The 142,011-nt window shown below is 47.1% G+C and overlaps 3 protein-coding genes across 3 annotated transcripts; all 3 read right to left on the reverse strand.

The window, feature by feature from the left end:
• Window positions 1–702: 702 nt before the first annotated feature.
• LOC116448299 (vitamin D3 hydroxylase-associated protein) lies at window positions 703–12,420 on the reverse strand. Its single transcript, XM_032118533.1, has 15 exons — window positions 11,924–12,420; window positions 10,839–10,952; window positions 10,356–10,499; window positions 9,863–9,996; window positions 9,381–9,587; window positions 8,820–8,860; window positions 8,101–8,225; window positions 7,607–7,732; window positions 6,799–6,896; window positions 6,219–6,318; window positions 5,620–5,663; window positions 4,430–4,469; window positions 2,216–2,324; window positions 1,248–1,393; window positions 703–976 (listed from the first exon to the last, which is right to left on the reverse strand). Exons 1-15 carry the CDS (start codon window positions 12,131–12,133, stop codon window positions 848–850), a joined length of 1,767 nt encoding a protein of 588 aa, XP_031974424.1. The 5' UTR covers window positions 12,134–12,420; the 3' UTR covers window positions 703–847.
• A 2,497-nt stretch (window positions 12,421–14,917) lies between these two features.
• Window positions 14,918–23,423, reverse strand: LOC116448239 (fatty-acid amide hydrolase 1-like). The gene is made up of 15 exons (XM_032118379.1): window positions 23,089–23,423; window positions 21,934–22,047; window positions 21,073–21,216; window positions 20,637–20,770; window positions 19,418–19,624; window positions 18,976–19,016; window positions 18,307–18,431; window positions 18,015–18,140; window positions 17,695–17,792; window positions 17,224–17,323; window positions 16,879–16,919; window positions 16,456–16,495; window positions 15,802–15,910; window positions 15,346–15,491; window positions 14,918–15,256 (listed from the first exon to the last, which is right to left on the reverse strand). Exons 1-15 carry the CDS (start codon window positions 23,251–23,253, stop codon window positions 15,128–15,130), a joined length of 1,719 nt encoding a protein of 572 aa, XP_031974270.1. The 5' UTR covers window positions 23,254–23,423; the 3' UTR covers window positions 14,918–15,127.
• A 24,231-nt stretch (window positions 23,424–47,654) lies between these two features.
• On the reverse strand, window positions 47,655–74,180 carry DMBX1 (diencephalon/mesencephalon homeobox 1). Its single transcript, XM_032118591.1, has 5 exons — window positions 74,069–74,180; window positions 59,753–59,918; window positions 56,303–56,481; window positions 54,757–55,111; window positions 47,655–54,306 (listed from the first exon to the last, which is right to left on the reverse strand). Exons 2-5 carry the CDS (start codon window positions 59,904–59,906, stop codon window positions 53,906–53,908), a joined length of 1,089 nt encoding a protein of 362 aa, XP_031974482.1. The 5' UTR covers window positions 59,907–59,918; window positions 74,069–74,180; the 3' UTR covers window positions 47,655–53,905.
• Between the last annotated feature and the right edge of the window lie 67,831 nt (window positions 74,181–142,011).

Consider the following 142,011-nt stretch of genomic DNA (forward strand, 5'->3'; position numbering starts at 1 on the left):
TTGCTTATTCAAAGCATCTCCTTCACCACTCCCACTTTCTCCTCCAGCCTCTTCCTCCACCTTGAGAGTGAAGGATGGGCCAAGAAACAGCACACAATCGTCACAGTGTTGTTGGAAACACCCAAGAGTGGAATGGTCTAAGCATAGCCACAGAAATTCTTTCTCGTTTTCCCTAAGCGTTTGTCGGCAATAAACCCCCATCTCTTCCCATTGCTTAACTGGAAGAAATAATGAGGAACAGCAGTGGTGATAGACCAGTCAACATTTCTCACAGCTTATGGTTAAACAGAGAATATTAAGCTTTGCACTACTCCCTGCACAGCTAAACTTCTGGGTGGTGTGGAGATCTAGACAGAAAATGAGTTCAGGAAGCGGACAAGTTTGTGGAGGAGAGCTCTCTTGGCAGCTATTTAAACCCATGGGCTGACTGCAAGTCTTTGCCAAAAAGTCCCTTGGCCAAACAATGGCACAGCCAGGGTGGGAATCCTGCACTTACCAGGTTATACTCTCCCACAAATATCTGCTCCTGCCCACAGTTGGAAGTAAAATAACGCAATAAACAGCTCTTTGGTCTCACAGCATATAACAGATGTCATGAAACTGTTGTTATTGTATCCCTTTGATCCAGCATTAACTCTCAGTCCTTTCTTTTGTTTTTTTGACTCAGTTTAACAATGAAGGACAATTTAGACAGAGACGGGATTTTTGCTGACTATTTTAAAAGCAAATTTAGTGCCACTTTATTGAAACATTAGTTCAGAGTCTTCAGCTTACTATCTACTTTGCTTCATATGGAGCGAAGGGCAGGGAATGAAAAGCCATCACATTGGAGGCTGGCTCCCAGAAATCACACATTTCTCTTCGTGCCGTGGGCAAGAGTCTCGACCTCCTTCATGAAGCGCAGGCACAGCTCCTCCTGCCAGGGCAGAGCCACGCACTGCACGGCCACGGGCAGCCCCACGGCTCCTTCCACAGCCTGCAAAAGTTAAGGACAGTGCTGAGTCAGGGCAGGCACGGGACATGGCAGGAAGGGAGGGCAGAGGAAGACAAGTGAGGGCACAGCTCCCAGGCTGACAAACACCAGCCCTGCTGCACCACAGGGTACTGAAACAGTGGATGCGAACTGGGCTGCTAAACAAGCTCCCACTCTCATTAGGGGATGTAGACACGCCTTGGGACAATGTCCCAGAGGTGTCACTCTGCCAGTCATAATCTTCTGCTGAGGCTTAAGGTCTTTTCCTGCTGACCTCTTTCAGCCTCTTGTCCCAAGGGTCTCCGTAGTGCCCTCGGTAATGCTTCAGTTCTTCTTCGTCGGCTCTCGTGACAGTGCTGACCGGCACCACCCCAGCAGGGAAGTTTAACACGTTGTACAAATTGGTGTAGGAGGTCGCAGCTGGAATACAGAGCATGCAAAATGGCAAAATTTAATGTGCTGGGCCAGCAAAGACCTTCAGATGATAACTTGAGTTGCAGGAATTACAGGCTGAAGTTGCTGGTGCCAAGGAGGCCCTGAAAATGTGCTGCCTCAAAGGGACTTTTGATGGAGATGTTTGGATACCAGGGATCAGAGAGTGACCTGTGCTTTCACCTGTCACTCGTGTGGAGATTAGATGTGCTCTGGGAGGGACCAATTCAGAGTCTGCATCTATCCCTGGGGAAAAATCCCAGCTATCTCTCCAAGATATTCCTGATGTCCAGGTATGAAACACCATCGTGGGGATTTTGGATCCCAAAAGGTCATTGCTAGAGGGATGGAGGACCCTGACTGTGTGCTGGAAGCTATAAAAAACCACCTTTTTCTGCAAGTCACACGCAATGAGCCTTCCTGCTGTTTGCAGGGTCTTGGGAAGTGTGAGAGAGCTGCATCCACAAGAGCCTGTAGCAAAGCTTACCACAGCTGTCCTCACTGCCACTCTCTGCTGCAGGAGTAGCTCTGCGGCTTTCTGCAGCAGAAAAACAGAGAAAACTCACCACTGAACAACGGGGACAGAGTGACCACTAATTGCTGCCCATAATAATCCAAACATCTGCAGCTCAGACGAGGGGTGGGTGTGGGAAGACCCACCCAGAGGCCTCTCCTTTGCTTTCTTCCACAGAGGGGAGAGCGAGCACCGTGCGTGGTTTGGGGAATGCCCAAGGGACCCAAGCATCCTGCTGCAGCTCTGCCCACAGATACCACCGTGGGTGTGTGCAGGGATTCCTCAGGGGATGTTACCAAAGAGCTTCCCAGCGTAGCCATGGTTGAAGGCTGGTCCCAGCACGGGACAAAGGATCACATCCAGCCTTAGCTCCCTCCATTTGGCAATGAATTCGGTGCGGTAAGCCTGGAAGGAAAGGCAGAGGAGGTGACAGAGGTGTCTGCTGGACAGCAGTGGTGGATCAATGTTGACAGAGAGGAAAAGGAAGAAGAAAGCCTTCCTGGATACAACAAAAAAATATTAAGGATAAAATCTGAGCTGTGCTTTGAAAAGGTCAAGGGATTTTATTCTTCTACTTTTAGGTTTCCTGTCAGAATACCATGTGCTGCCCAGACCTAGACATTAATGCTAGGTGTGTGTTTCAGAACTGATTTCTTTGAGTATTAACCCAGTCCTTTCTATGAACAGCTTTGTTTTAGAATTATATTGAGTGGAGATCAACAGCAGTTTGTTTAGATGACTAAAAAGTCACATTTCCTAAAAGCTTTGGTTATTCTGGTAGAAATATTAGAAGATATGAATCCAAAATACTTCCACAAAACCTTCTTTCACTCTGCATGAGGATACAGGTAAGGAAAGGAAGCAGCAAGAGACATTTGGGCAGGACATCCCCCACAATGCAGGAGGCACAGCTTCAGGATTGTACTGCAGCTCCAAGAGAGACCCAGACCTGTAGTCTGGTTTGGCACAGCTGTGCTGAACATCAGGCAACGAATGAATCCACGCTCAAAGAGATGTTCCACTTTGTCTCAGCAAACAGACATGGGTGGAACCACAGTATGGTTGTTTTTGCAGCCGTTTTCTGGCTACAGGGACACATCTGTCCCATCATGGCCCAGCCCCTGTCCTGCACAACCTTTTCACAGCAAGTTTTCTGTACAAGAATCTTCCAGCACTCTCACAAAAGATCTGGCCTTGGAGCTATTTTTTAGTCTGACCTCAATTTCCACCTGCACTCTGAGATCCTTCCTGCTGAAAGTTCAACAAATGAGATGTGTTTCCAGGAAACACAGTCACTGCAGCTAACCTGATTTTTTTTTTAAATTTTTTTTTCTGAGAGAAAAGCTGGTCACTAGCCAAAAGTTTTGAATCAGCTCTTGTTTGCAGTAGATGAAAACATGTGAATATGGTTTCATGGAGCTACAACAATTCAAAATATCTTTGAAGCCTTCAAACCTTCTAAAGTGTTTTCTTTTTGGCTTCCTTTGGGAGGGTTTTTTTTTTTTTTTGGATGGTGGCTCTTTTTTGTGTGGTTTTTGTTGATTTGTCTGTCTTGGGTTTTTTATGTTTACTTGTTAGGTTTGGTTTTCTGTGGGGGTTTTTTTGGGAGTGGAAGAGGAATCTGTTTTCACCTTAAGAAAAACCCCATGCCCATTTTATTTCAAACACTCCCACCAGTGACCAGGCAGCTTTTTAGGAGTTTTTTCTCTACCCTATAATTTGTCAGACCAGAGTGCACATCCATGGAGTGATTGGCACTGATAAAGGCTGGTGGTGCAGGCTGGGGGGATGTTTCTCCTCATGGAGGGTTGTGAGGGTGTCCCAGGGAACACAGATCCTGCCTTGTGGGAGGACACCAAAACAGCCTCTTCAGCATTGCAAAACACCAGCTGAAAGAGGATACTCTCTATAAATAGACGGAGGCAGTGGAAAATACCAGAGAGGAGAGGTGCTATTTAAACTGAAGGACAAAAATAAAATGAGGATAAACTGGAAGGGAATAAAGAGCACAGGAAACATGAAGGTTTCCAACCATCAGAGCAGGGAGGAGAGGAGCCAGTCAATAAAAACAAATGCAAGCATAAAACTAAATTGGTTTAAAAGAGGAACTTGGTCAGTTTGCGGCAGCACTGGATGCAGTTGTCCAGGAAAAAACTTCCTGTCTGAGGTTCCTGATCTCAAAAGAGTTCATAAGAAAACCACCTAAGTCACAGAGTTCAAGAACACAATTTTGGACTCCTAATATCTCTGCTTGATAGTTCAAGCATGACCTTAGCTCACGACAATAACACCTAATACCTGAAATGAAGAATTCACACCAAGAGGCAGAAAAGACAAAATGAAGCCTCATCTTTAGTGGCTGTTCCTATTCTGTTTTTGTTTAGACAATGCAGGGCAAAGGAAGATGAATAATTTTCAACCCCAAGTCCATCACAGAGTGCAAAACAATTGCTTAGAAGCTTTGTAAACCTCTCACTATAGTAAGGAAAATAAGATAAAAGTCACATTACCCCCACTGCTCCATGCTGATCCCAGAGGTTTTTGGCAGATCTGGAAAGGTGGCAGAATTAATGAGCTTTGTGACTGTGGCAACAGAAAACTATTAAGAAAATGCCCAGACAGTCCATTTTTATGGTAACTGCATGACCCTTCTAGGAACAAGCAATGGTACCACCCAGCTGATTCCCCTGGTGCACACGTGCTTACGGGTACATCAAAAGAGCTTTTGTTAAAGCATGCCAGAAGACCTGGATAAAAATCAGTCTTCTAAATTCATTTGCTGTTGATGCCTTTTCCTGGTCTTAAAATCAAGAGGCATACACGGTTAGAAGGGGAAAAGGGATTTTACCTTGGTATTTATTCTTAAGGATCCTTAGGTGTACACATCCAGGTCATATGCATCAAGATGTACCCCACCGAGTCTTTCCCTGTGTCTCTGTCTCTCTTCTTCCGTGTGTCGTGTGTGTGTGTGTGTGTGTGTGCCCAACATTGGGTATAACATTATAGGCTTTTCTAATTAGCATATCTATCAAAGATTCCCCAATGAGAGGTTCAAGTGAGCCCCCCCTCCCCAAGGAACCTTCCCCTGGATGGTTCTATCTTGGTTTACAGAATATGTTCTGGAGAGGACCTTGGGGTCTGGGGCACACTGATCCCTAGCTACGAAGCTTCTAAAATGTTTAGTCTCTTAGCTTAACAAACAAGTCCAAGAATGTAGGCAAAAAGCACTAGGAATACAGAAGCTGTAAAAAGGTATAACGGGTATAAAAGAAAAGGCAAAAATCTTCATGGCATCACTGTCAGTTTGGTGTGCCTGTGCCTCTTCTGGAGGTGCAGGTAACTCACACCACACCGTACATGCAAGCAGAGACCTCTGCATTAACTTGGCATTTGGTGCTGTGGGTACCACCTGATGGGGAAAACAACCCACATCTCCCTGTGCTGACCTCCATGGAGTCATCCCAGCTCTGTCACTCTGAAGATGCCTAAGCTCTTCAAACAACTCTGGCTGAACAGCCCTGGGTAAGCCGGTGCTGAGCCCAGCTGGTGCAGAGGCAGCACACACTCACCTGGCTCAGCCCGTGCCACGCAGCCCCGTGGCAGGGCTTTGCACACACAGCCAGCTGGCATCTACCTGCATGCATGGGTGGGCACAGCCAAGCACATCCCCTTTCTCCAGAGCTACCTCAGAGTGTCTTACCCCACTCCACAGAGAGCGCTGAGGTCCCGGGCAATTCGTGGGTACTTTAGGAGGGAAGAGAAAAACTTCGGTTTAGTCAACAACAATGCAGCTGGAATAGCTGGCTACCCTGCGACTGCATTTTGGGCATCTGTCTTGTCCTAGCAGAAGTGGCTCTGAAGAACAGGCCAGTTCCAGTGAAGTGGGTTTACTCCCACATTAATTTACATGTTTAATGACAACAACCCATACAAATAAGGCTCTAGACCACATTACTAGTCCTGGAGAGCATCTTCCGGATGTGGGAAAGCTGTTTAGATCCTTGCTAGTGATATCCATTCTCCTGGAGCTCATTGCTGGATGAGCTGTATGCTCACAGGTTTCCTGAGAAAGGATCATATTTCAACCTCCCCAAGCAAAAATGCCACAAAGGCTGTCAGACTCAATTGATAAATTCAGCCTGGGTTTAGGGATTAAATATACTTCCCTAGGAAGCCCATCAGGCACTTAGCATGAAGCAGCCAAGCATTCCTGGGTGGTACAATTTTCCTTCCCGCACAAAGAACCTCCCCACCTTGCAGATTTCATGCCACACAGGTGAGACATGCCCACACACTTACTATGGGCTTCAAAATAATAGCCAAGGTCCTTTTCACCAGAGCAGGAAGCCTGTAGGTGTTGAACTGGGATTTCAGGCTGGGATCCACGATGTCTCCTTTGCTGGAAGGGCGGAGAGTGAAAAAGTCAGGACAAGTCACCTGTACCAGAGTGATAGCAACAGCAGTGCTGCTCCCAAGGCAGGGTTTGTCTTGGGGGGGTGGTGCTAGAAGACAAAATCTGCCTGTTTCAATGGAAAACACTGAACAAGAGATGCTGAGGTGGAAATGCTCATTGCAGAAGTTACAAGTAAATCAATATTTTACTGCCTGTGTCATCAGGGCCATAAAAGCTCTGGAGATCTTTACAGTGGTGCAAAGCACAGCCCTGGGCATGCCGAGGTGAGAGAGTGGCTGGGTGGGCACCCATCATGTTACCTGTGCACGAGGACTGGTTGCTGCTCATGCTAAAGTCATCCTGCCAGAAACTGCTCCTCTGCTGCTCATGACTCGGTTTGCACCCACGATACAAACGCTCTGGGTGCAGCCACTGGCCTCACAGTTCCAGGTTTCACAGCCCACACCCCAATGGGGGTTTACTCACAAGCAGTCCACCAGGTGGGCGGCCCCATCCGAGAAAATCCCTCTGGTGAACAGCTCATCCACCACGTAGTCGATCTTGGGCGGGGCAAAGGGAATGAGCTGCAAGAGAACCATCCCTGTCCAACAGGCAGCAAAGGTGAATGACTCAGAGCCTTCTGTGAGCCTCCCTGCCTCACCAGTGGTCACCAGAGGTCAGTGAGAAGTGGTGAGAAATGTACACCTTCCTTTGCTGCTCCAGGACAGCAAGACCTCATTTTCATCTGCCTGCTGTCCTTTCCCATTTTCCTATCCAAGGCATTAACACATACTGGGAGCTGGCACAGGCTCCACTCCTCCACACATTAGAGAAGAATTCTTAGAAACTTCAAACCACCAATTTTTAAAATTAATTTGCATCGCTGGAACAACTCCCATATAGAAATCTCCACTGGTGGAACCACAGAAAAATGTAGGCTAAAAGAAGTCCCTGGAGGGTCAACTGCTCCAGCCTCCTTCCCACCTACCCACTAAGAAATCTGTAAGCTGTGTAAACAGCTGAGGGGTCATGGAAACTGTTGTGAGTTTGATATTTGCAGGAACACCAAGCATTATGGAAAAAACAGTGCTTGGGGTAACTTGGAGATATCTGAACATAATTATCACATCTGCTAGGCCAGAAATATAAGTAAGGTCACTCCAGTTTGGAAAACAAGCTGTTGCATTTGCCTTTCTCTTTTACAGGGAGCAGAAGCGGAGATGGAAAGTGATTTGTCCAGACTTTGTGAGGACCAGGGTAACAGCTCCAGGCAAGCACAGGCATGGAAACCCACCGTGTGCCCTGCATCCTGGAGGAGCTTCCTTGTGTGCTGGACAGCCCGTTTCATGCTGGGCGAGGGCTGGAAGTAACCATCTTCTTCGTAGTACCCGATGTGAAGAGGCTTTGAGCTGGTGTAAACCTGCGAGGAGAGGAGTCATGACTTGCAGCCAGGAGAAGCACAAGGCTGGACTGTTCCCAGGGCTCAGGGAGGCACCAGCTGAGCTCTCCTGGGTTGGGGGAATGGTGGGAGCTAGAGGGCTGGTGAAAAGCAGTGCTGTCCAGAACACACTGATCCTTGGTACAGTCTTTCCGACACCACCTCCTGCCTGCCAGCCCTGCTGTGTGGCTGCTCCTTGGGGGTCACTCATGCTGGGTGTCCCCTGTCCACAAGGATGTGTGTTTCCCTGGATCCTTTGCTATCTCAGGACATGAAACCAGATGGGAATCTCCAGAGATCGTTCTTTGTTGCTGGGCAGATGGAGACATGGGAGCGCCTCTGAGCCTTACCTCCTCATCAAAGGGGATGGGGGGCACGGTGGGGTCCAGCTGGAACATCTGCTGGCAGAGCAGCGCCTTCATGCACAGGGCCAGGCTGTCCACGTCCCTCGCCATGGGCCCCAGCATCGCCGTCACTGTGAGCACAAAGGGGCTGTCACTGCAGCCAGATGGGCTGCTGCTGTCTCATAGTTACTGGTAGGGCTCCAGCATGGGGGAGTTTCAGGTCAGGGAAGAGGAGTGAGGAATGAGGGGAATGAGTGTAACGAGCAAGGAGGTCCAGCAGGGAGGATCTGTCAGAGCAGAGGCAGCCTAATGAGCCTAATGACCTCCTGGGCCAGGGTTCTGCAGGCACGAGGAGGGATGGCTGCAGCCTTCTTGCCAATGCTGCCTGAGGGCAGCTGCGGCTGCCAGAGTCTCCTGGCAGCATCTCCAGTGAGACATCCCAGGTCTTTGGGATGCACATCTCACACCTCTCCTGATAGGCATTGCACTGCCTGGTTCCATTCCATCACTGCATTGATTTCATCCTGCTGAGGTTCAGCCAACACTGGCCACAACCCAGAACACAGCAAATGGTGCAAAATGTCGTAACAGGAGGGTGCTTTAGTAGGTCACTGCTTCGGCTGGCCATGAGGCACAGGGCACAGCAAGCACCCTTGCTGGCATCTCAATAGTAGGAGATGTAAGAGGCAGAGGTTTGACATAGTAACGTGTCATCATGGACTTACCTGACTGCATTCCTATGAGAGGAGAAACAGCTCCCTGTTTGCTGGGAACATAATGGGAGAAGCAGATTAGCAGCAGCTCTGTAAGGCAGGTCACCACGCTGAGCTGCAAACTTCCCATTTGCCCTCAGTCAAATCTAGACGGGCAAAAGTTCCCGCAAAGACTTGACACTTCCTAGGCTAGGAGGAAGATTTACATGGTCTGGAAGCTGCTAGGGACAGTATTTATCATCTCTTTCCCCTGCTGCAACTAATTCCTTATCTATGGGCAATCCGCCTCTGATAAACAGAAAACTCTTACAAGCAAAGCAAGGGCTGGGAAACATCTGAAAAAGAGATCATCCTGTAGTATTTGCTTTCAGCTTCTTGGCCAGGGCTATTAAAAACTTAGTAAGTCTTTGGTGTCATACAGATTGAAGTCATCTTGTGTCATTAATAGAGCAAGTTCAATGCTAACTTAACCCTGGGGGAAACCATGGGCACTACTACAAGTTTGATGCCCTGTGGGGGACACCTTGCAGCCTCTGCAGTGGGTGGAAGAAGAGGACAGAAGTGGGCACGTACCTGATCCTGTTGCCTGTGGGTTTGAGGCCACAGAGCCCACAGAAGCTGGAGGGCAGGCGGATGCTGCCGGCCACATCCGAGCCGATGCCCAGGATGGAGCCTCCCCCTGCAATCAGAGCTCCCTCCCCACCCGAGGAGCCCCCGGGGCTCTTCTGGTGGTTGAGGGGGTTCAAGGTCTGGCCAAAGATGAGGTTGCTGCAGTCATAGCTGGGGAGAGGAAGATCAGCAGGTGAGTGAGGTACTTGTGCCTTTGCAAACCATAAACACAGGGCATAGAGCACCCGTGCAGGGATGGGTGTGGAATTAAGGTAGAATCAGCATGAAGTAGATTTGTTGAGACAGCTGAATCAGAGAAGAAAGAGGCATCAAATACAAGAGAAATCCTTTTAGATCCAAGTAAGGAGGCAATTAACGTGTGTGATTAGCTTGGATGGTGAGAGGCACGTGTCACAGTGTTCCCATGAAGGCAAACATGCCATTACTTTATCATGGTCTGCGGGATGTTGGTTTTCACAAAGGGGATTGCCCCCTGGTGCTTTAGAACCTGGACAATGACGCTGTCTTCTTCCTTCACTTGGCCCAGAAATTTGACCATCCCTCCGGAGGAGATGTGGCCCTTGGGGATGGGAAACAAAGCTCTTTAGGTGCAGGAGAAATGCTGTTTGGAGCTGTGACAAAACCAGACGTAAGTCGTGATGCCTCTTGTGACACAGTTCCCACCTAACTTTTCTCAGAGGCAGAACAGGACCTGACTATCCCAGGGAAAACCAGATCAGAATGGGCTAGAAACTTCTGCAGAAAACAAAATTTTCATCAAAATTTTCATCAAAATTTTCAAAGGTAGGTTTGCTGGTCCCACAATATTGGATCCAGAACATCCTTGTCTGAGGGAATTCTTAGCCAGTCCTGATGAGGATGGGAAATCCTGGCCTGCTCCCAGACCCAAGGCAAAAGGCAGAGGAATTGGGGCTGTACCTTGCAGTTAATGTGGTCCTTGATGCTGATGGGAATGCCATAAAGCAGCCCCTTCTCCTTTTGCTTCTTCAGTTCCTGGAGCTGACCCTCACATCCATGAATGAAGTCTGTCACGCAGTTCACCTCCCGATTCACCTCCAAAGCCTCTCCAGAACAGAGAAGAGCAGCAAGACAGATGAATGGATGGAAGGAGACATTACATATTGAGTTTTCAAGCTAAATTTTCAAGCTCCTCAAAACTTCAGCATTTATTATTCAGATCTTACCTATAAACTTTGGATGTTTATTTCTGAGATATTTTTCTGCCCTGGATCTCTGTCCTATGCATATTTGCCTGTAAGCCACCCTTCAGACATCACAGTACTAACAAATTGTAATCCCCAGTGTTGCTGGTTCTCTCAGCAAACGAGCTGATTTTTAATTTGAAAGTCCCACTGCAGGAGAGTCCTGCAGCATCTCTGCCATGCTGGAGGTATCACTCACTTTGTCCATGTAGGAGTAGAGGACACTTTCTGGGGACAGGGACCCCGCCTTCAGCTTCTCTACCAGCTCCACCATTGTCAGTGAGAGGATGTGTGAGGTCTGGGTGTCTGAGTTCTGCAATGGGTGGAAAATTGGGTACAGAGGGAGGAAAAAGACAGAAGAGGTTGGTTAAGGCTGCAGATACTCAATTCTAATATCTGCCCAGCCATCACCTTGAGTGGAAAATTTTAGGAGATATGCCCTGTAGACATGCAGACCTCCCACAGAGCACTGTGTGTGCTGGAGTGGGGAATTTGCTGACTGGGAATTTTCTGAGTCTTAGTTCATAAAACCAAAACAGGCAGAAAACTGTACCTTGATTGGAGAGTTGCATGAACCTGTAAGAGTGGTTTGACCTGTCTCTATTTACTCTTCTACAGGCCTTCACTCCCCTTCTAACTCCAACTCACTGAATAGCAGTTTAACCAGCTAAAGTTTTACGAAATTTATCATTAACATGGAAAAAAAAGTGTGGGCTGTTTGCAAGCTGTCTTCCAAGAAAAGAATAGCAGGAGGTATTTCTTAGGGGTTTAAGACAATTCCAAGGGACTGACCTCCTCAAATCCAGGTGCTTCTTTACCTGGGCATGGGCAGGAGGAAATGGCTTTTGGTCACTTATGTGCAGATGTTGGAGGGATGTGAAGCCCTCTTGTACTTTGAGGATGATGGGGCAGACAGATCCCTATGGAGAGGCAGAGGTAAGGGGACGGGAGAGGAAAGGCTTGGCAGTAGGGATGGATGAGGAGAAAGGACACAGGGAGGTTTGAGGTGGTGATCTGATTGAGAAGGTCCCAAGCTCCAATCTTTCTTTCATCCTCAGGATTTCCTCAATGTGTCTGTATTGAGGAATACTTAATTTACACTGTCTTTTATGGGAGGGCCTTTTGAGACAATGGAGAGTGACGACCCTCAAAAAACATTGGGTTGGAGATGCTCCAAAACGTGCCTGTGCCCCAGCCACCATTCACAGAGGGACTGATCAGAGCTCCCCCATTTCTCTGGTTATCCAAAATATAATCCCTTCCTCGCATATACCCCAAACCTACCTCTTGCTTAAGCCTGCGAGCTGCCTTCTCCATCCTCTCCAGGGCCAGATCCCGAGACCTCCTTGCCTCATCCATCTTCTGCTGGACCTGCCTCCATCCCAGCCGTTTCAGAAGCACCACAGCTGCAGCTGAGCTGCAGAGCAGAGCCAAGAGGGTGCGAGGGTCTGCCCAGGATGGATCCAGGACCTGCCACAGTCGCTCTTGGGTCATGACTTGTCTCTCAGGTCCAGCTGCAGACACCTGGCTTTCACCTTCTCGTCGGAGGGCTGACGAATGCAGCCTCTGCGCTCGCCTGCTGCGCAGGATCAGCTCTGAAGCAGAGTTGCTTTAACAAAGCCCAGGAATGGACTTTCCAGACTGTGGACTTTGAAAGGGTCTGGCTGCTGGAGCAGCGTTGTGGGTCAGGCTGCAGAGCAGTGTGCTCAGCTTACTCAGTCTGGGGGGCATCCCCAAGGCTGGGGTGTCCCCAAGGCTGTGTCTCCCCCAGCCAGAGGCTGTGGCTGTACCTGAGTGCCAGCAAAGCCCAGCTCTGTGCTAGCCCTGCTATACCCACATGTAATAGTTAATGAACACTTAAGCCCATTAACTAGAGGTGCTCAGCTGTCATCCCTGTTGCTCAGGCAGCCTCACCTGCAGCCCTGTGAGCCTGGGAAATATCGTTCTGCTTGTCCTGGGGAACCTCATGCAGGGAGAGAAACGGCCCCTGTGGAGAGGTGGGAGCACAGGAGAACCAAGAGAATGAAGGTGCAACAGTGACTCTGGAAGCGCAGTGTGGAAGGAACTATCTGAAGATGCCTTCAAGGAGTATGACTGCTCTGTATCATTTTCAAGCCCAGCCCCTTTGAAAAGTCATTTTCCAACCTGAATCAGAGATTGAGCACTTTTGGGAAATCCCCTCTGATGGATCCAGAGTCTGCTCTGCTGTTTTTAACCCATCCTCCAGCCAGCAGAATGCAAAGGAGCTGGACCATGTAGTCTTAGCAGCTGCCCCTTGCCACGGGTGCTCCCCCTGCCCAGGACTGTCCTGTGGCTCAATGCAAAAAGGAGAGGCTGAAAAAATTAAGCTTCTCTCAGTTCTCAATCATCTGCAAGCCCACAGGGAAGGGACAGGGGATGCCTCTGAGAGCTCATCGCCAAGAGGCAAGGCCACCCCCCTATATCTGGAGAGACACTGGCTCTGCTCCAGGCAGCGGGGTAGCACAGCTTGTAAGGGGAGAGCATCCAGGGTAACCATTGCTCTCTGGTGGAGAGGTCGTGCTCAGGGACAGAAGCCAGCAGTCGTGCTGCTGTATCATTTTACCTTCTTGCCTGTTACAGACATGTCCCATGGGCTATTCCTGTGGCAGCAGGGAGGAAGCTTGGGGAAGACGTGAGACCTTGCAGAGAACCTGCTGACTGGAAAACTGAGGACAATCCTCCCTATTTGGACAGGGCGGGCAGCAAAATGAACCAAACAACTCAGTGTGGATGTCACCAACATCTCCCCACTGACTGGTCTTCACTGCCCCATCCCAGCCTTGAGTGCTTCAGTGCTGCCATTCACACCAACCTCTTGCTGCCCAGGCTGGGCTGGGAGCAGCCTGCAGCTGGCCCTTGTGGCAGCTTCAAGTCCCCAGAGCCACCCAGCAGCTCCGGCCCTGCCTGGTGCACTGTCCCAAGGTTGTGAGTTTGCTGGAGAGCTTTGCTCAGGGCTTCCAGTGAGGAATAATTACAGGTTCAGGTTCACTGGTTGCTGCATGGTTTGGAGTCCTGCACCCTGCCCACCTCTGTGCCAGGGAGAGAGTGATTAAGCTAACAGTGAAGTGGTGCTTGGCTCTGGGAGCAGAGGTGCAGGTGGCACTGCCTTTCCTGGGAAAAGTCCTCCGGGCTTGAATTTTAAAGTAAACATATAACTCCATCCAGCATTTTCTGTGTGGGCAGAAAGCACCTGTAACCCCACTGAGGCTCTTCTGGGCTTGGCTTTACACAGCATTCAGTCATGGGATGCCTGGAGCTCCCTCCCTCCTGTTCTCAAAGCCTGCTGATAAAGAATGGGGGTCCTTGGGAGCTGATTTCTCCGTGGCTGTGATAAACTATCCCAGCCCTTGAAAACACTCCATGGTTTTCATGGCTCTGGTTTAAACTACAATAATACATTAAAAACCCAAACATTAATCCTGCCAGAGCTTTGTTACCATCTGCTTTTGACATCCCTGCATTGGGAAAACACTTTAGCATTGTGAAATTCCTTTCTGGAACACCCTTGGAAACCTGCCGGGGGCAGCCACCGCTGCCAATCCCAGCGCCAGTGGCCATCAGTGGCTGGAAAATCCTGCTGGAAAACCTGGCATGGGCTAAATGGGAGGAGAAGGTGTGCAGGGCAGGCTGTCTGCTGTCCATCTGACCCTGGCATGCTGCTCAATGCAGGCTTCAAACTGAAAGGGAGTGGATTTAGGTAAGATATAAGAAATTCTTTCCTTGGAGGTGGTGAGGTCCTGGCACAGGTTGCCCAGAGAAGCTGTGGATGCCTCATTCCTGGCAGTGTTCAAGACCTGGCTGGGTGGGGCTCTGAGCAATGTGGTCTAGTGGAAGGTGTCCTTGCCCATGGAAGGGGATTAGAATGAGATGATCTCTAAGGCCCTTTGCAACCCAAACTCTTCTGTGATTCCATAATCTCTCCTTCAGGCTGTGCAGGGTGCCAGCAGCCCTATGCTGTGGGAAGTGGGCCACAGCTCCCTCCATGCTTGCCAGAGTCTGCACGCAGGCTCAGCTTTCCCTTCTCACTGCTGGTCTGTGCTAGGGAAAATGCCAGATTTCATCCTCAGGGAGCTGAGAGCAGAGGGGAAAATCCCTGTTTCTACAGCACTCCAAGTAGTAGTCTCAGCATCTTGGACAGAAGACACCCCACACCCCAGTTTCCCCATCTGTAAGAGAAAGATCATGTTCTTGTATTTCCCTGGGGTGGTTAAAATCCACCCCAACCCCACACGCAAACACAGACTTGAAATAACTGACTCAGATAATAAGAAGTACTGTATTAGGACAATGATTGGAAGAGCTCCACCACATCAGAGCTCGCTTTGCTTTCCCCTCGCCCCCAAAGCCAGCAGCCAGCCCAGCCATCACTGCATCCTCACTGAGGGGAACAAGAGTCCTGTGGGCCACACCAAAGGATGGCCCACGCTGGTGTTAGCTGGAATCCTGCTCCGGCTGAGCGCCCGGGGCTCAGAAGAAACTGTTCTTCTTCAGGCTGAGGGTCTCCACCTCCTTCATGAAGCGCAGGCACAGCTCCTCCTGCCACGGCAAGGCCACGCACTGCACGGCCACGGGCATCCCCACACTGCCCCGGAAAGCCTGTGGCACAGAGAGAGGGAGAGGGCTTGGGGACGTCCAGGGGAAGGGATGGGAGAGCTCGTGCTCCTGGAGAGCCTGGCACCACTCACCTTCACCAGGGTCCGGTCCCACCAGTCCTGATAGTATCCCTTGTAGCCCTTCAGCTCCTCCTCGTCCTCATCCGTCACCAGCGTGACAGGGACAACACCAGCAGGGAAGTCCAGGGCGTTGTAGAGCATGGTGTAGCTGACTGCCACTGGGAGAGAGGGGGAGCTTGCAGTGCCAGCCTGCGCAGGGAAAGCCTTCACCCCCCTCTGTGTACGCAGGATTCCAGCTACCGGGGCACTTGTACTGGGAACTCAGGGGCTGAGGGATGGAAGTCGCCCTTTGGCTCCCATTACACCAGGGGCGTGTTCCGGGTGCTCCCCGTGGGCTGGGCCGCAGCTGTCCTGAGAGCTGAGCTCTTCCTACTGCTGGCCAGCACCCTGGGGATGCAAGGGGAGGAGGAAGGCTGCTCATGGATACTGGCACAGTGCCACGGCAAAGGTCCCCTGTCAGTGTCCTACCTGAGAGTTTTGCAGGGTAGCCGATGCCGAAAGCCGGGCCCAGCATGGGACACAGCATGACATCCAGATTCAGCTTTTTCCACTGGGCAATGAACTGGTGGCAAAAGTCCTGAGGAGGAAATGTGCTGGTGGTCAGTGGGGTGGATGTACCGTCCCAGGGTGCCAGGGTGTCCAGCTGGGCTCTTGGTCCCTCCCTGGGAGCAGCCAACAGGCTACATCAGGCCTGATCCTGCTAAAACCCAGCAGTGCTTTGCTGCCTGGACAATATTCCTCCCAGCTTACAAAGCACCTTCTCCCTGGTAAACTGGAGGTGGGCAAAGACTGAGTGCACGGGCACATGGTGACTTGGGACATGGGCATGGGTCTTTGGAAAACCAGAAGGGAAATAAAAGCAAGTCTGATGATCTACATTTTTATATGCAGGTGTCAAAAATTCCAGTCTGATTTAGCATCATGAACTTGCCTACGTGTTGTCCTAACCTTTAAATGTGCTGAGAACTTGCACACCCAAGTGAGATCTGTTGAGGAGTGACGTGTTCCCACCTTACATCACCAGGGACCCAATAATCTCCTGACCTTGGTGAGTGCTGAATCTGCCCCTTCCCAAAGAGAAATCAAACAAAAACTATTTAACCCCAAACTGCAATACTTTACCTCGATTTCATGATGAAGACTCCAGACTTCATCCACTGTGCTGTAAAAGGACACAAACGCAATGAAAGGCATCCTTCCCTGTGTATACACCTTCTTTCTGCCTTATGGGGTCCCTACCTCTTGGCATGATGGATGCATTAACCAGTGCTGAAGCAAACACCGTATTTCATTCCTACAGGCTTCATCCTCTTCCTGAGCAAAAGGCTGTGACCCCTGCTCTCATTCTCACCCTCAATTTAGAAACAGTTTTCCAAACCCAGCAGGGTTATGGTGTTGACACAAACTGCTCTCAGTTTGCTCCCACCCTTGCATTTCCTGCTTTGCATTCTCTCAGACACGTGCAGCTGCAGCAGTACCAATAATGTAGCAAACACTGCTGCAAAACAAATCTTCACACATTTGCTCAACCTCAGATTTACTCACTTTTCTTTCATGCTTCTTACGATACTTGAAAATCGAGGCACCTGAGCAGGAGAAAGTAAAAAAAAAAGGAAAATAATTTCTATGAATCCCAGCTCCGTCCTCTGAGACAGCTCAGTGACAAATACAAGCTGTTTGTTTACTCAGTGTGCAGGGAGGACTTGTGGATTTTCCCCAAAGAGGGGAGAGAAGGAAGAGAAATAGCATCACTCCAGTTTGGAGATGTGTCTCAGCACAGCCAGGAAGCAATGCCCAGAGACTTCTTTATGAGAAAGCCTTACTGCAATGGGAGACAAGTTATCCACATATAGCTTAACTCTGTCTACACTAGAAAGAAATGGACCTTACGAAAGGTTTGGCAATCCAGGAGAGGAGAGTTTTCAGCCAGTGTGGTGCCTTTGCCAGCCAGAACAGCAGCCCCGTGCCGCCTTTCTCCATCTCCCCTTCGCTGAAAGGGAGAGGGGGGTTTAGCTGAGCAGTGGTAGGGAGCAATCACAGCAGATCAGCTTTTCCCAGGCCAACCCCTCTGAACAGCATATCTAGGTGACAAAAAGAGGTTTGCTCCATTCTGGTGGGCAACACTTGATTCTCACAGCATTTATAGGATATCAGCTCCCAGCCTCCTTCCAAAGCTGGAAACAATCCCAAAGAGAACCAAGGTGCAGCTGAATCACTTAATGTTAAACCCCTGCCCAGTGCCTACCAGCCACTACCTACATCCACTAGGTCTGCTACCTGTATCCAGATTCCAGCCAGACCCTAGGGAGGATTTTTATAGACAGGCACCAATCCCACCAAACCGTTCCAGGCCATACTTACAATTTCTTGACAAAGGATCTGCCTCCATCTGCAAACATTCCCCTGACACAGTAGCTAAAGACCACGCAGTCCACATTTGTGAGTTCAAAGGGCACCAGCTGGAAGGACAACAGAGGAAGGTATCAGTGGCACAGGCACTGTGTGGGACAAGCCATTGAGGGCTTGAAACAGGCTGAGCTGGGCTGAGGATTTCCTGACAAGCCCACAGGAAAACCTCCATCCTTCCCTGAAAACAATGTTTTTCCTTTTAGCAACAACTGCTGAGTCAGAAGACACAGGATGGGCTTGCCCCCCTGTCGAAGCAGCCCCAAGGCCCCTACCGTGTGGCCGGCCTCCTCCAAGAGCTGCTTGGTCTCGCGGACAGCGCGTCTCATGGCCGGGCTGGGCATGGTGAAGAAATCGGTTTCATAGTAGCCAACGCGGAGGGGTTTTGTGCTGGAATACACCTGCAGGGAGAGGGAGAAGCTGGCTGGAAGGGTGCCAGCGGAGCCAGCAGCACACCCACACCACGGGGCGAGTCTGGAGAGCAGCATTTGCCTCGCCCACCCACGGGTCAGGTGTTCTCAGCCTGCAGCTCTCCCCAGAGACCTCTGGCCCCTTGGAGGTCCCCACCTCTTCATTGAAGGGGAGGGGCGGCACTGTGCTGTCCAGGCTGAACATGTCCTCGCTCAGGAGCGCCCGCAGGCACAGCGCCAGGCTCTCCACATCTTTTGCCAGTGGTCCCACTGCTGCAGCCACTGGAAGAGACCACAAGAGAGCATTCAAGGGTACGTCCTGCAAAACCAGGACCTCTTGGCATTGTTTTATCTTAATTTAGTATTGGCAACAGTTCCTCTTTAAGAATTGGGCAGGGGATACCCACAAGTGTCTTCCCACCCACAGGTCCATCGTTATGACCCAGAGCTGTTATCCATTAACATGCGCCCTGGCATCTCCATTTCATGATTTAAAAAAAAAATAAACAAAAAGCTTTGTCAATCATGACATGAGGACAACATCAGACACTCCCTTTGACTGCTAATCCCACCCCCACAAAGCAGTGACAGACAAGGCCACACCTTGTGGGTAACAGGTTGTGTTGTGGTTTATGCTACACAAACTGCTCCTCTCAGCTCACGCGCATTTCAGTTTCTCAGAATTCACAGTATGGGGGCAGCTCTCTGAAAAAATCCCTGAAAGGGAACCTGCTTCTCTCTAAAGGTTATGGAGAAAGTCCTCCATACCCAGCTGAGGATCCTTCTCACCACTGCCCTGCTGCTGCGGGACAGACATAACTCCTACCTGCCTTCTGCCCAACGACTCCAGCCATTACTCCTCTTTTGCTGTAAAGAAAAGAGACACAAAATACGGCAGCTGAGTAGTTTTCATTGAAGGAAAAGGCTTTAAGCAGTAGCAAGTATCAATTAAAACTGCAGAAGTGAAGGTTGGCAGAAGGAAGAGCCGAGGGGAAGCCCAACAGACACTCAGCCTAGGCCTGACAGATTTAGGCCCTGTCAGTCAGGAACAACCATCCCCTTAGCATGCAATTGGAGAGGCCTCCCCATCTCTGTTCTGGGAACCAGTGCTTCCCTTCATAGATGCCCCAGAAAATGCCCAGGCAGGGATAAACCAGCCCTTCCCAGTTCCTCCCGAGCTTCCCTGGCCCACAGGAGTAGGAGCATCCCAGCACAGTGGCTGGTGGAGTGGGTGTCACCCAGAGACATCGCTGCATTTCTCATAGTACCTGAGTCTGTTCCCAGTGGGTTTGATTGCACAGATCCCACAGAAGGCAGCAGGAAAACGTAGGCTCCCTCCTACATCTGTCCCAATGCCCAAGATGGACCCACCACCTCCTACAAGTGCTCCTTCTCCACCAGAGGAGCCTCCAGGGGTTCTGGTGTAGAGCAGAGGGTTGCACGTCTGACCAAAGATTAAGTTCTTGCAGTCATAGCTGAAGAGAGAGAGAGAGAGATTGCAATGAGGAATGCAGGTATCTGCTGCTGTGGAGCCTAGTCACTACTAGAAGACCTTGAGAAGGTAATCAGGTAGTTCACTAGTTGTTACACTGACATCATTTACTGTGGTGGTGAAGACCATGAGCCTTTTCCTGGTGGTCCCATGCTCTGGACTCAATAACAGCTAATTTCAGTGTCATTAAACCTATCCCAGAGAGAACCTCTGGCAGCACAATCCTCCTGGAAAGCCTCCCTGTTGAGGCAGTCTTGCGTGTCACAGGACACCCAAAGCTCAGCCCTTGCTTGAGACCAGGCCAAATGCCAACTGCAGAGATATTTACACTGGACTTCCTCAGAAGCTGGGGCAAAATCTCATAATCCCCGGGGCAACCTCTTTGTGTGGCTTTTTTGAACTATGGTCGGTCATTGCCACATCACCTTAAGGAAGGCATTTCATAGGGTTTGGGCAATGGTCACCCACAGAGGAGCGCTGCCAGAGCTCACTTGGCAGGACGCAGGGACACTCCGGCTGTCCAGCAGAGCACACGTGAGCTCACCACATATCAGTGACACCAAGAGTGGTCTTGCCAGATAGAGCAGGAGGTTTGGGGGCAGAATAATTTGAGGCTGTTAGTTTAACTAGCTTCTCCTTCCATGAATATGTGTGTGCACTCTAGAGTTAATAGGATCATCTCTGAGACGTTAATTTAAAAAAAGATAAAAAGAAAAGTGATTTAAAACCACCCAGCATAGGACAGAAGGGCAACAGTTTCTCTCCTCTCCTCCTCCTCTTCTGCTTCTTTATTTCATGTGGAACTAGAGTTAATTTTCATCCTCAGTGTAAATGTGTTTACTTTTCAATGTGAAACTTATAGACACAAAGAATGGGGACCAGGTGTTGTTATATAAAAAGAAGTGGGAAATGAGAATGAGACCAGATAGAAACCCTCCCTCGAGAAGGGGAAGGGAGCACTGCTGCTATGCTGAGGGAACAGAGCACCCACCTACCTGATGAGGGACTGGGGAACATTGGTTTTGACAAATGGAATTGCCCCCTGTCTCTTGAGCACCTGCACCACCACGCTGTCCTCTGCTGCGGGTTTGTTGAGGTTTTTTATGAACCCCAACGTGGAATCATGACCCTGGGAAAAGAGGACAATGAGGTTTTCAGATGGAGGACTGCAGTTCTCCCTACCTCTGTACTTTTATCTATATATTTAAGCACATACATGCACCTCAAACAACCCACCCATCACACACATGTTGATGGCAAATCTGAACACCCTTTGTTGGCTCACATGGGAGACAGGCTCCCCTGCCCAGGCAGCCCATCCCACATCAGCTAAGACAAAGTCAAGCCATGTGCTGAGGTCAAACCTCCCCCCACCACCAAACTTCAACCCACAGGGATTTCGGAATACAGGCGGAATCGTGCTGGCAGTACCTGGCAGTCGATGGAGTCTTTGATGCTGACTGGCACCCCATAGAGCAGACCTTGCTTCTCCATCAGCTTGGCTTTCCGGAGCTGGGTCTCGCTTTCCTGCAGGAACTCCGTGATGCAGTTGGTTTCTGTGGCGATTTGGAGGGCCTTGGGGAAAGCAGGCAAAGCCCACAGGTGAGTCACAGCCCATGGTGCTGCACAATGACCTCTGTTCTGCCAAGGACACCTGCCTCTTCCCCCTTTTCCACCTCCCCGTCTAAGCAGTCGGTATCAGGGCAGCCCTTACTGATACTTTTCAAGCCATTTTCATGCCAAACTCCAAGATTATTTCTGGACACAGGGGGGCCATAGCACCAGCTTGTGCTTGATGAAGGGAGGTACTCAGCTCAGATGAATACCACGCACTATTCTCTTGTTTGAGCTTCTGGGGTGGCACAAATGATAATCCCAAAGAGGGAACCCAGGAAGTGATCAGAACTTTATGGCAAAAGTAGAGAATGAACATGAACACTGACTTTTTGAGGTTTAACAATCCATTTGGAGATGGAGGGGTGACAACAGCATTCTGCATCTTCCCTACAGGCATATCTGCCCTAGGGAAGGGGTGGGCTCTCCCAGAAAGGTATGGGCTCTGCAGATGCTGCTTGCTGGTCCTTCTTCCTCCAAACCAAGCTGAAAGCTATGGCAGCCAGGTGCCCAGCTCTCTAACCATTCACAGAAAACCACACAAGGGGCCATCACGTACCAGTGAGCAGCGACAGCTCAGCAGCATTTGAGCCCGGTTTGAACCTTGTGCTAGGCTCCTCCCAAAAAAAGCCAGCCCCACCGTGGGTGAGATGCTGCCCCGCCACCCTTGCTCCTCACCTTGCCCACATAGGCATAGAAGACGTGGTCCGGAGGGAGGGAGCCATCTCGGAGTTTCTTGGAGAGCTCCGGCAACGGCAGAGAGAGGATGGAGACCATGTTCACAGAAGGATGCTATGGGAAAGGTTGAACAGGCAATGTCACACCTCTAGTTCAGCTGATGGCTTCCTCCTTTCTCCTTGGTGCCCTCTGTAACTCACCCAAAAAATATCTGCCATTTAGTCGCTGAAGGACCACATCCTGCTCTACCTGACACCACTGAGCACAGTGTGAAACCCTCAGGGCCAGTACTGGCCTGGGCTTTCTCAGCCTTTCTTCCTGTTCAGACCAGTCACACCAAGCACCTGCTGAATAAATTAAAGCCTTTCATGCAGCCTTGTTCAGATAGGTCATGGCTAGGCCTGGGGGAACAGCTTAGTGCAATGCTCTTGCTGAATTACAGTGGGAGTTGGTGTCATGGTTATAAACATTGTTCCATCAAGGAATGAAACCAGAACCGGAGCCAGCTCTTCTCGCACCACCATGATATTTGCTCAGGGAAGTGCAATAACCAGGGAGCCCCTTGGCTAGTCATTTTTGGGTCAGCAGAGCTTTCCTCACCACCTACTAAACACCATGCAAAACACATCAAACCCCACGCCTCGAGCTGGACTCTGAACCTGAGCGAGCCGGCCGGGCTGCCTGCCGGGATCTCGGGGCACCACCGCATCCCTGCCTGCAGCCGCGGCTGCACTTTGGCCTCTGCTGATAACACATCGCCTGTCGCCTCTTCCTGCTGCCTCCTCAACCAGCCTGAGCCTTCCTCCCCGGCGACGGGGCCGGGAAGCTTTCAGACAGGGATTTTCCCCTCCTCGCTGCCTGGGACTGTTACCGAGATAACGGGTCGTCTCCCGCTGCCCCAGACAGCGTTTCCTCCCCATCCCTGCGATCGCCGCGATGCTCAGGTGTACGCGCACACACTGACGTAGGGAAAATAAATAATGACACTAAATCCCCGCGGGTCCATATAAGGAGCCGGGAGAGCACCTGACAGCCGGGCGAGCAGCTGCTCCTCGCAGGGAGGGCAGCACAGGGTACGCGACGGGGAGGGGGCCCAGGGGAGGAGCTGCCGCCGCGGGGATGGAGCAGGGGCCGCGGCTGCCGGCACTCACTCACCTGCTCCCGAAAACGCCGCGCCGCCGCCTCCATCCGCACCAGGCTGCGCTCCTGCCGCTCCTGCGCCTCCGCCACCTTCCTCCAGAGCGCCCGGCGCCGCCGCCATCGCAGCAGCAGCAGCAGCAGGGCCGAGCCGCCGAGCAGGGCGGGCAGCGGCACCCGCATGGCCGGGCTGCGGCAGCGGCACCCCGAGCCCCCGCACCCCGCTCGGCCCCGCCCGGCTCGGCACGGGCACCCGCCCGCCGCCCGCGGGGAGAGCGAGGCAAAACCTGGGCGGGATTCCGAGCCGGACAGGGATTTAACCGGTTTGCTGCCGTGCGAGCGCCGCGCGGGCAGGGAGAGGGAGGTCCGGGAGCAGGAAAAGCTGCTGGATGACAGCTCGCCCCTCCCTGTGCTGGGTGGTCTCTATCTGATAAGGTTTATTTGGTTTTGCCGTTCGCCGAGGGAGGGTTCGATCTCCCCGTAATTTTTCAGCCCCTCTGGGAACAGTCTTGGCTTGGAGGATCGAGGCAGCACGGGAGGGGAGTCCCAAAGGTACCCGACTCTGGTGCATTTCCTGGAGCCAAGCGGCTGTGTGGGAAAAAGAAACAATGAATGTCGCAGGCTGTGCCCAGCGGAGTTCACTTGTCACTGGCAGAGCATGGGTGTGCCTGTGCTTTGCAGAGTGCCGCGGCTCCTAACAGCGATGTCTGGCATCCCTGCTCTGCGGCCTTGCACTCCGTTTTGAGGGAAACGCCAAAATAATTTCTTCATCACCAGCCCCACAAGGGGTCTGTCCTTAAAAAAAACCCCTCCACGACTTCCAAAAGTTTGTCAGAAAATATTTCAAGCTATCCATTTTAGATACTGCCCATAGGATTGTGAAAAACCTGTTGGGAAGGATCTGGGATGTTTTCTCACTTCCCAGCAGGATGTGCTGTTCCTAAGCCACCCCAGGGCAGATGCTGAGCTAGAAAATGTGGTGGAGCTAGATGCACCCAGACTCGATTTTCCTGGCGTTACTTCTCAGGCCACTGGCTTTATTTATTTCAGTCTTCACCATCTGAGGGCTACTCTGGCAGCACCCTCGGAGGGAGCTGCTGTGCTGTGCATCCACAATGTCCTGGGGTGTGCTGGATGCACTCCATGTCCTGGGGCTCTTCGCTGAAGGGTGTTGAAGCCTCAAAAATACTCAGCCCTGCATGAACTCGATGGCCTTCTTGCTCTGAGGATATGCAGCTGCCTGTTGTCTGCGTCAAGGAAATCACATGCAAGAACAGCAGTTTTCCCAGCAGTTTTTTTTCGTTTACTTCTTTTTTCCCTTCCCTCTCCCTGCCCTTTTTCAGGCTGTAGGGCTCACAGAGTTATACAAGGTTGCAAACTCCCAAGGGCACTGCTGTCTATTCAAAAGAGAGGAGTGAGTTGGCAGGAGTGCCCTTCCCATGAGTCAGGAGGATGTAATAAGCTCCAGGCTGGCAAGAGCATACACTGTGATCCCTATCTCCCCTTTCCTCCTTTCTCACCCTGTAGGCTCCAGGCTCCTGCACTCATCTCACCCCATAGCAGCACAATGCCAAGATGGGGCTGTTCCCTTGCAGGCTGTAAAACCTTGTGCACTGAGGTCTTTCAACACGAGAACAAGAAAGGTGGTGAACTTTGGAGAGACAGAAGTAAAATTAGTTCTTGTGGAAGACAAAATTACTTCTCCAGCCTTCTTCCCCCTAATTTAAATCCTGCTCAAAATCTCTCATGCAGGAACATTTTTTTCAACTTCTGCAGTTCAGTTTGTGAAAGGGAAGAAAACATAGTAGAAGAATTATGCCTGGAGCACCTGTGCCTCCAGGAGCTGCTGCCGGAGACTCTCCTTCTCCCCTTTCCCGGGGAAGTGTGTGGGGGTGAATAGGTGGGGTTGAAACATCAAGCAGGACAGTGGTAAGGCTTGGGTCTCTGCTGGGGCCAGCCAGCTCCAGAAGGTTAACTCAGGGTGTGGGAAATCCCAAAACGCAGCAGGTCTGTGCTGTGGCCCAGCTGCCAGCAGAGATGGGCCAGCAGATGGCACTGGACGTGGAGCGCCAGCGTACGCAGGAGGTGGCTGGGGACGCCCTGTCCGGGTGGATGTGCCTTGGCCTGGCTAACAGAGGTAAAATGGGTTTGGTCTTGTTCCCCATGGGCTGGGGTGGCGGCCAGCTGCTGGCTTGTGGGGCAAGTGATGCCCTGATGTCCTTTTGGGACACTGGTGTGTTCTTGTCAGATGAGCAAGTGCATTTTTCTGCTATTACATCCATAGGGCCGCCCATATGCTACTGCAAATGGGGCTTGAATCTTGGAGTGCTGGAATTGAGGATTGATCCTACCCCTGCTCCTCCTCCACTGCCTGGCAGGGCTGGAGCCTGTGGCTAAGGGAGGATGAAAGGATCTCCTGGATCTCTGATGGCTTCTTTCCCCATTGCTCATACCCATCCCTGTGTCCACAGAGCTGTGACTGGGTGGGTGCCACCACATCCCAGAGATGCTGCAACCCTGCAGTTACCGAAGGAGGGGCACAGAGTTGTCATGTTCTTCTATCTGTGACAGATCACTCACGGTCAGCCAGACTGGCTGGGGCTGAAGGGCCAGCTAGTTCCTGTTCACCTGACACCAGAGCAGTGCCAAGAGCACGGCAAATATGCAGCGGTATTTTCCTTGGTGTTGTTTCCTGGCATCCGGAATGCTGTGACTCCTCAAGCCAGAGGTTAGGTTGGAGTGACTAATAGCTGTGTGCTCACACAGATATTTCTTGTGTGAAGCAATCCGATTCTGGCACTCCCAGCATCCATGCCTTATCCGTGTGCTGTAGGGAAGCAGCATCTCCTGTTGGTCTCCTACAGCTGATTTCATTTACTCTTCCAAGGAGGAAAAGAGACTGTTCACTATTCACCGAGGAATTTTACACTTCTGTTCTTCCATTTCACCTCACTGCTTTTAGACTGTTTCCCAGAGATTAAACACCTGCTCCTGCCACCAACTGCCAGTCACCTGCTTCCTGGGATCTGGCTCTCTTGAAGAAGGTTCAAGCTACATTTACAACTGCCAGCAGGCCTTCTTGCTTTGTTTCTCCTCTCCTTGTAGGTTCTTGACTCTCAAGGGGAGTTAGTCAATGGTCTGCAAGAAGGTGAAGCAACTCCTCTCAGAGCTGCAGTTAAACCCCTTCAAGAAGGTTCAGCAGCTTGGGCAAGAGGCAGTGCCACGTGGGAGTGATTTCTTTTGTCCCTGCAAGAAAACTGCATGTTTCAACCAAGTTGCTCACTCAGTGATGCTTTTGTTGTTCACTTTGTAGCCACTTCTGCCTTGGAAAGGTGCTTGTGCTCCTCACTGCCTGTGCCCCAGAGCTCTGTCAGTGCGAGGGCTGGTTGATCCCAAATGTGCTTCAAGCCGGAGTATGTGAGTTCCCATAATCAGTTTGAACACATGGTTTGTGCCAGCTTTGTGGACTCTGTTCTGAAGCAGATTAAGAAGTGCTCACGTGTTTTCTTCACAAGCAGAGTGGAGGAGGAGCTGCCCTGGGAGAGGACCATGACTTGCACATGTGGCTTGCACTTGCACCAAGTCTCTTGCTCTTTGTGTATGTAGCAGCTGTGGCATGGTGAAGGAAAAGCTGAAGACATCATAGCAGAGGGGTCCCTAAGATGGAAGGGACCCTTTGGGAGATCCCTGAGATTGCTGAAGACACCTTAAGCAACAGCCTCTGAAAAGCTCCTTTGTATATAAATGAGGGAGTGGGGACTTATTTCTAGCAGTGTTTGTGTTAAAGCGGTCTGAGTCCAAACAGCTTTGCATTAAAAAATAAATAAGGAAAAAAAAAAAAAGAAAGAATTTTTAAGTGAGTAAAATTACTCCTGTAGTTGTTTTACACAGCTCAATGAAGATAATTTTATTGGCAATTGTGAGTGATTACAGTATTATCTGCCATCAAAAAAGTTTTTTTTTTTTTGAATGCTAAGGGAATTAATGATACATAAAACTGTGCTTAGATTGAGTGCGTTCATCAGCAGAAATGCCTCGTGCTGGCACTGCTGCACTGTAATTACTCTGTCTGCTCAGAGGAGGAGAGCAGGAGATGGGGGTGCTGTGTGTACTGCCACAGATTTACATACACTTACACACTGAGCAGCTCGGCTGGGGTGGGGAGCAGAGCCAGGTCAGCAAAGCTGGTGAGCAGGGGGACAAGTTTCACCCGTACTTTTTCTTTATTGTGCATTACAGAGTGAAGAATGGGGGTAATCTCTGCTTAAAACTTTATAGGGTGAAGCCAGTATGGAGAAGATGGCTAAATGCTCCTCAGAATATCAAAGGATGAGTCCAGTCTTTGTAGGATGCTTCCTTATGGTGTGATGAATTGATAAAACCAATCCTGGCATGACAGGCGCTCATTGCCCAGCCCTGGGAGACTGATGGTCACGGTGGGAATGGCAGAGGTGTTGTCCCCAGGGGACATCTGCTCATGCCATGTGCTTTGGGAGAGCCCATTGTACTGCCGTTCCGTGGGGCTGGGAGCATGGGCACCTCTCAGCACGGATGGGGTGAGGAAATGCAGAAGAAATGCTCCCCAGCTTGCTTCACACCCTGTGGCCCTTCAAGGGAGACACAATACTGGGGGAAGGTTTACAGGCTGGGGCATTGCAGGAGGGGCTGTTGCAGGGATTGTGGGCAGTGTGTGCAGAGCAGCAGGATGCTTTCCATGATACAAAGACTTTGGAAGGGCTTTTAAGAGAAGTGTGATGGGTTGCAGCCCCTTTATGGAGCCCATGGGCTCCCTGCAGTGATGGACCCACGCTCTGCTCAAGTGGGGAACGTAAAACCTTCCATGATCTCCATCTCCTTGTGCACAGCTGCCTTCTGAGCTGAACCTTGAGCTAAGTGAATAAAGAGCAAAGAGCGTTTCCAGTGCAGGGGGAACACCAGGGATCATTCCTTGCTGCACCGAGGGCACATCGCTGCTGGATGTGTTTGGCCTTTCGGATGTAGCCACCAGAGAGCAGGATTGAGCTGCTGGCCTGGCAGGAATCTCCGGCTCGGCGACTTCAGCGTCCTAAACCCTGTGTTATACGCTCTGAACTTGTAGTATTGTACGAAGCAAAAAGCCCTTTTTGGGCTCTTTGGGTGGTGAGACACCCGGAGCTTTTGTGGGGAGCAGCGCTTTGATGTCAGGTGGTTTTAAGTGCTCTTATAAAGTGCTGGGAGTTCTGCTGTTGATCCATCGGGGCCAGGTTGTTTTTGCTAAGGAGAACTTCCCTGCAGAACTTGATCCTGCAAATTGTTGGCTCTGCTGCTGCCACGATTTGTTGTGGCCAGGACCGTGCCTCAAGTCTGGCAGGCTGCCTGCCCTTTCGAGGACAACCACGGAAGTGTTTGGGTTGGAAAGCACCTCTGGTGTCCCTGACTCCAAGCCTTAACCCAGCCCTGCCAAGTACACCACTAAACCACGTCCCTAAGTGCCACATCTACACATTTCCTAAGTATCTCCAGGTTTTGTGACACAGCCACTTCCCTGGGCAGCTTGTTCCAGCGCTTGACATTGGAATGAATTGAATGAGTAAGGGCATCTCCACCCTCCCTGAGTGCACATTGCAGAGAAGGGGAAACACTTGGTATTCTTTGTGTTTGAAGCCCCATGGCCCAAGTTTTGAGGCTAACAAGGGCTGCCCCAAGTTTAAACCTGACAGAGTTCCCCAAAAGCGATGTCAATCCACAGTGTGGAGTCAGGATTCAAGTGGGGTCCTGAGTCATAGCGGGGTCCTGAGTCATAGCAGGGTCCTGAGCCCTTGTGCGACTCTGAATGTGACTGGGCTGAATCCAAACCTCCTTGGCCACTGGCATTTTGGGTTTCCCTTGCCTGGCAGTAAAAGTATACACACATTGAGGTTTCCTTCTTTCCCCTTCCTTTTCCTCTTCCTTTATCCTCTTCTTCTTCCTTTTTATCTTCCTCTTCCTTTTCCCTTTTCCCTTTCCTTTTCTCTTTCCTTTTGCCTCTTCCTCTCCCTCTCCCTTTCGCTCTCTTTCGTTTTCGAGATCCCTACTCTCTGAACAGGCCAGGAGAGGGAGACAGCCAGCCAGTTACAGCACAGCTCAGATTTCCAGCTCTCTGTCCTGGGATGGAAGCTAACACACTTTAAATATACACACTGATTTTCCCAGGGGGAAGGTTTGATCTGTGCAGGACCCCCCCAGCTGGCCTGCAATTTACATTTACACAAGCAAGGTGGGCATTGGGCAGGAGGGGAAACTGAGGCACAGGGCAGGACCGTGTCTGGAGGGATATGATTAGTGGCTTCCTTGGTGATGACCTCCTGGGCCCTTCTGCAGGTTGGGATTGCTCTGTGTTGATCAGTGCAAACATCCCTGTGCTCTAGGTGGGTCCTCAGGCGGTCTGTGGAGGTCCATTTGAGCATCACCACAGGTGTCACCTCCACAGGGGCACACAGTGCACAACGGGGGTGCACCCCCAGCCCTGTCCATGCCGAGTGTTTCTGCAGGGTCTGTACAGCCCTGGTTCAGACCCCCTGATGGAGCAGTGGTGGGGACCCCTGCCCATGCCAAGCTGGTTTTGGTGAGTTCACCCCATCACCGTGGAGGCTCGAGGGGCAGAGATGTGCATGTGCCGTGGGGAGGCCCTTGGTGACTCCTGCCATGCCATCTTCCTGGAGCCATTGGAAAGCCACAAAGCAGCATGGCCCGTGCTCTCAGCAAGCACCTCAACGGACTGATCAGCCCCTCCCATTGCCTGTATCTTCCCTTTCCCTCTCATCCCTCCTGAGCCGGCACCACCAAAGGACTGGTGAGATCACCCCGTGCTGAAAATAAATAAATAAATAAATAACCAAATAAAAATGCTGACGTGGAGAAGTCAATCAGCTTTGTGTGGCCTTGTAATATCTCATTTTATCCGTGCCACGCTTTATTAAATTCTCATAAACCTGTCAATGAGGACAGATACCATTTCAGTTTACCCCATTAGTTCTACACAATGACATCGGGGGAGAGAAAGACGGGGAGGTGGCGGGGAGGCACTCGGCGTGGAGAAAAGAGGAATGAATTTAAAAAGAAAAAAAAGAGAAACCCAGAGCCAAAACTTGGCTTCGTGACAATAATGTAATAACATCGGTGCTCAGGGAAAGTAATTGAATTAAGTGGCTTTTGTTAATGGTTTTAAGATTTAGAAATGTAAATAATAGGTAGGACTCTTTAGTGGGACTCTAGGTAACTGCATCCCTGAGAATAAGAAATGCTTTGCTGTTAAATGTGATGTCAGATAGTTTTGTTACTCCTCCGGTTTCATGCCTGCAAAGCATATTTTGCAGTTTTAAAGCCGGGTGTGTTTATCATCTTTCCTTTCTAACTTCAGACGGAGCTTAATTCAGGAGTATTTGCATGAACCCTTCTTAGCCAGTCCCTATCAGTTATTTGCACCACCAGGAATAAAGTATTATTTCTCCCGAGCTGCTTTGGAGAACTTCCTGACTGCAGGGTTACTGTGCTCTGAAGCCTCCTGTCTATTTACATGTTCATTAAAGGCAGCAGCAGCACTGCTCTCTGCGGCAGGGCCGGACTCAGCTCCTGGAGTAAGAGCTGGCAGCAGTGATGTTACACCGGGCTTAGGCCAGTGGGGATGGAGAATCCAGCCGACAGGTAGGATGAGCCGGCTGATTTAGAAATGACTTTCATGGGAACTCGTTCTGCTTAAAATATTATTGGATTTTCATTTAGGAACCTATCAAAGTGCAGAATAAAGTCTGAGCTGCCTAACCCATATAGGTCTAAACAAACAAGCCTCCCTTCTGCTCTGGGATCTGTCGGCTTGTGGATTGGGAAAGGTCCTTCAGTAAGGCATGGGCTGAGTCTCAGGGAAACCCACTGTGCCAGGCAGAATAGGGGGCTTTGCATTTATTTAGGCTGAAAATCTTCCCCTTTGCAGGATGAAGGCTCTCCCTGGTCTGTGCCACAGGGATGCTCCATCCCCGCTTGTCCCCTTAGCTCTGGCTGCAGCTCTGTGGGCAGTAGCAGCACAGGGTGGCGAAAGTTCTCCCATGGCTTTTGCTCCAGTCCCACAGCAAGTGGGCAGCTCAGCATGCACCAGATCACTCTGTCACATCCTTTGGGAACTTCCCTTCTGGCTTCACTTGTGACCCACAGTGATCTCTGCTGGCCTCAGCTCTGCTTGTGTGGCTGCAGAGCCTTCCTCGTAGCTGCCAGCTGCTTCCCATCCAGTGGGGTCTCAGGACTCACACAGCCTCAAACACCTTCCTCCATCATCCTCATAAGCCTTTTCCCATCACCTTCCCAAGCCTTTCCCTGTCACCTTCATAAGCCTTTCCCCATCACCTTTATAGGCTTATTTGGAAAGAGCATAAAAGTCCCAAGCCCAAGCCAAACCTGACCCAGCTCATGAGGGCAAAGGAGAGAGTTGCCAGATTGTTAAAATAGAAATATAGAAATAGAGGGTTCCAGCAAGCCAGCAAGTAACACATTTTCCTCAGGGTGTTTCTTGAGTAGGTTGTTTGCAAAAAAAAAAAAGGGAAAAGATAAAAGAAAAGAAAGAATAGTTCAGTCTTGCTGGAGAATTTGATGATATTTCTTACTGCTGTCCGTTTGCCATATTGCTGTGAAGGGAAGCTGGGGTGGAACAGAAGGGTTTGTTTCTTCCCTTATGGGAAAATAAAATAAGAACAAGAAGAATATAGCAATTAAAACAACAAATCCTTCACTACTCTCTCTGCATTAGAAAAAAAAATCCAACCACCCTATGATCAAATTCTTAAAACCATCCCCTGACTTAGCAACATCCCCCTGACAGATCCCTTTTTTCTGACCAGACTGCTGTGGCAGAGGCAGCTGCAGGCTGGGCTGCTGCTCTGGGCTCTCCTGAGGATGCTTTGGCTGTGTGCAAGGTGCTGGGGTGACAACAGTGGCTTTCCCTTCTCTACAAAAAAGTGGAACTCTGCCTCCCTGCATAGAAGATGGGACAATTTGTGGCTCTGCTTTGCAAGTTGAGGTGCTCAGCAGTGCAGCAAGATAACAGCTGGAAGGGAATGTACACAGCCCAATAGACAGGGAAGGACTTTTTTGCTTGGAGGGCCATTAAATAATTTGCCATGGCAAGACCCAGGCAATGCTGTTTTCTGCAGTTAAGATGCAGGTTATTTTTCATTAGCTGCAAAAGGCTGTTGGTGGTGCCAAAGCTTGCCACCAGGTCTGCAGCTTGACACAACATGAGCAGCTAGGAACAATATCATAAAAATAACTGAAATCCACTGAAGGCTCTGTTGAACTGCTTTTTTAAAGTGCATCAGGTGAAGCAAAAAGGAGTGGGATAACCCTGATCCAAGAAATGGTGCCAATGGATTGGGAAGTGCACACACATTGAACAGGAGATATGAGCATGCCAGAGCACCCCCAATCTGCTGGAACTGCATGTGGATGGGAGCCTGGCCCTGGCTGCAGCATTTTGTCCAAGCAAGACTGAATTGAAGTTTTTCTTGTGGGGCTGTCCTGGTACTGTCTTCACTGACAAGGTCCCTGCTGAGCCAGGAGCCTGTTAGAAGCAGACAAGGAAAGAACAGTCCTGCAAGCCAAAGAAATCAGAGTCCAGATGATTTACATGGAGCATGAGGGGCACCAGAAGGGCAGCCAGCCCAGAAAATGAGATTATAAACTATCATCCCCTGTTACACGCTGGGACGTGGCTACGGGGTGGCCCTCTGGCATCATTTGGGGAGGCAGCCGTGGTCTGGTGTTGAAAGCAGAAGGCTTTTGTCTCGTCACATTGGAAAAGCCCACATCCTGAGGAGTGTCTGAGAATGTGTGCAGTTCTGCCTTCCCTCCTGCAGCCTTTTCCTGACCTATGTGCAGAGCCTGACACCTTCGGAGGCCACAAGGACATCTTAACTGGTGGAAGAGAAGAAACCCTTCCTCCAGGTGGTCAGGTCCTACAGAGGGCAGCACTTGAGGTGAACCCACTCCTGCATTCAAACTTGCTGCTCTGGGCCAGCAATCACCCTGAAGTAGTTTAAACATTGACTTTTTTGGGGAAAGGAGAGGTGTAAAGAACCTGCAAGTGGGGATACAGGAGCCCTAATGTGGATGCACCAAGCTCCTTAAACTGATTTAGGGTTCAAGCCAGGTCAGTGTTGTACCTGAGCCAAGAAAATGCAAAATATTCCATTTGCTCATGCAAGTGTGAAACCTGCTGGTGTAGAGGTTTGGGTTTAATGTTCTTCACCTCTGCGAAGTGAACCCACAGGAGGGGAAAGGCAGCATGAAAAGGAGTCCTCAGAAGAGGCAGAGCCCAGTGTTTTATAAGAGCTGGCATGGATGTGGTTAATAAGATAATCTCAGGACCCTCCAATACAAAGAGAAAGTGAGTTTTCTGATCCATAAAGGATCAGTCTGCAGGAAGCCCCATCAGACTCCTCAGCGTGAAATTACACCACAGCAGGGGTGTACAGTCCTGCTACTGTACAACATTAGAGAGATGAATTAGGACTTGACATTCATGTGCTTAATATGCCTATTCCTGGCATTATCCCACAAGGACCAGCCACCGCCAAGGACTTACGGTCAGCGGGTCTAGGAAGGTATTTAGGGTTGCTCATTTGCTCCCTTCCAGAGCCAGGCTATCAGGCTTCCCCATCTAATCTCTCCTCATCAGGAGCAGGGGGGGGGAGCACAGCCCAGCTCTCCTATCTCACAGCAATCTGGTCTGGGGAGTAACCACCAGGTGCACCCTTGTTGCTCAGATAAATCACAGCGATCCTCTGGACTGTTGAGTGTGGAACGAGGGAAAAAACCACATAAAATCACAACCTGGCCCTCAAGAAGCTGAGAAAAGTGGAAAGAGCCAACCCCAAAAGTATGGCTCTCGCATAGTTGCTGCTAACAAAAATAAATATTTACTGGAAAGGGCTGTATTAGGAATTATTCAAACTGGGTTTGCCTCTCCAGTGTTAAACTGGTTGGAGGTGTGCCTTGGACAAACGTGGGCACTCTCAGCTACTTTACCAAATGGGCTTTGTCAAGGAGCCAGTGTATTTCCGAGCCCCAGGTCTGGGCTGTGTGAAAATTCCTGCCTGTTTGAACTCCAAGCCAGGACAGAGTGCTTTTGGTTTGTTTTTTATCCATGAAATATTTTGTTGAGAACAAAATTTTAGGGGGAGGGGGAGAATCTGCTCCAAATTCTGGAAGAAATAAAAAGAAAAATGTTGGCTACAAGGCCGAATAGTTTTTGAACTGATCATTTTCCAAGAAAAAATCCAAATTTTTTTTCAGAGAGTAGCTGTCCTGCAGGAAATTCCTGATTTCATGGACATGCCGCACTTCTGGCAAGTGCACTTGTGATCAAACTGATTGAAAAGCCATTTAATTGGAACTGTTTTCAGAATGCAGAATGAGCTAAAACTTGGCAAAGCTGATGGGGGGGATGCATGGACAGACCCAGGAGAAATAAATGAGAAGCAGAATCCTCCCATAAGCTGATTTTGCAATGGTCTGGCATGGAGAAAGGGCAAGAGCCTCCCCAGCATGAGCACATCCTTGTGGCTGTGATCACATTGTGTGGCATGTGGGCACTTTGCAGCTCACAAATCCTGCTCCTCCAACTCTCCTCTTCAGCTGTGTTCCCTGGGAAAGGGGAGCAGGGATATGGTGTGATCCTGGGACTCAGCTGGCCACGGACGTGGTGCTCAGCCTGAAAGTGCAGGATCAGTCCTGAGCCTGGCCATACAGAAACATCTCTTGTTCTGGACACAGGGAATGCCCAAATTTGTAACCCATTTCTATGGCACTTTGAATGTGGACACATTCCTGCTTGCCCCACTTGAGGAGGGATAAAGCAGAGAGGTCACGAGACAAATTCAAGGAAATTAAGTGAATTGGGACTCTAAAACACAAAGCTGCTGTACCAATATGGGGACAGCACCACTGTGTCCCTTGACTGGTTTCTTCTTCTCTCTGTAAAAACCGTAGTAACCCTTGTGGGTGGACATGAGGATTTCTATGGGCTCTTTTTTCCTTAAGCACGGATTTTGTGGGAATATTAACTCTAAATCAATCTAATGTTGCCATGGGTGAAAACAAATAGCAATGTATATACCCAGATATCTTTACTCTTTTCCATGTGATGGAAGTTCTGGATCTGGGCTCCTACACTCGGACACCAAGCCAGGCATGGACATGATTCTTGGACGTGTAGAGCAGACTGGTGAATGCAGTTGCCACTGGACAAACAGCACATGGAGTTCAAGGCCCAGGTGGATGGATACCCCATCCCTATGGACAGGATGAGCTTCCCCCCATCGTTTCCTCTGCCCAGTGGCACCATCTCGGTGAGTGACGTGTCATCACCACTCCATCTCCCAAATATTCAGCAAACTAGTCCTCAAGTCCAAATAAACACTGCTGGGATGATACAAGAAAGGAGCCTTGGATGCTGAATACTGCTCAGTGTTTTGGTTGCTCTGTTGTCCACACAAGGCAAACACAAAGTATTCCCAAACCCATTCTGTTGATTTAAGATAAATCCCAAGAAAAACAGCCCTAAGTAAGCCAGTGCATGGAGGCTAATGGAGCACTTCCCACCTGAATGATGAATTCCCATTCTCCAAGAGAGTGATAATTTTTTTAGCATGCTTGGCTTTTGTCTCCTGTGAAATCAGAAGTCTCCCACTGAGGGTTGGGTTTCATGTCTGGGTCACAGTTTCTACAGAAAGGAATTTTCATTATGGTCTTGGCAACACTTAAGCCTCCCTGTGCAACTGATCTATCTGAGCTTTTCATATCCACCAGGACCATGGATGCCATCAGCAATCAAGGGTGAAATCCCAAGCAACCCGAGAAGGAGGTATGAGCCTTAGGATGAGACAGGACCTCATAGTGAGATTAACATGGGCTGAGAGGGTAATTAAGCACAGTAATTATTTGCTGAAGGTGAGGTGGGGGGTACCTCCTAGTTGGCAGACTTTAGACTGGAGGATGGATTCCCTGTTTCAAGGGGGAGTCAATTCACTGAAGTCCTTTGGCTTGTGATGTGCAGGGTGACAGATTAGATTGTGAAGCTGAAAAAGAGGTTTGGGGACCAGCCTAGCAATAGTGGAGTCCTCAGGCCACACCAAGTGTGAGGAGTAAATAGCAATTCCCAACATATCAAATGACGTGGGAGAGAGAGCATCCCAGAGAGACAGGACACCTAGGAAATGCTAGCAGAGCAGAAAGCCCTAGATGTATTCTGATCAGCAAAATTCAAAGATTGTATTTCTAAGCCTGGGTCTTGCACTGTTCTTTGAGAACACAGTAAAGGGACTGGGTCCTGCCCTCACAGACCTTTATGTACTTACAGCACCCATGTATCTGAAACTCACTTTGCTGTCTCTTTCCAACTTACATAAAACATCAATAATCTTAATTTTTCTTTATGGATGCTGTTTTCCAGTTATTCTCATTATTTTTCTCTGGACTCTCTCCAGTTAATACGTATCTTTCTTGAACTGGTTCTCAACACCAGACATGTTTTTCCATCTCAGGTTTAACCAAAGATGAGCAGAAAGAAGATGCATTCCCATATCCTATGGCCTCTCTCAGGGTTGTCTGTGGTTGTAAGAGTACCTCATGGGTGTTGTATGGCTTTAATCAAGCAGTTACACCAAAAATCTGTGACAGGGGTTGTGTAGGCTGGAAAGGGAACTCTCTTTTGTGACTTCTTTCTTGTTGAATGTGATGGAAATGAGGAATGTGTGTTCTCCCACCTACCCCCGCCCTCAACTTTCTCTGCAAAGGTGAGATGCCAAAACCACAAAATGAGTTAAAAGAAAGCAAAATAAGTATTGGAAGGTGGATATCTTCATCGCTGTTCTATATTTAAATGTTTTCCTGCATCAAATAAAACAGGTTTTGACATAGAATTGCAAGAGAAAAGAGCTGGAAGGAGCCCACCATAGCTCCTACCCTGTTAACTGATGATGATTCATCGCAGTCCAGGTAGGCCCTTGACATTTGGGATAAATCTGACAAGATGTGAATCTACAGCATCAATAAACATACAAGAGTATTCAGCCTCCTTTGACAAACAGGAAAACCAGAACCAAGAATGTGAAGCTTTTTCTCCAAACCACATGTAATGGGGCAGCAGAGACAACAGTAGCAAGCCAGGCATCTCTGCCTTGCTCAAGGTCAAGGCTGTCCTGTTTCCTAACAGAAAGTTAATCCTTTAGCGTGGGTGATGGGAGCTCTATTTTTAGGTCTCTCTATTCTTTTATAGCTCATCAGATTTTTACCTCCTGGAAGCTGCTACACGGTCTCAGAGTGCTCTTATTGCAACAGCCTATTTTTTTTTTTTTTTCCCCCCAGAGTAAAACCTCTTTTTAAGCATTTGGGAACTGAGGAGCAGGCTTGGGTGGGGTTAGGGCACCTCTGAGCAATTCAAACCCATCTCCGGCCTGGAGCCAGGCTGTTGCCAGCACCAGGTCAAGACTGTGTTTGCACAAGTTTCACAGCTGCTGGAAAGGGCTGAGAAGAAAGTGCTGATGGAGTTTGTGTGAACATATCTGTGAACTAGGGCCAGCAGGAAGGAATGATCCCAGGAGAGTTAGTAAGGGGCACTTTTGCAGTGTTGAGGATAACTTAGCTGTCTCAATTTTCTTCGCTATCTTTAAAGAACAGATTTTTTTGTGCCTTGTTGTAAGTCAGTTCCTCTTGAATCACAGTATTTACAGCAGTAATTTGGGTTAGAAGGGGTCTTTGGAGGATGTCTGGTCCAGGTGTCACCTTGGTCATGTGAAGGTGGAGATGGTAGGAGCTTATTCTTCTTCACCAGCTGCACAGAAAGCAGAGAGCAGGGCCCTGATTTCTGGAGGACTGAAGCGAGACAGGATGGAAAGACTGGCACTGTCCTCAGAACCCCACCTTTTCCTTAGTCCTGGAAGTTACACACCAGAGGAGACCCACAGTTTTGTGACAAATATGAATGGCTTCCCATGGGCTCACATGGAAGCTCCTTCCAAGCTGGCATTGGCAACCTGCTGGAAGCTCTTTAGGGAGCACCATGGGACTGTGTCTCTGAGTGCTGAAGGCTCCTGCACCTGACGGGAATTACTGGGAGCTCCCAAACAATGTTCACTCGTTTCATTTCTACAGCAGACTTCTCATGTGCTGCTGGGCAAATCCATTGGTTCTCCCCATTTCTGCTTCCTACCAGGAAAACATCCACGACTTTTCCCACCTCCGTCTTCTCCGTTTAGGTGATGCACCTCTCTGGGGAAGGGGTGCATTTTTACGCACGGTGACTGTGTTCAGAGCTTTGCATGACCAGAATCTCTTACTCCCAAGGGAAAAAAAGCCTCAAACAGGATAAAAAAACCCCAAAATCCTAAAAATGGCACTCTGCAGAGCAGGTTTGTGGGGACTACTCTGCAGAGAGCCAGCCCTGAGAAATGCAACCAGGGCGAGGGGAGAGACAGCCCTCTCCACCAGCCCCCACCTGCCCCTCTTTCCCCCACTGTGTGAACCTACTGTAGATTTCTTGAATTTCCCTTTGATGTTTATCTCCCCCCAGTAATTCTCTTTGGGGGATTTGCTGGAGCGACGGTTAGAAGAATACAGCCTGGAATAGGGCGGCCGAAGGGCGAGAGAATGTTAGAAACAGGATTAAGATCATATTCTACGAGCGGTTGTCAGTCGCTGAATAGGGCTAAAGTTTCTTATCGGGCCAGGGTGCCAGAATGCCTTTGGATTCTTCTCCCCTCTTTCCCTCCCCTCTGCACAGGGCTTTCAGTGTGGTGAGGAAAGCATAATCATGGCCCTGAATGGGGAGGTGGGCTCTGGGGAGCATCGCCCCACGGCGCAGGAACCGGGAGAGGGGGTCAGGGCATTGCTGCGGGGCTCGTGGGCAGCCAGCACCGTAGCCTGGGAAAAATCAGGAAAAAAAAAAAGCAGCGGTGGTTAATGCTGAAATAGCTGCTGGAGGATTTTTAGGTGCAAATCTTCATATTACAGGGAGAATATTCCCTTTTGAAAGTCTCAGTTTCTTGATTTTTTTTTTCCCTGCCGTGGGATTTCATGGCTTTCACTGGGCATTTTAGTTGTTGGGGTTTTTTTTGCCTTTTCTCCTTCTTTTTTAAGGTGGAATTGGAGTCCTGGTGGAAACTTAATTGGAAATATTTGGGGCTTGCTTCTGAACATTCCAGGTGATAGGAAAGAGAAGTTCCAGAAAAGCAGAAGAATTTTGAAATAAGGAGGGGGGGGGAAAAACCAGAAAGTGTATTTTGAAAACTCAAAGCGTGTTTTGAAAACCAAGAGGCAAAAATAGTTGCGAAAGAGAAAAAAATTTGGAAAGTTTTGAAGCTACTTTCATATAAAACAAAAACACAAACACAGCGAGCTTTCCTGGGGAATGGAATCAAATAGTATTAAATTCCCCTGTGTGCTCATTTCAGAAGGCTAAGGACATGCAGGCTTTTGATGTTTCCACCTGGAAAATGCTTTTGTCTTTTTGCAGGTTAGGACCCTGTGATAGAGAAGATTTCGAAGGGGCCAGTGTCTTCACCTTTCCCAACCTGAAACATGATGGCTGGACCCGTGTGAGCCCTCTCAGATCCGTATGCTTCTGTAGAAAAGAAGTGTTTCTGGTAAAATATTCAGATTCATTTAGGAAAATCTGGGTTTCGTTTGACTCTGTGGGTGTGGAATGTTTTTCACTTGTTCTGCACAAAGCAAACAGAAACTTTGCCATCATTTCTGGTTTGTGTTGGAAAAGAAAGTCCTGCAGGTAATGTCATTTCTGGGCTGCTCGAAGTAGCTGGGGAAAGGAACAACTTCTGTCTTTTTAACCTTCTGGACCATGACTACTGGTAGCTATTCTGTAATGAGGGTTCGTGTTTTTCTAGAGCCCTTGCCTGATTAAAAGCACCAGGAAAACTTTAATCAAGAGACCTGCTAATGAACAAGAACATTGCAGAAGCTGTAGAAATCCAGCAAGAGGAACTCTCTGCCCAGAATTTGCACAGTTTGGGGTGTGAGGGGGAGAAAGCCCAAGGGGTTAGAATCCAGCTGCTGCAGACCTGGGAATATGAAAACACCTCTGCTTTTAAATGAGTTTTTCTCTTGTGGTTTACAGAAATTAGACAGCTACAGAAGTCAAGTTGTCCTTTATCTACATGACAAAATCTCATTAATTATTTTAGAAACTCGAGAGTAACTTTCTTTATGCTTGTGGCTGGCAGTACTATGAAACTTGAGAGAAACAGACTGAGCGACATTCCCATGTCCAGAAGCAATGAGGTTCAGGAGTTTCAAATAGCCCGCACAAAATGATGTAAAATTAATTAGACTTTTGAAATTCCTCTGTTTTTCATAGCCCTTAACAAATAATGTTTTCAAGTCAAATTACAAGGCTACATTCTCTAGTTCTTATTGATTTCAATTGTAACTTTGCCTAAATAAAATATATCTGCTTTATTTTTGACTCTTTAAATCCATCATTTCTTGCTATTATTCCTAGACTCTTTCAGCTCACTCATTGCTAGAATCAGCCCTTGTTGTGTGAGGGCAATCTGCTTTCAAGCCCTAAGAGCTCCTGCCCTGAGGACCTGACAAACTGCTGCATTTTTGCACTTAAAACTTACATTTCCAAAAACCCTTGGTCCTTTAAAGTACCAGAATATGAACAACCACTGCTTGTTCATGGAGAACTCAAGGAGACAGGGTTTATGGGAGGGGGAGGGATCATCACAAGGGCTGTTTGGACAAAAGGTTCTCTGAGGTCCGTGTCCAGAGGTATCATTTACATGTTCCATCTCCCACTCTGCTCCTGGCTCAGTGTTTTTTACGTAACTCGAGGGTTTATACACAGGGAATAGATTATGCCAGTTAAAGGCAGTGTTATTACCTTCCTCTCACAGCTGAGGAAATCAGAGCCCCATCAAAGAAAAGTCAAGGAATTGCAGTAACTCCCTGAGGTGAGCCAGGGTACAGGAATGCTCCTTCCTCAGCAAACTGCTGCCCAGAAATATTTCCAAGAGCTTCCCTCCCGTTTGCAGTCGCCTGTGGTTGTACCAGCTTCTCCTGAACATCCACTTCTGAGTCCAACTGGGAGATGTCAGGGTCAGCTTCCTGAGGAATTTTCCAACTTTTGGAAACTTTTTCCAGCTTTTGGAAGTCAGCTGAATGCAAAGCAGGGCTGGACTTGACAGTGTTTGGTTAATGATTGGTCCAAATGATCTTAGAGGCCTTTTCCAACATAAACGATTCTGTGATTCTGGATCTGGCTCCTTAATACTCATCATGGCAGTTTTACAGCAATGCCTCCACCTTGTGCAGAGGCAGGTTCATGTCCAGTCCCACCCTGTGACTCAAGCAGGTAAAGCAACATCAAGTATTTCACAGAACACCTCGTAACATGTATAATCTGTTTGGTCCTCTTAACCACCTTTCCGTTTTTGTTAATCAAGCTTGAGACATCATAAAACAAGAAGTGGCACTTTTGGAAGAGGAGAAACCTTTTCAAGATACACTGGGAGATGGACTGTTATCCCAAATCCATAAAGGACAAGAAGATCAGTGGGAAATTTCCTTTCACCTTGTAAATTTTTGATGCAACTGTCTGCCTTTAGCTCCTGCTTGTTTTGTCACTGCCAGCACAGCACAAAGTGCTCTTCACCCCATCCCTCGGTGTCACCATGAGACTCATCCAAGCAGAAACCCAAATACTGAGTTTCTTTCCCCATGGTGCTGGCCTGGGCCATGGCCATCTAGAGCCATTCTAAGGCTGTTGAGCTGGGTGGTGGCAATCAGCAGCAGCAAACAGCTGGCCAGTACTGGGTGTCATTCAGGGGGACACCTGGGAGCCTGCAAGGGGGACAGGAGACTCTAAACACATGCTTAAACACGGCGCTTTTTGCCCAATAATCAGTAACATCGAGAGGGTGACATTAAACAAAATAATAAATCGTGTGCTGGCCCTCAAATTGGATCCCTTTTTTTTTTAATTTGATTTTGCTAGGATTTATTCCATTTGACAAACCATGCTGTTTAGAATACAATAGTGGCATAATCACAGCCTAGGGCCCTCATTCTTCAAGATAATGGGATACTTATTCATCTAAGGCAGGTACAAGTCTGTCCTTGGCTTTCATTTTACAAGATTACTTGTATTTCTGTCTCATTTGCAATAGGTGATATCTGTCAGAAAGCAATTTTCACACAATTTGGGATTCTTAATATTTTGTCTTTAAGCTCCTTTGTTGTTGATTTTTCCTCCCCCCACTGCTTGACACTTGCATTTTGCAAGCAACTTATGGACAAGCTACTTTCTTCCCCCCCATCTCCCCCTTAAACAAACAAATAAATAAATAAAGAGCATCCCTGGCCCTGCTTACACAGCTCGATAATTTATTTGTTAAGCATGACAGCACAAGGATTTTTCAATGTACAGTGTTTCAGTGTTCAATGCTGAACACCAGTTATTGGTGTGTGTTCCACTTCACCCTCAAGAAAAAGAGAGCAGTGCTCACTTTTGTTTGGCCTGACAGTCTGAAAGTTCAGAGGTAGGAGCCCCTTGTGACCCCAGAAATGTGCCAAAAAGCAATGTTATAAAGGCCAATTGGAAGGCCTAGGCTGAGGTCCTGATTCAGGCTTTGAGGGCTTAACCTCAGCATTTTTTTTCAAGTAAAGATGAATGAAAAGCAAGTTCTTAGGTTTTGGGTTTGTATTTTTTTTGGTTTTTTTTAGAGATTTTTGCAGGTATTGTTGGGAAATTAAAACAAAAAAAAAAATTTCCGCTAGCAACGTTCTACTTAGTGCTAAAGAGAAGCATTTGGGATTTTTTTTAAGTTAAAAATGAAGTGAAATGGGGAAAAATATGTAATAATGGACCTAAAAGGTATTTAGATAAAATTCTAGCTATTTGGGATGTCAGCCCTTCCCGATTCCCTGTGTGAAAGGCTCTAGCTCTTCTCCTTTCCTTGCTTTCCTGTTTTCCCTTGCTTACCCTGCAACCCTCCCTGCTGGTTTTGGATACCCCAGGTCAATTTGCCCTTAAATTTTATGTGGAAAATGCAGTTGTTCTCTCTGAAAGCTGCAGGAACATGGACAGAGGTGAAGCCCCCTCCCACCCCTGACTGCTGTGCTGAGACCTGATGGAGAGACGACACATTCCTGCAGGTAACAGCCCTGCAAACGTCCTGGGAGGCGCAGGGACTTAAAAACGCAAGTGGAAGCAAAGCAAACAAACAAAATTGGGAAATGGGGCTGAAATCAAAAGCACATCTCTCATCTCTCTTTGGTTAAGCTGTTTAGAGGAGCTCTGTGTGCAGAGGAATTACTTTGAGGTCACTCAGACACCTTTCTTTTCTCCGTGGGCGTCTCTGAAGGCAAAACTAATTCACTTCTGCTCCACCAGGTCTCCCCTCTATTGTTCCCCACTAATGTAATTTTTTTTTTGTCTTCAGAAACATTCCTGCCTGTGTAATCATCTCCAGCACAGAGAGCGAGGAGAGGAAATTAAGATGTTATTGAGGGTTTGAGAGATATCTCATGTTTCAGAGTGGATCAGAGGCCTTTTTTTTTTCTCCTTTACGGTGCCTGTTATGGGGAGGTGAGGCAAATATGGTTTCTGGGGTGGGAGGGCTGGGGCGAAGCAGGGCTGGTGTTCAGGAAGATGTGGTGCTTCTCTCTTCTCTTGACACAGCAATAAATATGTCCTTAATTCCACATGTGGATCCCTCTACAGCAGATAATCTCTTGGGGGAAGAGTTTCACCTCTGGTGGTCTCCACGGGGCAATCCTAAGGTTTTACTAAATAGCTCCCATTTCTCCTTGGGGAAGAGAGGACTGGACTACATGAGGTATCAGACAAGATTTTTTTTTTGGTGACTTGAAGCAAAACTGAAGCTGACAAATAACTTCTGAGTATTTTTTTTGCCTTCAACAAGGCCAAGCTGAAGGGAGCTGAGCTGCTTCCACCAGGCAAGTGATTTATCTTGTTATAGGAAAGTTCATTTTTTAACTGAAGAATGAGACTGTACACATGAAAATCCATCAGCACAGGTTTTTCCAGGGTAGAACAGTGTATTTCAGTTTTCTTCACGTTTCCCAGGGCAGTTGTGGAGACCTGAATGGAGATTTTGAGGCGGCTTTGGAACTGCTTTGTGTTTCTCTGCTTCTTTTCATGGTGTCATTGGAGAGATGCTCTCCTGTCCATGGCCACCAAACCACTAAGATGGACACTTGGCCTAACTCACAGAGCCTTTGTGATGCTCATGACCTATTCATTGACTCTGTAAGAAAGAAATAATCAGAAAATTAGCATAAGTATTGCGTGTCAGACCAAACTGCTTGCAGCTGCCTTAGGAATAAGGGGTGGTGTAAAGTTCACTGTACAAAAATAGATGAAAATATATTAAAAGTCAGCCTGGGAATAGCCTCAACTGAGCTTCCTGATGGTGGGGTGTTCTGCTGAAATAACCTCACACTCCCATGCATCAGTCTGCCCTTGTGTTTCCTTGTGGACACGGTGCAGTCCAACGCTGATATTTCACCTTGCTAATGCAGAGAGAAGGTGCCGGAAAGAAAGCTGAGCTGAAGGAAGCCTGTACTTTGCTTTTTGCATCTGTGTGTGAGTGAACTAACTTTGCTTTAGGCCACTGCATTCCCTGCTCAGCACTTTTGGGGAAGGTGATTTGGAAAACCATGCGGAATGGATGCTGCTGGAAGCTCAAGGTCTGTAAGCGTGGTCTCTGCTCTGGTGGCTTCCAGGAAAAGCACAGTTGAGAGATGGACTTGGCCCATCCCAGCACTGCCCTGCTCCCAGTGGGAAAACAACTTGGAGTGCAAGTTGGTGAAAGAGGAGCAGGGTTAGGGCTGCAAGGGGGCAATAGGGTCGCCCTGCTCCTATTCCTGCAACGTGGATGTGAGTCTGGGTCTAACTGGACTTGGCTGAGCCACCTGGATGAGTCCTGGGTTAATCAGGGCTTGAAGATAACTGTTTCCCTGACATCTGCTGATTTTTATGGAAGTCAGAGAGTTAAACACCTTCCAGGCTCTGTGTCTAATCTGGTGAGCCTGGTGCAGGCGGGTTGCAATCCTACCATTTCTGGAGTGGGATGCTCTCCTGCCACGATGGGAATGGAAATATTCTCCTCCATCAGCTGCAAAAGGAAAGAACAGGCTGCAGTCTGACAGTGCAGAGGCTGGGATTCATCATCCCCCATCATCCCCCATCATCCCCCATCCTCACCTGGGGGTACTGGTCTGACCATACCTGGTGGTGGCAGAGCCTGGAGGGTGGGAGCTGAAGAACACCTCAGGGTCGAGCTAAATGCCAGCTTTCATCCAAAAAGGGGCAGCAAATAGTGGAGACACCAGGTAAAATGTAAGCAAAACCCCCAAGTGATATACAGACAAAAGCTGCAGGTATTGAAGTCACTTAGGCATTATTAATAGATGGGTTTCTCTGTCATGTGCCTTGCAGCAGGTTAAAATAAAACACCAGCATGGTCCCTGCTGGACTTGCAGCTCTGGAAAACAGAGGCTGCCCCAGTGTATAATAGGATCTTCACTGCTGTTCTGGGGCTTGAATAACATTATGGTGACTTTGCATAGATTTTTGCCTTTAATGCAAATAGGGAAATGATTTTCTAATCAGGTAAGATAAGGCTGAAACATGATAGATAGAGCTTGGTTTGTTAATGAAGTACAAAGAAGTAGCCTGTACCTTTGTAAACTATTCTTAAAAATAATGCAATGTTAAAAAGAAATTGGTTTCTTTGGCTACCAGTCGTGAGAGAGCCTTGATGCAAATCTTTGTAATGAGTGCATTTCAATGAGCATTTGAAAAATATATATGTATTTATTTGCATTGATATGTTTATATGGCTTTACATATCAACTTAGTCAGGAAAAATTGAATAAAATGTCTCAGGTCTGGGAAATGAGAAGAGATTATGAAAAGCAGATTTAATATAGCACCGTTTTTTGATGTTTGTGGCACATTTCATCATATTGCCAGAGACACCCAATTACACAGCTTGCAGAGTAATCAGCAAATGGGGAATCCGAGGGAGAATATTAACTGTGGTCTTTTTTTTCCCCTTCCTCCTCCTCCTTCTTTAGCAAATATTATGTTATGCCTTATGGAAATGGATCAAAATGCCACATGTGCAGTTAATACTGAGCTCTGGAGCTCTTTCAAATCTTATTTTTCCCCTCACATTGTATTTTTCTGGAACAAACCTCCTGATAACTTTAGGCCACGGTCTTCAAGAACAAAACACCACCTTAAACTTCCTGCAAGTTTGGGTTCCAGCTTTAGCTGGTGGTTGACTTTACCTCATCAACCTTGTGTGAGGGAAGAATTATTAATTGAAGATGACCACATGCAAGGATGTGATCATAGTTCATCCATTTATTTCCCTCTTTGTGAAGGCAGGAATTTACTGAGCTATTTGGTGTCCTTGATGGTCACAGACACTCCTTACCCACAGGGTTTTTAATATCCAAAGCAGACCTGTAACTTCAGTGAAAAAGGAGATCTAATGATTAATATTTCCCTTATTGTGGATAAAAAAAATAGCAATGGCTGCAGTGTAGGACAGCTGTGGCTGGCTGATATTTTGGGTGCATGTGATCAAACAGTCTTCAAAGGCACTGATGGAATTGGGTCAAAACTATTAGCACTAATATTTATGCAGGCAGGGATGCTCCCAGTCTCTGCCCACATCCCACTGTTCTGGTTCTCTGCCTGGTTTAAGAAAAAGTCACTTTTCTTGAGAATGTCTGAAAAGTTATTAATCATTGTTACAAATGGACTTGCATTTCCTGCCAGATTACTTTCCCCTTTTTATTTCTGTGTGTTTTTCTCTACAATGTTTCTACTTTTGGGAGCAGAAATTAGGGAATTGCATTAACGGGGGATGACATTCTGAAATTGAATAATTTGATTTTTTTTTTAAAAGGAACTTTTTTACCAGATGACTTCAGGAAAATATTGATAAATTCAGAAAAATATTTTTTTTTCCCATCAGCTTCATCAGGCATCAAACTGGGCCTGTAGGCAAAGTGAAAAGCCCATGAAATCAGTACCAACCTCTGGCCCAAGGAGTAGTTTCACCTTTTAGGTTCAAATTAACCCTGAAGGAAAAGGAGGTAGAGGAGCAAGCTTGTAGAAGCTTCTCTGTCATCTCCTGGAGCACAGCCCCCTGTGGCTAGGTGTAGAAAAAGGGACAGGTCTTCCACCAAAGGCACAGAAACATCCTCAAAATCACATGGAAACTCCAGTCGTTTGAGAGTGGTCAAACTTCTCCTGCACCACTGTCTAGAGATGTGCTCTCTGGTCAGGTCTTTCCTACCATCACCTCATCAGGCAGGAATTTTTCCCTGGGTTGTGCAGGAAGGTGACAAGAGATGCTGCAGCCACTGCTTTGGTGCCTTGTGGCCAAGGGGGAATTTCCACCTGCCACCCCAGCTGGAGATGTTGACCCCAACAGCAAGAAGCAGTTATTCAGCACCTTTTTGTGCAGCTTTTTCCGTGTTGGCCCAGCCTCAGGTTAATGAATGATTCACAAAATGCATTTTCCTTGGTGTTTTTTCCTTTTTATTAGCGGAGTATGAAAACAGGCAATAATTTTACAGAAAGCAGGACTGGCACAATCGGTACATAGCATCATGCTGCAGCTTTTCAGAAATGAATATAAACTCTTTTTGTTTTCTTCTCCTTTCACCTACCAGAATAAATAAATATGATACACATTTGAGTTCCTCAATAGTGAATTCTAAAGCACAAGGTCTTACACTACAGCTCAATTTTACAGCGATCTGTACAGTATATTACTTTGATTTCCTTTTTGCAATTTAAAAGCCTTTGTTCCTTTGCAAGATGGGTTTGACATACAAACACGGATACATTTTGCAGCTAACTGTACACCTTGGGTCAGAACCTGGGAAAAAAAGAATAGATTGATTGCCTCCTGGTGTGAGAAAATAAACCAAAAAGTTATTTTCCATCGCACAGACACATCTAAAGTTCTTCCTTATGAGATGGCCCCACTCAATTGCCAGAGCAGTTAGAAAAGGCTTTGGCCATTCATAGGGCACCAGCTGCACCATTTAACTTGCTATGGGCTTAATGTGTGTCTTAAAGAGATTTTGAAGAGGCCTTCCAGCCTGGAACCCAGACTATTAAAAATATAAATGAATTTTTTTTTTGGTTAGTATATGAAAAATTGTATATTCTTTACAAATTAATGTGGGGCTTAGGTGTTGTCCTCAGCCGTGGCATTGCTCCACTGAAGCTGGTGCAATAATTCCACTCTGGCATCACAGCAGTGATGAGGGTCTGTCTTTGTGCCAAGTCTGGGTCTCACTCTACAAACCCCAGCAGGTTCCTCTGAAGCCAGCAAGTCCTGGGACACATCCTGACCTTTGCACGAGGCGCTGGGGCCGAGCTCAGCGTTGGCATTAACGAGAGCCTGAGTTAAGGGGAGACACCCACATGCAGAGGAGGCACCTCAGCGTGTGCATCTCTTCCCCAGGAGTCCAGGAAAGCCAGGGACGATGTGGAGGCTGCTGCCTGGGCAGCTGGGAAGCAAAGAGCATCTGCAAAGTCTGTGGAAAACAGGGAACCTTAATCATTGCTGGCCTGTTGTGTAACACGGTGGGAAGGTCGCAGCCGCACGGCAGAGCAGGGGATTTTTTTTGTTTGTTTGATCTTGCATTGTTGAAATTTTTGGGGGTTTTCCTTTTTGCTGTTTATTGCACCAGCCTCTTCTTATCCTTCCACTATGGATTTGGGCTGAGAGCAGACCTACGCAGAGAAATAGCTTTTTTTCACTCAAAAGAAAAAAACCCCAGGAGATGTATTATGCTGCTCTAGAACAGATCATAAAAAGCCAGCAAGGGGCACATGGAGGGCTAAGAAGGGAGGAAAAGAAAAATCAACACAGGTTGTAAAAACCAGCAGGAAAGTTCTGTAATTGACTTTTTTCAAGCTTAACTGAATTATGTTTCATAGCTACTGTAATTAAACTAATAGAAAATGGTGGGTTTTAATTTGCATTCCTTTTCTAGAGGGGTTTTTTTAACCTTTTATGTATGAACTCTTCAGAAATATCCTGATGTTGCTCAAAATTGTCATGTCAATGGAAGTAGCACACGTGGAACACAGGGACAGAAATAATTACAGTTTCCTCCTCTGTGTCCACCCACTTTGGTGTTTCTTCAGCAAAGACAAGCATCTCTTTGGCTGGCTGCAGTGGCAACACATTAAAATTCTTCACATGGTGAAATACCTAAATGAGAAAGGAGATGTGGAGGGATCTGCTTGCTGATGGTTATTTTCATATTTGGCAGCATTCTTTGTGTTTCCTACACAGCAAATGATGATTTTTCATGGAGGAAATATAGGGAAAAAACATACCTCTCTTTATTCCCATATTCACCACCAAGGATGTTTCCCGTTCTTAGCAAAAAAAAAAAGACAAAAAAAAGAAAAAAAAAATGTTTCCTTTTAGTCTCCCAGCATCATTACTGGATATTTTCTCATTTAGCATTTCTCCTGAACTGTTTAAATATCTCCTTTTTTTATTTTTTTAAAAAAATTTAATACTAATTAGACATCTCTTGCAGAGTAGAAGAAATTTAAATGCAAACTTTTGCCCTGAATATTGTGACTGGTTTTCTCCTGGGCCTTGATCCTGCAAGGACCATATATAAAACCTTTATGAATTCACTAGGGAAGGTTTGGAGCTGGAGTTGGTTCACCAAGCAGAGGCAAAGTAAACAAAACCATAGGAAGGGGAAAAGACTAGCAGAGGAAATCTCCAGATCTGTAACCTGTTTCCAAACAGGAACTAGGGAGACTTTGTCCGGAGTTTCCAGCACTGTTTTTAAAGGATTGGACCTATTCTTTTCCCAGCCTCTGTGCCATGCTATGCATTTGTTTGGCATTCCTTCCATACATTAAAAAACCAACTTGAACACCTGCCTCACAGAACACAAAATGTTGCTTCCCTTTTTACATTTAACCTCCCTGTGGCTGAAGCTGTCCCAGCAATGCCCTGGCACCAGGTTGGCACAGCATCCAGAGGGGATGGGTAGCTCTTTTTCTCCCCTGTAATCGTTCATCTGTCTGATGAGGTAGGATCTCTGTGTTACACTCCAAGCATTTCATGCCTGTGATGGAAGAAGCTGTGTAATATCCATCTAAAATGTTTGTTAAGAAGTATCAGACCTCCATCTGGAAGTGAGGAGAAGGGAACCTCAATCTGTTTTGATTCTGAGACTCATCTGTGACTTCATTTTCTTAAATAGCTGGGGCTGGTGGAGGGGAAGGGGACAAGCAGATCTCACATCACAAATCGGGACATTCGCAGGGGTTCTTCCCACCTGGAGAAACATCCAGCTTTGCAAAGTTCAAAGAGGAATGATGCAGAATCCATCCCTTCAGTCTTCCCGATACATACACAGGATTAAACTGAATGGGGAGTTTCTCCCTATGTTTTTTCATAATTTTCTATTGGTCAAAAATAGCCCAAGAGCTCAGAGACCTTAAAACAATATACAGGAAAGAGTCCGTTTTGACAGATAATTGACTACTAATCTTTTGCAAGCTGTGAGCCTAAATTCATGTGTCTTTGCATTTCCAGATCAATTTTGGCTTTTCATGCCAGCTCACTCCCCTCATGGATGTTTGAGCTTGACTGTAACAAGGTAAACCCCAAATGCTGCATAAAACACTTCAGGGGCTCATCTGTATTTAAGACAATCTCCTTTTTTTTCCCTGCTTATTTTTAAATTTTAGATATTTTTATCCTGATTCAGAATGGGAGAACTAATCTGCAGGTGGGAATCATTCACATGCCCCAGTCCAGGACCAGCTGCGCCTCAGTCAGCTGCTGCTCCTTGCAGAGGCAGATGAGGATGGCACTGAACAGACACCCCTATGGACTGATGGAGATCCGAATGTCTCCTCTCCCAGTTTGCTTCCTGAGTTGTGCTGGCCTCATCTCAATGTTGGTTTTTAATGGTGTGAGAGATGCCCTGGTAGCAGTTCCAAGCCTCTGTGAGGAAGGAGATCAGCAATAACACAGGGATGAAAGGGGTCAGGCTCCAGGGTCGGTCAAGACATGTGAAGGCTGTGAATGTTAAAACGAATTTTTGCACCGAGGCACAGGGAAGAGTTTCCCTCCTTGGCTCAGTGGGGAAGGTCTCATCTCTCTCCAGAGGATCACAGCAAATCTAGTGCTGGATCAAGTGAGCTTATCTCCTGCGCTCCCTGTCCTCACTTTGCAGGAGCAGGCCATAAATCCATGCGTTCTGACCTTCCATGGTAAGGCTGTACCTGCCCTGCTGTGAGCTGATGCCTCCTGTTCCAGCCCCATGGGCAGAGAAGAGATGCCTGTCTTACCTGGGATGGTACAAGAGTGACTGCAACCCTCTGCTCTCTGCCTGAAACACCCACTGGCATGAGCTGCAGTTTCATGGGCATCTTTTATTAATTAAAAAAGAGCTGAAGTGTAGATCTGATCTCACACCCAATTGCCTCGCTTGTTCACTGGCACCAGGGAACAACATCGGAAGGGGCATTAATTCAATTTGTGTTTGCTCTGCTCTGGTAAAACAATTCCACAGCCTATAAAGGTGCAGAGGTTAGCAGGGCACAGAAAAAATATAGGAGAATAGAGCCTTTCGAGGAAGGAGGAGGAAAATTAAAGCTTTGTTTGGGTGTCCTTGGTTTGGGTGACAGGCTGCAAAAAAGGAAATCTGGGACTTTCTTTTTGGACAGAGTAAATGTGCTTTGGTGGTTTTAATTTATTCAGACTCCTTTGAAAGTGGCAGCCAAAAATCTGCTTCCTACAAATACATTTGGTTTTGGCAAAGTGGAGAATTCTGCCGGTCACGGGGGCTGATTTGACACAGTCAGGAAAACTAAAGCATGAGAGAAAAGCCCCAAACTGAAGTGTTTGGCACAATGGAAATATTTATGGAAGACACTCCGTTTTCCTTGGAAGCTGGTGCGGTTGATGAGCTGCCCCCACCCAGAGGTCTGCTCCTGCTACAGCTTTATGAGGGATAAAGCACTATTTCCCATCAAACTTGGCTATTCTTACGTCTCTATTTGCAGGAGTTAGATGCTTTTTCAAGAAGCATGGATGTAGCTGAAAACACTCTTTTCTTCCATGTTTAAAGAGGTAATTTGACCCCTGGCTGTTGCCCCAGCATGAAGCAAGGTGGGAGTGAGAGGGGCCACAGGCTATGGGTCTATGCTTCATGTTAAATCAATTATAATTATTTGCAGAGAGACAGCACAGCTCTTCCCAGTCTGTTAGTGACACACGCAGTCGACACTCCTGGGATACAAACAGACCACCTGCCCCAGAGTCACTCTGGATTTTTTTGGTCCTAGGTGATATTAGAGATTAGATCTGGATATCATCCCTCCCTAATGCTCAGAGTAATAGCAGTGGGTCCAAAATGTTTATTTGGTTAGGCAAAAAAGAAAAAACAACAACCAAAAAGTGATTTAAACTGGCAGAATCATTCCCTTCCAACAAGGAAAACCACCCAAGGATGAATGATGGGTCATTCCAATGAAATGAGACTGAAACTGTTCAATGCAACAATTCTGAGGTTGGTGAATTTTGGTTACTTGCAAACCCTGCATTTTTGGCAAGTTCATCTATCCCCCCTCAGCTCCACAGAGAATATAAAGCCCCTGCTTACACCTGCTTTGCCTCCAGAAGTTCAGCATTTTTCACTTGTTACATTTTTGCTTGATAACCACTTTCGGAACTGAGGGCTCGAGGATAGAATTTGGCGATCAGAGTTTTTCTAGACACAGCTTACATCAAGTTTTTCGTCAAAGAACCATAAAATTAATGGTGTATGAACACAGCAGGAGTCCATACGAAATTTTTATTATCTATAGTCAAAGTAAGACCAAAATGCTCACCAAAAAGAAAACCCTGTAATTTGTAAATAAAGTTTGCACTTCATTGAAGATCAAAGAGGAAATAAAATAGATCAAAAATAATCCTGCAAATTTGGCCTTCATTTTCTCCCAGCCAGCAGCATTTGGCCAATATTTTGTCGTCTTTGAGCAAGTGCTATTAAAAAGAAAACAAAAAACGCTTGCCTTATAGGAAGTGCCTAAACAGGAAATTCACCTTCAGGTCATTTCCCAGTTGTTAAAAAATTATCTTCAGCAGAGAAGGGGGAAGTGGAGAGGTGAAGTGCACAATCATTTCTCTTCCCCATGAACACCTTTAGGATGCTGACCCAAGAAGAGCAACAAGCTACCAGCTGAGGTCGAGAGGATGGCTGATTTGTAACTCTGATACTAGCTACTAAAATTGAAAAGGAAAGGGGAATAAAAGCAAAAGAGGTCATGGTTCTGTAACACTGACAGTAACACACAGGTGATGGGCGCTGTCAACATTATAAACTATATACAAGACAAAGCAGGACTCTTTCTTCCCCCAAAGAACGCAACAACAACAACAAAAAAGTGAATATAACACAGTTGGCACCTTATTGAGGGGACGAGGACAGGAGGCTCCTCCTCAACATCACAGCCTTAACTCATGGCAGTCCAGAGGACAGTTCATCTGTCTAAACATAGATCTTCTCCCCCTTCCTCATTAAATATTTAGTGAAGACCAAGCCAGTAGCAGTGTCTGACGCAACCATGGTGCTAGTAAGACGTCAATAAATGCAAAGTTTTCCCTGCATGGGAGCACCTTACTTCAGGAAGAGGTGGGAGCACGTGGGGATCCAAGGAGTGCCATGTGTAGTGCCAACCTCTGGTGCATCTTCTCGTGGGCAGTCAGTTGGGGAGGGTGTCCAGCCCCAGGGACGCCGCGTGCTGCTTCGCCCGGAGCCTCAGGTTCTCAATGCTCGTGGTTTTACTGTTCAGGCTTGGCAGGGAGCTGGAGGCCTGCAGGATGGGGGAGGACCAGACCTGCTGAGCGTGGGACAGCGACTGGTAATAGGACTGACAGTGCAGGGAGCTTAGCGGGGCCATGTTGACGTTCATGCCCAAGTAGGGCATGGCAGACGGTGTCCCCATTTCAAAGGAGGAGTAATGGACCAAGTTGTTGGTGGCTGCCATGTGCTGGCGGAACTGCTCCTGCAGGCGGAAGAGGCTCAGGGGCGAGGAGGAGTAGGAGTGAGTCTGAGCCAGGCCACTGCTGGATGAAGGCGTCACAGTCGCGCCGATGGGAGACTCTGTAGCAGGAGACAGAGGGGATGGGGGTTATTCCTACAGGCTGCATGTAGGCGCTTATTCACACCCTAGAAGGGTTCGGGCAGCAGCATGGGCTTGTCTCTTGCATTGGAGGGCAAATGAGAGGGGGTGTGACAGCCCATGAGAGCTAAATGTGTGCCTTTCCCATACTTGGCACCTCAGAGTGCAGAAATGGGGCTGAGCTCTCTGCTGCTGCTGGGCACTGTTCTCCCCAAGGTCTAACTGGGGCAGAAGGCTTTGCTCTTTCAGTGCTCTAGCAATGGACATGCTGCCCTCTGTGGGGCCTGTTCAGTGCTGAGGACAAGAGGACAAGCGTGGGCAGCCTGTCTGTGAGCACCCACTCCACAGGGAATATGGGACTATACCCAATCACCAGCACTCCCTTGGAAAGGGGTCCTAACACCAACCCCCATCAAGATGCTGCCCCTCACCTGCTTTTGGGCTCGCTCTCTTGCAGTTCAAAGCCTTGCTGTCCACACCAGGGCTCTTGTCCACTTTGGCCTCATCCAAGGTGCTCTTGAACTCCTCCTCTCTCTCGGTCTGGTCCTCGGGCGCTGACTCGCTGGCTGACTGCTCCGACAGGGTCAGGTTGAGGTCTGTGCCAGCCTCGCTGGGGAGGCTCTGGACCTTCTCAGTGTCTGGGGTGGGAGCCTGGGTCTCCAGCACCGGTGGGTCCATCTTTCCCTCACTGTGGCTCCCCTCACAGTCCTTCTGCTTCTGCAGCTGCTCTTTCTGCAGGCTACGCTGCTTCTTCCGGAATTTGGCTCTCCGGTTCTTGAACCAGACCTTCAGTGCCACAAGCAGCAGGAGAGAAAAACCAGTGAGAATCTTGCTTAGTGCCAAATTCAGCATCATTCAGCCTGGGAGCTTCGGGGGAACCCCAAGTAATGAGGTGCTGCCAGCCCACTGCGCCCAAAGGCTATTCCACTTTGCTGGACCTTAGAACTCGACTGTTTTCAGTGCATCTACAAATAACGTATCAATCAGACTTTAAAAAATACCTAGCCTCTATATTGATTCTTTAAGACACTCCACTGCTGGTGTTTTTTGGGGTTTGTTAGGTTTTTTCCCCCTGAATTGGTTAGGCAGCTGCATCCAAAAAGAATGTCTTGCAGCTGTAATGTCTGATGAAGTGACATTGGCTTACAGTCTGTTACGTTTCTAAAACCATTGGGTTGTAAGTGTATCAAAACTATGATGGCAGCACTCAAAGTAAGTCATTACTGACATAGGCTGTTGTCTGGCAACTGCATTTAGGAAAGGAGGGGAGAATCCATATATTTTTTAACCTAAATCAGCAGACAGGGATTAGAAGAAATATATTTGCAGATCTTGGTCATGTTCTTTGGTTGGTTAGATAGGGAAACAAACCACTTTTTGATCAGAACGTTTTGATATTTATATCAAAGAACTAATTTTTTTCCAGTAGTTTTTCTCTTTCTGATGAAGACTATTTGCGTTTTAAAAGACAAGAACCTCTCCACCAGCAGGTTATGAACTAGAACATTTCACAAGTTGAAACTAAAAAAAAAAAGCAAACAAAACCAAGAAGCAAACACAAACCTTGGCCTGAGACGTTACAAATATTGACACTGGTGGAAATGAGCAGCTGGAATTACTTGGGTCTCTACTTTTTTGAGAAAGCCAGAAAAGCCTTGCAAATAAATAAATAAGTAGATTTCTGTTGCTGTTTCTAAAATTTCCCCTAAAGAAATGTGAAAGGACAAATGAAAACCATTGTGCACTTCAGACAATCCTAAATTTAAAAAATGTGGGCGTGGATTTGAAGTTACTTAAGCAGATGTGTGACTTTGGATGATTTTATCCTCCCTGCCCCTGCCTTTGACAACTTCACTGCCCTGAAATCTTTGGTTCCATTGGAAGAATCCTGAAAGGTCAAGGGAGTTGTCAGCCCTCTGGGAACCCCGCTATGTTCTTTTAAACATCCCCACTCGCAAACCCACAGAGTATCGGTACCTGGACTCTGGCTTCAGGCAGGTTTGTGCACATGGCCAGCCGCTCTCTCATCACCACATCTGGGTAGTGAGTCTTCTGGAAGGTCTTCTCCAGTGCCTCCAGCTGCTGGGCGGTGAAGGCCGTGCGACTTCGCCTTTGTTTGCGGTGCTGGGATCCATAACGTGCCTCCAAAATGATGTCTTGAAATGTACAGCCGTTGGAAGACAAGAAAAGTGGCCAATTTAATTATTGGAATTTGTATGCTGACAGTCGAATAAAGCACTTGCTAACATCAGAAAAAACTACAAAATGTTCTTTCGATTGCTTTAGTCCTAATAAAAACACACATATGGATTTTACTGGTTAATTGATGTGTCCAAAGAGACAAAACCATAGCAGAGGGGTTAAAACTAGATGACCTTTGAGATCACTTCCAGCCCCAATCATTCTATGATTCTAAAAGCCGTTTCTGTAGAAAGAATTTCTTTCTGTGACATCTGTGGAAGCTGTTGAGACTCCAGTGCTGAATTTGGTTGAAATAACTCAATCTGCTTCAACATCAGTGTGGCAGGACATGCAGATGGCCAGACCCCACCATGGCATAGGTATCTTTCATTAAGAAACACAAATAAAAACGATGCGGGGACGTTCACTGTTGTACTTCTTTAATGTCTTTTGTGGAGCTCACTGTAGTCTTCAAGGCATGATATTGGAGAGCTGTTCTGGGCTCCAGTTCAGAGAGCATTTAAGCTCACGTGCTTTTGTGCATTTAGCTCTAAAGCACATCCTTTACTGAGCACAGACACTCTTCAGCATCTGGGGTGGAAACTCCAGCCAGGGCCACGTCCAGCCCCACTGGTTGCAAGCCCAGAGCTCATGTGCTGAGCTCTTCTCAGCAGAGCAGCTACTCACAAGGTCAGACTTTGCAAACCAAGCTTGGAAAACTGAGAAGAAATTCAGACTGGGGAAAATCTGAGGCCAACAGTAAAGGGCTTATTATTTTACCAGGGGCGTTATTATTGCACAACAGTTCGTGGGAGTAAAAAGATCTTAAATCAATGAAAATAAGTTACTTGAAAATGAAAAAAACCCACCCTTTATTATGCAAGTTGGGACATGCTGTGCTACAGCCCTGGTATGAAGCAGTCTGGCAAGAGGTTTGCTCTCAAAGAGGAAATGCAGAAAGAGCAGTGTCTGGTATCATTTTTAATTCAGTTAAGAATGTGACTTCCAGTAGAAGAGAGTAATGAATACACGAGAAAACAATGGAACAGGGAGAAAAACTGGCACTATCAGTGCACGGAGCCTGATGAAGGCTCTGGCTGCTGTTTATTTGTGCTTTTGTCACGAGCATCGTGACATGAATCTAAACAATAAACCTAAACCTGCTGTCGGGGCCACCCCCAGCACCACACAGCCAGGTCTCAGATCCACTGGCTAAGGAGTGTAGCAAATCAGCTTTGCACCGCTCAAACATTCCTCTTCCAAAACTTCCAGCTGTTCCATTCTAGGTCAGCACTCGCAGCGCCCTTCTGGGGGATTGCCAGAGCTGCGTGGTTTTGGCAACCTGGCAAAGATGTGATCAGGCTAAAGGTCTTCAACAATATAGTGCTGGTTGCATACAAGAGACTCTCGTGTTTGAGGTATCGGAGCTCCTTGGGGAGTTCAAATGCTGCTGATAAAGCTGCCCCTTTGGAGGCAGAGGGACCATCCTTGATGCACCCAGGCACAGCTCACAGTGCAGCCAGGTGAGGAGAAGGGATATTCCAGCACAAGAGATGAAATTGAAGCTGCCCCCACAACATTTTAAAAAGCTAACATTTGTGTTTCAAGTACACGAAAACAGGAGAAAGGGCACTGGTTAAACACCCTACCTGCAGGCTGGAATATTCCCAAATTTCTAGAGTAGAGGTTAGACTTACCAGCTCCCCTGAGGCAGCAGCTCATGCATTAAGTTTGGCCACTCCAGCAAGAGGCAACCAGCAATTATTTTAATGTTTTAACTATGTTTTCAGGCTTTGTGCAAGAAGGAGAATATAAATTGCAGGTGAGGCTTTGCACTTAAAATCAGAAACCTCTGTTTTCTGACTTAAGGTCATTTGCTTTTGTGCTGCTTTATTCTGGCTGTCCCTGGAAGGCAAATGAGATCTATAACCTGCACTGAAAGATATTCAGAAGTAACAGAATGTGAGGCAACTGCAAAGGAAACAGCTTGTAGGTGTATAATGCCTACCCAGCCAATGATAAGCAAACAAGGGGACTGTGGGATTTAGTTTTGAAAGTCTTCCAGGTGGGTTATTAATTTTAAAGATAAGAGGTCAGGAAACCAATTGAATCTTCTGGTCAAGAATATGAGAATAGCTTTTTTATTCTTTTTTCATCTTCCTCTGCTTTACTCTAGTTAGGGCCAAAAACATTAAATCCTCCATGCTCTACTCTAAAAGATACAGGAGATCACAAACATCTTTCAAGAGATCTTCGCAGCTAGAAAAGGGGCACCTTGAGACCCAGGGTCTGCAAGGGACGTTGCAGAGTTCAGGGCCATCTGCTCCCATCTGACCACCTGCATACTGAAAGGGGCAGGGAACAAGGCGATGGATGACTGGGACAAGGACAGTGCTTTTTTGTCATCACTCTGCAGTCCAGCAGCAGAGCCAGTAGAAGAGTCCAGGTCTCCTTAATTCCGCTTTGGTTGTTTATTGATGAGGACAGTGACTCCTGCTCTGCCCTGCACCACCTCAAAGATCCCACAGGCCATTGAGAACCATGTTAAGAAGATCACAATTAGCAGCTGGATAAGGGAATATTGCTGACATGAAGATGTGACAGCCAGCTGTGGCTCACTGATCCAAAGAGTCCAAGACCTTTATCATCATGCCTTTATGGATTGCCCGCCTGGGAAGACATTCCTCAAACTTCTGGTTGCATTAAGGGGCAATGTGGAGAAGCAAGACACGGTCTGGGCTGGCAGGAGGTGGCTGTTAGGGAATGCAAGACCTGAGCTGGTGCCTGAGCCAGGAAATCCAATTTACTTTGTGATCATGTTCATTTTGCCCTTATTTACTGACAAGACTGTAAAATTCTTTGCTGCTTTCTGTTCACTTGTTATAACACCTTTCAGTGTCTTTTTATTCTCTCTTTTCGATCCCATATATCTCTCTTTTATATCCCATATATCTCTCTTTTATATCCCATATAGTGGGGCCACATCTCATCTCTTCCCTCCACTTCTCAGCCATCGGGCGCCAGTCTGAAGCAAGCTGCCAGCAAACATTGGAGGTCAGGTGTCACCTGCAGATCTTGGCCACAGGGCCAGTCCTGAAGAGCACACCATGCCCTTGACTCTGTCACACTCCAGAGGAGTTTCACTCAATGCAAGCAACAAGGGGATTTTTTTTTTGTGGTTTCTTTTTGTTTGTTTGGGTGGGTATTTAGTGCCAGGGAAGGGCAAAAGCCATGAGTTGTTCTTACCAGCCAGTCTCTCTGCCAGGGTGAGGGCATGCACCGAGGGCCGGTAGTCGGGGGCATGCTGGGCCTGCTGAGCTGCCTGCTGGTGGAGGTTGTACATGGCACTCAGTGAGTTCATGGCGTGCAGGGAGTAGCCGTTCACTCCATAGTGCTGCATGGTGACATAGACCTGCAAAACATCACCCACAGGAGAAACGGGCTTAGGGACGTGCTGTTCCAGCATCCTGGAGTCTCAGGAGAGCTTTGGAAATGCTGAGCTCAAAATTAAAGTGCTGCATGCAAGGCTCATGTCCGACCCCTCAGCTCCAACAGGTTTAGGGATGGGAATGCAAATATCTCCTAAAGCACCATCAACACCAGTCTGGCTTCTAAACTGAAAGCCCAGAATCTGAATACATCCTATTCATGCTGATTGAAATAAGGGAAATTAATTTTTTGCATACCACAACGCATCATATTACAGTGACTTTTAATGCATTGTCCTAGCTCTATCCCAGGGTTAGCTGGGATTTTGTCCCTATCATTTCCTACAGTAGACTGTTTTGTAATCCCATTGCTGGAAAGTCAAATAATGTTCCCCATCTGAACTAATTTATAATTTGTTTCCATTGATTATGCATTTTTCTTACAGGTCTTCTTAAGAAAACACAAATGATACAGGGAAAGAACAAAAAAAAGAGCATGTGGTGTTAAAGAAAATAAATCTGCAACGTAATAGCACCAAAAATGTTATGGCTAAAGAGGGAATAAGGTTTGCAATAAATACCGACATTTCATAGCTCAATAGCAAGGAAATTATTTCAGAAAACTAATGGCTTTTTTTTCTAGTGTGGGCTCTGCATGAAACTTCAAGCTCTTTTTCCTTACAGACCATCTGTAAAACTGAGCTAATATTGATCTCAAAAGCCGAGCAATGCTTCATTCATCCCTGTTGTAAATGACTGAGGGCCTCCAGGACGTCGTTTCTGCAGTTTGTAAGACATCAGAAAGGAAGTTGTGAAACATTAGCCACAAAATAAATTTTTTAAACCACCGTTTACATCAGCAAGTCACCGTCTGGAAAGCCAGTGCAATGAACAAACGTTCAGGGAAAGAGGGTCAGCTGGACTAACTTAAGGAAAGCAGACATCTTCTCAGGCAGCCTCTTAGAAACCAATTTGAACACTGGAGGGAGGTGATGATTTTAGGAGAAATGCCCATGGTTTTAGGAGGAACTTGATGCAATGAACAGTGAAAACTTGGAAGAACAATTATCTGTTGTATTTTCTGTACTGAGAAACGACCTTTATATTTTCCCGTAAATGATTTATACCATGGAGGTTCAGACTCACGTTGAAGAGGGAAATGAGTTGGTCCCACTGCCCCTCCTGCTCTGAACTCCTGTACTCTCCACCTTGATGTAAGAAACACAAACATGAAGCGACCCTGTGCCATAGCCAGAGACCAAGCTGGAGTTTCTTGGAAAAGAAGCCGAATTTTGTAGCATAGGGTGTGGGGCATCTTGTGGCTTCTCTCCGTTGTGGTGCCCAGGAACAGGGGAGGGAAACATGCAGCTGGAGTTTGGTCAAACACTCTGCCAGCTCAGGGATGACCCTCATGAATGTGAGTTCTGGTTTTGAGATTGTCTTCTCAAAGAGGTTGCAGTAAACTATAAATCCCTAATTTGGGAATTTAGTGCTCAGCCTCACTGCTGTTTCCCCAAGTCCCTCATGCTCTGGCACTGCATCATTTCAACCCTGAGAGCTGATGAAGGGTGACAGGTCCAGGTGTGGTTACACCACAAAGTTCTGACTCACACTCTGATGCCAACTTCCTCTGCTTCGTGTCCTCCTGTTCACCCTCTCTGCATTCACTCCCCACTATTCCAAGCTGAACTGCGAAAATGGACATTTTTAGTTCAGGTACCAACCGAAATACAAGAATGCCATAGCTCTGCTCTGCTCTAACGCAGCTTAGGGAAGATCTAAGCAATGACAAAATTGTTTGCTGGTTCTCTGCTCAAGGTGAGGGATGTCACACACCAACAGAGTTTTGGCATGTATATTTATTTTCCTCACAATGGGGTTCACAGTGAAATTACAGCTGTGATGTTGCTTTCCTGGACTGCAAAGTTTTGCTGCTGGTGGCACGTGTTGAGGGACATGTCCCAGTGACATGTACCACTGACATGGCCACAGAGGACATCTGCCATCACCTGGGAAAGACTGATCTGTGGTGCAGCCTCACCCCATCCTCGGTGTGGTTCTGTTCCCAAGAGCATCATCCCACCCAATAAAATTGTTCATTGCCTCGCTGTGACAGACAAGGGCAGGCCTGGCTTTTCTGGCCAACACAGGCAGCCAAACAGAGATTTGTGGCTTCATTCTGCCTCCTCCCCTCCCAGCTCACTAGTGAACCAGCTGGCTGGTTGCACCAGCTTTGGCCAGCAGGGTGGAGGTCTCAAAGCTTATTAAGTTCCTGCGTGTTTTGTGAAAACCATTTGAGGACACAGAACCTATTAACTGCCCTGGGCTGCTGCCAGACCTCTGTCCTTAACAGACGCTGGAGAATCCACACCGGGGCTCAGCCTTGCCAGAAGATACGGGGGAGGCCAAGTGTCTTTGACTCCCAACTCACAGAAACGCCTGTTTTTCTTTTCTAATCCCCCTTGCATGTGGTCAGCTGTGCAGCAAGCTGGCACATTAGAGGAAAAATGAAGAGGGAGAGGAGGGGAATTTTCCCATACTATACGGTCTTCCAAGGACACTGCCAGAGGTGTTGTGTCTGGAGCCCAGTGTTTCCACTGAAACACTTGCTCCAGGAATACTGCAGCATATTTGATTGTTAAAAGATGATTTTATGTGAACATTTTTGGGTGGCCTAGAAGAAAGTGCATCAAAAAGAAAAAAAGAAAAAAAGAAAAAAGAGAAGGACTTCATAGGGATGGACTCAGGATGGGAGTCAACGCCCATCACAGCTTTGGTGATAACTGCCTTTTACGCTGCAGTGCAGACAACAGGCAGAACTTCCTACTCACTTGTGCAGCAAATGTATCATCCCAGATTCGGTGTAAAAAATGAGGGAATTTACTGAGCGAGACGGTTCAGCCGGGTAAGCAAAGTTAACTGAGACCACAAATAGCTCCTGTTTAACTGTCAGCTCTGAGCTCACTCCAACCCCAATAAATTAAATATTTAAAAGACATCATGCAGCAATTTTTTTTAATGGAGGAAGCCATTCATCAAGCCACTGCTGTGTTTCACAAGCTGTCGAATAGTGCTTACACTGGTTAAAATAATCTTTATATTTCATTAAGCAACCAAATAAGCTGATCCTTTCCCACTGGCTGTATAGATGGTCTTAATTTTCAAAATCTGCAAATGCATCTTTTATGTCTCTGCATGGCTGGAGGGCCTCAGGAACAGCGACAGCCAGGAGGAGGATGAGAGCAAAGTTTGGACTCCTGCTTTATGGAAGGGTATGGGCTTGAGCATCTGTGGATAAACTGGGAGGTTAAAGTAGGGTCCATCCTGAAAGAAAGGATCCTTATCCTGATTTTGTGCATCAGAGATCATTGAAGAGTTAGGAGCAGCAGAGAAAGGAGATGGAAGCTGAGGAAAGGTGCAGGAAAACAGTAGGTGAGGGAAGAATGCCCCTGCTGGGAGCCTGTGGGCTGGTCCTGCAGTGTTTGCCCAGCACAGGGGGGGGATGCTGCCATGCAGTGCCTGGGCTGGCACCTCCTGGGGCAGGTGGTCCCTTCCTGCATGGCCCCTCAGGGCAGCAGCAGTGACTCTCCCACCCCCGGCATCACAAGCCCTGCTCTCTCCCTGCTTCCTACATTTCTCAGCACCCGGCTGTCAGGTCTCCTCGCCATGCCCTGCACCAGACGCTGCCGGCGTTCCCATTCCTGTCCTTACAGTCCAGGCATTGCTACCTCAGTGTCAAAAACCCTTCCATGGCTTTTACCTCTCACTTACATTTTTGCTATGGAAGACTCATGGATGCTGTGCCTATTTTTCTTCCCAAGCCTGTGACTTCTCAGACTGCAGGGGCTGTGTCCTGCCAGGATCCAGCCTCACAGAGAGGACGTGGGGTTCCCCTTAGCTTTAACTGCTGCTGTCTGTGAGAAATCCAGGTTTCTCCATTCCTGCATTTCTTTGAGGCCAGGCAATGTAGCATTCTGCCCATCCCAGACTAATCCACGGCCCCCACCACTCTGTATTCAGCTGCTGCTGTTCAATCTGATGCAAAACAATTTGCACATTTACCAGCTGGAAACAGGAACCCCGTTATCCCAGAGCAGAGCTGCACTGCTCCAACCAGCGTGGCTCCCATCCGTCCCTTCCCAACACTGGCCTTGAAAACCTCAGGTTCCCATCAAGTCATCCAGCACAAGAGTGGTGCAATTAATCATGCACCACCTAACACCTAACAAGGGAGATCTGACCCTGGGTTTTAATATTCTCAGCTTTGTACAAGGCTTTAAGTTTCCCTATTTAACTGGTAACTAATTTTGTATAATTTTGCATGTAATTCTGTCCTGAGAGAAGATGCGAAGAGAGACCCATGCATTTCCTCAGCAGGTGAAAACTCCTGTTCCTAGTGGCTTGTGTATGTGGAATTGAAACAGACCTAAGAACAATTTTAAAAAATGAGGTATTGAAGTTTTCTGAGAAGTACGTGGCAAGAGAACATCCATATTTTCCCTTCTATCAGGGAATAAAACCCCAAAACAACAAACCATCACAACAAAATCACAAAATTCACCCTGGAGCCTGGAGCTAAATTAAGTGCACCCAACAATTTGAAATAAGGGCAATTTTCTGTCCACATTTCATCACTTTACTCCCCCCATCAAAACATCATCAATCTGTACCTGGCTTCACCTGCCAGTCACACGCAAAGTCTTCAGCAAAATTACAGAACTGACAAAACCCATTCATGGAGAAGTGGATCTATCCCTGCATCCTGCAAACTCAAGGGTCCCTTGTGCTGGCCACAGAGCTCCTGTCATTGCTGGCAAGTTTATCCTCATCCCAAGCTGTCCTGAACTAGGGCATCCACAGCAGCTCCCTGTGCCAGCACTGCTCTGGAGGGACGGAGCTCTAAAACCAAGACACTGTTTTTGCTCCCCAAATCTAAACTGAGGTGAGATGGAGGAATTTTATTCAATAGCTTATTCTGGCCAGTTTTCCGAGGTAGAAGCAAAAAAATGCCTAGGACAAGGCTTTTGCCCTTCTTAAGCAAACACTGTCAGGTGAGATGAGGCTGAGGCTGGATGTAGGACATGTAGCTTTGCAGGGGCTTTGGACCATTTTCTCTTTTCCCTTCATATAGTGAGTTATGTCAAACTCAAAGAAGTACTGAGACTAAATTCATTGATCTACACAAAACACTCAGATGCCATAATGAAGAATGAGGTGATAAAACCTATGAGTTAAAAATACTGAATTATTCCTAGATGTTTCAAGAAGAGGATACCAGAGTCTGCTTTTGACTGGTGGGCACTGTGAGGTGTTTCTTTAGCACTTTATCAAAGCTCAGGAGGGTCGGTGATGGTGTAGAGGGTGTATGACGCCTTCTTTACATGGGGAATAAACTGTACAAAAAACCCTCAAATCTGGACTTCAGAAAGTCACTTTCAGAAGGGAATTTCAACACCATAGTTCATTGCTTATGAAGAGATTCACCACAGACGGATTTAAAGTTTGGAAGAGCTCGGCACAGCCTCGGGTGTGTGCCCTGATGGAAGGCGCATCTTGCACACAAGGAAAGGATCAGTTAAAAAAAAAAACCAAGCATGAAACAGAAATCTGGTGCACTTGATTGGTGTTCAGGGTTCTGCAGGTGACAGAAAAAAATAGGAGTAGCCCTGTCATGTAAAAGAAAAGTTGTGGTCCTCAGCCTGAGCACCTGCAAAGGTGCTACAAATCACTGTTGGTGTTTATGCAAAGCACAGGAACCCGCTGTTCATTACTAACAGGGAATAACAGCAAATGGTTTGTGCTGCAACATCCTTTCCCCCTTATTACCACCGGCAATAAACACCACTGAAAATAAAACCACAACAGAATATCCCCCCTCACCTTCCCCGGAGCTGTTCCGTGTTATGATTTTATGCTTTAATTCCTTATTCAGAAACACTTCAAATCAGAAAGATAAATAACAAATCTCTGACTCTGTGTAACTCACATTCCAGGGAAACAGGCTCACTCTATAGACAGACATTGGGTTTATATGTATTTGGTACTAAATGAATTACATACCTGGGGGGTTATGAATAAATGATCCTAGCAAGAGGTTTTCTTCAATCTTTCTTTTTTTTTCTCCTAATATATCCCTAAATCTTTTAGATATATAAAGGCCCAAAATCATGTAAGATAATAACCAACATGTTATAAATCAGTTTTGTTCCTCACGTGAGATTACTGAATGTCTAAGGAAACAATTTCACCTTTGTAGTGGATGAAATATAAATAATTTGAAATACTGCAACACATCATAGTTTCTCATTCAAATGTCAAAGTCTGAGAGCAGCATGCACCATAAAAACAGGCTTCCAAAAGACTTTCCTCATAACTGAAATGAGGAATTGAGAACAGCTCCCAAAAAAACCCCTCAGGACTCTGCATTTTTGATCTTCCTGAAATATTTTTACACCTGTGAAAATCCCTGGATTTAAATGAAGTTAATTTCTAAGTGCAGAGAGAGATCTTAATTAAAGAGGATCTAGTTAAACAAGTCACAACCCACTGAAAGCAAAACCTGACCAATTACACCAATTCCTGCAGCTCACACTCAGCTATTCCTAGTGACCTTGGTATAAATAAAGAGATCTTTTTCTTAAAACCAGGAGGACTGCTGGCAGCTGAAATCTGGAAATACTTCCAGTCAGGGACAGCGTCACCATTTTTTGGGTAGACCTTGTTAAATAATTGCCTCTTTGAGGCTGTGCTGATGATGAGCACAGAAACTGTGTTTGTAATGCTCATCTTTTTATAGTGGAAACATAATGGCATGCGAGAGGGCTTGTCATTTTTATAAAACAAACCTCAGAGCATCCTGCTGAGGCAAGGAAGTTTTGTTGCAGGACTCTACGAATTCTCGACAGCAGGCTGTGAGTGGCTGAGGTAACAGGCCCTGGCTGACAGGGGTAACTCACATCAGCTGCTGTGATTTTTATTTAAGGCTTTTGGGAAATCATCATTTTTCACCCAAAAGCCCCAGATAACAGAAGCGAGTGATTGATTAGATGCTTCCTGGCAAAAGACTTTCCAATGCCTCTGTTTGCAGAGGAATTCTTCAGAGGGCAGGCTTGTTAGGTCGAAAATGAAGAAAATAAAATAAAGACATCCTCCAAGTCTCTGCTTTTGAGTGAGGGATAAGTTTTAGGGCTTGGAGCCCAGCAGCTTGCAGCCCAGCAGCCAGGAGCGGCATTACTAAACATCACTGGGGTGCTAAATACCTCGCTTGTAGTAATTCACACGAGAAAATCAGTGCTTACAGATCAAACCAGGACAAACCTCCCTTCTCCCCTTTGGAGCAGTACTCAAGCCTCAGTAGAAGCTCTTGGAATTTATATTGAAGTGGAACATTTTCCTGGGTAAAGCTCTTGATATGAAGATCACTTTGACTATGGTTTCCCATCACATTCTGCTTCCACATCAGTCAGCAACAACAACAACAAAAAAATCCTGCATTTAAGATTTCTTATCATTAACACCAGAATGGAAACTGAACCCTACAGCCCAGCTCTGCCAACACTGATGCTGCACGCACCACGTCCGTGGATATGGAATGCGGTCACATCCCACTGCAGCCAGGCTTGCATGTTCCTGTGCTGCCCACCTGCTTCCCCCTCCAGACCTTACAGCATCTCTGCCTCTGGACTGCCCTGAATTCAGAACTTGGAGTAACCTTAAAGTACCCTGCAATCAAACTACTGAATTCACGAGCTGCTTAAAGGGTTTATCTTTGGTGTTTGTATGAAAAAAGCCCGAAGTACCTGCTCAGCCCTCTGCCTCACTTCTGTGGAAAAGGCTCTCTTGAGAAGCATTTTGTTTTCCCTAATGCTGGCAAAGGGAATTTTCCAAACCAGACTCCCCACACTCTGCCCTTCCCCAGGGCTGCTGGAAGCAGGAGGATGGCTCGCTGCTTGCTCTCTGCCCCCAAAACAGCTTTTGCCTGCAGCGTATTTGATTGCAGATTGTTCCCATGAGCAAACTGACCGTCTTGAAGGCAGCCTCTTGGGGCTTCTGGTTCAGGGATCTCCCTTCCCTGGAAGATGGAGCAATATCCTGGAGGATTTTACCCATGACAGTCTCATTAAGGAGACAAGGATCTACAGTTCTGTGTCAAAATATGTTTTTAAGCCTGTGACCTTTAGTGACAAGGACCTGTGTGAGCACCACAACCACGACACTGATCTGACAATCTAGCACTGAGCCCTAACAAGGGAGATCAAACACTGCAAGAAGTGCACAGATGAGCTTTGTAAAGATTTGCTGAGGCAGTTTAGGACATTCCCAGTTCCATTCCTGCTGCTTCCAGGTGCTGCAAGCCTGGAAGCCGGGCTGGCAGAGGGGAATGCGGGCTTGCTCCAGGCACTCCCAGTGCAATCCTCAGCCCAGATGCTGGGCTCCACGGGCAGGCACTGGGATGAGGCATGCAGGGAGGCTGATTTCTCCACCCACCACCACCACTACTGATCTAGTAGAAAGTAAAAAGTTGAAGCTGTAAGTTCTGAGTGTTAAGTTGAGAGAGTTTGGTATGCACACGAGGAGGGGAGCAGCGTGTCTTTGTGAAATGCAGTGGTTTCTGCCACACTGCTGGAGTTTAACCCCGCTGGCACAAAAGGACTTTCCTAGGGGCTCTTTTAGCTGATTAGATGGAAGGCTGTGAGGTTATGATGCCAAGTGCAATTCTACTTGAAGGTGATTTGAGAGATATAAAGAGCAAGCAAAATTCAAAAGCAACAGAAGCTGAGAGCCTGAACTCAGGATGTTCCTGCAAGTTCAGCTGGACCCTGCCTCTGCCGCTGCAGATGATTTTTACAGTCACAAACACATGATGGCAACTGCTCCTGCTCAGACTTAAATCAGCTATAAGGCAAAATGACAGACAATCCTACCTTGGTCAAAAATGGAAAAAAAAAATCCTGAAAGGCATCTCCACAAGCCATGCAATTGTGGGGGATTTCTAATACGTTAAAAGAATAAACCAGAAGTTCTAAGTTTTTCTTCTTTGCAAGTGGTAACACCATTTTTCATCCTAGCACTAAAAAAGATGCTCGAGCTCAGTGGCTTTTACAAGGAGGGGCTGGGGTGGGGGAAAGATTTGTGCCACCTTAAAACAGGGCCACGAACTGGAGTTAGTGGCAGCAGTGCCAGGGGCTGGGGAGCGCCACGGGTACATGCAAGGCTTCCTTTCCCGTAAGCGTTTGGATCCCTACACCGAATGAAGTGCGGCTGCCAAGGTAAGCAATGTATTTTGGCCACCAGCAGGTGATGTGTGCTCTAAAGAGCTGTGTGCTGTAAAGCAGGCAGAGCTGCTAGACGTCTGCTGGGTTTTGTGGGGAGATGTGGAGTCCCGCAGCAGAGGCACGCTTACCCACCTCGGGCTAACACACACCGAGGGCTCGCAGAGCCCTGCTCGCTCCACCCGCTGCTCAGCACGGCTGAAGACATCGGGTTTCCACAGCTCCCTCGAGCATTTTTTCCCTGGCGAGATCCATCAGCTCGTCTCCCCCAGTGCAACTGTTCCTTTTCCTTTGGAAGAGCCAGGTGGAGTTCCCAAGCATCGCACTCACGCTTTCAGTTTTACAGCACCATTTCTCAAGTCAGTATCTGCTCTGGCCATACAGAGGCTACAGCTGGTCCTGAGAGAGCTGTGCCAGCTACCCTCAACTCCTGGTGTAAATACCCATTTCCCTCCCTTCGGAGCACTGCTGGTCCATCCTGCTCCCAGCCCTCCCTCAGAGACTCTCTCCTTCCCATGAGCTGTAATTCCACCAGACCTGCTTTAGGAAACAGAAGAAATCTGATCCAAAACTTAATGAAGTTAAAAGGACTTTTTTTTTTTTTTTTTTTTTTTTTTTTTTTTTAAATCTATTTCAATAACTCTTAGAGTGAAATAAACTAGTGAGAAAAGTCCCGGAGTTTGGCTAACCCTGGTGCACCATGAATTAATTCCTATTTGGCTACATTTCCGAATTCTCCACCCTCTTCACAACCAGCATATTTTGATGGAAATTCCCCCGAAGTAGGTTAGTTTATTACTAGCTGTATAGGATTGGAAATTTTGGGATTTATTGAATCCATGTTCTTCAGCATTTTCCCTACTCCTGTGTTTTTCCAGAAGAAGCAAGGTAGCTATAAATGTGCTGTTCAGACACAAGTTGTGGAAATCAGCTCTCAACCTTTTGAAAGGGTTTCAGGCCCATTGACATTCATCAGTGCTTCAGCAGAAGCATTTTCCACTTGAAGAGATAAATTTTGTGATGCCTCTGAAAAACCACTGGAATCTTAGAAAACATTGACTACTTCTAGCTAAGACCCACAGCATCACCAGTAAAACCAGTAAGTAGCTATATCAGAAGAGCTTGGTCCTGGACTTTCTCTGCAGCACCTTTGTTTTGTCAGAGATGGTTGTAAAAATAACAGAGGAAAAAGAACTCTTCGCTCTGGCTTCTTTTCAGTCAATTTCCCTCTTTCTCGGCAAAACATTCTTTAAAGGATAAAGACACTGGGAACAAAACCCACTGCAGTCACTCCCTCTACAACTATATTGTGAAAAAGTTGCCTGGCCAGCCTGTCCTTCTCTCTGATTTGTGGGAAGCTCCTCTGACTCCGTTTCTTCGCTGCAGGCAGAGACACTGGCACTAAGGAAAAGCAACATCTGCACCAGCTCTGTGAAACAGAGCTGTGCCTTCTGATACGGCAGTAAGATCCCTGCTCATGTGCGTGAGCATGAGGAGAATCTCCCATTTAGACATCAAGATCTCTAAATTAGTAGGAAAAGCTGGAAAGCTCATCTAAACTGGCTTTCTGTGTACTGACAGTACAATTTTGGGTGTATTTTTGCATTGACGATGTGGGCATAATTTAATACAACCTCTCATCAGTCATGGGGTAACTCAGGGTTGAAGTCACTTTTACCCTTTCAGGAATTTTGTGCCCATTACAGTTCTTAGTTAGAATGGGAAAACTGAGCTTAGAAGCACAATCCAAAAGCCAAAGGGTTGTAGATCCAAGTCTCTCCGGCTGGGGCAAACAAGGAAGAGGGATTGACTTGCATCGACTTACTCATGGGTGAAAAGTGAACATGGAAGGGAGAAGCTGAACAGTCAGCGAGCCAGTTCTGCGATGTGGTCAGGAGAAAGAGCAGTGAGAAACTGCAGATTTACTCTCTGCCTGCCATTGCATGGGGAGTGTGGGCCAGGGAGGGTGTAAAATCTCTCATCTGGTGGGTGAGTCCCATCCTGCTCTCCTTAGGACAGGTGGGGCACAGGAACAGCCTCATCCGCACTGGGGCACCCCGTGGGGCTCAGCCTTTGCCCTTCATCGAGAACACGACCCACGTCCTGTAGGTGGCTGAGGTACCCAGCAGGGTCAGCTCTCCAAGGCTTGGAGACTCGGGGAGGAGAGGAAAAAAAGCAGCAGATATTGCTTGAAAAAGCTGGGGAAGGTGGGTGCTGAAGGTTACCCCTGCAGCCCTCCTTGCCGAGCCCTGGGCTGGCTGGGAAGCGACCAGCGGCTCCCCCAGCCCAAGGAGGGTCCCACCCGACCCAGCTAAAAGCAGATTTCGCTTCTCTTTTGCTTTGTGTTCTGTGCAGAGGTGAGGGAGGGTAAATAAACCCCGAACCCTCCAGCCCTGCCTTTGGGGAAGCGGGAGGCTACTTCAGACAAAACTGTTATCCATTAACATCCAATTATCACTTGGTCTAAGCCATTAATTATAAATCAGCCTCCTAATTGGGATAATTAGCTCTCTGCTACTTAATGTAGTATGACTGATGCGTTTGGAAAGAAGGTAATCAGTCCATTTGTTTAGCGTTAGGCGAACAAATCCAACTCTCATGGTTTAATTTCAGCCGCAGCCTTCCCACCGCCTTCCCCCCTCGGCCCACCGTCAGCATTCAAAGCTCATTGCAGCTCCGTTAATTGTTTGGGAATCACGGCGGGGATGGGCACACGCGTCTCCGCGGGGCTTTCGGGACAGCAGCCCCTAGCCCGGGGATGCGATCGGATTCGTCCCTCCCTCGAGGGGAATTGCTGGGATTTTGGGGAGGGGGTTAATTAGAGGGGACGGGTTTGAACCTGAGCGCGACCCCACAGTTGGCATCGCTCCGGAGAGCGAGGGGCTCCGCACCTCGCATCCCCCCGTCACCTCGGCCGGGCCGCGCCTCTAGAAACCATTTCAGGGAGAGCGGAAAAACTTTCCTTTTTATTTTTTTTTTTTTCCCCCCCTCTCCTTTCCTCCACTTCCCCTGGAAGTCTCATTAATGCCGGCTGCTCGGCGAGCCGCCGATAGCTGCGGGACATGATTAGATATTTATTACTGTCATTTACATGGAAAACTTGAGCTAACCAAGTGGAACTGGAGGGGGCCGCCGGAGGGGACGGGATGGGGCGGAGCGGGGACATTTCTTTTCCCCGGCGCTGAAAGTGGAGCCGGAATGCTGGACACAGCCGGAGCGCGGCCGGCTGGAGCAGAGGGTGCGGGGACAACCCCGCAAAGCCCCCAGCCAGGGGCAGGGCTGTTGGGCCGAACCCTCCTCGGGTCTGGGGCTGCGGTGCCACCTCGCTCCACCCGCGTTTCGTTTCGAAAGGGAGCGGGCAGCGCTCGGTGCGGGAATCCCACCGGGAAACGGGGGATGTTACCCCCTCCCTCCTTTCTGCTGACGGCCTCGCCGAGGCGACTCTCGGGGACACCAAGGACCTATCCCGGGTCCCCCCACAGGCGCCCGAGGTCGCCGCCTGGAAATAAATGGAGAGCACAGCCGGGAAAGCCGCCGACCGCGGGGACAGGATGGCTCCGTATGGGGAGTTTCTCGCCTCTTCTCTCCCCAGATAAAGGGACCGGCACGGCGAGTGTCGCCGTCAAACCCCATCTCCATCGGAGGAGAAACTTCCCCGAGGGCCTTGCTTTGGACTAGAGGAGCCCGTGTGTCCCGTCCCCAGCAAGGCTTCCAGGGAGGTCACCCTCGCCCTCTCCTTGCCCTCTGCAAGGGGGACGGGTCCCGGGTGCCCCGGGCAGCCAGCACCGAGTGGGGACACGGACTTCTTTCCGCTCAAGTGCTGGCCGCGGCGGAGCACAACCCACCCCCCTTCGCTATCTGTTATCCTATGGCCCGAGGGGCGACTCTGGCGGAGATGTATGAGATCTCTTGCGGTAAAAATATGCATGCGGATCCCCATTTGGTTAGCCCTATAATGGAGGTGTAAATAGGTTTCGACTGCGAAGCCCGTAATTTATCAAGAAGGGCTGACAGCGCAGGTCCGGGATTTATACACCCCTTAAAGAGGGAGAACGCGGAGGGGGGGGGCCGCAAAGACCGGCCTGCCAGCTCCTTACGGGGGGTCCCCGTCCGTTTTGCCGTCTAACCTCGCAACGGGGTGATGTGGGGGTGTGATTTGTCCTAAAAAGGCTTCCTAGCGCTGCCGGCATCTCGCCCTCCCTTCCGCAGTCAACTTCCAGCCGCACCAGAAAGAAAAAACAATCCCGGAGCCACCCCCAGAGGGGCCATCGCCATCGTCCCCTGCTCCCGGCCCCTCTCGGGGGTGTTTCTGCCCTCGGCAGCTCTCCCCAGGCTGCGCAGCTTACTAAAACATCATTATGTAAATGGGGGGAAAGTTGCGCTCTCCTCCTGCGGAGCCCGGCTGACAGAGGGATGCGCGTCCCCCACCACTCCCTGAGCCGGGTTATAACCCTCGCATCCCCGCCAGCTGCCTAAACCCACACCGGAGCGGGCTCGGAGTTGGAGTCAGTAGGGAACGAAGCCCCGAGCTGGTAGTGGGGGGGTTGCATTTTTTTTTTTTTCCGCCGTGGTTTGGATTTTTTTTTTTTTAAGCGTGGTATACCCCAAATAAACAAGAAAGAAAAAAAAAAAAGGGAAAAAAAAAAAAAAAGAAGCACAGGAGGACACATAATTCGCGCTGGAGCAGGGGCTAGGCTTCTCCTCCTCGGCGGTGCGCGCATCCCTGCCAGCGGTCCCTCCGCCGGCCGCGCATTCCCCCTCGGACAGATGCCCCCTCCTCGCAAGCCATCCCCAAAGTGCTCTTCTTTCCCGCTCGGCATCCCCAGCCCACCCGGACCCGCGCTGCCCGGGGGGGTTCTTACCTGGGGCGGTGGGGCAGCCTCTCCGCCCGCCGTGGGAGCGGGGACGCGCGTGGGAGCGCGGCGCTGCGCCCCGGCCCGCCCTACTCCATCCGCCCGCGCTGCCTGCGCGCTGCCTGCGCGCCCGGCGGAGCTGCCATCTACCGGGAGTCAGCATTGGAGAAGGATTTTTAAAAGGAGCTTCATAGCGACCCGGGAGCTACCCAGCAAGATTTTCAATGGTCCTCCACCCTGTCAATCAAAGCGGGGCTGCTGATACACCCCCACTCCCCCCCCCCAACATTTCTTACTAGTCATTTACTCCAAGCCGAGGTGTAAACGCCTAATTAAATCCCTGAACGCGGACGGGATGCCGGCGGAGGGAGGAGGGCTAGAGCCAGGACTAGGGGGGTGGTGGGGTCCGTAAGGCACAGGGAAGGGAAGCCGTGCCTCTCTCCGCGCCCCCCGCTTAGCACCACGCTGGATCACACCCTGAAGTTTCCTTCTCCCCCGACGGCCCCTGAGCGGTGATGCTGGTGGGGGATAATCTCCTAACCTTAATTACAGAGCGACCGCGGTCCTCCACCCTCCTCCCGGCCGTCTCGCTGTCCCAGCTTAGCCTGCTGCACCCCTCGACTACTCTTTAAAATGGGGGGTTGGGGGCACGGGCACGGTCACAACTCGGAGAGATAAAATAGGAGCCGTGGAAGAAGCTCAGAGGAGCGTTGGGAGAAGGATTCGCCGCCCGTCCCGTCCGGGAAGCTCCGCTGCGGCAGCCGGGAGCCCACGGGCGGCCCTGCCGGGACAGGGGAGCCAGGGAAGGCAGAGGGAGGGACAGCGGGCAAGGGGGGACCCCGAGGAGCTTCGACGGGGAAGGAAGGAGCATCCTCCAAGAATCTTCCCGCTCGTGATTTTTTTTTTTTTTTATATTTTCCCCCGAAATACTTTTTTTTCCCTTCGGTATATAAAAAGTGGAAAACCAGCTTTTCCTTTTCTTGTATTTCCTTTTCTTTCCCTTTTTACTCTCTCTGCGGGATTTTCGCAGGTATCTTCCCGTCCAGCGGCCGGGCTGGTTATCTGGCAGAGCTCACTAACTGGAGCGGTGGTTGTGTTTGCTTTTCAGCTTTGCCATGCCTTCGCAGCAGAAAGAGCAGTTTAAAGCCTTTAGAGAGACTGCTAATAGATGCCAGTTCCTTGCCTTTAGATTCTCTCCCAGCCCAGGAGGATTTAGGATGGGATTGGGAGACGAGACGCCATTTCAGGCTCCAAAACACCCTGTTTTAAAATGACTGCGGGTAAGAGGATTAAAACAATAATACCCTTCTCTTCTTGAAGGTTTTTTTTTTCCTCTCTCCCTCCTATAGAAAAGATTTCTTCTCCCAGAGCAAAACCGTTTAGACAGGAATTAAGGGAACAAGAAAGAATAAGAGGGGGGGAGAGGACCTTTTAATTTGAGCTTGATATTTTGAACAAATTCTGACCAAAAGAAAAAAAGAAGGGATCGGTCTGGCTCGGGACACCAGAAGGCTCCAAGTGCCACTTTCTTGTATATATTTTTATTATACATATTTATTCTTTTTTAAACCAGTGGTTATGGGGTACCAAATGATCGTCTCGGGAAAGAGAAGGAGGGGGTGAACCTATTGAAATCTGTTCCAACCTGTTCCTGCCCTCGCTCCACCGACGTCCCGCTCGCCCCCAGGAGCGAGGAGAGCCCCTCGCCCTGTGCCTTCTCCCCACATCCTCGAAACCAACCACCCGCTTTTGGCCAGGAAACCGATTGGGCGAAACTCGGCGCTTTGATCGCCGTGATCGCTTTTCGGGGACGTTTTTCAGGGACCAGAACCCGGGCTGGCCTGGGCACCACCGCGCAAAACCAACGCGGAGTGGCCCTTCTTGCTTTTCCTGTGGTGACTCTGCAGAGGACACCACCACTGCCACCGCCCCCCGAGTTTGCCACCGGCACCTTCCCTTCCGCGCTAATCACAACGATTTGGAACGGGGGACGGTGGGGACCCAGCAGGCGACGCTTCCCAAAATTCAGCGGCCCCCCTGGAATCCCCTCCTCGCCCCTCAAAACCTGGTTGGGAGCAGCCCCGCGGACCTGTAGCTCGCGGGATCTGGGGCACAAACATCAGCCCCGGGGGGCAAAAATCTGCTCCAAACGCGGCAAACTTGGCGGGGCTGCTGCGCTCCGTGCAGCGGGGAAGGGGTTCCCCGTGTGCCGGGGGGCTGTGCCTGCCCGGGGTGGGGGCAGCGCGTCTTCTCAGTTGTTTCTGAATTGTCGCTTGCAGCCAGGCACGAATTCCCAACCCCTCCGACAGCGATGTCACCATTGTCTCGACTCTCTGCTCGCTGAGAGCACGGGAGATTTTGCAATGACTTCGAGGAAAAAGCCTGTTTTAATTCCCCCCTTCCCCTCGAAGAAATAATTAGAGTTTCCCTCTGTCTTCAGAATATCTTCCCGAGCTCTCCAGCGACGGGATTTCCGCCGTTTAACCAGTCCCTATAAATAAATAATTGCGTTTAATTCAGCTCTTCTTCGCAGAAACGAGTAAACAGCGCATTTAGCGCAGCTCGGAAAAGTGACCCCAGTTTGTCTGCGGAACAGATTTATCGCATCTCCCCCCCGCCCCGAGGTATCGATGGGGCAAAGCATCAGGGAATCGGCACCAGTCGTGTCCAGATTACAGGGGTTTCTTCTCCAAAACGCGGGCAAGCGAGGGAGAGAGGCGGAATGCGCAGGAGGAGGGAAGGGAGCCCCGGGAAGGGGCTGTTGGCAGCGGGGGGACCTCCCAGGAACCCCCCGCTCCCCCCACGAGCCTCCCCGTCCGCGCCGGGCTCCTCAAACTTGTGTCCGGCACCGTGTCCGACACAAAACCTCGGCTCGGCTGGGCGAGAAATGGTGCTTTTCACCCCTGCCAAAATCAATCAATAAATAATAATAATAATAATAGTAATAATAATAATCGGGCGAGACGAGGGTAGAAATCGGGCATTTTTTTCTCTCTGTGAGTTTTGCCTCACAGAACAAAATGAAATACGGAAATAAATAAATCTGCCACCCAGACTTGATCCCACACTTCAAGACGGGGTGGGAGGAATTTATTAGTTTGCCACGTAGAAACGACATTTTAAGTTTCCGTGATATTGACGGTAATATTTTTGGCAAACTGTCTAGGTCTATACATGTACCAAAAAATCCCCTTCAAAGACCATTTTTTATGTCTTTCCTAAGTAAACCGTGAATTTCAGGTTTCCATGTAGGCTCTAAGCCCCCTCACCTGCATGACGGGAAGGACAGCTGCTACTTTTAATTTGAAAAACTGTTTTTTTTTTTTTTTTGTGGGGAAAAAACAACCCAAACAAAAACCTAACAAAACAACAAAACAGCGGAACGATCAGGGGATACTGTTGGAAGAAAATGGTGGTTTTCTCATTTTATTTAGAAATACATGTAATTTCCCTATCTCGGGTATTGAACACACACCCCTCCATCCCCATCCCCATCCCCACAGAATAATGTGTTTGCATTTGCACAGAAATCGTGGTTGTTTCCTCCAGAACAACTAAAATCAAAGCCAGGCTGGTTATGTTTTAAACAGCCAATGCATTAACTCCCTCCTTCTCTCTCTTTGTGTTTTTTTTTCTTTTTGGTTGTTTGGGTTTTTTTGGTTTTTTTTTGGTGAATTTTATAACACCTCTTGCCAGGACAGTAAACTGTGTTAGAGAAGTGAAAATTTAATTTTAGGTTGAATAAAGAGAGATAAAGCTCCATCTTTGGAAGACGAACAAGGAAGAAAACTCAGAACACTGACAAACCTCCTTACCCCTGGATCTATGGCAAATACAGTGCAAGACATTTCTACTTGCCTCAAATTATAATGGCAACAAGGTCTTAAAATAGCTACTTAACTAAATCAAGGCCACTTTGCTGCTTGGTTTTGTTTTGGATTGTTTTGGGGTTCCCCCCCTCCATCTCCCCCCCACTTCTCTCTCGCTCTCTCTTTTTTTTTTTTTTTTCGGTATGGGGCATCTTTTGGGGGTTTGAAATGTTCCAGACATTGTCCAGTACTTTGTCCCCGACGCCAACCGCATTCGTGTGAGACCGAAAGGGGATTAACTTGTGAACTTTTAAAAATCAGAACTTAAATGAGAGGCAAATCTAGGCCACAGCTCATTGTGGGAACCGTTTCTTAAGCAATTAAAGCGAGAAGAAATTCCTCGCAGCCTTTTTCCTTAAAGCAGCTTTCTGAAGGATTTAAGGAGGACTAGTGTCCGGTCCATCAAGAAAGATTTAAACTGCACAGTGATATAGAAAATCTCCACTTGCTCTTATTTAAAGGGGCACTATCACCATTTCCATAAGACCCTTGACATTGTTTCTTTAATCTTGTTTATAAACTTAAACAGATTTAAAAAGTTTTTTTTCTCTTCTCTGCCTCCTTTTTTTTTTTTTTTCCATGAATTCATTGAAAATATATTCGATGCAGTATTTGAAAAGAGACCAAAACAGGCTCACAGTTGGCTCACAGTTAAGGATTTTCTGTTACTAAAAAGTCTCAAGCCACAGCTTGCTACATTTCTCCTTTTGCTCTTGGAGGTTTGGAGGAAAGTGAGATTAGTGGGAAGAGGAATTTATATTTTTTTCCTCTGGGGTCAAGTATGCAATAAAAGTTTCTTTCTCCCCAAATTAAGAGGACACAAAGCACCTTTTCCCCCCCAAATCGACTCAAACCTTCATGCAATATTTGCGGTTTAGCACATTTTCCTATGGCTGAGGGCAGAATTATATTCTAAGCAGCCTCCTGCAATGTCAGGTTTCTTTCTTTTATTCCCTCCTTTCTCTTTCTTTGCCCCACCAGTGCTCCCTCCTTAAGTCCTGGCTGCTGGGGCTGGTTCCTACCCATATCTAGAGGTCAGCCAGTATTTCTTACAGTTTTTCCAATTCGAGCTACTTGACAAGGTTTCCTGCACTGCATTCAAAAAAAAAAAAAAAACAACCTGCTAACCTTATTCCAGAAAAACCAGTTGTACCCCCTTAAGTCTTAAAAAGAAGAAGAAGATGAAAAAAAAAAAGAAAGTGAACACCTTGGAGTCACCAAAGCTTTTGGTGCTTATAGCTAATTAATAGCCCTAATGATATTTTTCCAAGTCCATGAATACATTATGTTTGCAATCCAAAAAGCGTTAGCCCCATTCAAGGGTACTTCAACATCTGCTCATTTAAGGGCAATTAATCATTTTGATATATGGTTTAAAATTGACTGCTTCCAAGGGACTTTTTTTTTTGACAAGAATAACAAAGCAATTTGCCAGGAGCCATCTTCTGGACATGTTATTAGCAGAGCCTTCATCTTAAAGAGGGTTTAAAAAAAAATCCTCAGATTTAGGTACCTGCTTTAAAGGGAACCCAACACCTTCTCTCTCCTGCTTGCTTTCTTACACTCCCTTCAATTCTTCATCCAGCCCTTCATTCCTCTGGCAAGAGTTAGAGAACACTTCCATCTAGACCTAAACTTTATACCTTGGCTGCAGAAGCATGTGAGTTTATAATTTTGCCCCTCAAGGAGAATGTGAGCTGAATACTACAAGATATAGAGCAAGCTCAGCTCCTCCTCCCATTTCCGCTTTTTCTTAATTGGGATAATAACTAGTTTTATGTTTTTGAGTAAAAAATGATTCGTATTCCCTCCTTGGTCTCAACCTTCTCTCAAATGCAGCCAAGGAATTTTTTTTTTTTTTTTTTGCCATTAACTGCAGTTTGTAACTGTAATAAGCCATTCCTCAGTTTAGCCTATTTTTCAAAAAAATACCTGTAAGGAATCAAATCTACCAAGAGCATTAGGTGAAAACAGCCAAAAAGATCAATTTTTTCAGCCTGTGGTTCCTGGTAAAAGTGTTAGCTGAGAGAATGTAAAGGGGAAGTCTCTCCCGTGCAGGGAATTTAAAGTATAGTTATGACAGGCAGATCTACTTATTTATTTATTCAGTGAATCCCAGCTGTGTTCAGAGGCTCCTGCCAAACAGGGGGCCCTCTCCAGCCCAGGAGCTGCAGATGAAGGAGGGCATCCAGGGCAAAAGAGATAAGCAGGAAAGGTGATGAGAAAAGGCAAATAAATAGAGCAGTGATGTGCCCAGCAGAGGCAGAGTCAGGAGGAGAGGCCTCCCTCAGCCGAGTCCCTGCCCTCCTGGGAGAAATGGATTTCAGGGTCCATCTTGCCTTGGGGACACTCCTCTTCTGCTCTGCTCTGTCACAAAGGCACAGGTGTCTCTCCTCCTGTCTTTTCACAGACTGCCTAGAAAGAACTAGCAAAATCGAAATTTTGCAGTAATATGTCAGAAGGGTTCCTGTTTAATTTAAAATGTTATTAATTTTATTTTCTGACTTGATGCACCAAAAATTGCCTTTGTGTTAACACCTGGGTTGGATTCAGAGCCCTTTATCTGTGGCTTTATTCTGGTCTGGGGCCATTCAGTGCCCAAGCTACTCCTTATCCTCATGCAATTTTTATCCATCAGTCTACAGCCAGTGAAATGTCATTATTTGCTTGAAAAAGGTTATGTAAATGAGTGGAGGTGATTTTAAAAACGTGCCACTAATAGAAGATTTGGGTTTTTATCAGGAATTTGAAGGCACTCTCCAGGTAACTCAATAGCCTGGGAAAAAAAAATCCAACCAGGGACGAAATGTGGGTGGTTCTGAGTTGACCCTGCTGCTGTGGCGTGTTGCAGTTGTAGTTTGAGTATGAAACATCTCTTGTTCTTTGAGGATGGAGTGCTGGGGGCAGGTGACATCACCCAGGTCATGTGGGGGACATGGCATGGGTGGGAGGTTTTTCCATCAGCCACCACATGGCCAAAAAGACCTGGCAGCTCCTTAGTTTTGAGATCTTCTGAGAAAAATATTCTTCCTCCCCATGAGGCTGGAGAAAAGACAACCTAAAGTCAATGCAGACCCTTCATCCTTTGTATTGTGCTGGTTTTTTTTTTCTTTTTAACATTTTTCTGTATTTTACGACAAAAGGCAGTGAAACATTAGAAAACAAGCCACTTTTCAGTCAGGCCTGTAGTTAGGAGAGCTCGAGCACGGGCTGAAGGCTCAGCTCATCTGCTGTTGCTGGAGGAGGCACTATGGAAGCCTGATCTGCCCAATCACTTTGTGAAGGGTGGGAGATTTTTTTTGGTGTCTGTCTCACCCAGAGATTAATTTAGGGGGAAATACTCTTTTGGGGTTTTGCAATGGTTGTACTGAAACCTGGCACGAACATATCCACCCACGCAGCTTCACAGACATCCTTTATGGCTTGGGTCTGCCTGGAATTTTAATATTCTCCACACTCATGGGATGCATGAAGGGATGCTGCCTCTCCTCTGACAGGTGTTTCCTTGCCAGAAAAGTCTTTCCTTGCTTGTTTGAGAGGTGAAGAGCTTTCCACCTGTCCACTGCGCTCTGGTTTGTTATTCAGACCCTGATGGGACTCGTGAAAAGAAATGTGGATGTGGAGGAAGGCTGTGATAGGGATGTTACAGCTCCTGGAGCCTGTTCCTCAGCTGCTGGAGGGCTGGAAGTGTTATCCAAGCTGAACAGAAACTCCAGGAAGTTGCTTAAATTCAGGCCCTCCCCATGGGCTTGGCATGGAGAGACTGAAATTTCTAGCTTGAGACCCTCCCCACATGAGTAGCAAAGGTGGTGAAGTAGCAAGTCAGTCTCTGCTTGGCTTCCCTTTGCAGCACCCCATAATTTGGGCAGCTGTCAGCAGCTGAGGGGATTTTTAATTTGTTTTAAGAGCACAAGGTAAATCCATAAGACGACCTGCATCCTCTGGGAACAACACGACGGGCCTGCCTGTGTGGGCACAAGTTGTGCAACAGGTTTGGGGCAATGAGGGCATTTCTGACCCTGATGTTTCTGAACCCTTAAGCCACTGTTGTGTCAGCTCTCTGTTCCATTAGCCAAGGTCCAGCTCTGCACTGTGGGGTGCTCTGAATCCACCATCACTCTCTGCTGTGGTTTGTGCCCCAGAGAGCTGCTTCTCCTTATCCTCAGGAGAGACACTGCTCTTGCAGCTTGGCTGCAGCTAAGTGGGCACTCAGGCTCGATTTATGCTGAGAGTTGGGTTATCCCAACTTCCCAGCACCGAAACCAGAGGAGGGCTTTGCCACAGGGACCAAGGATTTGTCCCTCACCAGCAGATCAGACCTGGAGCTGTGCGGAAGGTATCTTTTCAGCTTTATACCGGCTAGCGCTTGTATTTCAATGCCTTAGAAAGCCTCGAGCAGCCTTGAGAGGTAGCACGGGCAATCTAGCACTTCAGTAGCTCTAAAATCGGTACCTGAATCAGCTGCAGAGCAAATACCATCAGCAGAAGCAAAGAGGGAGAAATATAGCTCCCTGCTCGCTCAATTCCCTGCAGTTAGAAGCCTTCAAATGAGACAAGACGACCAGAGATGTTTACAGGAAAGTAGCTGAGCTGAGAGAGAGCGTTTGCCTCCCCTCGACCATCTTTATTAGGAGAAGGGGAAAGGGGAGGACTGGGGGCGGACCCGGGGTGAGCGGCCAATGAGACACTGCTGAAGAGTCTGAGTTACATTTGGCTTTGCCCGCGCTTGGAACAAAGGAGCTATGAGCACATGTCTTTGGGAGGGGGGAGGGGAAGCTCAGAACAGGCAGCAACAGAGCTGGATCTCCCTAACCATCTTTTCAGGAAGAAGCCCAAACGTTGATCTCTTGGACACCAGTGCAGGCTCTGCCTGTCCTGGCAGTGAGGCTGGATGCAGTTCAGTGCTATTTTGCTGGTGTAAACCCCAAGTAATTTATTCAAAAGCAATGATATTTATCTAGATTTACATCATTTAGCACTAAGTTCAGTCCTTCGGTAACAGATGCTCAAATGCATGACTGCATTTATTTCGTTCCTACCTCTGAGCAAAATGACAGATAAGTTTCCTGGGGGATAAAATCCATCTCCCAGGCACACAGCCAGGCTGGCTGGGTTTTCTGCAGCAGAAACTTCAAGGACATAAGAGGACTGGGGAAGAGGAACTTTTCCTCCTGGATCAGGAGCATGGCCCAGTGGCCACCTCCACCAGCACTTGTGCACCAGAGGCTCCAGCCCTCGTGTTGGGTTGTTTGAGCAGCTGGAGGAGGTGTTTCAACCCAATTTCCCTGCACTGGTCCTGGTTTTGGGGATGTGTTGGCTGCGGGCACCAGCCAAGGCCATGCCATCTCCTGTGCCACCCCACCTCAGTGGGTTTCTCTGAGGGGGTGACAGAGGAGGGGAAAGGAAAATGGGCCCTGCTCAGTTTTGTGTAACACATGACATGAAATATGTTAGGTAAGCACCTTATTAGAAACGATTTGTCATCCCTCTGCCTCTCTCAGCTGCATGTAACTCTATCTCCAGACTATTATAGTATCAAATATATTTTACAAGAGTTTTACCTACAGGTGACTTGCTCTTTATTACTGGATGTAGGCAAAATCAATACTTTAGTAACTAGAAGATCATTTATTTTGCTTTTTGGAACATTTTTCAACAGTGGGAGAGCAGCTAAAGCCTGCGAAGCTATGATTAAGAACCCCAAACTCTACCTTCCTTTCCTTCTCTGCCTCCTAACCCATTTATTGACTTAAATAGGTAATTTCCAAACCCAGAACGTCATCCTGAACAGCCACGGCTGGTGCACGGTTTTCTTTTCTTTTTTTTCTTTTTCCCCCTTTGCAGACAGATAATTCTTTAAACTTGGATAATTTCAAGGGGGAATCAACTTAATATAAATCTACCTGTCACTGGTTGAAATGGAAGCAAATTCTGGCCTTTCAATAAGGCCACTTCTGCAGTCCCACACTGGGGAAAAATCAAAAATTGCTCAGAACTGATAATGCATTCCTCCAGCTCCACAGCCCCGATGGAGTTCAGTCAGGCCAAATACCCTGGCTGCTTTTATGTGTTTATTTTATCTTCTGATTTGTTTTGAAGGTCATATGATGCAAAGATGTTGGAGAGGAAATTCTTGTTGTTTAGGGAGGTTCGTGCCTGAGTCACAGTGCTCTGCAGCTGGCAAGTGGCCCACAAGGAAGGGAAAATGCCACTGGGCTGGTGCAGAGGAGAGAGAGGCTTTTGCCTCTTCTTCCCAGCCACAGAGGCTTTGTTATCCTTCAGGTTTGTGGCTCCTCTTGCAGCTGATAGAGCACTTAGTCAATAAAGCAATAATCTCAGGCTGAAATGTCCATATGTTCCAGCGCTTGGGAGGATGGACTCAGAGAGGGGAACAAGTGACATTGCTCCATCCATGGAGGCCAGGGCTGCTTGGCTAAAAGCACAGACTTTAGATGTGCAAGAAACAGTTGAACATCTGTACTCCACATCAGCCTGGGCCTTTATTTAGCCTCCTGTGAGCCAAGGAGAAGGGCATTCCCCCATGGAGAGGTGGGGAGGAGCAGCCAGGCACCAGCAAGAATGATGAGGAAAACCCTTCCTCCAGAGAGCCATCTCTCCAAACACCTTTCACCCACCCTGGGATGCACTTCCCACCCATCCCACCACCTCTGGCCACTCTGCAAACTTCTGGCCCAGCGGGACCCTGTCATGTGGTCACTTCAGTGTCAGCCAGACCACCCAGGGTCCTGCTCCCATCCCATTCTCCCTTTATGGCAAAGCAAAGGGGAAAGCAAAATGGAACAGAGTTTTGCTCATCATCCCGTTGGTTTCAACAAAACTTCTCCATCAGCCATTTGGTATCAAATGAGCAAAGGTGATTGCTTTAAAAAGTACATATGTACATATTTGTGTGCCCACGTACAAATTCATGCACAAGTGTATGACCTACAGCTTTTAGACTATAACATTTATCATCTTTTTATGTCCTTTGATAAAGTCAAAGATCTTCTGCGTCACTTGATTTTCCAGAAAAATCTGATATAATAGTCTGCTTGTGACAAGAGGGATTTTTAGGGTTTCTTTTTAATGGGTATTTATTAAAATGCCCTAGGGTATATTACCATGTCCCGCAGCCGTAGGGAGGAGGAGAGAAGATCCAGCACAATTCCAGTGGGAATTGTGCAGCAAGATTGTTTTATTTAATTATTTTACAAACTCCTTTGTAGACTTTTTTCTTCATAGTCTAATTGGACAAAGGATCAGCCACCCCTTGGGGGTGATTGGCTAAAATCCTAAAACATCCATTGTCAAAATATTTTTCTACTGTACTATAAACAAGACTTTTCACGGTTGCAGGTGTTTCATTGTTTACAGAACTCTGTTACTATCTCTGTGAGAGAGAAAAGTCTCTCACAGACTTGGAAAATAGCAAGAAAATCCTTGCTAGCAGCATTTTTGTATCCACAGGTATTATGTCTTTTAATAACATGCAATTTCCTGTTTTGGAGGGAAGAGCTTGATTCCCTCATTCCATTTAAACAAGGATACTTCTTTTTTTCATTCTGGCACAGCTGCACAGGGTTACACACACTGGGGTTTGGAGCATGAGGATCCTCTAGACCCTACAGCCCAATGTGGTGTTACCTCTGTAGTCTCACAGCTTTGCTACAAGTGCTATGGGTATCAAGGCATGATCCCATGTCCCCCAAAATAAAGAAAGAGCTGGGGACATATATAAATTGCCATAGGATGGAAATAAGTTGTCATTCAGGAGTCTTGCTGGATTTAAGCTGGGGTTTATTTTTTTCTTGCTCCTCGTCCCTGCTTTTGAAATGATCTTGTCATGCAGGAGGGGTTGTCAAGTGCAACGCCTCTTTGTATTTTGGTTTGGGTAGGGGTAAATCTCCCATACGTGTAAAACCTTAGGGTTTTAGAGGTTCTCTGTCTCCTGCCAGAAACTCCCACAGTCTGTCTTCTAATGCTTGGAAGTCCTGTTGGCAGGGAAAATGAAGTGCCGTAATCACTTGCTGCCTGGTGTTGATTTATTTCTGTTCTACTTACAGCTTTTTTGCAGGGATATCATTATATCATTATATGAGGCTTTTCCAGTTTATTCTGCTTCCTACCAGAGTCATGGCAGAGGACCTGGATCTGGCTGATGGGGACATCTCACCAGCACATGCCAAGATTTAAGCATCTCCCAAAGGTGGGAAGGCTGAGGATCACCATTCCCTTACACAGCCAGCTGGTGTTTGAATGAACGAGACTCCCTCGTCTCCCAGTGCTGGGCTCCAGCGTGTCTGGAGCAGTGCTGGGGCTTCCTTTCACCAGGGTTTGCTGATGATGGTCCAAGTTCCACTCAGGAGAAATGTTGCCCAAGCCGTGGTGAGGCCTTGCCTTCCCCTCACTCTTCTCTTGCCAGCCCCAGCTGAACTTTGCTCATTTTGGAGGAGAATCCATGGCAGGAGCTTGGGACGTGGCGGCTCAGGCGGCCTCACCCCCTCCACTGCAGTATCCAGTGTTCCCACTACAGGTCTGGCCATCTCGCATTCACAACGTGTCCAGCAAAGTTTGTGTCAGGGGGTTTAAACTTTAGATTTGTGTGACCAAGGAATTCCCAATTCTGTTGCATGTGTTCCCCTGTCTCTCCCTCTCCCCCCCGTCTTTCTCTTGGCTGTGAAACAGCACAAGGAGACTCTTTGTATGCTCCTAATCCTGAAGCAACACAGCTTTAGCAACATCCAGGGATAAAAGCACCATCAAACCACAACTTTATGGGGGCAAATCTCCTCTAATCCCTCGCTTTAGCTAAACAAAGCTTCTTGCCCTAATCCGCTATCGCTTTAAAAAAAAAAAAGCTCAGATTTTGTTTTTAGTAAGAAGATGATCCAAAGGACTAATTTTAAGAGAGACTAACCAACTCTGACAGCTTTTAAAATAGACGACAAGAAAATAGATGCAAACTTTCCTCTCAATTCAAGGGTTTTCAGCCTATGCAGTAAGAAAAATATCCAGGGTTTAACTGCTTTCCTTTAAGCTCACTTTTATTGTATTAAATGCTCTGACCAACTCAGATTCAAATCACCAGGCCCAAATGCCATTTGATCTTTAAAGAGAGAGTTAAAAAGTGTGCATATTATTCCCAGGAAGGCAGTCCAAGGAAAATCAATTATCATAAACAAGGATTATATTACACACACGGTCAATATGGAAAAACAAACACGATGCTGATAATGGGCCGTGGAAGTGGCTCACATCTGAAACCACTTTGCATTAAAGATAGTTCTTTATTAATTTCAGGATGGGTGTGTGTAAATATGGTAGTGAGGAGAAATCAAGCTCTTAAACAGCCAGGCCAAGCTTTCACTCCAAACATGAACCAAATGTTGAATTTTTCTTCCCTGTGGGATGTAGAAGTGTTACAGTTTGACTTGGGGGCTCAGCATGTGTGTGAGGCTTAGCGCTGCTTGGCTTCAGATGTGGGAAAGTGCTGGGCTTGGAGGAATGATGGGGAACCACTGTGGTTCCCTGGGGACCTCGCTGGTTTGAGCCTCTGCAGTGAGCAGGTGCCTGTCTCACTCCCGTTGTGTTCTCTGGGTGTTGCAGGAAACCAGTTAAACCCATTGGTTTCTTCCTCTGGTTTATATCTCAGCACCTCGTGTGAAGAACTTTCATTATCCACCACATCTAGTCTGACATTCGGCAATCTGCCTGCAGGATGAGGAGGACGAAGAGTGGGGTTGTTGCAGCATCATGGTTTCATCCTTACTCATGCTTTGCTCCCAGAGAACAAGGAAAATCTGTTCCCATGTTTTTCTACCATGTCTGATACAGCCTGACCACCTTGCTGATGTGACGAGGGGGACATTAGCAGGTCTCTGTTCCCTCAGCACACTTGAGTGGGAAGGGAGGGAGGGATGGGGTTGCCCATCTGTCTACTCCCATGCTGTGACCTTGCCCCAAAATGGCAATGGGACCTTTCCTCATCACAGATCCTTCCTTCAAGCTGGCTGGGGAGCAGCAAAAAAACCCAAAACAGCATTTCTGTCCCCAGGGGAACTCCAGCACTTTGAAATGTGCTTTGGTGCAAATACCACAGGGAAGGCAAAATTATCTGTGGATAATTTTGGCATTCTGACGTCAAAGGATGTGAGCAAACACCGAATACGGCACGAACAGGGTATTAAATAAAACTGAAGTTGTAGGAGTATTTTGACGTAGCATAAATGTAGAAGCTAAACAAAGTGAGGAAACTCCCCCCGGTGTGGAAACTTGCTGAAATGAAGCAGTTTTGGTGCTCAGTGTGCTGAGAAATTCTGGGGGGATTCTTTGGATGCTCTCCCATTATGAGAGGCTGTCGAGCATGACATCTTTTTGCCACGTGTTGTCTGATTGTAGTCAGATGGAGAATGGTTCTGCCTGACTCATTGGGAACATTCCCCATGAATCCAGCTCGTGGGGGAGCCCCAAATCCCTTCTTGCTGCTGGTCAGCACAGTCTGCACCAATTGCTGTGGATCCTGTTTCACCTTTGAGGAAAGCCACTGATGATGTCCCAGATGTTCCACCTGGTCCCCTGTGCTGGCACTGCACCCACTGGCTGCACTTGACTCTGTGTGCAGCTGTGACAGGAACGTGTTTCCCCGAGGCTCTTGGCTGCCCGGGAGCTTTGTCCTCGGCCACAGAGACGTGTATAATCTTTGACTAAGCTCCCCCAGGACCCCCAGCCTCTCTCTGCTCAGCCACACTCAAAGGGCCCTTTTGAAGTCCGCCCGGCATTGCGGGGTATGTTTGCCTGGGGACGGCGTATGAAACCAGCAAACACCATTTCTGGGCAGAAATCTCCAAAGTCCATATCCTTTCAGCCTTAAAGTTTCCCTTTCTCATTGACCTGTGCCCAGAAGTGACTCCTGATTTGAATAGCAAACAGTAGCTGTCTTTCCCTCCACAGCTAAGCTGTTTTCTTTTCTTCCTCCCAAAGCAAGGTGGGAGCTTTTTCCTACCCTCTTTAGAGCAGCCAAGGGGAAGGGAAGGCAGCACAGTTGGTGGGTGCTGAGTGGAGCCCCCATCCTGGCTCATGGAAATAGCCTTTGATGGACCTGTTTTCCCACAACAGGTAATCGTGATCCTGAAAAAGTGTTGTGGCACAGGGCTGGGATTTTTTTGGAAGCAGCCTTTGCTTTGGCCAGTATGGGACTGCACTGCTCAGTGACAGACTGATTTTATAGCACCTCCTGTCACCTGCTGATTTGTTTTGTATTCAGCACCAGGCATGGAATAGGGAAACCCCAGTGGAGGAGAAGGATGATCAGCAGGAAACTTTAACACTTTGAACCTCAGAGCACAGCCAGAGAAAAATACATCCCCCGCCCCTGTCCCAGCCCCACACTGCAGAACACGAATGAACCAGTGGGTTGGGTCTTGTAGCCCATAACCAGGCCCAGGATATCAAATCTCAGGTGGGACTAAGCATTTGAAAGGCACTAACTGGAATTTTTTCCCTCAGTATGCTTTTCCTCCCTGCTGGCCTTTGGAAAAACTGTGATTTTCACAGGCCCTGGAGGATGCAGCCCTGAGGGCTCTGCCTTTCCCAAAAGAGCCATGGGAAGCTGACAGGTAAAGGGGGCTCTAAAGAGCTCAAGTGAGAATTGTGGAGGTAATGGGATGTTTTCTGTCCCTCTGATGGAGCAGCCTGGGAGAGTTTCCACAGGTCACTGGCACTTTGCCTTTTCAGCGCTCTTCCACTGGAGCAGGACAATGGGGAAAGAGCCTTCATTTGCTTTTGTGCTAATGAAGTCAAACAAGCATCAGGGAATTTGCACTGGGGCTCTGTCTTAGGGGTTTGATCTGTATTTAAAACAAAACAAAACAAAACAAAACTAAACAAAAAAACCAGCTCTTTGGGTAAAGCTTATCCCAAAAAGCATCTGGTAGGCTGAGGGCATCTCCTTTGTTTTCAAAAGTTGGTAGTGACTGGGAGTGGGAAATATTTTTTCCCCAGATTTAGATTTGAATCCATATTTTTCCTCTGATCAAGGGGGAAGTGATGGGATGTGGGAATACCCAGTTCGAGCTCAATGCTGGTAATCAATCTGTTCACTGAAAAGAAAGTTGCAAAAGCCTACAGCCTGGTGAGCAACGCCATTTGTTCTCCATCCCTAAATCTCCAGGTCCAGGAGTCATGTGACAGTGCTAGACTCTCCACTTTGACTTTTAATCAAGCTGCAGGAAGGGACCTATGTAACATTTCAAAAGTCTGAAAGCCAGAAAGGAAATGTGCGACATTATGCTTTATTTTTCTTTCTTATCTCTTGACTTTAAAGTCCAAGCTATGGACAAGGACACTGAACAACCTGGTGGGAACGTTTTGAGGCTTAATGCAATTATTCAGCATGATGAGATGCTTTGTAAGATTGTAAAATCCTCTTCTTTCTTGTCTAGATGAACCCATCTGAAATCGGTGGAGTTCACTGTACTGCTGCTACTGTGATATCACTTCTACTTTTCACCCTAAAAAATTGACTGGGAGCTGACTTTCAGCTCCAGGTTTTGAATCTGAAGCCTGGAGCACCCAGCTCTCTGCTTCAGCCTTTTCTACTTTCTATCGCTTTTCTTAACATTGAATGTGAATAGCTCATAAAACCCCCTGCAAACAGCAAGCAAGCCGCAAACCCAAACATGTCCCCATTGCAGCAAATGCTGGAAGAAATAAATTTAGCTGAAAAATCCCTGTCTTGGTTTTTTGTTATATTTCTTTCTCTTGGATAAGGCAAAAGAAGGGGGGAAAAATTAAAATCCCTTGGTTGCAAAAATGCCTTCAGTCAAGTTCTCTCTCTTACTGACAGCTCAGTTCCAGCTACAGAAGTCTTAATGATATTTTGACCATAATGCCAAGAGAAGCAAGAAAGCCCCTTCAGACACCGGGAGCTTTCACCCGAGTGGAGCAGTAAGTAGACAGCTGAAATGTATCTTTGAACTCAGGCAGGCAAAACTAGTTTGTTGTGGTGTCCCTCCTCCTGCCCACATCCATCTCCCCACGCTGGCACAGCGGGTGCTGGTGGCACGTGTGCCAGTGGCTCGGGGCTGTCCCCACAGTGTGGTCAGGGATGGAGGGCTTGGTGCCACCAGGTGCTCCTCTGTCTGAGGTATCTCCTTTTTCTGGCCTGGAGGTGTTGCTAGGGCACAGGGGGTGTTGCCTTTGGCCTTTTTAATTGTGTGGGTTGTGCAGGTGTCCCATGGCTGCAAATCTCACTCTGGTCATGCCAGCAACGTGTGTTTCCAAAGGTTTTCATGCAAGGAAAGCAGCTGGACTTTCCCTGGCTAGAAACTGGTTGCCAGTACCTGTCTCAGTGGGCTGTGGCACCTTGGGGGCTTGAACATTGGTTTGTATTAAATTGAGGTTGAGCTAAGGGAGAGGTGACTGCTCTCCTCTTATGTGTGGGTCTTCCAGGGCCTCCAGGTCACTACTGGTCCAGGTGGACTTAGGCTGGATATTAGAAAAAGGTTCTTTATCCAGAGGGTGGCTGGGCGCTGGAGTAGAGGTCAGAGCACCAGCCGGACAGAGCCCCAGAAGGGTTGGGACAATGCTCTTGGCCACGTGGTGTGATTCTTGAGGATGGTCCTGTGCAGGGCCAGGGGTGGGCCTCAATAATCCTTGTGGGTCCCTTCCCACTCAGCATATTCTGTGGCTCTGTGATCTCCTGCCCCAGAGCTGGGCCCAACCATACTGAGCCGTCAGTGGCTGTGTCTGGCAAATGATCTCATAGCCCTGATTTTTGGAGTCATGGCCCTAAACTCCCTTTTTTCTGCTGCTGACACCAAACCTGCTGGCTGTTTCTCATGGTCACCCTGTCCTTGGAGGAACCCCAAGGTGATATGGTATTGTCTTCTGTGGGGGCAAAGGCAAAGGGCATCGCTGTGCAGACTGTGCTCCCTCCTGTACCTCTGCCTTAAGAGCCTCTCAGAGATGTCCCCTGCTCCGTCCCCTCCATCCTTGTGTCCTACCCTACTGAAGGCAACCCCAAGCAGCCTGGAAAAGGTGTTTAAAAGTGACATTTTGGTGTTCCCTGATGCCACCCCTGATGCTGCTGGGCGCTGTCTCACCCCTGCTGGGTTTGGCAGTGGACTGGGGTGCTTAGTTAAGAGCACAACCACAAAGGGGAAGTCCCAATCCAAAGAGGAGACTGTTGTACTAGCAAGGCTTTGAGTGCTCACTGAAAGTAATTTTCAAAAATGATCTTTTGCCCCTTAATCAAAGTCTTTATCCATATGTTTTAGTTGCCCTTAAGCCCCAGCTGGAACCATTTGCAGATCTCTCTCGGCTATTGGCTGATCCTAAGTAATAAGCACTAATGTTTGAGCTTCAAAATTGCTTGCAAAGTTGCAGTCTGGTAACACAGCAACAGACTGGTAAAGCCATCTGGTTGAAATCTGTCAGTATTTATTATCCACTGAAAGTTTCTCTTTGGACAGCTCTGATGCTGCCTTTCATTATCATGGAAAGCTGATCATATTAAACTAATTACAGGGAATAGCTGATGACAAGTTGCTCTTTAATCTGCTATCTTTTTTTGAATCAGAATTAAGGTCACTCTCCAAGGCCTTGATTTTGGAAACTCCCTGGCAGCAGTTGTCAGCTGGGTTAAAATATTTACAAATCCGGATATCTTCTGTTGCTCCTGTTAGGAATGAATAAGCAGGGATTTGTTAGTGGCCCTGAAACTCACCATTGTTTTAGAGGTACTAACGGTTGTTCCCATGTACTGCTTACACCAGGTAGGGTAGATTAGAGGGGCTTTCACACATTCAAGCTTCCCAAGTCAATTTTTCTTAGGCAATGTTAGGTTGTCTTTAAATCAACATAATTATTTTCCCGTCTCTAGACTTGGACATACCAAAATAATACAAGTCTGGTCTGTAAATTCTTCTTCACTGCCGGGCTGTGAACTGAGAACAGCCTCTGTGCAGGCTGGTCCCTGCCTGAGTCCTTACAGGCACCTGAAGGTAGATGGAGCAGCTTGTGGGGCTGGGGGGTCCAGCTCAGGGCACCTCCTGAACAGGAGGTTTGTGACCTTGCAGGAAATGGCAGAGTGGATTGGAAGGAGCCATCGAGACCTGTGGCTTTGGCTCAGCCTCCTGGTCTGCTTGCTGGTGGGTTGTGTGGGATGATGTAACTGCTGTCTGCCTTAGTATCCTTGGAGTTAAAGTCAATCCCTTGTGGGGAGGTAGGAGGGAAATCTAGGCATTTAGAACCCATTTTCTCTTGTTAACACTTCTAAAAAGTTGCTAATTGTCCATGTCCAAAGTTTGGAGGACATAGATCTATCCTTCTCCATTGCCTTCAACAGTCTAATGTAACTGCATCTGCTCACAGTCTGCTGTGAGACCTGGACTGCAGCTTCTCTGCCATGACACTTCAACTTCTCACCTGCCTTTTTCCTCGCATGTGGATTTACAGGAGGGGAAGGCTTTGGTTCTTAATGTTTATACAGCCTGGTGAGGACATAGCTTTCCAATTACCTCCATACTTTACAAATTACTTTCCTGTAATGTGATGTAATTTATAGCTTGAGATCACTGCCAGGTCCCTAGGATGTAACTTGGTATGACTACCTCTATCCATGCAAACGGGAGCAATTGGAGTCCTTCCCTTAGGGCTTTCTCAAATACACTATATTTAATAAGAGTTAATCCCTTTAACACAGTTGCTGGCCTTGCCTTTTAAAATTGGATTAAGACTGATGCACTATAGAGAGTTTTTAATGCCAATGAACCCAACCTGTTCTAGAAAATGGAAGTTGTAAACATGGTATGGATGCTAAGCTCAGTCTAACCTTAGGAATTGGCCTTGGGGCGAGCTGCACAAAGGCCTTTTTCACACCTTTAACTCGGCAGGACCTGCAGGCAAATCTGCAGACAGATGAGCAAGGCTATGAGGAGTTCAGCTGATTCTCTGCTGCTCTCTCACAGGCACAATTAAATGGCAGCAAGGAGAGAAAACACTTCCAGTGCAAGTGTGCTGAGGAGGAAAAGCACCAGGGTTAGGAGACCGGAGAAATCAAGCCCAAGACGTGACCTTAAAACTGGGTAAAACTGATGCAGATCTGAATTGTTGCTGGATCAGAAAAGTGAAAAAATACAGAGTGTACGTGTGTGTTTGTGTGTGTGTGTGGTGATTGACAAAGGGTTGTGACATCTGTGGGCTAAAAAGAACTGTAGAAGAAATAGTTCTCATTCTCCTAGAAATTCCTTTGAGAAAAAAATGCTAAGCTACATGCTTTTGAGTTAATTTTCTGAAAAGTTTATACATCCTTTTATCCCATATGTGTGGACAAAGCATTTTACCTATAAATTTTAGATGTAAGTTATGGACTCATATTTGAGCTTGAAGGGAGAAATAAGAGCTTAGCCCTTACTTTTCAGCAAGACTGGTTTCTTGAACTCTAATTTAATCCTCTCCACAACACTGAAGCTTTCCATCTTATCTCGTTTTCAGACCAATGAAGAAAAAGAAATATATATTAATTGTGTCTGTGCCTGGATCTCAGACACAAATGGGACAGGATGGAGGCTGTCCCATGGACAACACCTGGACTGGACCACACAGTCAGGACTTGTGCAAGTGGCTGAGCTCCTGGCACGGAGCAAGGCTGTACCCATGGGCAGCCAGGGCTTGATTTAATCTATCTCCTCCATACCTTTCATGCTTTTTCTAATGTATTTCACTTTCTGAAGCAGCAAGGGGAAAGAGGTGTTTTCTTAGCCTCCTCTGTTTGCCCCATCATTCGTAATATGGAGCCATAAAATTAAACCCAGGATATCTCTAGCCTATTGATAGGCACTGGCAATCTCAGAATCTTTCCCCTAAATAGAAGGGGCAGTTCACTGAAACAAGCAATTGACAGGCTGCACTGGTATTTGGATGGGAAGAAAAAAAAAAAGAAAAAGAATAAGAATAAACAGACCTGGGGAACTCCAGTTTGACATAGAAAACAACGTGATGGATAGTCCACAGTGACCACTGGCTCCAGTGGCTGGAGGACAAGAGAGAAAAAAAAAAAAAGGAAGCAAGAAAGAAAGCCAGGACAAGCAATCTGCAACCAGCCTAGGAAGATTACTGCCATAAAAGCAATGCTGGAAGGGGCTAGTTATCAAGTGGAAAACAAGAAAGTACAACTTGCTCCCCAGTCACCAGATTTAGGGGACTCTGGTTGGAAGGTTCATACTCTGGTGGGCCATTAGAGCAGAAACAGAAATGGATGCAGTAATCCAGAACATATTGAGTCTCTAGGTTGCCATGAAATATAATGCAGGGAGAAATGAATTATTTTCCAAGGGAAGCTGTAGAAAGCACATATATAGACTTTTTTTTTATTGGGACTGTGTTATCAACAGTCTCTCTTAATAGTCGAAAACAGCTTCTTATATTTTTTATAGAGTTTTAAAGATCCCTCTGGACGTGTCTGGAGGGGCTGGATGGGGGGACCTTCAGGAGGAGGGAGCAGGGGAAGAGGAGAAGGGAGGGAAGTGCTGTAAGAGTGAGCATGGGGCTGATTTCCTTGTGCTGTCTCAGCATTTGGGTGTGGTGCTGCGCGATGTTAATTCTGCCTCATTCCTTGCACGGGAACAATGACACACATCAACTCCGTTCCATGTGGAGCCGTGCTGGCCTGGGTGTTTGCCTTTGCAAGAGGGTGAACCAACACTTCTCCAAATATCAGACAGAGGTAAAAAAAAGTGACTTAATGCTGTTTCCATCCACCCTGGAGCACCCACAAGGGATGGTGAGGAGGCAGCTGGAGGAGCCCAAGGAGAGCTAAGCTCCTCCTGGTTTTGGAGGTTCAGGATCATCTCCTTGTTCTCCTAAGCCCACATTTAAAGAATGAGGGAATCTTGTGAAATCCCTCTCATGACATTGATGGGACTTTAAATGTTTGGGAGTGAAAATATTAAGGCAGATCTAAGAGGTTTTGATGTGTCTTTTTCCATGCACAAAGAGCAGTTTTATACTTTAACACCTGTATCCGCTTGTAATACTAACTTCTGGTGAAACAGCTGCTACTGACGACATGAAGTTGTCACAAAATGAATTTTGAGACTGTAAAAATAATGTGTAGTGAGGTCTCTTTTGCCTTATTACCTGACTTAGAGGCTCTGTCCTGTATGCAGATCATGTTTGCAAGGCTTTTTGACAACCATGGGTGAAACAAAGAGGAAGGGGAAGGGGAAGGGACAAGAAAGGGGTAGATCCCAAGCAAGCTGAATTGTCTGCCTCACAGGAGCTGAGATTTGAAGAGATCAGAGCCAAGGGCTCAAATCATAAGAGCTCATAGCAGAGATTTTTAGTCACAGCAGAGTCCTTCCAAGAAAAAAACCTCTGAGTTCTCATGACGGACAGAGCACACAAAAGCATGAAAATCACTTTGCTTTGCAATAGCCTGCCTGTGTCTGGAATTGGGAAGCTGCCTCCAGAAGCAGCCTCTGAAATGTAAAGACTGCTGCATGCAGGAACCAATCCACCAGGCAGGAGAGCAGGGATATTGTCCCCAAAACACAGAGTTGGACTACTTGGAGTAAGAGATAAAAAATAATAAAAAAAAAGAATGTTCAGTCTAAAACTCAGAAATTTCTTGGAAAAATGAATTATCTTAGATAGGAAATTTGATTGATGCTCTCTGTCTGGCCACTTAACACTCCTGTGCTTTCTTCTCCCTGTAACTCCACAGCGCTGTTCAGCAGAAGAGCTCATAGCTGCAGATTTACTGTTTCAGTATTTTTAAAAAGTCTTATTAGATTCCTTAAAGTTCAGCTGATGCTATACACAATATATATAAAAGAATATGGCAGGACAGTAAATAGAGTCTCACTTCATCGTTCTCTGGGGGGAGATGCTGGTGGCAGGATGAACAAATATATACAAAGCGAATTTTCCACTAAGTACAGATCTAAATAATTTCAGAGACCCAGGCTGTGATCTGGCACACCGTGCAGTCTAAATTACCTTTTTTTTTAACAGCCAGAGAGGTGCTTATCTCAGCTTAGCCTTCACCTCTCGGGTTGTACCCCTGCCAAAACACCATCTTCTGCCCCAAGAGCCAGCCCTGCAGCCCTGTGGGTGGATGGGGGCCCTGGCAAAATCCCCTTGGGAAGCTGTGGGGTGTGGATGCTGAAGTGTGCTGGCTGAATGGGCAGATGGGTGGCTGTGCTGCCTTCCTTGAGAGGAGGGGGCTCCTCCAGCTGCTGGGACAGACATCCCGGTGCGGCACGTGCCGGAATTTCTTTCTTGCTGTGCCAGTTTCTAGGTCTTGTGGGAGCACTTGGGGTGGCGGTGGGGGCAGATTGGCACAGATTTATATGCCAGGCTTGTCTCTAACTCTGACTCTGCTGTTCTGCCTGGGCTTCCTTCATTTAGAGTCCTTTGTTACCAAATGTAATGGATATTGCCCTAGGAGCTGTTTTCAATTGCTCGTGACGACATAAGAAACAATTAGGCAAAGCATATTTTTGTTTATATCCTCGCTGCCTCCTTTCCTAGGAGAGATTTAGAGATCCCTGGCTGGTCGGCTTATTAAAATGTTGCTCAGTCTGAATCTCACAGGCTGCGTAGGGGTAGGAGGAGTAAGGTAAGGGGAGAAACATGAACTGAAAATAACAAAATAAGTGGAAAACCAGAGAATTTAATTTTTCATTTTCTTCAAAAAAAGTTTCCAAAGCTGCCCTAAGGGCAGTTTGTGGGCTGGTATTGTTCTGCTGGACAACCTGCATTGGGCACTTCGGACTGTGCCATGCTTGGACCTGGGACTGAAATCCATATTTCAGTTCTTGTGGCTGGTCTGCCAGGGCTGCTCTGCAGATGATCCAGGCAAGGGTGGAAAAAGAGGTGGTGTGGGAGGAAGGGATGGCAATGCTGGTCTCTGAGCTGCAGAATGGTGATGCTCAGGGAATCTCATGGCTTGGGTTGTCCCTCCCAAGCTGGGTTGAAAGCTGAGTGCAGTGGGATGTGCCTGGATGTGGGATCCTGGTCCTGTGTGTGTGTTGAGGAGATACAGAAAGGGATTGAGAGAGAGTAGGAATCCTTCTGCCTCTCTCGCTCCCCCGAGGGAGCTGCCTTGGGTATTTTGGGGTGGAAAAGTGTGCTCTCAGCTTGGGACCCAGCAGGAAATGTTGTCAGGCAGGTCCTGAATGCAGTGGGAACAAGGCCGAGGGAGAGCCCAAGAGGGAGAGGGGCTGCTGAATGGAAGGGGAGAAAGTCCCACCTGCTGCTTAGGGCGAGAGGTGGCAGAAGGTGACAGACCCCTAAACAGCATCAAGAGGAGTGGGATGTGAATCCATGTCTGAGTGTAAGGACAGGCTCCATGTCAGGATGTCTGAGAACATGATCCCAGAAGTTGCTACATGCTGGGGCCTTCCAGAGAGAGGACAAGAAGCAGAAATTGCTGACATGTGGGCTGTGGGGACACCAGGCTTGAACGGACCCCTCCATCCTTCTGACTGATCTCTACTGGATGCCACTGTGTGGCCTGTCTCCTCCAAAACGGGCCAAAGTGGTTTGCTGGAGCCATCCTTTGGGAAGAGGGCTCTCCATCTCTTGGACATGTTGCTGCGTTTGGACCCTGCTCATAAACACAGAACCAGCCCGGAGCAGCCAGTGCCAGTGGTGAAATGCTCCTGCTCTGTGCAGGCAGAGCCAGCACAGCCCCCTGCCCCCATTAGGGAGGGCAGGCCCCTTCATCAGCTTAACGAGCCCAGGGATCTGCATGCAAACGAGGGCGGGAGGGGAGCAGCATTCATCACTGCAGAAAAGGGCTTGGAGATGCTGCAACACATGGCTTGTCCTTGGGAAATTGTAGCCCGAGGATAACACAGTATTCGGACCTTCATCTGGCACAGGGAATAAACTGGAAGCTGCCTTCCCCAGTCATTTCAAATAAATCTCAGTTACTGATACAAAAGGCTCTCAGGGGGTCATTGATAAACCTCAGTGTGAAACCCAAACAGCGCAGCTACCTCCTGGTGAGGAAGGAGCAGGTTTAGAATGGGTTAATTAGAAAGATAATGAGCTAACAAGGCTTCATTTCTGTTCAGTGGCTCAATGAGGAATTCATTAGAAAGGCTTAATCTAACTGAACAATCCCAGGGCTTAGAGAGATTGCCCATTGATTGCCAGCCCAAACTGTTTATTTACAGGTTTTTGCTGGCTGAAAGGTCTCATTCCTTTATTTCTAAGGCCATTCGGATGTGCCATAAGGATGCCGTGTGTACCCAGCAAAAAGCAGCAGCAATAAAAATCTGGCAGTAAAGCCAGATGGGAAGGAGAAAGGGATCGATGATCCCAGTAACACCCACCATGTAATTTTGGTGTGTTCCCCCAGCTAAGGAAGAGGGAAGGGGAGTTTATACACAGCAGTTGGGTGCCACTGGAAAGAGAGGAGAATTGGAACATTAAGAGAGAAAAAAAATGGAGCACAAGCACCATCTAAGTGGGGAGAGGGGCTGGAGCCGATCCCTCCAGGCTTTTCTATTTCTCACTTCATATCATAAAATGGACTTCATTTTGCAAGTCTTTTTCAGGGCTTTCAAACACCCTGGGGAACCTTCTCATCTTGGGAGTGGGAGGTACCTCCACAGGGTCAGGGAGAAGCCAGGAATGTGCCACTGGAGGAAATCTCATAATTAAATCTCTGCAGACAAATCCCCTTTCCTCTCAGCCCTCTAGCAGCTACATTTTCTGCCTTCCTTTATGGGAGGAGGTGAGACTTTGCACTGGAGGGACAGAAGGATGGGCACCTTTCCTACCACAGGACACGAGTCTCCAGCACATCAGGCACCAGTGAGATTCTCTGCAGCCCTTCATGGCTCCCTGTTCAGTTTGTAAAAACATACTTTTCATGTTTTTACAAACTGAATTCATGCTGGGCTGGGCTGGGCTGCACCGAAGTCCCAGGAGGATTCTCTGGTTGAGATCAGCCTCTGATGGTGCCTCTCTCCTGAGAACTGACAGGTTGGTAAAATTTCAAGCCAAAACCTCTGTTAATGCACCTTTTTGGCAATCTGGCTCTGTTTTAGAGATTTTTTCCTTCACTGTTATGCGGGATTGTTGTTTCGTTGGTTGTTTTTTGGGTTTTTTTCCCACATGGAAGCAAAGCTGTGTGTTCTGCTGCTGGAGACTAAACCAATGTGGTTCATGTCCAGGAATCTTGGACCAGAACCTCATGAGTTTGTTCATGACCTCACACACCTTTTTAATGGTGCTTTTTAGCAGCATGTGACAGGACTGTATTTAGTAGGGAAATGAGTGTCCGGGACAAGGGTACAGCCCCTTTCACAGGGCCATCTGCCACTGTCAGAGCAATGACAGGATGATGAGCCTAGACATGAGCAGAGTTGAGAGTTGGAGGCTCTCAAAAGACCCCTTGGGCATCTTCCAGCGGTGTAAAACTGAAAAAAACCCAGAGTGCCTTTAAATAAATGGGAGACTGATGCTGACCTGCCTCCAGTCTTTGTAAGCTCTCTGTGCTTGGTGAACATGACCTGCGGATCAGAACCATTATTGTTTGCACCAGTGAATGAGGCTGGTGGTAATTTCCAGATGGAGTATGTTAGAGTCACATTATATTTGCTGAGCTTTTAAAAATCTTGCTAGATTAATAGCCTTTAAAAAAAAATCTATTTTAGTGCCACATTAACCACAGGCCACAGTGTATTAACTGACAAAACCCAAATTGTTCTTTAATATTCCTAAAGCTGGTGTTAAGCACAATAAGAACAATTTTCACTTTCAATAAGAAACTGACCCTGGGTTTGCCCTCTGCCCTGACCTGGGTCTTTCTCTACAACCATGAGGGACCATGTGGAGTCATTCTGTTCTCCCTTGAAATGATGATAATTAAAAAGCATTTGCTTTCAGATTTTTCTTCCATCTGATTATTGCTTCCCCTTTGGACTCTATTCCCTTCTGGACATGCAACTGGATTTTCCATAATTTTTTTTGTGCATTACCGGTAGATTGCTCTGTTCTTTTGGTGAATCACAGCACACAGCAGTCCAGCTTTTATTTACTGCTAGATTGGTCTTCCTGAGGTTTATTTATGGCAGAGAGAAGCAGCACAGCCCACTATTCAGTGTGTTATTTGTTGATGTGCTTGCTAGCTCAGGGCAAGTTAATGGCTGTCTCTCACCTCAGTTTGTTTGCCCATCCTGTGAAGTTTGAACACCAGTACCTGTCTGGAAACCATGGGGTGAGGTTTTAACTGGGTGACTTTAACTGTAACTACAATGAAAAAGGTGTACAAAGTAGGAAAAAATGAAGAATAAGAAGCAGAGTTTTTTTCCCTCCTTGCCATGTGTTATTAAAAGGAAGAGCTTCATACGTCTCTGGTGCTGATATCTGGACATTTTCGTGGTTAGCCTCAATGACAGTCAGTGGTTTGCAAGGGACATGAAACCTCATGGTTCAGGGTATAAACTGACCTCCAGGTGTTAGGGTATTTCTGTGTAGTCGTGGTCTGTCTGCCACCAAAGAGTGTTACAGCACCTCCTGCTAAAGTCGCTGGTGCTTGGTTCCTGGCTGGGATGGGAGATGTGAGCCAGAATGTGGTAACTCCTGGCTCCCTAAAATTGCAGCCACAAGGGGAATATTTTGAGGAAATAATTAGTTTCCTAATTACATCAGTTACATCATTGTTTAACAAAATCTGTCCTCCAGCACCATGACAGCTTGGGAAGCAGTCACCTTCCTCCCTGTCTGCTCTGCTGTGTTTTCCTGCCCTGTCAGTGCTGGGGCACTGCTGTTATCTCAGTGACCAAAACAATGAAGCTTAAAAATGCCCTTCTCCTTTGCCTTTTTTTTTTTGAGGACAGATTTAATCCTGGATCAATTGGCTGATCAGCGTGGAGGGGATGGAGGGGCAGAAACTTCTTAAGCCAACCCTAAGGAGTGGCTGGGCCTCCCATATTTAGAGCTACTGAGGAAATCAGGGCATCTTCTGGACAGGGAATTTTTCTCTGCCATTCGGAATCAAAGCAGCTTTTTACACATCCTGGACAATCATCCCTTGGAAATGCTGAAAGGGAGAAAAAGGACTTGTAGCACCCAATTTGTTTTCCAAAGTGACTGACAAATTTTCATGCCTCAAAAATAAGTACAGAAAGCAGAGATTGCCTATGCAAATGGACCAAAATAAAAAGGGGATAAGAAGTAACTTCATTTACTGATTTATTCAGAGCAGAGCAGACAAATAACACTATTGTCAGTTTGGACAGCTTCTGTAAGGGAAAGAAAACACTCAGATTTCAGCATTTCTGACTGTCTACTTCTTTTAAATCCTTTAAAGTCCTGCACCTGGAGCTCTCTTAAGACCAAGCTGATGTAATTCACTACCTGCAGCGACTGGGGCCAGGGTCTGTTTTATGGGTTTGGTTGCTGCAACACAAAATCAGAGCGTGGGTAGATTTGTATTTTCTTTGATCAGAGGGCTCGATAATGCTGTGCTGGTACAACACTGCAAAATATTTACTAGCTCAGAGAAGAGCAAGGGAAGAATTGTTGAAAGCAGAACTGATGTTCCTAACTTGAAGTTTTCTTTGCTCTTGGTTTTAGGTACCTGCTCCCCAAGAGAAGTGGTTGGGGGGGGGGGGGGGTGGGTGGAAAGAGCAAAGTGTATTGTCTCTGTGTTTCCCATGCATTGTTCCCTATGAAAGCATCTCCCTGCAACCTTTACCTTCTGTTCAGATGGCCCCAGCCTGTGAGGAGAGAATGGCAGATTTGTGCTTTCTAAGCTCCAGATGGGGCTCCTTTCTTCTTCCTCTGTAAGTTAATGGTGTCTTGCTGAGACCAACTGGGCATGTAAAGATTTGGGCAAAACTCACAGCAGTGGTCTCATAACCTCAAGGCTTCACAGTCTCATCCCAACGTGACGGCCGGTCCCCAGCGGAGCTTGGCTGTGGCTCTGATGTGGTGCCAAAGGAGATGGGGAAGGTTGTGTTGATTACATCTGTTTACCAATGGTTAAATAAATTAAAAGCCCATTGCAGACCACCAGCAGGCCCTGCTTTCTGCCCAAGGTCCGCTTTGCACGCTGGTACCACTCTCTGTGTGTCAGTATTGCCAAGGTGGCTCTGGTTTGGTCAGGATGAATCTTCACAAGTACAAGTAAGCGAGATATGAGCTTCCTTCTTCCAGCAACACCAAGCACCTGAGCCAGATCCTCTCATCAGAGCTGGGTCACACCAGTGAAGCTACTGGCTGTGCTGATTTGCACCATAGGGCAGCTGGACCAGCTCCCTCCTCGCCCACATCCTATGCTAAAGACAAAGATGGGAAGAAACATTTGTGGGATCCCATCTAAGACCTTGGCGAACCCTGGAAGAGGACAAAAATCCTCCAGCAGAAGGATTTTGTACTTTGTTGTCAGTATTGGCACAGCATGGGAAGGGTCTGCCCTGATCATGGCCCCTGCATGCTGGGATTTGTGTAAAGTCACTGTAAGGGACAGTCACTGTCCTGAAGAACACGTGGTCTTGGTAAGTGGGAGCAGAAATGAGGCAGCGACAGAAGTGGCTGCAGTGATGGGAGGCTGGGGAGGAGCTTGGAAGAGAATGTGATTTCCACTCATGAGTCTGATCCAATACTGTCACTCCAGCTGGCAGAATCCTGTGGGAAGGAGGCCTGGAGGGTAAGGAAGACTAAGTGGCCAGCTAGGGCTCCTCTGCCTCTAATTTCCTTGATTCTCTGAGCTAAGCTGTCAGATCCCTATTTGAGGATTTTTTTATAATTCATTCCTAAGCAGCCAGATTACCAGCCATATGGACAAAGGATACTAGAGAAAGATTATTAAGATTATTAAAACAGATTATTTTTGCCATTGGAGTAGAAGTTGTGATCAATGGGAAAGGCTTGAGCCAGGCAACTAAGGCAAGAGCTTTCATACTTTTACTTGCCCAGCCTAACCTCAGAGCTGCTGGTGGTTTCTTGAGCAGAGGTGTGTAATCTGTTACCTGTTACCAAAGATGGGGAAGGGGATGTTCTGGAGACCTGAGATTTACCCATGCATCACTGTGTGCATGTATGGAAATCATATGTGTGAGTCCTGTTTGCTCTGATAGAAACTTGTGTGGCAGGAAACACTTCTGGGAAGAGAGAGGGAATCTATTTGCTTACTCACCATTTTGGAGAGATGATGTCCCTTCTTTCCCATCTACCATCACTGTATCTGTGATGCCATAAGGTGGGACAGCTGACCCTAGCTGACCAGAGGGACATTCCAGACCATACAACATCATACTCAGCATATAAATCTGGGGGAAGAAGGAGGAAGGGGATGAGTTTTGGAGAGGTGGTGTTGTCTTTGCCTTCTGAAGTGTGATGGAACCCGGCTTTCCTGCAGATGGCTGTCCATGGGCAGTGGTGAATGAATTTCTTGCTTTGCTTTGCTTTGCTTGCACATGTGGCTTTCATGTCACCTATTAAACTGTCTTTATCTCAACCCATGAGTTTTCTCAATTTTACCCTTCCAATTCTCTCTCCCATCTCACCCGGGGAGTGAGCGAGGGGTGGCGTAGGGCTGAGTTGCCAGCTGGGGTTAAGCCACGGCAGAAGGCTCAGCCACAAGTCACTATGGAGAGACTTGCAGAGCTACCAGGCACAGACGTTGTTATTTTTGGTATAAGTGTTCTTGTTTCAGGTTTTTTCAGGTGTGAAGTTTCCCTGTTCGACAGCCCATCAATCACATAGGGGACACCATTAATAAATCTGTCCATGATTCTCCCTTGAGCTTGAAGAAAGAAAAACTCCAACTGTTAACAATTATTATAGAAAATTAACTCCATGCCTTTAAACAAAGTCTCATTGCAGGCTATTTTTGCATCATAAGGATGGGGGGGAGGAAAAATCACCCTAAGACCTACAATGATATGAATTCAAATTTCTTTGAAAAAACACACATCTGACAAAAGTTTAATCCTGGAAGCAGAGGCAACTCCAATGGCTTCTCATACTCTTCTGTTGAACCTGACTCCTTGCTAGCTCCATTTGTTGACTGGACACTGCAGAATGGCATAATGGGAGTCAGCAGCATTACATTTAAAAAGCCAGCACGGCCTGCTGCAATTTTCTAGGGTCACCTCATAAAAAATATTTCCCCATCCTTCCTGAATCTCTCACTGCATTTTTTGGCCACGCTTGGCTGTGTCTTTTAGAAAGCCTCTGCTCCTGGTTTCCTGACTGTCAGTCATGAAGAAGGTAAGTGATGGAAGGATCCTTCCAACTCCTAGCAATCCATTCTAGTGGCTAATTACCTTGACTGCCAGTGATTTGCAAGCTCTGACTGGTTTGAACCTTGTTGGCTTCAGCTGCCAGCAATGGATGCCATTGTGTCTTTGTCTTCTGGATTAAAAAGTGCTTTATGCCATGTGAAGGAACCACAGTCTGTGATCCTGTCTATGGTTCATGGGAAGCAGGAAGGGTATATCCATGGGTGGAGGTCCTGTCATCCCAGAGCCTGCCTTGGAGAACAGCAGGATCACACAGCAAATTTGCTGGGGTTTTTAATATATTTCTACCTACTCAAGGACTGTGCTGTCCTGGCTGGTCTGATCTATGTGCACACAAGATCAGACACCCAGGAGGTGTTGTGCAAGAGGTGCAGTTCCCTCTGCCCAACACTGGTTCTGAGCCACCACAGGCCAGTTGACTCCTACTTTGCCCCCATAACCTTCTGGTCACCTCTGCATTTAGCAGAGGTCTCCCCTTTCCACACACATACTTCTTAGGAGCTCATTGCAACCTTCCTGTGCCCCTGCCTCTCCCAAATCTCCCTGTGAAGTGTCATTTTCTTCCCTCTGTCTCTGCCTGAAGCTTTCTCTGGGTTGATGAATCCATGCGCAGCAGTAGGTTATATTCATTTGTCTTGTTCTCCAGTTCATTTATCACGAGGGGTGCTCTGTTGTGGAGAATCCTGATAAAAAGCCCTCTTATTCTCCCAGTTGGCTGAAATGAGGCATTTCAATCAGCTGATTGCTTATTTCTGCGACCTTGCTGGCAAATCTGGGCAGCACCCAGAAGGGTGGGCATGGAGATCTCCCTTTGTCACTCTTCTCATGTGGAAGAATGACAAAAGCATTTTCCTTTCCCTCCTACTGTCTGCTCCAAAGAGTTTTGCCTTGGCTTTTATTTTCACCTTACTTTCCCCTGTAGAATCGGGTTGGCTGTGCTTGTGGCAGGGCTTGAACACCTCTAAGGATGGAGATCCCCCACCTCTGATGTCCTGTCCGAGTGCTGCACCATCTGAATGGTATGTGATTGTTTCCTGCTGTCCAACACGAACCTTCCAAGCCACAGTTTGTGGATATTTCTCCATCTGACACTGTCTTTCTAAACACCCCAGTTAGCTGTAAGAAGCATTAGACCCCTGCTTAGAAACAGGGGGACAAGTGACCTCTTGAAGTGCCTTCCACCCTAACTTCGACACACTGTGAAACCATCCCAGCTGCCCACGAGCACTTGGATAGGGACATCCATAGAGCTGCTCCATGCTGTAAATGGGTGTGATTTTTTCTAGCAGAAGTGATGCCTGCTCGTGATTTTTTTGTGTATGTGGCAGATTTTCCCTCTCACAGCCACACCAAGAACCATGTCAGTCCTTACAAAGTACATATTACTTGCAGGTTCAGGCTTGCAAACACATGCATGGGTCTCACCTTAGGTATGGCAGTAGAAAGGATATTGGTACTATTCAATAGTGCATCTCACCATGATGTAAATGTGGATGCTACTGTTTAATACTTTCCCCTGCATCCATCCCTTCTGCAGCAAAAGACTTAGTAGAGGAACATGATGCAGCCTGAGCTCTTCCCCATCACCAGTGAGAACAAATGGGTTCTAGTAGCAAAGCAGACTGTGGCTTTATCATTCTTTTGACAGGTAATTTTCTCCCTGGTAAATATATCCGAGACTCTCGGAGAGCACTTCTCAGTGGCTGGAATGAAGTTGTTTCACTCCTGGCAGCAAGGAATGAGCCCAGCAGTGGCACTGGCTTGTTGCTCTGTGTCTCCCTCTGAGCCCCACGCTCCTGAAAGCCTGGTGAGACTCTTTATTATCCCCTGATTATGTCATGTGTCCTCACTTGCCTGGTATGACCATCAGGCATGTTATTTATTGCGGTGTTTTTCCACCGACCTGTTGTAGCCCCTTCTCTGAGGCATTTCGCACACCACTAGGAGATGATGCTCTCTCCCAAGAGTTTGCAGCAGAAGGGCTTACTCAGCTGTAAACTCAGTTAAGTGCTGCCCCTCACCTGCTAGGAAAACCAAAATTCAGATGCAAGAAGGGCTGTGGTGTGCTACTGGATGCAAAAAGGCAGATACAGCCTCCACTGCAGGGAGAATCAACACTGCAGGTTGAAATGAGCTGCTAGGGAAGTATAGCAAAGAGAAAATTCAGCCAAGGTAATAGGGGAATGAGCCTAGAGAGAAACTGGGGAAAGAAGTAGAGGCTCCAGCAGAAAATCTTGGGCTATACGGTAAAAATAAGGAAAAGAACCTTTCCAGCTCTCACAGGAATATGAATGCAAATAGGCGCTCTTGAAGGTTTCAAGTCTCCCCAAAAGGACTTAAAATCCCAGCATCCCAAGTCAGGGTAGAGAAGTGGTCCTGCAGAGCCATTCAGCCTCCATGTCAGTACTGTACCAAAGCAAGGGCTTGAGCTCCATCCCTGGGTTTGCCTGCTCAGGAGGAACCCAAACAACAAGCAAGGTGGTTTAACACGGTGATATTTCCCAGAGGAAATATGTTTTGCTTAGGAAAAATGCTTAGTTTTTCTCTCTTTCTTCCTGCCTTCTCACCCCCTCCCACTCTTATAGTTTTCAGCCAGACCAAGTCCTTGAACTGACACAACTTCTCAAGGAGGCACATGGAAGGCAACAGGAATACACGGGGCTGTAGTATGGGAAGGGAGCAGAGCACAGCAGTCCTGATGAAAGGAGGCTTCAGCTGGGGCAGAACCCTCTCCTGAACTGGTGAATGCTCATAGAAAAGACAAAATTGCTTGTTGGCCATTGTTCATTTAAAGTTTTTCCGCTGGGATTTCAGTAAATCCCTTTTGGATTCAGGGTCTGGTATACTGGAAAACCATTATTCCCAGTGAAGCTGAAATGCTGAAGCTGTGCAGAGCTGAGCAGGTACTAGTGGAGCCTGATCCTGCCACTTGCCACACAGGGCCCCAGGAAACCCAGCCCTTTGGTTGTCATCTCACTTGCCTCTCTGTATCTCTCTTCAATCAGTCCAACAGGGTCTGACAGCGTTGGAAAGCTTTCCTCCCTCCAGGCCCTTGTGGGTCAGTGCCCGAGTCTCAGACCCGCTAGAAATGAGCCTTATAAAGAAATAATGAGCTGGAAAGAGAGGAAGAAATGGAGGAGAAATTCCTCCAGACATTTGGAGGTTTTATTGCTTTTTTTGGTTTGGTTTGGGTTTTTTTTGGTTTTGTTTTTTTTTATTTGGTTGGGGTTTTTTTGGTTGGTTTTTTTTTTGCTATAGCTATGATCAAGACTTGTGAAGGTTGCTTTTCTGGGGCAGATGTTTTGCCAGCTCATAGCTTGTTCCACTGGTTCCCTTGCTGCCCTTTGGAAGATTTAATCTCTATTAAAATACAGGAGTCTTGAGCAATTGAATGGTCTGAATTTCACCACCTGAGCAAAGCCACTGAATTGATTCATTAAATACTGGGATGCAGCTTGCTCCCTGAAACAGTCAAAGAATGGAAAACTTTCTTGGCACCATGGTTCAGGTCCTGGGAAGACAGAGAGAGAAAATGATGCTGGGGATACCATGTCAAGTTATTGCTCCTCAGGGCTGCAGGGAGCATGAGGTGCTAAAAGCATCCTCTGGTTCCCGCAGGTCCCTCCTCCTTTGCAACAGCCTTGTGTGGGTGCTGGTGGTCACTGTGCAAGGCTGGGGGAATATTTCTTCCAGCTGGGAATATTTATTTTGAGACATGAATCAGCCTCTTTTGGTTCTGGGATGCCAGTGTGGTCCAGAAACCTGCATCTGGTCCTTGTTGGACCCCTTGTCCCCCCCAAGTTCTCGACTCACAGCCACTGAGCCAAGCAGCAACCCCATTTTAGTATCCATTTTAGTTTTGGTTTTTAGCAGGACCCAAAGCCACCACTGTCTTGCTTTTCCATGTGTAAGAACTGTGCCTGACTCCTTTGCTGAGGCAGACTGCAAGGGGAAGAAGGATGGGCTGTGTTTCCCTGACCAGCTGTACTGGCTGTGCCAAGCTTTGGTAGCAGGGGGGCTACAGGGGTGGCTTCTGTGAGGAGCCAGAAGCTTCCTCCATGTCTGGCAGAGCCAATCCCTGGTGGCTCCAGAAGATGGATGTGCCGCGGGCCAAGGCTGGGCCAATTAGAAGTGGTGGTAACGCCTCTGTGGTAACAGATTTGAGAAGAAAGAAAAAAAGTTATTGTGCAGTTGTAGCTGCTGTCAGAGAAAAGCGGAGTGAGAATGTGTGAGATCAACAACTCTGCAGAGACCAAGGTCAGTGGAGAAGGAGGGGGAGGAGGTGCTTCAGGTACCAGAGCTGGGAGTCCTCTGCAGCTTGTGGTGAAGACCAGGGTGAAGCATCTGTGCCCCTGCAGCTTGTGGAGGAGACCCACGCCGGAGCAGGTGGATGCCTGAGAGGAGGCTGTGAGCCCGTGGGAGATCCGTGGAGAGAGAAGCCCACTCTGGAGCATCCTGTCCTTGATGGAAGAATGGCCCACACTGCAGCAGTTTGGGGGGGATGGACTCACGTTGGAGAAGTTTATGGAGAACTGTTGCTTGTGAGATGATCTCATGTTGGGGAAGTTCACGGAGAAAGGTCTCCCGTGGGAGGGACCCCATGGTGCAGCAGGGGAACGACTCCTCTCCCTGAGCAGCTGGAGAAACCACAGGTGATGAACTGACTATAACCCCTACTCCCTGTCTCCCTGTGCTGCTGGGGTAGGAGGTGGAGCTTGGAAAGTGGGGACAGTGGAGGAGAAGGTGTTTCCAAGGTTTTCTTTTACTTCTCATGATCTGATTCTGTTAGCATTAAATTCAATTAACATCTCTAATTCGAGCCTGTTTTGCCCATGAGGCTATTTCTGAATGATCTCTCCCAGTCCATAGCTCATGAATCCTCTGTTATATTTTCTCTCCCCTGTCCAGCTGTGGAGGGCAGTGAGAAAGAGGCTTGGGTGGGTGTCTGACATCTGGGCAGTGTCAGCCCACTCTACCAGCACAGGTTTGCTACCTTGGTGATGGGGGGAATGCTGAATGGGGGGAATGATGCCCAGGTGAGCAGCTGAGGGAAAGGCAGTCTGTCCCTCCTTACAGCTCCCAGCTGAGCTGGGCAAGTCGTGCTGGTGGGTTGTTGGTCTGGAGGAGCCCAGGAAGGGGGCAGGTTGGGCCACAGCACCTCCCCTGCTCTGTGCACCCCTCTCCCAGGCCTCCCCAAGCCCCTGATCCCCAGGACCCAGCCCCAGCCTCGCAAGCCTGGGCAGCTCTGCTCAATTTGAGCAGACCTATTTAAAATTCAGCTGGGAGATGGGCTCTGGCTTGTTACAATGCCGTTGCTGGAAATGGAGTCATCACCGGAGACTATTCCTTTTTACAACTTTAGGTATATAGATTTCCTCTCAATTCAATTTATTTTTATATAGTGTCTTTAATACACTGTCTCTCCAAATGCTTTAGCAGATAGAATTGAAATAATGAGATAACGCTTTGCAGGAGTGTGTGCAGCCGCTCTCAGACAGGCAGCGGGGTAAAGCAATAGATGGAGATGGAGCAGAGAGTGCAAGGTGGAGGCTGCATCACTTGGAAGCAGCAGTAATATGAGCAAACATTCACACAGACTATTTATGGTGAGCACAAGGGCTGATGGATATGAAGAAAAGCAAGCAGGCAGGTGTGATCGAAAAGGAGGAATTAAGGAGTAATTTCGATTGAAGAAAGATGGCTCTAAAATGGAATGAATTCGAGGGAGGGATGTTCTCAGCCAAATGGATCAAAGGCAGTGAAAGCAATCCTTGATTCTCTCTATTCATCGGGAATGGAAGCCTTGCTTGCTCCTCCATCACCGTGATATGAAACAGAGATGGGGATGGTGTAGGTACTGTGGCTCCACTCCACACAGGTGCTGAAATTGCTGCGTTGCCCTATTGACTTCCCTGGAAATGGCCAAGTGTGCAAAGACGCAAATGCACCCAGCTGGAAATTTCTCTCTGAGCCTGTTTTCGACAGATAATGTTGATATGAGAAGCGCAAAAGGTTTTAGAGGAGAAGAACCAGCCAGAAGGGGAAACTGTTTCAGTCTTATTAACACAGGAGTGACAGGACAGACTGTGACAGGACAGGTGTTGGTTAAAAATAAACATAAACACAAAATGCTTTGGTGAAAAATGTAAACAACATTGAAAAGGAAACTTAATTACATCCACCTCATGTCACTTCTACTCAGCAGAAAAGAGCAGCATGAGAAATTGCAACATTTTTTGTTTTCATTACAGTTTGGACTGGCAGGGAAAATGAAATCATCGGATTTCCTCTAAAAGGAACACTCCTGTCACCTCAGCCATGGTGAGTGACGGGAGAAAAGTTGAAAATCTTTCTTGGACTGGGATTTCTGGGCCTAACCAGTGATGACTGAACCCAAGGGTAGTTTCACTGGGACTTCTTAAGGGATAAATCTTGAGTGACAGGGAAAGCTGTGTGCAGTCAGAGGCTGCTACTCAGAGACCAGGCATGAAGATGGAGCAAGCTCATGACACTCTGTGGTACCAAATGAGTTCAAATCTCAGCAGGAAAGGAACAGGGAGCTGGGGGGTTGATGAACACAACTGGTTTGCACAGAGACAGTATCCCCACACTGCCGTAGAGATGGACCTGGGGAATGGAATTATTGATGGTGCAACACCGGGTGACTCCATTGCGGAATTTTTTGGGGAGCCCCTGCTCTGCGAGACGCTTCCTAGCTTCCCTTCCTAACCCCCCTCCACTTCACAGGACCCAGCTGTCATTTCTCAGTACTCAGTGGCTCCCACCAACATCAGGATGATGGAGGGATGGATGGAGGAATGGAGGGATGGATGGAGGAATGGAGGGATGGATGGAGGGAGGGATGGAGGGATGGAGGGATGGATGGAGGGATGGAGGGATGGATGGATGGATGGATGTAAGCTGCTCACCTGGCCCTGCCTCTGCCCCATCTGGAGAAGGCTGCCCATCCCCTGAGCTGTTCAGAGGGATGGAGAGGGAGGGGAGGGAGAACTGTTGACAGGGAGAGGACAGGTGACCCAGAGCACTGCCTGTTGAAGCTCTGCTGCTGCACCATCATCGTGGGAGTGATGGGTGCCAGGACTCCACTGGCTTGGCACAGCAGGGACCAAACCATTACAGCTCAGTGGGGTTATAACTGGGAACTGTCTCAAATAGTGAAAATGTCAGGGGGAAGACTGCGGGGAGAAGGCAGGGCCTGCTCTTCTTCCCAGGGCCTGTGGGAGAAGAGCTTAGGAAGCTTCCTCACTTGCCAGCTACTTCTCCTTTTCCAGACCTGCCATTAAAATCTCAGCAAACATCTCATATTTGCTCTGAGCCCGCCAATGTTTTAGGTAATGTGGACATCTCTTGCGCAAGAGTTCCAACCTGGATCCCCATTTTTCAGTGATCTTCAAAACTTGACATAGTTTTATCCTTGCAGAGGATGGGTGGCAGCTCTGAAAGCAGAGCCGAAGCAAGCTGGGAGTGTAGGGATCTAGGGTTCTGATTTGGAAATAAAGGAAAATGTACAGAAATGTGAATTTTGATTATGTTTCATTTAATAAGTTCTGAAAAGATTTGGAGCTGAATTAAAAGTAACAAAAAGCCTGGGAGATGAATGACCCTTATATTAAATTCAATTGGCTTTTGTGCAATTTGTTGCATAGAGAAGCCTTGTTAATACATTTTGCAGGTGGTTGGGTCATTTGTCATCAGAATCGCACTTTATGGAAAGCAACTTTCCTCCCTCTTTGGTTATTTTGCTTTGAAATGAGTTTCCCTGGGTCCTGTCTGCTGGCGGGAGCTGAATTGGCTTCAGATGAGCCACAGGGTTTCATGGAAAAGAAGAATCTGGCCTGTTATTTTCTATGTATTTATAAGTTATTGTTACACAACATGGTCTAAAGTTAATATCCCAAGTATATGTAGCCATAGACCTCATCCATTAGAAAAAGCCCTGCCCTATATTATCGTTAATAATATTTATTGTTTCCTTTTGTTTTTCTTAAGAGCCAGGGCACCTTCCCTCTCCAGAGGGAAAAAAGGCTGAAAAAAAAACCCAAATAGAAAAAGCTTATTTCATTTGCATTTTCCTAATTTGCTTTTCTCTGGCTCAGACATGTGTTGCCTATAAGCTATTAAAACTCTTTCTCTAGGGTTATTCTCCCCCCTCCATCCCCCATCTGATATTCACAACTTCATTCTGCCTGGATCAATGACTGCAAATTTGCTTTATGACAACTTGAACAAACCCATGATGGATCAGAAAGGACCTCAAAGTAGGCTGAAGCCTACTCAAGTCAAGAGCACCAGACACGTTTGTTAAAGACCTCATTGGCCTCTGATCCTTGGGTTGCTGCAGTATTGATTTTTAGGGTCCGAGCTCAATTGTGCTGGAAGTCGAGTCATATGGAGTCGCATGCTCGTGGGGGAGACAGGAGCTTTATAATGGGAACGGATCGATGGGGAATGATTTAGCACAGAGGGAGCTGGAGGCTTGGCAGGAAAGTTAAGCAATAATCGAGTTCTGGGCTCAGAGCCATCTCAGGCTGGCGTGCTGCCTGTCTCAGTCTGTGTGCAGGGCTCAGGGGCCGCCGTGCTGGGCTGGGCGTGGAGGGCTGGCACCGGCCCTGCTGTGTCTGTGTGGGGACTCACGGCACTGGTACTGGTAAGTTTTTGCTCCCCCAACATGCTCTAGGTTTAAAATAAACCAAATTGGATCCTCAGATGCTGTGCAGCAGGACCTGGTGGCGTTAGTGTGCTGCAGCTCTGGGCTAAACCCATAAGCGACCCTAAGGAGGCAGAGGCCGAACATGGAGAGCAGAGCACCTGAATAAGGAGCACATTTTGTGCAACCTTGTAAGTGTGGGTTTTTATTTTTAAACTGTGACTTTCTCGTAAACAGAAAGATTTTCCATTCTCTAACCCCTGCTCCATCAGTATGGATGGGGAATGAGAGACACTTGGGCAGGGATTGGCTTTCTGCTGTGTGCTGACATGCAGCATGCTGGGGCCCTGGTCTGTATTTGGGTTACCCCCAAGCGATTTAACACAAAAATCCAAGCAATTCCACTAGAAAGAAAATGAGACAGGTCCAACTTACATTTCCCCCTCCACTGCTGCTTGCCTCAGTTTACCTCTACGATGTGTAAGTAAGGACCTGCTTTGAGATGGAGGTGGCACCTCTGTAGTGCTTCCATGTATGACACACACAGGCTGATTTTCTAAAGCAAAGTGGGTTTATGTCTAAGGTGACTGTGACCAAATTACCTCAAGGACCCTTTCTTTCATATTGGAGCCCTCAGGTCACCAGCAGTGTGGCTCTGCCTGGTCTGTGGTGTCAAATCTGACCTCATTTAAGTCCTAAGGGTTTCACGGAGTGGGGAGTTGTTGGAGATGGAGCTCGAGGGGTAAAATCCGGTCACCATCCCAGAAAAGTTCTTCCTCTTCTGACTCATTTTCAGGGGTGTTGAGGTGCCCCAGTTCCAGCCCCGAGCCAGGATTTTCACATACAGGGGTTCTGGCACAGCACAAAACTCACGGGTGGAGTGGGACATGAAATGTGCAATAAGAGCAGAAAAGAGGCTTTTCCTGCTCAGCTCAAGTGCCGGTAATTTCCTTCTCCTGTGAGGAAACTGGGCCTGGATCTAATTAATAAAGCTATATTCCCTAATAGCAGTCCCTTTGCAGCCTGTGCTGCTGCCTGCAGGCACTGAGATGGACTGGGAGGACAGACCGGGACTTTTCCAAAGGGATGGCATGTGCACAACTGCTCTTCTGCAGCAGAGTGTGTGGCGGGGGTGTCAGGTGAGCTGGACAGAAGCAGATGAACATTGATATTTTAGGCTTTCTCCCCTTCCCACCCTCATTCTCACTCACCACCACCCCAGTTATCCATGTCATGCAGTATGTTGTTAACCCTGTAAAAGGGTCCAGAGTCACTGAGGGTTCTCCATCTTTGGAGACACTCAAAACTCAGCTGGACAAGGCTCTGAGCAACCTGATGTAATGCTAAAGTTGGATCTAACCTCCAAGTGGTCTCTGTTTGGAGCAGAAGACTGAACTAGAGGCTGGAAAAGTCCATACCCATCTGAATTATTGTTATCCCTCCTGTCATCCTATCAAGCTGTACATGAAGCTTGGTTTGATTGTTTCAGGCCCCTCTGCTCCAGCTGGAAAGACTGGTTCAAGGTATTTCTGCTGGTGAAAAGGTTCCTCTTTCCCAGTCTGGGGATATTCATGATCGTTTCCCAGCTACTCAGCGCCCCTGTCTCAACCTCACCTACCCCTCGTGTGTATTGGTGGATGGGTCTGGCAGAAACAGGGTGAATCTCCCCAACCTGACAGAAAAGACTGGCAGCACGAGCTGGCTCAAAGGCCAAGGAACTCTAAACAAAGGCAACTTGCCTAGATTTGTTTAGACTCTGTGCTCAATTTTCAGATGGTTAATTCTAAGTGAGGCCAAGCCCTCTATGCCCACAGTTTATGCTGCAAATAAACATATTTCTCTTGTGCATAAATCCTGACAGTATTTCTTTGGGGGCCTCTGCCTTTCCCTTCCCTGGGTAAACAACTTGTTCCATGCCACTGATGCTAAGTGACTGCTGGTAATAAATGCAGCCTGAGAGCAGGTCTAGGGATCCGGATAAGTGCAATTAGCAAATCTTTGCTTGGCAACTCACAATATTTTGGGGAAAAAAAAGAGAGAGAGAGGTGTCTTAGCTCAGTGACAGCTAGGTGCAGCTTGTGCTCTGAAATCTTTGCGCAGAGGTGGGAAGAGGCAGCCAGGTTTCATTCGGATGGGCAGATTAGGAAGTGTGGGGATTAGCAGGGAGTAATTACGGCGCCTCCACTGTATATTAAGTGTGTGAAACAATATACAGGCACTCAGCACGCGGCAGGCATTATGGCTGGGTGTCATAGTTGACGTTTTTAATATCCATTATTCAAAAATTGATTCCATGCCTGACTATCAAGCAGCATCCAGCTATAATGTGGGTGTAGTACCACACAACAGCACTGTCATCTGCTAAGAGCTTTACAAACATTAGCTAATTCCGCCTACCCTCTGCATCAGAGACAGGTAAGGGCTGCTATTTCTGACTGTCTGAATCCCCAGGGAGGGCTGGGATTAGATGAAGGTGTTCTGGGGAAGCTGCTGTAGATGATGAGGCCAAAGCAGCCACTGGCATACAGGGGATGAGCAGTACAGAGAGTGGCCATAACTTGGAATAACCCTCAAATTCCTTCAAACCCAAAGAAAAACATGTCCGGTGCTCAGAGATGCTGAAAAATAGGACCCTTAAGAAATCCTGTGTTCTGTGCTCAATTTTAGTTTTTTGAAGCATTTTTAGGGAAGTTTTTCATTTTGACATTTTGCAAGAGTTTCTAAGAAAGGTTTTCATCTGGAAATCCTTTTCTGCCTATCTTTGTTTCCTTTTTTCACTTAGGCCCTCAGGAAAGGAAGATGTAAGAGCAAAAAAGGTAGTGAAACCAATAAGCAGATGGGGGCGAGACATAAACAAGAGAAAAAAGATTTTTCTTGTTTAAGTGAAAAAAACGCACATTGACAAAAAGATGATTTTTTTTTTCCTGATGATATTACCTGATTTAGAAATAAAAGCTTTTTTTCTCAACTGAAAACACCTACGACTCAGAAGATGAACTGATTTGTGGTTCCTAAGTGAAGGCAGCCGTGTTATCTTAGAGAGGCTGGCAGATTTTTGGTGGGTCCGCATCTCCTTGACGGCTGTTGACAAACCAGATTTCATCTTCCTCTTCCACCCCGACTTGACTCCAGGAATTTCCATTCCCAAACCTCTTTAGGCAAATCCTCTCTGAAGATTACCTACATTATCTGCTTCTCCCCAGAGACAGCTTCCTCTCCTTTGCTATCAATTAACAACAGCTCTCACCAACCCCTCGCTTTAATTGCACCATCTTTAAAAGCAGCCCTGATGTTGATGTGCCTTTTTCTCCTATTTTAGGTTCTCCCTCTGAATTATTCTGTTGCTTCTGACTGCAAATACCAGCACTGAAATCCTGAGGGATTGATGATCTCCTGCCTTCCTCTCTTGGCTCTGGAAGCCTCCTCCCCACACTCATGCCAGCACCACACCTGAGGGCACAAAGTCTCTGTGGTTTGTATCTCAAACTCAAGCAATCTCATGAAACCAAAGGAGGTGATTGTATGGAAAAGCTGTTTTCCAGCTCCTGTAGTCCTTTCTGCTGGGGATATACCTGGAGGATGTGTAAAAAGTATGAAGTGTATGTCTGTATGAAGGGTATGCTCTTTCTTACCCCAACGATCTTCACTGAGGCTGTAAATGTGAAATGCAGAACCGGTAAAGGATCAGGTGGGATCTTAATCGCAACAGCAACAAAAAAAAATGCAGCACAGACTCTCCACAGCCTGTTTGTACCGAAACCAGGGTCAAACTGCCCCTTGTGTGCTCCTGTTCCCTTCCTAGGTTGCCTCTCTCTCCTTTTGGTGCTGCTTGTGCCACAGGAAGGCTGGGAGTGAGTTTTGCTCAAAAACTTGGGTACCTCGGCCTTTCCAAGACACATTTTTTCCCTGACAGGATGGTTTCCCAGTGGGGAAAACCAGCTGGCTTTGATGAAAACTCTCTCTATCTGCCTGGTTCAAGCAGAAGGAGGACTGAGTGCCTTGCTCCTGTGGATATCTGAGGCTTGATGTCTCTTTCCAGTTGGTGGCTGCTCCACGTGAGGTGTAAAGCTGCAAGGTGAGGACAGGGCCCCCCACACCCACCAGTGTACCCCAACTCCTGCTCCAGTGCGTACACCTCCAGTACATGCAAAGAAACACAGACGTGCCCTTGGGTCCAGCCTCATTTGAAGGTTAAAAATAACACAAAGGTGCTTAGAAAAGTAAAAAAATAGAAATTAAACCACCCCCACACTTGAAAGAAACCTACCCCTTTAAGAAAGGATTGAACGTAATCTATTTCCAGCGTACGAGAGATCGGCTAAGGATTGCTGGGACATTTTCACTGACACAAATCTACATAATCGTTTTAAACTTCTCACCATTTCTTCCGATTATTCTCTTTCTGTCACTTTAGGAAGCTCTAAAACTGATTTTCTCTCCGTAATCTTCCAGTATTGCTTAGCACCCAAATCTCTAATATTTTAAGAAGATTATTTCATTTATAATTGATTGAGTGTATTTGCCAGTTTGCTACTTCAAAGATGTTGTGCTCTAAGGGGTTCAGGTAGAGCATTACTAAGTTTCCACCCCTTACTCCCCATCCAAAAAAAGAGGCAGAAAAATTTTGCATCCTGCCTGACACTTGATGCTTTTTTCTTGCTTTTTTTTTTAACTATTATTGGCATTATTTACATTGTCAGCATGCTGAATAGCTAAAAAAAGGGATCTCCAGAGATGAAAGGCAAATGGAGCTGTCTCCAGCTGCAGGCTCGGGCTGTGGTTTCCATCTCAGGGAGCAATTTGATGAGCAGTGATTTCAGGCAGCCGGCTGCAGCAGCACCACATCTCCCTGTGCACCAGCATTCCCTCCCAGGGCCTGGCTGCCCACCTCGCTGTTCTCACTGCAAAAGGGATTGGAGAACTGATAGCGGTTAAAATATGTTTTATTTTCATTTTTTGCCTTTTGATGTACAGGGTGTTTTCCAGCCGTATCTGCTCCCTGGGGTTGTTTTCTGCATTGAGACAGAATGCACAACATGGTGGTGAAGAAATGGGCAGGAGAAATGGGTGTGGGTAAAGGGCATTCCTGAAACACGTTGCTGCTGGGAGTTGTTTTCATCCAGCTCAGGACTGGGTCATGGTAGCTGCTGCCTGCAGGCAAGTGGCCTCCATCACTGAGTGCTGGATGTTGCCTTGTAGAGTGCTGACAGAGGGGTTGAGAGAGGGGAGGAGGGTGCAATAGGTAATATTTACTGAGGGCAAAGGCAGTAGGACATCTGCAAGTAGAGTTCTTGAGGGAGAGAGCCCATTTAACACACTGCCACTGCCCAATGCATAACCAAAAAGCCCCAGAAATAAGGGGGAGATTTCCCCATTCTCAGCCCTGCTCTGCTCTTCATTCCTTATCACCTGTGAACTAGTGAGGAGATGCATGGCACAATGCTCAAAGGAAAGCTCTGAGCCCTCTTTTAGGGCTGGCAGAGACTTAGTGATGCTCTGTCACAGTCATTTCGGAGAACGGAGCAGCTATCAACTAACAAGAATGAATTTCAAGGCTGATCACCTGCAAGCCAGGGATAATGGGAGGTCTGCACAATCAAACACGTCTCCTGCTATAGTAAAACAAGCAACACTTGAAAAAGACATGGAAACAGGCTTCTTTAAATCCAATTCAGGGATTTGGAATCCCCACTAAACGCTTAATTAATTTTTGATTAGCTGAGAACCCATTAAACAGACTGATTCTTCTAGCTTTATAAGTAACGGCAGCATGCTGCTTTAATTAAATTAATACTAAGAGATGTTCATTTTCAAATCCTTATGTTGGTTATTTAAGAAAAAATCATTTCATTCCCTTCCCTAAGAGGTTTACCATATTCTTTTATCCCAATGCAGTATCTCTTCCCATTCTGTTTGTGTTGCTCTTGGTTTGCCTGGAGGCAGAATCTGTCATGGCCCTGAATTTGTTCTGCCCAAGGGATATGGGGGTATCCCAGAAGTTTAGGACCAAGAACCTCATATTCTTATAGGGGTTCTCTCTATGGGTTTGAGCAGTCTGAGCGTTCAGGGTCTCACAGTCCTGGTTTCTCCCAGCCACTCTTCCCATGGAGCTACCACTGGCCATTTCCTCTGTCAGGTACTGGACATGAATCCTGATTCTTCTTCCACAACATAGCAAGCAGCTGTGAATTATCACCTCCTCTTTTGAGGGTCAGAGCCTGTCCAGGTCTCTGCTGTGATTACACCTTGTAGCAGAGAACATGTCACGGCTTGTTCACTCCTGGTTTTCAAACCCCTATGGATTTCTGTGTTTCCCAGTGGAAGTCAGAGTTGCTGTCCTCCTTTGGCTTCTTCCCCAGTGACCACCACCTTCCTGTGTGTGTGCTGGATTCTGTGGTGTTGGGAGGGATGCAGTCGGGCCCTGGGCCTTTCCTTGATGATGGAGATGTGAAATGGACACAGGTATCACTGGGTGGGATTAGGGGAGGAACACGGGCTCACTCTTGGAGCAACCCTTTCTATGGGAGGATTCAAAACCTCCCTGTGCATTTTCTTCCACCCCTGGCAAGATCTGAAATCGAATTTTGCAGCCTTCTTCCACTGCCATAATGGGTGAAAAACTCCTCCCTGCTCACTGCAGGGCCAGCATGTTAAACTTTGCAGCTTGAGGCTCTCCTTGCTTCAGTCCTGGGTCCTGCCCAAACCTCTGAGCCATCTGCCAGTCTGACACCAGTGTGAGCCTCTGAGGTCCTTGCCTGTGCTGAGCAAGGTCCATGAGCATCCAGGCATCCAGGGAGTGAAGCCTGGAGCAGCCAGGGAATTTCCATATCTATTTATTTATGCAGATGCACTGTGCCCAGCTCAGAGACCTGCCAGCCACATGAATCCCGTATGACGACATCACTTCCATGACGCTACTGAACAGCTTTACATTGATTACGATCCCATACGTGGGAATCCTTTCCTGCCGTCTGAGGGTCGGGATTATTTTTTTTCTTTTTAAGCTTCTTCCATTTGGCAGAAGAAGAACTTTTGCAAAAGTAGCTCACAAGAACCCACTGCTCGGATGAACCACTTGGGAATAACAGCAGGCTCGGTACAGGTGTGATTTTCCTTACACCATCTCCACGTTGTTTTGGCTTGACATCCATCCCTCGCTCCATTTGCTCTGGGCACATCTGGATTAAGCAGAGAACTTGTTTCACTCCTTGCTCTGAATGCCCCAACAAATGAAGGGTGAAACACGGCTTTCAAGCCACCAGTGTCCCCTTCACCATTGCCTCTGCAGAGCTTGGATGTCACCTAGATCCCAACTGCAGGAACATGCTGGGGTGCTCCCCGAGGATCTAATCAGCTGATGCTGCCATTACACAGGATCTGGAGAGGGGGCTTGGAGAGTAGCCCCAGCCCCTCATACCTTCACCCTCCTGCTAAGCTCACCTTGCCTCCCCTCTCCCCACTCCTTGTTAGGAGCTGTCGGAGGCAGCTGGCTGCTCGTGCATTAAATTAGCAGATGTTGCTGCTACACAACATTAAGCACAACAATACTGTTAATGTGCCCTCTGGAGCCCTCTGCCTCCTCCTCACCGGGCCTCGCCAGACACAGCCTCTCCGGAGGCAGATTAATTTCAACTCTCTGGATCATAATAAATTAATTTTTATTAGAAAAGGCGGCGGGGGGGGGTGGGGGGGTTCGGGTCTGATCTCCTGAGCTGCAGAGATTTAAGCCAGCTGTCGACCGTCTCCTGGCATTTGGGTTAGGAAGTAAATACAGAAGGAGGGGATTTTTACAAAACATCCATCAGCCCTTCTTGCTGGGAGGAGTGTGAGGGAGGCTTGGAGGTCAGGGAGAAAAACCTGTGTTATGGGGTTAATGCTGTAGAGAGTCCAGGGCTAGACAAACTGGAAGGGGGATATTTTCTTTCTTACTCATGGGGAACACTTCCATCATGTTACCCTGACAACAACCCTCCCTAGAAGTGAGGCTGTGGGGTCCCAGAGCAGGTCCCCACACCCCCACAAGCTCTCCTTTGCTAAGAAGCCTCTTTTCCAAGATGCTGGGTGGAACAGGCTTCACCAGCTTTGCATTGTCACCACTTTTGGAGGTACATGGCACAGTCCTGCCAGTCCTTGGAGCATCCCCACCCCGTCCCCAACACCTGCTCTGTGCCCAACCCAGCTTCCCAGTCACAGCCAGGCAGCAGATCACTGGAAGCTGACTCTGTAGTACCACCAAGTTTCTGAGCAGAGGAGATTTTGATGGTTCTGCCTCATTGCCTTGGACTCTTAAGTCTCACAGCTCCTTTTGGCTTAAGTCAGGGCTGTCTGTACTCAGCACTTATGAAAATCAGCCCTGGGTCTTTGCTAAGATTAACGATCGGTGTGAACACAGTGGCTGTGGGAAGCCCAGATCTTCATTTATCAGTGGGGAGCGCATTGCCAGCCATGGATTTGGAGGACGTGGGAGTTGAGCTCTGGCCATCCCTAGCTTCACTACTGAGCTGAAAACTTGGACCTGGTAGTTTTAGTATCACTCAAAATCATTGCTGAGGAATCTGGACTCTGGCAGGGCGGTGGACAGGAATGTGTTATCTGCTAGTGCTGTGTTAAATGACAGTGACATTTCCAGTGGTCATTTCAAAGGCCAATAAATGTAGCCAATCTCTGTGCAAAAGCTGATCCTTCTCAGCATCCTGTCTCCAGCTGTGGCCAGCAGTGAACCCTGATGAAGGAATGTCACACCACAAGCTCTCAGTGATCCTTCACCAGAATACTCTCCCAAGCCCCAGATGTGTGGCTGAGCGACTTCCCAATGTAATAAAAATTAATTTCTCTCCTTGATTAGTTTCTCCAGTTGTCTTTGATCATTCAGAATATCCGGTGGTGAGAAGCTCTACAGACTAAACAGGCTTTGTGTGAAAAATTATTTTTCCTCTTCCAGCTGGCCTGCAAGTTTCAGCTGCTGCCTTCCAGTTCTTCTAGAGGGAGAAAGCGTGAACAGCTATTCTCTGTTCGCTTTTTTCACTCCATTTTATCTTTATCACTTCCTCCTCAATAATTTCTGGTCCAGAGATAAGAAAACCCTGTCACTGAAACTGTTCCTTATACAGACAATGTTCTGTGCTTTGTTGGTAGCTGGCTCAAATACTAATAAACCTCCTGGATTTTCAACTGGTCTCTGTTTGCTGCTTTGATGAAAAATTCTGTATTTTTGGTTGTGTAACTGTGGAGTTGTCCTGCAGTGTGAAAGCAATAAAAAAACCTGTCCTACTCACCCATATTTTTCTTCCCCATCCTATGATTTAGGTTATTAATAACAACTCATGGTTATGGAGAAGGGTTAATTTTTAACCTGTAGCCATTTGATTTCTTGGTTCCCAGCCCCTCCATGGTGGAGAACTGCAGCAAGGCAAAGAGGGAGAAGCAGCTTTCACTGCAGAAATGATGAAAGCACAGCTCTAAAGCCAGGGCTAGAGCTTGGGAGCTGGTTAGGCTGGAGCATGGATTTCCAGCTGAGGTGCTCTTGGATCAGGACACAGCAGTCCTTGGGCAAAGACCTGCCCCTGCACCTGCTAAAGCCTTTTGGAGCTGCTGGGGTGCATCATCTGTGTCGTCAGCCCGTGAGCATCTTGCTCACTCCTCTACAGAGACTGTGCCAACACCTGCAGCTGTCACCCCACATATTTCTCCTGAACTTCCCTTTGATGCGAGATCTTTGGGGAAAGCAAACCGGAGCGTGAGTGCAGGGGATGGAAAGGAAAGTGGTGCTTGTGATAACACAGGATCAGGTTTCACTGAGTCCTTTTTCAAACACCAATTGAAAACCCCGCCGCCGCCACTTGACAAGTTTCCAAAATCCTCTTTCTTTCCAGGGTCTACCCATGGCCCTTGAGCAGGGAGAAGAGGCTGTGAAATGAAAGACCTGTTTGCTCTGTGAAAGAGCTTGACAATGTGTTGAGAGAAAGTGATACTCACTGCCTTCAGAGCATTCAGAAAGGCGTCCATTTATCTCCCTCTTTTCTTTTTTCACCCGTTCTTCTTCTAAGGAATCTCTGGTTGTAATCCCTCTCTGGGATTTTTCACAGTAGTCTGATAATGTTAATATTTATCCTGGCTCAGAGATGAACTGACAGCATTGTGTTCACTCCTCTCTCATTTTATCTCTGTACATCTATCAGGTGTTCTGTATGGCTTTAACTTCGTCAACACCTAACTTGGTGCAGTGACAGGTGAAGTCACCCTCCATCACCCTCCACCTCTCTCACCTCCAGTGATCTGTTTTCTCTGTTTTTATTATCTTATTAAAAGTCTAAAGATTTTAAGTAAGTCTAGAAGCAGTTATAAGTGGTCAAGGTATTTGGGGGTTCTGAGGGTAATTCTTAGACTAGTTCTTGCCCTGTATTAAAAAGCTGATTGCAGACTTTTGGCAGAAGGGTTGTGGGGACACACAGGCAGGTATTTTTTCCAGGATTTCAGTCCTGGAAGAAAAGGACCCATGGAGTGGTGGAGTTTTCTTCTACTGATGGTCAGTGTTCTGGAACCTGACCATGGAGGTCACAAAAGGGTTTGTGTTGCCCCTAGAAGAGATGCCTGCAGAATAACAACAGCCAGACATAACTTGTCATGGAAAACAATCAGAATTTCTCTCTCTGGGGTATAGCACAAACAAGTGGAAAAGGGCAACAGTGAAGTTTCTTTGCATGGAATTAATGCCTGCCAACACTGGTTGAACATCTTAAAGCCTCCTGCCTGGGAGTCAGATGAATACATGGAGATCCTGGTTTGCATTCGTGTAAAAATGAGTTTATCGGTCTTGTGTGTGCCAAGTACAGCCAAGAAACAAGAAAGAAGGTATCCAAACTAGCTTGAAAACTCTGTAATGGCTAAAGTAATCTTGCAATTGCTATGAAGAACCTGACTGAAAAAAATGGGAATGTTTGCAGCTGGCTGCAGTTCCCCAGTGACCTCTACAGTATCAATAATCCACCCTCATACAGGCATGAGGATGACGTGGGAGTGGGGAATGTCGCTGAAGCCACCCACAAGGGGATAGATACCCAAAGCAACTGATTTCACCTCAGCCTTTATTGATGCAGTGAGTAACCTCAGTGGAGACCACAGGTAAGAGTTTTCTGGTAATAAAATTTTGGAGATATTTTCTCTAATGTATTGCTGTAGGATTAGATCTAGCAATGTGTGAAATTGCATTGAACAGGTGGAGCACCAGTTTGTGAGCAGAATGGTTTTGCATGCAAACACACCATCCTTCTAGGACTGAAGTTTTTCCTCCATCAATTATACTCCATCCAGAGGTGAGCTCATTTTATTCTTCCAAACCTTCTCTTATATGATGACTGACCCCATGTCTCCTCCAAACCACTATTTCTCCTCTAAACTGCTATTTCTCCTCCATGGAAGCTCCAGATTACATAATTCCATCTTATTTTTTTTCATCTCTCATCTTCAGTGGCAGAGGAGAAAGAGTTTGAAGAACCTGGAAATGTTATGAAGATCTTTCTACAGACAACATCAGAGGTAATTAAGACTGATGACAGTTTTATTCCAAAAGCTGGACACTTTCATCAACAGCTCCTAGGGTTTTTCCTTCTTTCATATACAATCAAGTTTGGAATATCTGCTGACCCCCAATTAAAAAATCCCCAACCCTCAGTTGATCACCAGGTTTCTATGGGAAAGGCAGGAAGTTCAGTAGTGTCTGCAGTCATAAAACAAAGGAAATGTGAAACTGCATTGTAGTTGCAGTGAGGTCAGATCCAGCAACAACAATAAAGATGGTGTGGAGTGATCCCTAAGTGTTTATCACTGGGAACATTCAAATTCCCAGTGGTGGTTATTCCAAAATCCCCCCTTTTGAGGCAGCTGCCATATGGCAACCTTTTAAAACTATGCCTATCACAATGATGTAAGAGAAAAAACCTCAGATCAACCAAGAATTTTTTGTTACGTGAGGAGGAATTATTGTTCACAGTAAACCCTGGCTTGTCACTGGATGAGTGGTAATTATTACCAGTCGTGTTAACAGAGACTCAGCTCGTTTTCACATTCCCATCCCAAGCGTGGATTCATATCTGCTCTGCTTTTTTTACACCAAATTTCTGCAAATTTCTGGCTGTAAGCTCCCCACAAGCCATTGAGTAGAGTTTTCCCACAGTCTGGGCCGAGGTAGATTCTGGCCAAACTGAGCAAGGAGTTTTTGATGTGGCCACTCATTTCTCAATAGCACAGAGTGGCTGAGCAGAACATCTGGAGATGTGAATGCCCAGGGTGGTCCTGAGAAGCCATTCTCTCTCTTCTGATCCAGGAGCACTGGGTCAGGCCCTTCCAAACTGAGACAGAAAAGAATCTGACCAGGAATACCAAAGGGAACAAACATTAAAGGAAGGCTGAAAATATCAATAGCGCAAAGATCAGAGCTTCTTTTTCTGCGATCTGCATTGAAAGCAGCAACCTCCTGAGAAAATCCAACTCCTTACAGTCCATAGTGCACTGCAGACTCATGAATGTGTGTTACTTCACATGTCAGCACACCCATCTGAGTGCTCTTTACCTCCCCACGAAATCACTGGGTCCTGCAGAAGAGTATCACTCTCTACACAAATTCCATTAGGCTGTATCAGGATTGACCTGGGAAACCACTGCTACCAAATTGTACTGCAGCGGCGGCCACGCTAGGAAGTACTAAATCCTGCACTGCTCCAAATGAAAGGAAAATACATATATTAATGTTACAGCACAAAATTCACGCCCTCGTTACTTATAATTAATTACGATTAATTAATTCTTACGTTGCGCCCCAGACATGGCCACTTCACTGCCTTCGGAACTCCTCCCATCGTTTGGTCTGGCTCGTCCGAGTGAGTCTCCTCAGTTAAACCAATGGAGCTTTTTCCAGTTCTTCCACTGGATCTGCAAAATATATGCAGATTTATACAGTGAGGCACACACTAAATACTCCGGGGGAAGGAGTAAAACAGACATTAACCAGATATTAAAGGACTTGTGAGACAGGGAGAAATACACATTTGAGCATAGTTTGGCATTGGTTTTGAATGTTATGTACACACATATACAATGACTGTGTATATCTATGTATTGCTGTTCTGTTTTAAGCAACTGGATTGGATAGGATAAGGAGAGAACAGGAAGATGCACGAGTTAAATACCTAATAACACTAATGTTAGGGAACTGTGGCTAATTTGCAAATGGATACCACATGGAAACACGCTTCCGTTAATCTGTGTTGCTTTAAAAAGGAAGGGGAAAAAAAAAAAGGAGGAGGAGGCTGGGGTTAGTAAGCTATCTGACAGTCTGAGCAGCTCATCTGCTTGCAGGGATTGGGTCGGGAGCAGATATTCCCAAGTGCCTTGAGTATCAAGTACATTGGATATGGCTTTTGATTAGAGGGGCAAGGTGCTGCCTTCTCTTCCCCAGGGTGGTTCCCACTGGAGGCAGGTACCTCCTGATGGAGCACGGAGGGAGGGTTTGGTGGCACTGAGAGGGACAGGGACAGCTCTGCATTGTGTGTTTACACCAGACCCTGGCCTTTCCCCTGCCTGTGTTCCTTGTAATTTCTGGAAATCAGAAATAAGCTGATGTGATTAGAGAAGAACAGATCTGGCTTAGTGCTCTTCAAGCTTAAAAAGGTGTTAAAGACTTGACAAATTACAAATACAGAACTAATAGAGATCCTAAATAAGTACAGTTACCTAATTCCTTTACATCGAGAGACAAAAATGAAGGGTGGTTTTACTGTGATTGATGGGCAGATAGCAGCCTGGCCAGGGAGAAATAGCTCAGAGCTGAGGCACATCAAAAAACCTTTTACACCCAGCCCAGTCTTGATCTGGGTAAGGAAGGAATAGTTTTTGCTGGCTCTTAGCTTTGTTGATGGTTTGATACCGGTGACCCAGTGGAAACAGAGTTTTTGTGGCGTTGCTTCTCCTCGGGGAGGGGCCAGGCTTGGTTTTCTTTAGGTTACACTTTTTCTTTGTCCTTTTTTATTTTTTTTCCCTTTTTTTCAATGCAATCTCAAAGTCATCTTGCATTAATTAGCCGTCATCTTAACGACACTGTTGCATGTTAGACGAAGAGATCTCTGAATTCAAATAAGACTTGACCCTAAGAGGGACCAGCTCCCTGGCTTTTTCTTCTCATCTCCTTAAATCTAAAAATTGCTAAGTGATCTCTGAGGCTCAGGCTTTCCTCGGAGATTAGTGTAAGAAAAGCCCCAACATCTGCAAAAGTGACTGCTTTTGACAACCGTACAGATATCTTAAAGAGCAGGAATTTCCCTAATAAAACCCCTTAAAATAAGTCTTCTTAAGATTTCTTAATGCCACAGTGATCAGTTTGCATGTTTCAGAAATTCAAGAATTTTTTATCTGCTTTGGAAAGTCATGAAAAAAAATGAAGCAGGTTTATTTAAAGGGGAGAAGTATTTGAGATGCAGGAGAGACGGGGTAGAAAAGCTTAGGAACTGGTGATAAAACCATAAATTGTATAGCTCAGGGAATTTGTGGACTGACTAAAAATGACAAAGCAAAGCAGCCCAAGTTGGTCATCAGAAGAATAACAAAGAGGACTTTTACCAAGGAAAAAAAAAAAAAAAAAAGCACGTGGACCCTCTGGCATTCCATAAGCAATTTAAATAGCTTAATTCAGCATTGTTGTGATAGCCATATGCCTGATAGCCTGTGGGCCAGATCCTCTGCTGGTGTAAAGCTAAGGCTTCTCCACCTATTCAGCAAAGCACCCCTGTTAAAGACAGTGTTTAGGCATCTGCTGAAATGTGAGTGCTCAGATCCCAACAAAGACACTGGGAGTTCAGCATCCCAGGAAGCTGCTCTAGCACATGGAGATGTTTAAGTCAGTGTATTCTGCAGCTGGGGCATGAGGCCCTTGACCAAATTTGCCATGTATTTCTAAGCTCTTGGGTGCTGGCACAAAAGGCTGGGCTGCCTGGGAGACCCCAAAGCATAGAGAGATGTTGCTGGATGTCTCTATAGGCTTCTGGGGCTTGATCCTGCCCTCCTTTCCCTGCCTGGAGTAAACACATGGATCTGCAGCGTGTGGCAGGACCGGGTGTAGTGTGCTATTAGGGCTGTGTGTGCAGAGTGGGATGGGGTGGGCTGGGGTGCTGATGCTTCCAGGAGTAAAATTCATCCCGGTGTTATCCCTGCTCAGCACATCTGCAGCAGGGAGAGTTGGGCTGAGCATGGCAGAGGAGCCCTCAGAGAGAGCTGTGAGCACCTGTGTGTGCAGGGCCTGCAGCCTGTGGTGACACCATCCACACCAACATCCCCGAGGTTGGCTCCTTGAACTGAGTTTCAGTGAAAATGTCCCACCAAAGGCAGGATTACTAGAAAATCTGGGGGGGTTGTTTGGTCAGGTCCTTTGTTGTTTTTTCTTTTTTTTTTTTGCCAGTTTGTGAGTCTCCAACAAGGACAGAAATTTAGGTGTCTGAATTTCTCATGCCTTCCTGCACATTTACTTCATCCCCATAAAAATGAGTCGGTTTCAGCACCAGATATTCCCATTTAACATTTTTATTTACTTCCATTTACAAGCCCATGACTGATAGGGTGGAGGAACACTTGGGATACAGCACAGAATTTTGTGCAAGACGGATGGATGTAGGTCCAGGATATTTGTTGAGGATACATCCCATGCACCTCATGTGCCGTGGGATAGGGCAACATAAGGCAGCAGGAACCAACATATGAAACCCCACACAGTTATTTTTCCTCCTCCTTTCCCTTCATGAGACACTTTCCAGCTCCACTTCAGAGCAGAGGGACATACTGGAATTACAGAATAACCCACTGAAACCAAGAAATCTGGTGCATGCCCAGCCCTAGCAAAGGTGGAGCAGGAAACAGATCAGGGATTAGACCCACGAAGGGACATTGGTTCACAATTACCATGTTAAGCCCTTCAGTCCAGCTGTAAAGCCTCCGAGCCACTACCCAGCTCCTGCTTGACTCTGGGTGCCCCTTAAATCTTTTTGGTGTGCTGGTTTGCAATGCTAAAATTCCCAGGTGCTGAGAGATGGGATGCTCCTGGGAGCACCCCTGTCGTGCCTTGGCTGAGCAGCTCAGTGCCCCTTCTCCGGTCCTTGAGGTGTTTCTCAGCCTTCCTCACACATGAAGTCCAGCTAATGAGAACTCCCAAAGACCCAAACGAAGTACAAACAGCGATGGGGGTGGTAGGGATCAGAGAGGGTGGTGGAAAACCTTGTGGCTGCCATTTTTATCCTCTTTATTTGTGTGTCTTTGCTCTGGTCCGGCAAATCGGCAAACAATTTTCAGAAGTGCCATAGGTTAGAACAGAGAGGAAAACATTTCATCCGGAAGGGACCTACAATGACCATCTAGTCCAACTGTCTGACCACTTCAGGGCTGACTACAATTTAAAGCAAATCCAAGAGTTAAGGTTATCCTAGAGCTTAATACACAAGTGCCTGTAGGTGGCAGATACTGGGTCAAATCCCCTCAGACAGGGGTGTAAATAAATGCCTTGAGGGAGTGTAACATGTGGGAGTGTAACGTGATGTTGTGGGATCAGCCATAGGATTCCAAAATATTTTCTGCAAAGCTTAATATTTTTTCTTTCAAAATGTCAGGCTTTGGGGTTTTTTGTTTATGTGAAGCTGTTCTGGTTTGGGTGGGGTTCTTTTTGGTTTGGTTTGGTTTGTTGTTTTTTAAGAAGGAAAGCAGGACATTTTGTTAATGGGAGCATCTCAAACTGCAAGCCTCAGAGGGGAAAACCAGGTCTGGCAAATTCACCTCTCAACCTCTCTGTGTCTCAGTTTCTTTACCTGTGAAATGGGCACCAGATTGCTTAGACTGCCTCTTCCAATGTGCCACTACACTGTAGGCTCCAACATGATATAGAAGATGAAAATTAAGACTCAGGTGTCTTATCCCTATGCAGCAGTCTCAAAAATACTGCTCTGAGTGAGAAAAAATTGTGCCACCATAAGGAGAGTTTTATTTAGGACACTGCAGATCCAGATTTGCTGCCGGCAGCCTAAAACTAACAGGAACTTGGAGTGGGAAAAAAAAAAAAATCCTTTCTGGTTTTATACCTCAATCAAGAAGAACTGTCCTTTTTAATTCAAACGCTGGGGTCTAGAGTTGTTTTCCCTGCAGATGCCGCGTTGTATTGGGAATATCAGGAGCTGCCAATTGCAATAACAGTTTCTAATTCCAAATTAATTCAGTGTAAATGAACTGTCAAGAGAAGATTGATTTGTTTTGGTAATTGCCCTGATGCAGGCTGCTGGGTGACAGCGGGAAAGAGCAAAGAAGGGAGCTTTGGCAGGTCTGGCTGAGCCTAAGGGTGGATTGAGGAGACGGAGACCTAGCTGCAAATATCATCTGTCAGGACCACTGCTGAGCCCGATGCTTTTTTCCAGCCTTCAACTATGTCTTCAGGAATGAAGTCGACACCGCAAAATGCTCCTTGAGTTAAAGACATTGGTGTATTAGGCAATTGGGAAAGGGGGGAAAAAAGAGACCCCCTCCATTGGAAGGTCTGCTCGTTGTCCTGTCCCCACCTCTGCTGTGCTGGTGGCTCACCAGCCCTCACCTCCTCTGTGGTGGCCAAGTGACTGTCTCACTCTGGCTCGTGGCTGGGAAGGGCTGAAAACAAGGGACACAGGGCCAGGTGAGGGTGTGATGTGCCACGTGGGACATTTCATGCTGCCTGGGACAGATGGAAGGAGTCTGGGTCCCTGAGCAGCTCCACGTGGCTGTGCCTGATGTGCTGAGCCCTTCTCAAGGGCTTCACCTGCCAGCACAGCCTGTGGAATCCATCCATACACAGACCTGCAGCAAGCCCATGCTGATGCTGTAGGTCCACCCAAACAAGGTATTTTAGCAGGAAATTCAACGTTACACTCCCAGCAGTGAGGGAACAGGCTGAACATCCCAGCATATCAGGCAGCAACACTGTCAGTAACCCAAACACAGACTCTGGAGGGCAGGCATGTGGCATTAGCTAATTCAGCAATGTGTAGGTGCCTCAAAAGGAGCAATGACTCTATGATTTTTAATCCATATTATAGCTAAATATAAAAACTTTGTTCAAATGACTCCATAGATATAGCATTCAGGCTATCACTGCAGTCTATAAAAAAGCAAGGCAAGAAAACTCCCAGAGCAAATGACACAGTAAACTCCTAAATGTTAATGAAGTTGCTGGCTAAAGAACTGCCCAACAAACTAGCTTTTGCTTGCTGTATTTTTGGGGTATGTTTTTGTGCGTGTGCTTAAATTCCCTGATCAATACAGGTGCTGTGTGGCTGAATTGCTAATGGAGTCTGTAGATTAGTTTATCAATAGCATTTAAATACTTTTCACACTTGCAGTAGATTTTGAATTATTTATTTGTTTCTGGTCAATTGCTTATGATCTCATTAGCATTTGTCTGTAAAGTGATACCAGACATGCTGGAATACTTTAAAGATTTCATGGCTCTGCAACTTTGTCTGGGAGAAGGAGGTGTCAGGGCTTAAACTCACAAAATCCTCCACCAGTCCTTTTTAAGGCAGGGGCTCTGCTTCCAGGTGGGGAACACTCAGAATCTGCTTTTTGGGGAAAGGATGGAGGCAAGCTTGTAGGCAAACTGCTGCCCTGGAAAGTTCAGCCTTCAGAGTGACTCCTGAAAATGTGACGAAAGAATACTGCCACGTTTATTCTGAGTTTTGGATAACAAATGCCTTTCAGGGATATGTCTGGGATCCCACAGAAACCCTACAGACAAGCTGGAACTTGAAATGCAGCCTCTTGAGTCCTTTTCTCTAGTCTTCATAACAAATCCATTCATCTTCCTAATTACAAGAGTCACAAATATGCTAAACAATCTCATTTCATATGTTGTGTTATTCTGATTTGATGGAAGAGGGGTTGCATTGTCCTGACAGACTTTACATTTGTCTTTTCATCTTTTGATATGTCACATGTAGTCTCCACACAAAGCTCGTAACAAGAATACATCTCAAAATTTGCCTTAAAAACATTGGAAGTATATGGTTTATAAGTGCTGTCAATGTACTTTAAGAAGGGGAGAGCAGATTAAATGTAAAGCCAGGCTAGAAACCAATGGGAAGAGACAGTGGAAATGTCAGCTGAAGAAGGTTGTGGAAGGAGGAGACTGTTTAACCCTTAGCAATGGCCTGGCATGTCCCAGTATAAATTCACCATCGAGATGAAAGGTGTGGAACAAAACCAGGACTTTCTACCTTGGGTTGGAAGAGGAGCACATTAGGAAGTCTGAAGCAAGACTGGAAAAAAAAAAAATCTCCTTCTGGGAATCACCAATGCCACGACTGCTCTCCAGTGGACTCTCACCATTCATCTCATGAGCCTGTTGAACATCTCATGAGCCTGAGGACAGCCAAGGAGGTGTCAGACTGTGGAGTGTAATGTGCTGTGCTGTTTTGCTGCCCTCAGGCTTTGCTCTGTGGCTACTCCACTGTTCTGGGCAGGAGCAGATGGATCGATCTTTTCCCAGATCTCACCCCTGGCATCTCTGACTTGCAGAAAATTGACTGCAGCCAGGTCATGCTATGAAGCAGAGGTCTCCAAACCTCCAAGAGCTTCCTCACCTTTTACAGAGGCATCCACAGGAGTTTTTGTACTGGGTTTACTGCCAATCCTCCCACTTTGAGGTCTAATCACATACTGATGACACATCCCATCATGTGCTGAGCTGTTGCCCATTTTCGAGACATTGGCAGCACTGTAGAGATGCTTTGCCAAATTTCCACCTTCAGAGCCTCTTCTGAAGTGCCTGTACAATTCACTTTAACCAGCTGTTAGGAAAAAAGGAAACAGTGCCCAGACCTGTGTTTTCTGTCAGCACTCTGAGCATCTCTGAAAGCTGCAGGCATTCAGGAGAGCCCTGTTTTTGTGTTGGGACACTTCTTTTCAGTTAAAACGAGATTATCTAGATATTCCTAAGTATAACCGTAGCTAGGACTCGACCACGACCACAAATTGATGTCGAGTGTCAGTCTTCTGTAATCATCATCATATGTAATCTATTTCCTTTTCCCCTCAATATCCGCTTGATTTTTCCCCTGGTTAATACAAAGTGGGCAGGTATGAGAGGGTTTCTATGCCCTTTGGCCGTTCTGGTGGAATAACCAGGACTGTAAGCTAAATCCACTGGAAATCTGGTGGACATCAGTCCTGGTGAGTGAGAAGAGGGAGCCAGAGTTCACTGTCTTCTGCTGAACCTGGCTCCCCTGTAGATTCACTGTCCCTCCTCCCTTGCAGCAGAGACTGTGGCTGTGAACACTTTTATGGGAGGGAGAGACAGGACAACCTCATGAATCTCTCATGAGCCAGCCGCCTTGAGAACAAGTGGCTTACTCAGAATGACCCAATATGTCCCTGCAGGATACCCCCGGTTTCCCTGAAGTATCCCCTAAGAATTTGCAAATGTGAAATGCCATGTGTGCTGTACACCTTCAGCAGAGAAACACAGATGCAATCTGGTGGCAGCCAGGGACACCTCACAAAAAGGAGGACAGAGAGTTCCACTGAACCCCCTGGGGAAGGGCTGCCAGAGCAGTCACAAGTAATTTGAATACTATATGATAAATACGGTGTTGTCTTTGGCAGATACACATTTTTTTCCCCTGAAAGGCTCTGGGACCATGCAGGACACTGAGTCAACTGGATCAGAGATACAACACTTCTTCCTTTCTTTTCCTTTTGTCTTCTTTTCTTTCCCCTCTCTTTCCTTTTCTTTTTCAGTTCAGCCTAAATAATGATCTAGGACAGCACTGTCTCTTTAAAGGTGGCCTTTTTAACTGCAACCTAATCTTCTTCTATCCACTTGGACCTTGGATTTAAAAAATTTCACCAATCCGGATTTCCAAATCCTTGCAGATTCTGAGGGGGCTTGTTTATGGAAGTATCCTTTAGAAAACGGCTTAGACTTTAAGATGAGGAAACGCAGGGAGCTAATGTGAAGATTTAGGACTTTCTAGGAAGCTTGCAGTGCCTAAGCCCTGCTTGCTTGAGCAGTCTGAAGGTCCTTTTGCAGACTAAGAGGGATTAATACCCCTTTAACCAGCGGGGCTATGCACACATTCATAAATATACCATCTCTCTCTAATCGCTTCGCTCCCTAATCCACAATGATTTCTTAGGAATTATCATTTTATCTCAGCTAAATAAGCACATTCCTTGTGCTTTCCTGTAGAAAAATAAAATATTTCAGAAGATTTCCTTTTCAGCTGTGGTGCCATGAAAATCAAGCTTTTATTTAAGACCTTGAGTAAATAAAGGAAACTTTGTTTATTTGCTTCTTGGGCGAAGGGTGATCGGTCACATCCGCCGAGCATCTGCCTGCTGATCCACCCACTCCCCATCCAAATGACTCCCCTGGAGTCAGGATCAGGCTTATTTGTTTGCCCAACACCTCATGAAGTGACACCACCTCTCTGTATGCACAAGACTCAGGTGGAAAGGGTTTTTGCACAAATTATGCCTAACACCAATGTGATGATTGTTGAAAGAGACCATTTTTGAGAATCCCACATAGTTTTTCATGTTTATTTTGTAGATTTTTCTCTACCTCTTCTGCTTTTTCAGGTTTGGTGGAGTTTTTATATGGTTTTAATTTTTGCATTTTACTTGTCCAAGCTCAGCTACTTCACACGGGACTATCAGTCTTGATTTTGGGGAAAATCACCCTTATTTTTTTGCAACATATCACTCTCTGGTTTCTCCTGCTGGCTGTAAGCACAGCTGGTTGCATGGGGTTGATCCTGGGGCAGGGAGGAACTACAAGTAATAAGGAATCTGACTCCTAATGGCATTTTAAAAAGAAAAGGAAATAGTTCTTTTTATTGCTAAGAATATTGCACAGAAGTGAGTATTTCTTTGGTAAATCACTCCCCACTTAGGCTTTGGTTTCTAAAATCACTTTCAAATCCAGAAATGAGTTCAGGCAAATTCCAGCTGAAGTGAAACACTCAGCTCTGGGAAGGGCTTTGAGTTTAATATAAAAAAAGCCTCTGAATTTCCTATATTTCTAATTCTTACTCTGTTAAACTCTGGCCTTCTATCACAAAAAATGCACATAACCTTGAGAATCAGTACAGCTGTGCTGCATGGGGAGCTTCAACACCTATAGGTTTCAATGTTCACAGGTCAAAAAAATTGTAATAAAATATTTATTCTGGATGATTTTATTTTTTAAATAGAATTAATAGGGACAATATGAAAAGATGGTAGCAGAAAATTGAAATTGTTTGCTTAACATAAGTATTTCAAAAATAATTTGGGATGTGAATTAAAAAATACACCTCTTCCCTTAGTAGATATAATAATGATAAATGAAGAATTAGAGCTATCTCCAAGTATTTCCAGAGTTCAGAGGCATATGAATCTGTGTTTTCTTTTATGTCTCTCTCCACTGAGACCATTCCATTTAATAAGAAGTGAAATAGTGTGACAAATCTGCTGCAGCCTTTTATGACTTACAGTTCCTATGGGCTTTATATTTTTTTCTTGTCCCTTGCCCCTTCCCCATGCACTCTGTGGTCAGAAGAGAAATACAGAAGCCATGACATGAAAATATAGATGGCCTACAATGAAATCTTTGTCCTAGCAGGAGTGTTTGCACGGAGCACCCCTGGCTGCTGCCCATGCTCCCCTCAGTGTGCAGAGGGCTGGCCCCGACCAAGAGCATGTAGAAGAGTTCAATTCCCTCTCTGTGCCAGGAGACCCTTCAGTATTTGCTGTGCCTGCAGCAGGGCTCAATGTAGATCTGGTTTCTGCCTGCCCTTGCCTGCACATGGGGACCTGGATTTGTAGTTCATGTGAGCTCAGGGGTGGGACTGACTGAACCGAAGCTCTGTGTGAATGTGTGTGACAGCTACCAAAAGAAATCTGCTCTCATGGCAAGGCCGTCCTTTGTGGAGAGGTGCCTCCAGTTGTTTTTGGAGGGTGTTTCCCCAACCACAGCATCTGCCACCTCCTTTTGCTGCAGTTGGCAGATCTTCAAAGCATCCAGACCAACAGAGGGCCGATATTCCTGGCTCTGGCTTTTAACCTGTGTTTGCCTACTGCTTCTAGGGGGTTCCCCCATGGTATTAAAGGACTTGGAGCCCTTCTGCCAGGAGGATGTTTCCAGTGTTGTTTCCTAAATTCTTCTTGCAAAATACCCACCATGCTCCAAAGGCAGTCAGTTAAACCTGAGATTGATCTGATTTAAGGGGGATTTCTACCTGGGCTTCACATCCCTCCATACAATGCTCTGCCCTAATGCTCACTGAAAGCCTGAAAGTGGCTGGGAGGATTAGCTAATGGGTAATTTAAATGGGTCATTTCATAAGAGATGTGTATGATAGGCAAGCTTGAAGCCTTGCTTAAACCCTGTAGCTTTGTCTTGTCTCCGTGTGTCTCTTTGTGCCCTTGCCATATGTCTCTTTGCTAGTTTTTCTGTTCTCATCTTCCACCCCATCAATTGCAGAGCTCTCTTTCTTTGTATTCTCAGCCAGTCTCAGCTAAAGCCCATTTTTGTCAATGGGAGGCACAGACTAGGCCTTCAAACTCCATCTGACAACGAAGCTGCCCCACATGGAAACAAGAGAAAAAAGATAAGTCTAGGGAAAAGAGCTTTATATGTGCCTGGGCATACATACACAGATTTATTTTTCCGTTTCTTATCTTCATGTTTCTCTTTTAGACTGAAAGATCTGAAGGGTAGGAAATATGCGATAGTGAGCCTAGGAAAGAACATATGAAGGCTGCTAATGACAAGCATATTTACTGGAGTCCCTGGACTTAACAATCCTCATTAGAGCTGGAAAAACAAACATATTATGCCTTAAACTGTAAGAATGTCTTCTAATGGAATTTGAGGAATTAAAACGTGGAACCAAGGTTTATCAGCCTGTTGCTAGGAGAGCTGGGGTCTGTGTTTGCTTAGGGAATCATCATCAATAATCCCTTAATCTAATCGCAAAATATAGGAAGCTGCTGCACTGGGATGACCCTATTGGATGCAAGCTGTAAGCAACAGAAGAGAGCTACAGGGTTACCCAATAGCAGCTGTTGAGTTGTGGCTGTATCCAGGAGCAGGCCATGTGTGCAGGCACCTAGGAAGCGTATGAGGAGACTTTTGGTCACCAAACAGATCTCAACAGAACAACCAACCACATTGCAGGATTTCCCCAGGGACAAAAGGGCCTAAATGCACCAGAATGAATGTACAGTATCAGGCCAAACACCTGCTGGAAACAGGATTGACCCTATTTCTGAAAGCACCCAAAAGGGAGGGTACGGGGAAGAATGGGGAGCGCTTTTCCAGAATACTCTCTGTCACTTTGCTGTCTAGACCTAGAGAGCCAGCAGTGGTATCTTGGAATGGAACACCTCTTTTTTTCCTTCATGAATTTGTTCAGTTGCCTTTTGAAGTGAAATAAAATCTTAACATCCAAGCCATCAGTTGTTGTGGAGCTCCTTACTGTATTTAGAAGCTCTGGCTGTGTTTAGTTTGGATCACTGCTTGTTAGTGTCATTATATTATGTCTACTTCTTGTACTGGAAGAGACAGTGAACAAACATCCTTTATTTGCTGTCTCTGAGCTTCCTGTCACTTTGTGGATATACAAGTGCAACTTCAGATGCCTTCCCAGGAATATATGAGCACAAGGAATACCAAGAATTCCCTGAATCTTACATAATTTTGTTTCCATCTCTTTGAAAGGCTTAAATAGTGAGCTTGCAATCAAGACACCTAAGTAAAAAATGGTGTAAAAATGGTGCAATCACATTTGAAGTAGTGTAAACCTTGATGCATTTTGATGTGTGGATAACATGTTTGTGTGCATGTCAAGGAGAGGTGGCAGAGTGCAGAAGTAAATTTCCACTTAAACCATTGGACACTTGACAGACTTTTTTGAGCAGACACAACAGAGCAAAAAAAGAACCTCCAAAACTGTCTGCACCAGTCCACAAATGTTTCTGATAACCTCTTTTTGCTGATAAAGTCCTCTGAAGAGCCATTCTGGCAGCAAAGCTGGAAGCCTCAGATTTTTTTCATAAGACAGTCCAGAAAGGTGAAGGCTCTATTTCAAGGTGAGCATAGTGGCCCTCATAAATCACTATCTAACTCTTGCATCACCCATCCAGTGCCTAGGATGAGCATTGTGATTTACTGCTTAATTCAGAACTCGATCCAAAGTCAATTGAAGTCAGGAGGTTGACACCAAGAAGTTCAGCCCCTAAGGCTGTTTAAGCAGGACTTATTGAAGGAGGGACTACAGACATGAACCTTCTGTTGCCCTTTTTTCACTATTTTTTATTTTGATCTATGTCTCTGTGTTTCTCTCTCCTATCCCACCTCCTGGAATTCTTATCTCTACCGTGGCTCTAAACTCTGCAGAGCACTCAACGTCAAAGTTTTTGTTGCTCCATTAGAGAAGATACAAGGTTTCAACAAGGTGTATCGTGCCCTGGACAGCCACATTTCCTACCCAAGTGGGGGGATCTCATTACAGCTGCTGTCTTTAATATCCATCCTTCTCCCCACTGAGAGGTGTCGAGGATTAGGCCGCCCAGTCTGGGTTTACTACACCCTTCCCCAGTTGCTGGGGTAATTCAAGGTCCATTTTTTGATCTTGTCCCTGAGGTCAGACCCTCCAAGCTATGAATAAACCCCCAGCACTTCAGGGCCTCAGACAACACCAGGAGGTTATCCTGAGTGGGAGAGACAAAGCAACAAAGTCCAGGGAGCCCCTGATGATGTCCTTGGACAAAGCCAAGCTGTTTTTCAAAGAACAAGCAGGATAAGTGTGCAGAAAGGTTTTGTTACCATGAAGGGTTTGATGTTCTTCTCAATGCCTTTGGCAACACCCTCAGCTTTCAGGGGAACTGCACATTTTGGTCCTAGAAAAGGGTAGCCAGCAGCCTTGCTTCTTCCAGGATGGGACTTTAGGAAGCTGCCTGGACCTAACAGTGCTGGGAACCCCTGTCACACCATGAATTCTGAAGCCTGTTTAGGAGGTGAGATCGCTGCTGTGCCACTCACCTCTGTGGGGTCTGGGATGTTGAATATGGTCCCAGCCTCTCTCTCCTGTAAGAACTTCCCAAGTCCTTCTGCTCTACCAGGCTATCTGTTTTCCAGAAATTTGCAGAAACTTTCCAGCTCTCTAGGAAAAGCACCTCTTGGAGGCCTCAATGGTTGACATTTCCAAGGGATTCAGAAGAGATATTGGGGAGGGAAAGTGGGGAAGGGGCTGAGAAGAACACGGACAGACACACACACATTGGCTGATTGCATCAATTTCTTTTTCAGGAAATCATGGGAAGGTGTGACTACAGCAACACAAGAGCTTCCATGGGCATCCCTCAGAGCCCACTGCAGTGGGCAGAACAGCCCCACCTGCTTGCAGATGAGAGGAAACAAGCATGGATAATCCCAAGGATCTTCCAGCTCCGTTGCTCCACTCAGTTAATCCCCTACCCACAGTGCTACCCGCAGGACCGTGAGGCTCCAGCCACTCCTGGACACTGCCAGCCCACTGGGGAAGCAGCGACCAATCCAGAGCCACCTCTTCTCCTGCCCGAAAACAACCTCCCATGCAAATTTCTGGGGGAGGGTCCCCCATCCCATTGGCCCCTGGCAAGCACAGGCTAGTCAGTCCATGGCTGGTTCCACACAGTCTGGCGAGAGGCAAGGAGAGCCCGAGTAGGGATGAGCCCTGGTGACCTCAGTTCTGACCATATGGCTATGTGAATCTTGTCTAACAGTGATTTTCCTTAAATGCAATCCTTTAAGGTGTTAAATCTTGCTTTAACTTATTTGGCTGATCCAACTTAGATCAGATTATGTTTGTATTTATTGGGATTTATGGATGTATGATTGCCTCTGAGCCCATATGGACAGCTAATTTGTCAATTAGAGCAATGCTGATCATTGCAGAAGCATGGCGGAGGCTGTTAAGCACCATTATCGGTTTCAACCTGGTCTGACCTTGAGACACACATTTATTTTGTCTGACAACCTTTTATTCTCACTGCCAGATTACAGATGTGTAAATTGGGCTAAAACCGTGAATATTCATCTTAGCTACGTCAAAAGAAAAAAAAAAAAAAAGAATCAGAACTTGTTGGAGATGAAGAATATGACAGGGAGAGCTATTGAGCTGCATGCAGAGAATGGGACCTGCTTAGATATTTCTTTGTATTGCACTTGTGGCAGCAGTAGAGTTTGGGACCAGGATGGCAGGATAGTGCCCTGGGTGTCTAATTAAAAACAATGGCCATTTTTCAGGCAGAAAGAGCTTAGCTCTGAGTGCTAATTAAAGGCCATTATTCCTATTTTGTAGTAGGTATAGCAAGGGCAATTTTCCCTTAAATCAGAGGCAAAGGGTGCAGCCTGGTGATTTCAGTACCTGGCAGTAACAGTCAATATCTCCACCCCAGAGACAGGTAGAAAGGCTGGGACAGTCCTGTTGTTTTGAGCTGCAAGGATGCGTCATTGGATCATGTTCAGCTTTTCATCTATGAGAACCCCCAAGTCTTTTTCCACAGGGCTGCTCTCAGTGGCATCTTCTCCCACTCCATACCGATGTCTGGGATTGCCCTGACTCAGCTGCAGCCCCTGGCACTTGGACTTGTTGAACTTCTTTAGTTTCCTCTGGGCTCACTTCCCAAGTTTGTCCAAGTGCCCCTGGGTGATGTCCCATCCTTCAGGAGTGTCAGCTGCCCCACTCAGCTTGGTGTCACCTGCCAGCTTGCTGAGGGTGCCCTCAATCCCACAGGCTTTGGGAGATGGAGATTGATGTCATTGATGGAGATATTAAAGAGTGCCAGTCCCACGACACAGCTCTGAGGGACAGCGCTCTTCTCCGGCCTCCACCTGGACACAGAGCCATTGTCCTTAGGGATGTCTCAGAAGGGGCTGCTCTCAGGAGTGTGTTAGAAGGCTGGGTGAGAGGCAACAAAATCCCTGGTGTGAGGTCAGCCGTCCTTCTCCTGTCCCATCTCAGATATACCATGGTGAGCTGAGCACCATGGAAATGTGAATGTCACGTGTGTTTGGGCCCAAGGTTAAATGGGTACTTGGGGTTTTGTCTCATCTGTTTAGAAATCAGG

Source organism: Corvus moneduloides, chromosome 9, assembly GCF_009650955.1.
Source record: "Corvus moneduloides isolate bCorMon1 chromosome 9, bCorMon1.pri, whole genome shotgun sequence".
In the NCBI taxonomy this organism is placed as follows: domain Eukaryota; kingdom Metazoa; phylum Chordata; class Aves; order Passeriformes; family Corvidae; genus Corvus; species Corvus moneduloides.

Coding starts and splice junctions, on each gene's coding strand:
- LOC116448299 (XM_032118533.1), bottom strand. CDS start 12,133: ATGACCCAAGAGCGACTGTGGCAGGTCCTGGATCCATCCTGGGCAGAC. Junction 10,953..11,923: donor CTCGCAGGCTTAAGCAAGAG/GTAGGTTTGGGG, acceptor CACCCATTGCAG/AACTCAGACACCCAGACCTC. Junction 10,500..10,838: donor TCTACTCCTACATGGACAAA/GTGAGTGATACC, acceptor TGTTCTGGAGAG/GCTTTGGAGGTGAATCGGGA.
- DMBX1 (XM_032118591.1), bottom strand. CDS start 59,906: ATGCAGCACTATGGAGTGAACGGCTACTCCCTGCACGCCATGAACTCA. Junction 55,112..56,302: donor TGCCTGAAGCCAGAGTCCAG/GTACCGATACTC, acceptor GTGGCACTGAAG/GTCTGGTTCAAGAACCGGAG. Junction 54,307..54,756: donor GAGAGCGAGCCCAAAAGCAG/GTGAGGGGCAGC, acceptor CTCCTGCTACAG/AGTCTCCCATCGGCGCGACT.
- LOC116448239 (XM_032118379.1), bottom strand. CDS start 23,253: ATGCGGGTGCCGCTGCCCGCCCTGCTCGGCGGCTCGGCCCTGCTGCTG. Junction 18,141..18,306: donor CCCTCCCCTTCAATGAAGAG/GTGGGGACCTCC, acceptor CTCTCCCTGCAG/GTGTATTCCAGCACAAAACC. Junction 17,324..17,694: donor AGATCCTTTGTCAAGAAATT/GTAAGTATGGCC, acceptor TCTCCCTTTCAG/CGAAGGGGAGATGGAGAAAG.